This window comes from Perissodus microlepis, chromosome 19, assembly GCF_051167445.1.
Source record: "Perissodus microlepis isolate ML-2025 ecotype Zambia chromosome 19, ASM5116744v1, whole genome shotgun sequence".
Classification (NCBI taxonomy): Eukaryota; Metazoa; Chordata; class Actinopteri; order Cichliformes; family Cichlidae; genus Perissodus; species Perissodus microlepis.
In genome coordinates, this window is record NC_140479.1 from 23,034,363 (window position 1) to 23,178,541 (window position 144,179).

The window sequence follows — 144,179 nt, forward strand, 5'->3', positions numbered from 1 at the left end:
AGAGACTTTCACAAAAATAAACCTTTAGAAGAAGCCTTAGAAATTGAGAGACAAATTATAAAGAACACAAGTTAAAGGAGGTATCGGAAACTTTTACAAGACTTTTAATAAAGTGGCATTCTCACCGGGGAAGGACAATAAAACACCAGTGAGATTTCACCCATCGAAATAAACAGCCACACGTGCAACACGTATATAAAAAAAGACACCAACTCGTTTCCAGAGGGAAGGATGATACTACGACTAAAGGCAGGTTCTCGGAGTAATGTTGCATGTTATGGATTTTTTTAAAAACCCAAACAGCCTGTGGATTAAGCAGAGCTGACACATCGGACAGTTAACAGACACTAGATGAGTAGCTTCTGTCAAAAACACAAGCAAACAGTTAACGGTTATGAAAATATAAGTTGGTTAGATTGTTTTAGAAGTGTCATATTTTCCTTTAGATCCTGTCTAGTTTGATTATCAGGAAACACTGCAGCATAACATTGTCAAATAATATAATCAGTTCATAAGTTTGTACAAACTTCTTTCACATTCTGGCAATAAAAAACAGAATTTTCTTTACAGTAGTTGCTATATGTTTTGTACCATGTATGTGTTAAATGTGTTTTCAAATTCTTATTTAAAATTTCGTAAGGTATGAGTAGGAACAGAATCACCACGAGAAGAAGAAGACGTGCATGTTTTATTTCCTCCGTAATTTGAAGCATCCCAGGTGAAGGTGTAGCAATATTTTGCATGTGTTATGTGACAACTGGGAATAAAATAAAAATATCTTCTCACGGGAAGTAATGCTTCATTTGTTGCATCAACGCTAAAGCAAATGTGCAAATTAAGCAACTCTGGAAGGAAAGCAGTAACTTTCATTTCTTCTAGTATGAATGCTGCTAATCACATTGGATTTTTTATAGAATGACAGACAAAGAAAAATGATTTTAACCCAACTTACACCTTAATAAAAGCAACTGAATTACATCATTTTAAGCCAGAGATTCCCACTCCCTCTGATGCAGAGCAGATATTATTACACATGAGATGATTGGACATAGGAAGCACATATATCCTCATCAGATCCATGTCCATTAATCCGTGGGATCAATGTTAATGACTCAGTAACCGACCGTGCTTTTCGAAGGGTGTTCTGTTTAAAATCTTTTTGTGCTCCACAGGGATTTAACATCTGGTCATACATATTAGCCATTATAGACTAAAATGCCATTTACCGGTCTGGTGTGCTTATTTAACAAAAGCATTCCTGGTCTAGAGATCACATGGTATATCGGTTAAGCCCTAATCTCCTGTTACGGTAAATCCATGTCATATATGACTGCAAGACGTCTGTAAACCACACAAGTAAAGATGTCATTTGTCTGTGGGTCACAGTCATTCTGATGAGTCAGACAGCAGATGGAGGGAAGAGAAACTGTAAGTTGATATTGCTTTCCAATTTTTTTTTTGTGTGTGTGTGCGGTTCATCAGTTTAACAAAAGGATTTTTCTCAAGATCATATATCAGTTATTATGTAATCTGACAGAGACATGTATGCATTTTTCAGAAATCCTCAAACCATTTTGCTAAGATTGTGTATCTGTGTTTTGACTCCACAGTCAGTCATCACTTTATCATGACAATTACAATGTTTAGCTTTGTTCAAACTGTTTCAGGCAGGTGTTGATGGTGAGGTTTCATGATGCTATTTACACCAATCAGCCACAAAATTAAAACCACCGACAGCAGAAGTAAATAACATTGATCATCACGTTGCATCTCGTAAATGCTATACTCAGCTGGGAATATTTGGATCCTGGGATCCGTGTGGACGTTATTTACTGGTACCACCCACCTAAATATTGTTGCGAATCAAATGCGCACCCCCAAGGCAATGGCAGCCCCTGACAGCAGGGACCACCAGCAGCAGAGCATCATGTCCCTCCGCAATACTAAAACTTCCCAAGAGTGGTTTGAGGTAATCAATAAAAAAGCAAGAAGCATGACCTGACCACACATCAGGTCAAAAAATTTTATTATTATTATCAATTGAGCACCTGCAGGATGCACTAGAAGAGCCTAAACCCCAGAGAAGCCTTTCGACAGTCTGCAGGATTCAAAAGCTTCACTGCCAATGTCTCAGTGCCAAATGCCACAAGAGTCCCTGCAGAGGATTCATTCTGATGCGTAAGTGGGTCCGAGTTGTTTCTGAGACATGTGTGGGAACCACACAATATTAGACAGGCTGTTTTAATGTTGAAGATACAATAAATACCATCTTAATATATTTTAACATCAAACATTTTAACCTTTATGAATACAGGATTTATTGTTAGGCTGTAGTATTAGACAAATTTTATTTCATTTGGTATGCTGTCTTATTTTGGCCTTTTTCCTTTTTCTATCTGACTTTGTTTCTTTGGAAATTTTAAACTCACGAAATACTAGTATGTGTTACTGTATCTACATATTTTCTGCATCATGCTTTTTCCTTAAATATTAATCACCACTTGATCTAACACCTAAAACTGAATGTTTCTTAAGCTTAAGTATAACCTGCTTAATTTTTGGCATCTTAATTTGTTTGATTATAGGCTGAGCAAAAACAACCTATTCAACGACCTGAACAAAGGCAGACATTTCAAAAAATTAATAACAGCAAACATCAGCGTTGTTAATGTAATCGTAACATTATCGATAGCGTGTTGTACCTACAAATTAAATCCTGTTAGATGTGTTTAAAAGTGTTCAAATATGCGTGGAGAGCGGCATCTGATCAGACTTCATATTGCACAGACCTGATGTTTGACTTAAAGAGAATAAATGGGACGTTTGCTTATAATGTGCCTGGTATGTTTCACTGCTACAAGAGATGCGTGTGATGACAGGCTGTTTCTTTATTGGGCGTCTCATTTAGACTGGGAAGCAGAAACATGACTGTAATGAATTCAGCAGCTGACTCACCATTCCTCAATCTGCCGTTCTCTTTTTTGGGAGACATTTTAACATATCTGCCATCGTATAATCCTCCAGCTCTTTCACTTCGGAGCCGTTTTCTCCCTCCGCCAACCTTCCTACTCCTTCCCCCTTTGCTTCCTCCCCACGCTGAAACTGTATTAACACTCTATTATCTAAACCTTCTTTACTTTCTCACAGCGCGAAAACAGAAGTGTGCTGGTGGAAAAAAGGCTCACCTACTGTGCCTAAATTTGCTTTGAGGAATTACTCTTTTGTTCTTGCTGCTGAAAACCAGAGATGTATTCTAACCTACTTACTTTTACCTCCTATAAACTTTGCTGGATTCTTGGCAGTGGCTCCAGGTTCATCTGAGGACAATGCAGATCTGGGAAAACAGCCCTTTTTCTGCTGCTTACTTGTTGAGGTGGCGAAACTCCAGAAACCACAACTGATGGAATATCATAAAGACTAACCCACAAAACAGATTTATGATAAGTTTCAATGCTTGCTCCTTCTCTTTCAAGTCACTGATACCTCTCTCTCATTGCACTGAATTGAATAGAGGATAAAAAATCTACCTCTTCCCCATCCTCTGCTTCACCTTCCCTGACCCCGTCTAAATCAAAGAGAACTAATGTTCACGCTCAACTTGAATGAACTGCTGTTGCTTGTCCCATGGGCTGTTTGTATCTCAGCAACTGGCGAGCCAATGAGGAGTGAACCAACGTGTTATAATAATCCGTTTCATCTTGCTGGTCACATCGCTCACGAGACGATTCAAGTAGTCCTTCAGTTTAAGCACGCCAGAAAAGAAGTCTTTGAAGAAACAGCGTTTTAACAATTTACTTTCTTTCTTTCTTTTTTCTAAACCTACTTTTACCTTTTCTGAAAGAATAAGAAATGCTTGATGTTTTTGAAATCCTCGTCTTCTGTGAGACTGTCAAGGTGTCACCGATACTGTCACTCTATACAGTCTTTAACTTTGATGGCATTGTGATGTCTCTGCAGTATACCTTTAGGGTCTGTGCTAGTGTTTCAAAAATACAACCTGTTGAAGTTTAGATGGTTTAGCTGATATTAGTTTCTGTCTCTCTTTGTCTGGCGTTAAACAAAACAACCCATTTCCACGCCAGATCTCAAGAGAAGTGCTGACATCTGAGCTGCTGTGGGCATTGTCTGTGGATAGAGGACAACATTTCATCAGGTAAACGATTTGATAACTCCATTAGAACGCAGCTAGTTTGAGCAAATGAAATTGCAGTTGTGGATTTAAACTGCGAGGAGGAAAAAAAGAGAAAAATATATAAGAAGCGGCACAAAAGAAGGAGCTGTTAGGGCTGCTGTGTTGACGTCGTAAATTTAAATGCAGTGGAAAGTCAATGAGAAGGTGAGAACTTACTGATGCATAGTTGCTCAGAGTGGTGCGAGCTGAGGCTAAGACAATATTTGGAGCTATTTTTCAGCTTTTTGCTCACTGGGGGGCGGTTAAAGCTCCAGAGATGAAAGAATAAAGAAGTAAAACAGCAGAAAGAACAGCAGTGACAGAGCCTGTACTGAATACACTCTAGACATACAGTCATTTACATTTCGTACATTTACTGCTCAGGGCAAAAATGGCCAGACTGCACGGCGCGTTCAGCATGCAAATCTTCTCGACTGAAACAAGGTGAAAACGCGCTCCGTGCTTGTCTGAACACACCATAACGCGCTCTGCCTGCAGGTGGCACAAGTGCAGGAACTTTCGCTTTCTCCACCAATAGATGGTGCACGTCTGAATGGTGCAGTCCTGCAATTTTAAAGCCAATTTCATTTTCTTTTCATGTGCAGCTCGCGTAGTTCTGCAGTTGCATGAGTCTATACTTGGCCTAGATTTGGCCAGTTTACGTCACTACCTCTGCCCGTCTGTGTTGCAGCATCACAAGTCTACACTTACTTTCATATCCTCATAACAGTCCGCTTTCAGCACAACATTTAAAAAGTAAGCCTAAATGTATGTGTATCTTCTGTAATATGTCTTGGGGGGAGGGGTGAAAAAAGTGCTTCTGATTGACCTACTTAACAAAGGTTTTATTACAATTTACTTTTCATTTGTAGCAAAATCCTTTTACTGTGTGTTAATATACTTTCAAAGCTATTTACAAAAACCTTGCGAGCAACTTTGCTTGTTTCTCACAGATATTTTATCTGTAGTCTGAGGGGTTTCTGGCAGGTCTCCACACAGGCTAGAGTCTTTAGTGTTCCCTGGCCTTATTTGCACTCTCCGAGTAATGATGATGGTGTGCATGTCGCACGATGTCCTCATGTGGCTTCTTTCACTGCTGTTTGAGCTTATTAGTGAGTTCCCTTCTGTGCACTGTAACACTGATGCTAGTCCTCAGGACAGATGGTGGCAAGACAGGGTGAGTGAGAAAACCTCTGACATACACTCCCGCTCTCTCTCTCTGTCTGTCTTTCTCTGTCTCTCGCCCCCTGAGGCGCACTCACAGCTGCTGTAAACAATTTTCTTTATGTTCTCTTGTGTGATGTTGGTCCATTTATGAATTGTTATTTTTGATGAAATGGGATCAGATGTTTCTTTTTTTGAAAATCAGCCATGTACGACATTTTGGTGCAGTACAAAGCATTTAGTGTGACTCAGGTTTCACAGTTTGGGAAAGAACGGTGAATCCTGGTTTTCAGTGATCCATCCACAAACGATGGGTCCTTTCAGTTTTAAATAAGCCAGAATTAGCTGCGTTTGAAGAGTGGAAAAGGTTAATGCGAGGTTTATGTGTTTACCAAAAACCAAATCCCTGGAGAATCAAAGCACTGCTGTCCTCATAAGGTCATTGTGCACTCAACAGTGTTTAATAGGATGTGTTTTCTGCCCTGAGTTGTCTCTGCGGGATACCGCTAAAGCAGTGGGACAAACATCAACTGGCAGCATTTGTGATGCTGGACAGGAAGGTGAAGCAAAACACTGATGGCTGAGATTTTCAGGCAAGCTGAGGGCAGACTAGGTTAACGAACTGAGGCGCAGACATTAACTGGGATGACCTGTGAAACGTGATTGTGCATGGAGGTTTTACCTATTTACTTAATTATCCCCCCCCCCCAGGTAATTTAAACAGTTTAAAATCGTTTACTCAACATTATCCTGTTTTGTGAAAAACAGTCAAATTGCTTTTCTTACATTATTTTTAGTAGTTAAAATTCTGTCATTTAATGATCCAGTTGAATCTGAAATATAAGTCTTTCATTTTCTCACTCATCTCCATCACATCACGATCAGTTTTCTGTAGACTTAGGAGACGTTCACCTTTTGATTTTATATCTCAAGCCACAAACTTACTAATCTCTTCGTATGCATGAAATCACTGCACCAACAATTCCTCCCTCTTTTAAAGGTAGTCATGTTTAAATCACTATTATAACTATTATTTCACAGATTTCTCCTCCAGTGTGAAACAAGTTAATTTTAGTCAGTTAAATGCAGTGTTGGGCAAGTTACTTTGAAAAAGTAATTAATTACAGTTACTAGTTACTTCTTCAAAAAAGTAACTGAGTTAGTAACTGAGTTACAAGATTCTAAAAGTAATTAATTACTTGAAAAGTAACTATTGCATTACTTAAAAAAAAATGTTTAACCCTCTGGGGTCCAGGGTATAATTGGCCATTTTTAGCTACTTTTGATGTTTCCTCTACATTTCACCTTTAAAAACTATTTACTTTGCCTTGTTTGGTATCATCCTTTTCAGCACAACCTCACGTGTCTGAAATTACAGTTATGTTTTCATTTTGACATACTGTATTAACACAATTGATCTAAAATCAGACAAAAAACATAAAATCCGAGTAGAAAAAGTTATATTTTTTTTTACTGTAACAACCATAAACATGTTCATTCATAACTTTAAATGCAAATATAAATTGTCAATTTTAAAATCATATGCACAAGTTTTGCAAACAACAAAGTTATTTGCAGCCATTTACCTTTGACCCTTTTTTAAATAACCACTTCAAACTATTTACAGAACCATCAGCTGTTCTGCATTCAATAAGATGCCACACAAATTATTTGTGCCACTCCAAAATATAATTTCTGTCCACTATAAAGGAGAACATCACAGCCTGATACCTGCAGGTCTGACAGCAGCAGGTTTCTACCTGGAGACAGCAGTGGCCTCATTGTTCTGACACACAACACAAAACTATCCACAACACTACACACTAACTACACAAGACAACACATTAACGACATGCTCCAAACACGCTAAACGTCACAAATCTCTCACATTTCAAAACTCGCTCTCTCTCTTTTTCTGCTCTTTCTCTCTCGCAGTCACTCCTAAAACTTCCCCCTCTTCCTAAACAACCACATGTCATGTTACTATATCATTTTTTGATTGGTCGACATGGTGCATTTTTCCACCAACACAAAAGGGCTGTTGGGGGGGGGGTTTGGTCACAAGCAGAGAGCGCCTGCTGTCCTTAGACAGTAACAAAACTATTGAGGAAAAAACACATGTATATATTGTTTATCGTGACTCTGGTTTTACATGGCCTATCTATGGAAGCCCGTTTCCGCCACTAAATAAAAACAAAAAAGCTAGTATCCATAACTCGACTTATTAACTCGAAATTTTGAGAAAAGTAACTCGAAATTTCGAGAAATATAACTCAAAATTTCGAGTTACTTTTCTCAAAATTTCGAGTTAGCTCTGCCAATCAAAAATATACGTGAATGAGGTCGCTTTCTTGTTACCCGGAAGCATATGGCGCAGAGGAACGCGCACTCAAAAACGGATCCCAACAAATTGGCGCTTTCGCGAGTACGTTTGCTGATAGTAACACCATGTGATTCAGCTAATAACAGGGATTTCATCATTTGTGAAGCCAGGCTGAAAACACTCAGCAATCTGTGCATTCACGACTGGATGTAATACCGGTAGCTTAGCTGTAGCATTTGTAGCTGAGGGCTTCAGCTTCTGGGTAACAAGGAAATGATGTCATTCACGTAGATTCCTGATTGGCAGCGCCAACTCGAAATTTCGAGTTACTTTTCTCAAAATTTTGAGTTAATAAATCGAAATTTCGAGTTAATATGTCGAAATTTCGAGAAAATAACTCGAAATTTTGAGTTATGGATCCTTTTTTTTTTTTTTAGTGGCGGAAACGGGCTTCCATAGGCTTCCATACCTATCAGTACAATTTAAAAACTGGTATATATCACCTTGTTGCTTTGTCATGTTGAAGTGGTCATGTGATTGGCTTACCACGACTACTTTATTCTTCCTCAGTCAAACAGCCGCACTCATGCGATTGTTTTGCCCCCTTAGCTACAGGTGTTGTGCCAAAAAGTGATCGTCTGCCAGAAAGTGATTACCGTCCGCGGGAGCGCGCGCAGCTGCTTAAAGCTGTAGCGCCCAGATTACTTACATGCGGTAAGCTGAACACAGCTTCAACCGTCTATTTGTTGAAAAATAGTAACGCGACCGCATTTTCCTGTTAGTAACGTCGTTGTAACGAAAGAAATAGTAATTAGTCAGATTACTCGTTACTGGAAAAAGTAAAACCGTTACTTGTAACGCCGTTATTCCCATCACTGGTTAAATGTAACTAGGAAAGCTACATAAAACCACAAAGGGCTCTGTTTGTCTCTTTTTTGCATGTCCAGACACATACCGCTATTTTATGTCCCAGAGCCATGGCGTTTTTGCACTCTGGAGGACCTGCTGTGAGGACTTTATTGAAGATTTTGAGTTTTTTAGTTATTTTTTTCAAATGTTTCTGAATTTATTAAGTAAGCGCTTCATTGTCATGTATTCTTTTGCTCCTAATGGGCCTCTTTGAAACCAAAAACAGTGCTTTCAGCACTGAGCTAAACTTTTTTTTACCTAACTTGATGTTGTCCTTGCATTCAGTGGAACTGGGCATCTTTTTTATTAGACTTTGACTTCACTTTGTTAGTTTGTGGACACGACACAAGTCAGCAGACTTCAGTTAATGATGAAATACTGTGTAGCTTCACATTTACTGCTGTCTCAGCTTGTAGGCTGGCCATTTTTGACTGGCTGTGACTATTATATGCTCCATATATCTGGAACAAACTCCCAGAAAGCCTCAGATCAGCTGAAACACTCAGTTTATTTAAATCCAGGTTGAAGACTCACCTATTCTCAGCTGCATTTGAATAAAACACCATATCCACACTTTTAAGCTTAAATTTCAAAACTTACTACTGTTCTGATTTCATCTACTGTTTTTTTAATCAATTTTAAATCGTGCTTTTTAGTTGTTTTTGTTTTTTAATGTCTCTGTAAAGCACTTTGAATCACCTTGTTGTTGAATTGTGCTGTATAAATAAACTTGCCTTGCCTAAATTAAGCAGAAAAACTAAATTTGTGAAACTATTTTAACTACGTCGGCTTTTTGTCAAAAAGATCTGTGGCAACGTCGGAGAGAGATTGTGTGGCTGTATATGTAGAAATTAAACAACTAAATTGATCCAGTTGTACAATACAAATTGTTTGAATTAAACATAATTTAAGAACAATAAATGTGAGTTATATGAGAAAATTTGAAAATAAGTGAGCTAAAAGATTACTGTCAATATTTAGATGAATTTCTTTCATTCACAGTAGAATAATATGTTCTGCTGCTTTACATTCTCCAACTGTACTAAGAAAAGAAATCGAGTCATAAAAAATCTGTGATTTTCACAGCTGACTTCTTTTTACAGTATGAAAATACACTGCTAAAAAATTTAAACAGAGGCTAAAGCACGCATCTGTATGACTAATACGATGTCAAAAGCACATCTTAGTTCAAGCGTAAGCAAAATACAATTGAATAAATAAATAAAACATGCGTATTTACTTTCTGAACATCTTCTCTGCAAAACATTTTTTAGTGAAATATGCCCCTGATTGTTTTTGTGCCCTGCGTGAATTGTCGGCGGCCGTTCCAAAAATAATATTTCATCAGAAATGCAGAATGCTATATAATGCCTGTGTGTCATCGGGGAGAGGTGTGCTTCAAATGTTTGACAGGCGATTAAAGTCTTACAAATATTTGGAATTTTCTGTCAGACTCTGTTCTCTGGTTTTCTTCTGAAGTTGATCAAAATAAGTGTGTTCAACAACCCAACAACAAAATGGGATAATTTACTGAGTCCAGCTGTGTTTGAATTGTCAGATCGCAGGTGTTTCATTCATATGTATTTATGTGCGGTGTGGACCGAGAGAAACTGTTTCCCCCACTTGTTTCAAAAGATTTCATGCTTTTTTTAAAGGCTATAAAATAAAGCCAGTCTTTTAAAGGATTTTCACATTACAGACTGTTGTTGCACATTACTTCATTTGCCATCATCTGCAGCTCTGAACTGCTTTTTTTCCCCTTCCTCTTTTTTCACACCATCTCCCTTCCATCTGTCTCGTTTTCCTTATTTTCCCTTCTCTCTCACCAATCTGCAACTACACCTCCTCCCTTCCCCGTAACCCTCCTCCTCCTTATTGCCTTGGCTTTGTAAGACCCCCTGGTGGATCCTGGCATCACACTCTCATTTCAAAGGAATGAAAATGCAGCACTGGTCTGTGCCATCGGTTTGCTCTGCTCCCCCTTTCATCTGCCTGGACATATTAAGACAAGAAGTGCGAAGCTCTGCAGCAGCTCCCACATGAATCAGTCTGAACCCCCCAGTGGGAACGTGTGCTGGTCATTTCAGGTCCTGTTTCAGACCGCAGAAAGTGACTGAGCGATTAAGTTAGAGCGAGTATGAGAGACAAGGTAGTGACCGAGAAACCGCAAGTGACGCCAGTGATTTTTTTGAGGTCACTGTGTTTGCAGTGCATTTGTTGCTTTAGTGGCCTTGTTTTCTCAGGACACTCTGTGCCATAATCAGGTGTATGTGACTCACCACTTGAGAAAAGAAGAGGCAAGGGACTTCCAAGCATTCATGCATAACATACAGGAAAAGTAACACAGAGGGAGCAGAAAGTTCTGGCCTATTTGACACAGTTTTCTAGGATTTCTATCACGAGCTCTGCCTGTGTTTGGTTTTAGGGAACGATGCACTTTTACTTAAGCTCAGGAAAAGATTGTACTTGTAGGTAAATGCTGATTGCGTCACTGCATTTTTATTTTTTTTTTGTATTACACCAAGAGAATAAACTTTTCTCTAACTCAATGAAAGAGTGGATACGAATAAGGGTGCCCTCAGCTAAACTTAGGTAGCTCCCTAAATATTTAAAAGGGAAGAATGAATAAGAACCAGTGCCTGTATCAGCCAAAATACAAAATGCAAAATAAATAGAGCAATGCCGTTTAAGACTCTGGGCAACATGGGAGATCATTTTGTTTCGCATTATGTATTGTTATCATGCAAAGGGCGAGGTGTTTTGGATAAGGGCTTTGGAGCAATAAAGTGGAGGTTAAAGAGATTTGAAAGGAGAGATAACTGGGATAGAAACAAGCAAAGAGTGCACAAAAAGATGCCTGTATAGGCTGAAGGGAAGGTAGCCAACAGTGCTTAAAAAGCCCGGAGAAAATTAGCATGGCAAAGAAAGTGTCATTATACACAGTTAATTAAGACTGTGCCTGTATGCTGTTCAGTCGCATACAATGAAGAGTCAAAGATAGACACGCTACTTAGGTACATTTTAAATACCATCATGCATCAGATTAGAGAGGCCCTGAAAAACCTTTACCATTAAAAGCAACCATAATAGAATAAATAAAAACTTGCCACAGTCTGATTCTTTGAGATTGTTTTTCTCCTGAGCACGAACTTTCATTGTTGAAATAACCACCCCTTACAAAAATGTAGATTTAGGTCATTCTAAAAGGGATTTCTAAGAAATTTCACATGCTAGTAGCTGATGTGCACCAGGTGTCCATCAATCAGCTACAGCACATACAGCACAGTGCATAAGTCTGGGTTACTCTCTGTCTCTCACACACACACACACACACACACACACACACACACACACACACACACACACACACACACACACACACACACACACACACACACACAGAGCTTGGCATTCTTGTGCTTTTTCCAAGTTTTCAGTGCTGGTAGAGACTGTTTACAGTGAAGATGCGCAAGTTGAAGTAAGGCTAAGTTGTCTTCTCCGTTTCAGTAACATTAAATCGGTGTGCTTTCTCCTTGCCATGACTGCCACTCTCTCAAACAGTGAATTTAATCTTTTAAGCAGAAGGATTTGATTTCACTGTAAGCAAGCAGCCTTTCATCCCCAATATATCTAATGCTGCTACAATATACTGTACAGTGTATACAGTAGGTAGATTCTCCCTAACCCTTGTCCAGCCCATGTTTTTAAAGATACACCCAAAGGGAAATGAAAGAAAATTCAGTATTTTATCAACTATATATAAATTCATAACAATTATTTCTGCAGCAAGACTTCTCAAGAGAAAAAAAAAAACTTTTGCAAACATGAGTTTCTGTCTAGAAAAAGCTGTTGTTAATGTCCTTTTCCTCCTACACGGGGCTGAGAAACTTTTTGTTCAAATCACCATACCCATCATACGGTGGCATTACATAAGAAGCCCGGAAAGAGTCAACTTTCAATTTATGGTTCCATATTTAATGTGTTTGTGGGGGAAGTGAGAGGTTTTTCAAGGAGTAAACACCTACCTACGTAGCACCCAATGTGTTAGAGCCGTCTGGAAGGAGGGAAAAGGCCATAAGGAAACATGCAAACTCAGACGTTTTAAACAAACGAAACTACTGAACAATTTAGACTCTGCAAATTCATCTCTATTGACAATCAAACAGAGGTTTTAACATTTAAACAGCTTAGGTCAGATTCGGCAAAAAGAAGCTGCTTTGGCTCAACGGTAGGACGAGCATCACATTTACTTACACTGACCTGCAGTGTGAACTTATCGCTCAGTTATTTAAAAATAATGTGTAAGCTTAAATCAGGTCTGGCCCTCCACAACATGTGGCCCCTTGGGAAAATTGATTGCACATCCGTGTCTGAGACATTCCCACTATATTTCTACAGTAGACCGTGAGTTGCTGTTGTGTTCCGACGCCTCGATCTCACTATCCCATTTCAGCACATCTGCTCTACAAGTATTTTGCCCCAAGCACACCGACTATATGTGTAAAAGAAAACAGCTATACTTTTCAAATGCTGTTTTAAAGAATAACAGAGTGGGTAATATAAGGTCATTAACCCAAAATGTGCCCTGGCAAACTTCTGATGAGAACGAGATAATAGAAAAACCAGATTTGACCACATTCACACCTGGTATTAAAGAACTATTTGAGTCTACATCTAAGAGTGATTGGTAAGTGGTTAGGCCAGCCAGACCTCCAGAGGTGGTTTGGCTCACAGTGTGATCAGATCTGTCTGCCAGGTGTAATTTAATGCAATTCAGTGTGTTTCTTACATTTTTAACCGAGTAAGTAAGTAGATCGGTCATAACTCATTCTCATGTGTGTTTAAAAAAAAAAAAAAAATCCCCACATACCATAATTTTTTTTCCCATAGTGATGGTGACACAGCTGTGGCAACAAATTATTTTTCATTGTTTCATTGTTTTTTTCTTCTGCAAAAGAGACATTAAACCTGAGATCTAATGCCTCAAACTGAAACAAAATACAGTCTATACAATATCAACTGTAGGGACTAGCACGGCCTACATTTACCCCCTCTGCTCTGGGCATTGTCACTGACACATTTTACAGGGTTTGGGGGGTTTTTGTGGCATCTATTCATTAAGAGATTGTTTTTTGGAATATGTAGGAATTTCTGTGACAACTTGCGCGGTGAACAGTAAATGGCAGATTAAAGACATTTCTGGCACTTCAAACTGAACGCTGACACAAATGAGACGATTCTTTGAGAAGCAGTTTGCTTGTAACAAACCACGAACAAATGAAAAGCAGCAGCTGCGGTTTAAGATCTTTATACACAAAGTACAAATGTAAAAACAAAACAAAACACTTGCCTCTTAATCCAGTTTTAGTTCAGTTTAGTATGCTATCTCAGCACCATTTTCTTGAATTGCTGGATGTGAAACACTCATGCCGCACTTTGTGGTGAAAACTGAGACGCGTAATGAGAGTGCTATTAATCGCTGTTTATTCCACTATCTAATGTGTTTGACATCTTGTAAGCAACACTTGGCTTACAAGATAACTGATGAGCACTCAAAAAGCTGTTTTTCATAAGATACTCATCTGTGTTTTTGTCACTGGCGAATGTAGCACTCGTCCTAGCTTGATAAAGATGTGTCGCAGTAAAACGATAGCTCAATTAGCAAAACTGTCAACCTCAAAGGGATTTCGAGCACTGTCCTGGGTGTGAAGTTTATCACTCTGAGTCTTGGCTAAGTAACTCTGTGTTTTCCCACACGCACTGGAACCCTGGCCTTTCCTAGACAGGCCTGGCAAGCCTGGCACATGGCCGTTAGCTTTCCTAAAGCAAAGTTTGTGGCATGTCCGATTACACCAGTGTGAAAACAGCGCAGGATATACTTCATGGTTGATGAACTAACAGGGTCCTGCTTCGTGTATGCTCAAAGTGAGAAAGAAGCGTCACTGAAAGAAGCATTTATGAGCTAGTTTTGAGTTTATTTTGCTTAAAAAAGTTGGAATGAAACGTCTAAAATTGTTTTCTTATTTTAAGAAATTTTACCGTGTTATCATCTTACTACGCTGGCAGATTATTTCACTTGATTATAGTCTGGATCTTCGCAAATTTTTCTTCTTATATTTAGACTGCAGATTTTTTCCAGTCATCAAGACCAAATGCAATAGTGCAAATACTAGGCTACTTCCCATTGTGTAACTTTAGGCACTCTGCTGACATTGTCTGGAAAATGGCTTTAAATATTTGCTTTAATTGTCAAATTTTTCTTAAGTGAACAATGTAGCACACCATGCTAATCTTGCTATGATACATCAACAGTTAAAACCTTCATTAAATAACAATAGCAAAACCTTATGGCAGGTGATTGCTAATTGTAAAAGGAGATACAGGCAGTAAAGGCAGACCATTTGCAATTTTATTTCAACAAAACACATGATTTCCTTCTTAGGGCACAATCGCACTAACATCATTAAGAGTGGTCAGACCAGACAATAAAATAAACACAATACAAATTCCAGCATATATAAACAGACATAGTGACAAATGGAACAATGCACTAAATTGGAGTATGCAAAAAACAAAACAAAAAAGGAGCAATGAGACAGCTGGGGTAACAGATCACTTTATATCATAAAGTCACTAAAGGACGATGGTAGTTATTACTGGTACTGAGACACAGACATATTTATTCATAGGGCAAAAGCAGTCTATATAACATTACCATTTCGATTCTTACACACTACAGCCGAGCCTTTTGTTGATAAATCCAAGAACTTCTCTGATCAAAGTCTTTAAGTTTATGGACAGATGGTGGAGAAACACTCTCCTTGCCATCCCATGCTGTTCATGAAGAACATCTGGACCACATTCAGGTCACTCCTAAATATTTACACAGCCAGGCTACAAACCACCGATGAGAAATATACACATCCTCTGTGAAACTATAGGTGGAAAGGATTATTTTGAGTTTGCTGGTAGGTTAAAAAGCCATGGGGTAAAAGAAAAAAGTCCTGTTATTGTACTGTTATTCTTATGGTGGACTTTATTCAGCAGGAGTGTGAAGATATAATAAAGCTGGAGCTATGCAAGAACCAGTCACTCAGATTTTACACTGCGACGCAATGCAGTATTTTTTGTTTTTCCATCTTTCAGTTTCCCTGGTTGCCACAGAAATGAAGCTCCTTTTTTTTTTTCTACACCCTTGTCATTGCTGCACTTTTCATTAGGAATTAGATAACTGGATAGCTTTGAATGTCATTTATGCATGGGCATGCATACGTATTTATTTGTCTGTGTGTGCATCTGCATACATGCGCTTATCTCCTGATTAACGCTTTTAGTATCTCTTCCTTTGAATACCAAATAGCATTCTTCTTATATATATTTAGACCTGACATGAGTCCAACTTGACACAGTCACATCTCAGATCTAACTTGTTGACATGCTGAGAGCAGGCGGGTGGCAATGGAGCAAAGCAAAGCTAATGCTGAGCAGAAAGAGAGAAAGAAAGGAAGAGAGAGTGAGAGAGAGGCTACGCAGCAAGACTCAGCTGTGTGTTCGCCGTTTTATCCACCCCAAAGTTCAGACGAGGACAGACTCGTACACTCACTGCCTTGAGATTAGCCAGTTTTTGTTTTTTTTGGAAGGGGGGGGGGGCAACAGTCATGAGAAAGAACTGAACTTCAACCATGTAAAATGAATCCTATCTCTAAAATTAGGCATTTTTTGCCCTTTTCATGTGACGATGCACAAGCAAACTATTAAATCCGGGTCATGTTTTTTTCGACCGTCTTAGCCCTCAATGTATTAACAGTTTATGGTGAGTATATAGGCAGCACAGGGGGACATTTAAGGCTAATCGAGGATCAGGGGAGGATCACATGTTGAGTTACACATCAGACCGGGCTGAAGAAGAAGTAGACATTCATGTGAGACAGAGATGCTTCTCCGTGGTAATTCAGTTGACACATAAATGGCTATAAGGCTATAGGCCTAGGGAAAGGATGGCCCAAACATAATGAGAAGCATGTAAGTGAGCTTAATGAGAAGCAGAGCGTATGTGGAGGGTACGTGCTCGGCATGTGTGAGAGCCAGCATATTTGTTAACTTGCTTCTGTTAGACCTTGCTCTCTCCCCACAGATTAGCCTCTCAGTTTTCTTTGTGTTTATCAGATGATGCTCAAAGAGCACTTAATTTTCTCATTAATATTGTCTTAAATGTTGGAGTTTGATGCAAATTGACAGAGAAAATTGCACATTCTGTGTCCTGGCCTATGCACTCTGTTGTTTTTCTTCCATTTACTGTGAACTATTCCCTGAGGTTTCCATAAACTATGCAGTGAGGCCCTCTTTCTATAGCCTACAATATGAAGCTTTCCAAGAATCTGGGGGGCTGTTAACCTAAAACAGCTTTCCCTTGCCAGAAAAAAAGAACTTTTGAATGTCAGCCCAACAGCTTGCCCTTGAAGAGATGGAGTGAATGAGAGACCATGGTTGATTTTCACATTAGCCAAAATGTTCAGGTTTGCGTTTGTGAGGTGAGTTTAAAAAACAACAAGACAGCCAGTGTGCACAGCTATAGTTACTTGCACAAATTCAAAGCTTTCTTGTACAACTTAATTGCTGTAAAAGACAGGAAGAGCAAGTAAATACCTTGAGATACTTAGTCACAGGGATCATTTTTGGTACAAAAAGCTGGATGGACCTTTTTCTTTCATTTTTAGTGTTTACTTGTGCAACATAAGGCTCTTTCATCACGATTTACAGGAAAATTTCTTTTAAATGTCTGGCTTGTGACTAATTGTTCTCAGTGTCTGGGATAAGGTTTTCGTGAAAACAGGCATGCTTTTGTGATGTGCTGTTGCATCAAAGTTGTCTCAACTTACACTGAAGTCATGCATTTCCAGTAGAGACGTGATACAAAGATACTGTTACTGGAAGAAGCAAGTGGTTAACAAATGCAGTGACTCAGTTCAGCTATAACAACACTGGTTCCGGTATAACACCGTGGTTGCTTGAGTGTCAACCTGGTATTAGTTTTCTTTGACTCCAAGTTACTGAATTTGCATAAATTCTTCTAAAATTGATTTAATTTATTTTGGCAGCTGTAAGTGGGAAAAAAAGAGGTTGTGGATTTGTTGATTTTGCAGAAAGAAAGAGAACAAAGAAAGAAACAAAGATCATAACAATCAAGTGTTTACCTGACTATGAGACTCAGCCCACACATGTCATATACAAGCTGTGAATAAAAAATTTACAAGAACAACAAAAAAACTCTAATTTAAATCTGACTATCTCCCCTTCAAGGCCATCTTCTCTGTTATGTCCAGACAGCTTCCAGTTCGGCTACACGGAGCGCTAACTTCTAGAGGGCTTAAACGTGAAACATTGGCTTCTCTTTAAACCAAATCATTTTTTAGTCAATTTCCACCCAACCTGTCACTTTTCATCACATAAGGAGAGACTCACCAGGAACATTTTTTTTGATATTCACCATGTGCACCATAAACACAACAGTAAAACTGTCAATGTGGAATTTTCCTGTAATGTACTAATTTAGCAAGATGCTAACGTGTATATTGCTAACGTGTGTAGGCACAGAGCCTACTGCATATGCCATCTTTGGTTGCCACCTGCTCTATTTGGCCCAAATTGCCTGTCGAAAACAAAAATTAAGCTTAAAGTTTTCTGTGGTGGCAGAGTGGAGAAGAGCCAGCATTACAAGTATGAGGGGACATAACAGGACTTCTAAAAATAACAGACAATGCAGTCACACTGTATATGGGATGGTAGGAGATCAGCAAAATTTAAATCTGACCAGGTTTTTTCATTGTAAGAGGCGCACCCCAGAATTGTTTGATCACGCTTTATGTGAAGATTAATGAAAGTCAAGGGTCGTGGTTGTATCATATGCAGAAGTGCACCATAGACAAAAATTAGACTTCCTATTCATAATCACCTGGGGCATCTCATATGGGCTGACAAGTCAGCCAGGCCTGCTTAACGAAATTAATGAAAGCATCCACCTTGATGACAAATCTAAATAATGTATAAAATGCACATCAACCTCTAGGATTGAAGAAAGAAATGCCTTTTTCTAACTAAACATAATCATGTAATCTTGTCAACATCCCAAAAAGCAAAACAAAAAAACCCCCAAAAGATGTTAACATAATGGAACTCTAGGTTTCAAAGCAGGATGATGTCACAGGGGTATTGCAAAGGCCTACAGTGTGTAACTAAAATGGAACAAAAAGATGTGTGTGTCTACAGGGCTGTTATTATATTTTACAATTAATTTGCTGTCATGTAACTTGTTAAAGGCCCCACCACTACATCTGCCAGTTGTCCGTGTATGAAAATTGCATTCTGTTCACAAAACGCGCACTGGATGATTTCAGAAGTGAGAAAAAGGGAAAAAAGAATCACTTCCAGCACCTGTTGCACAGGCTCCACTTTGTTTCAGCCCCAGCTAAAAGAGGTGAGATCAGGAAATTTATGGGATGACTTCATGATGCTGAGCATCTCTGTTTAGATTGTGTGTAAAAGGGAGAAATACGGTTATAAACAAAATGACAGACCATCAGACAACTTGAGTAAGCCACTGATGCACACTTGCGTTTTCATATCACTTTTTCAGTGATCAGGGGCCAGCAGTAAACATCAAAAGTTACCATCATCAAAACCTCAAAGAAACAAAACTCAGTGTGGTCCATCTCTCCACCAATTCATTGCAGTCTAGCACAGCAACATCAGCGGCACACATCAAAATAGAAAACTCATAGTTAACCTACAAAGTTATGTTAAGAGCTACCAATCTAGCATAAATGTTCCTGTCCATGTGCTTACTAAAGCCTGGGTTCAAAGCAAGGGCTTAATGTAATTCTCTCGCACAACAGGATTTGTATTAGTTCGAAAAGGGTCAGTGGGGTTAAGAGCTGCTAAGTAGTAGTGTTTAAATCCTTCCTAAGCTCAGCCACCACAATGCAGGGCCCCCCACACTCTTCTAGACTTGTTTCACCTCAGGGTGTGGTTTAGACAACTGGAGAGGCAAAGGGGACAGTTATGGAAAAACAGATATGCAAGTCAGTTATTTCCTCCCGGATTTGTAGACAGACATTTCCCACATGTCCCAAAACCAGTAAGTGTAGTTGGTTTGGTTTTGATGCACTGGTTTTGACTTAATTGTTTAGTCAAGCTTGTTTACTAGAGCTCCAGTTTGGAAGGGTCATCTCGGGTTTTACGCACACTCTTGGGGCTTAAATGCTGTATAGTACCATTGGCTCATGTGACTTATCTATGCACTGACTGTCACTAATAACTGGTAGGACTCATCACCACCCTTCTGGATCTTCTTTTCCCTTAAAACGGTTGAGATTTGCATGGTCTTAATTATAATAATAAGAAGTATGCACGCATTCAAATGAACAACCCTCATGCAAGTATCAACACTGAATCATCAGATGTTTGTCCTTAAAGAGTGACACCCTTTGCCACATTGCAAAGCTCACGTTTGCCGTAATTAAGGACAGATTTACGTGAGATGCAGATTTTATTCCACTGCGACACTAGGCATTACAGGCCAAATCACCAGGGTCAGGAGGATTGTGACCTGGTTACAGATCAGGTCAGTGGACTAGGCATCCAGGGAATCCCTTAACAACATGAGATAGTGCCCTATTATTACCTTCACAACAGCAGGAAATGAAATAGAAACGTTCAGTGGTATGGTTGATAAATAACTCCTAAAAAAATGGAACTTTCAACTTGAATGTTACATTAATGTTGAAATCATCTGGGATTGGGCAAGGATGGGATTATCAACCAGTTGTGCTTTTTTATCAAACAACTTTGTCCAGAGAGAATTACCACAAAGGGATTGCTGTGAAGTTTTGTGATGATATGTTAACCACAATATCGCGATGCTTGTGAGGCTAAGGACTCATAAACTCATGGCAGTTAGACAGGTATGCGTGGAATGAGTCAAATCTGAAATGTCCTCTCATCTGGCGCCATCCTAAGGTCACACTTTACAATGTGTTAGCCCACTAATGGAAGGTTCAGTGTGTCATCAATTTACTAATAATGACAGGGTACATCTCCAGTTCTGCGTGTTACTGTCAGGCGGGGTAATGAAGGCATGAGAATTACAGGTTGCGAAGCTACCGCTAAGATGCCATGTAAAGATGTCGACCTTTACTTGTCAGTGACATTCATACAACCAGCTGTAATTAAATGTTAGAAACATGTTTGAGGGGTCCATCTGCAGACAGAACACCTGTTGGTTCAAAAGAAGTTTTCAGAATCTGGTCTAAACTGCATCCACTGTGGTGGTGATTGTTCATCCGGTGCAGATTTACCTCGGATGAACCAGCATTTGGCTGCAGATAGACGTGGGCGAGAGGGAGAGAGAGAAAGAGAGACAGAGTGTAGGAGAGAGACTGAGAGGAAAAAAAGAGTGAGTGTCAGAGAGGAAGAGAGCGAGAACAGTGTGAGCAATCTGAGGAGACTAAGCAGGAGGTTGATTTAAAATTAGAGTGAATGTCGGCTCGGTACCCCTGCTGTTTGGGTGATGGCGCGGCTGCGTAGAGAGGCAGCTTAGCTCCAGTGAACTTGATTTAAATTCTGAAGCACCAAACATCACCCAGCATTTATGGATAGTCTTGCATGTCTAAGGCTTTGACTTTTGGGTGTCCTATCTTGGTTATGACAGTCATGGGATCAATAAAAACAGACACTAAGATATAACCTCAGATTGGTGTTACAAAAGCTCAAATAAGCCAGAGTTTTAGAAATGATAAGGATACAGCAAAAGGACACCATATGGTTGGGTATAATGAAAATAAGAGGAAAAAGTATATAAGTGATCGTTGAAAAGATGTGCAAGTTACTCAAAATACTTAAAAGTGGGACAGTTAAAACAAAGTTTGTGAGGCAACTCTTATCTATGACTAGCATCAAAATGTAAAACCTTAATTTGTTTTTAAAGTCAATAATAATGGATTGGATTTATATAGCGCTTTTCAAGGCACCCAAAGCGGTTTACAATGCCACTATTCATTCACTCTCGCATTCACACACTGGTAGAGGCAAGCTACGGTTGTAGCCACAGCTGCCCTGGGGCAGACTGACAGAAGCGAGGCTGCCATATCGCGCCATCGGCCTCTCTGGCCATCACCAGTGGGCGGTAGGGTAAAGTGTCTTGCCCACAAGGACACAACGAACCCGCGACCTTCCGGTTACAGATGCGCTTCCCAACCCCCTGAGCCACGGTCTCCCGTGACAAAATGTCTAGAAAATAGTCATTAGAATCACTCACACAGTCTTCTTGTCTAATGTTGAATCAACAGATCTTTAAGTGAATTCCGAATTCAATCATATTGATGACGACTTATCAGTACAGTTAACCAGCAAGCGTTTAGCATTAAGTTAAGTGGAGCCATTGAACCCCCACACATGAAGAGGAGCACGGAAAAACATGATCTGGCCACAAAATTCAAGCTCACTGTGAACTTCTGACTTGGTCTGCCACCTCTGTTTAATAATGAGAGACGCTACAATGGAAAAGCCACTGGACATAAAGATTCAGCTAACAAGGATGTTGTTTTGCACAGTTGTCCTTTCTCACATGTAGCACACAGCAGGAAATAGTCTGTTTTAGACATGTTCACACTACTGGGAATACTTTGTGTGGGTTAGGTGTGGGAGCTGCCTGGAGCGTGCAGGAGGCAGCAAACAGGAAGCCTGCTAGTTAATGGTCAGTGCACAGAAAATCAGATGATCTGGTCTTACACGGCACAATCCACCATCACAGAGACTTTATACTAGTGAGTAGCAGGTTAAGTTACTGGCTAATGTATGGTCTGACTATGTTGGTGTGTGGCATGTGTGACAAGAAACCTACAATTTCTTCCCATTTTCTTATTCTAAGCTGCTGCATATATGTATCTTCAAGACTGCTAAGATAATGAACCAATGCTGATGTTGTTATCAGCTTCCTGCAGTTTATACATAAGGTATCAATATTTGCACCAGATGATGGCGTGGATATTAAATGAGCACACCAGGAGACACTTTATAAGTATGCAGGTATTGGCTTGCACCGTCATCTTCAACATCTGTCTAAGAAGAGAAAGCCGTATTTTATTGGGATTTTACTGGCAGTTGTGCTCATTAATTTGACATAAACATACGAAACACCAATGACTACATGTTATGTTTTAGCAGGTTTTCTGTCATGTGTTCTCAGAGTCTGTATACCACCCAAGAGGCTTGTTTGTCTGTTAAATGTTGCTTTTTTTCTTTTCTAAAGAACTTCCAGTGATAGTTAAATGGTCATAATAGGTTTCTGTATGTTGATGTTTGCATTGCTGCAAGATTTCAACTTTTAAAACACTGGAAATATACATTCTCTGTCATTATGGATATGGGAGATTATTGCCAACTTTCTAGCAATTACTGATCTGTGCTGTTTTCCCTTTAAACCCCCGCCTCTTCAAAGAGGAATATAGACATCTAATAACTATACACAAGACTAAAAAAAGATAGTTAAAGATGAATAAAGTTTTCATCCTTCCCATCACCAGGTGCCTTGAATCTGACTCAAATCTCCAGGATATTTGGCTCATAAAAGTAAATGGTACCCTTTCTCACCTAATAAAAGACATAAATGAACCCACATCCTCAGGTTATGGAAGGGCATCTAAATAACTGAATGACTCCGACGTTCACTTCAGCTTCCCCAGCCAAACCTAAATTATCCGTATGTCACGTCATGTAGGATGTGGATGTATATAATTCTACAAACATGGTCATTACTGAAGTGTCAGTATGAACTGCTTACCTTTTCATCAACGTGATAATTATAGCTCAGCCCATTAACCTCCCGTAATCAAGACATATACATGAAGCAGTATGCATTTACATTGTATGTCTTCAGATGTTCGCCACAGATGCCTCGTAAAATTTGCGAGCTTTCATATGATTACAGATTGAAGCAGGCTTGATCAGTAGCTTTAAAATATGTTGTCCATTACCATTCTGTTTCATCTCTGACTGGAAAGTGATGGAGGAGATGTGCGAGACATGGGATGAAAACACAACATGTGCAGTAAGTCCAACATGTTAACCATATGGACGAATCAGCGGGAGATGTAAATGCAGAAGAAAAAAATGTCAGAAAGGCAGCTTACGCACAGGAGGAGTGTGTTATAGACAGACACTGGTTTTTTTTCCTCCATCACTGCTGCATTCAGCTTTTATATTTGAAAGAAAAAAATCTGTTGTGATGCAACATTATTGTAATTATTTAACTCAGAATTAGTTGCATGGGAATGAAACCCGAGTCGCTGACAATATAGAAGGCATTTGAAGGTAACATGAGGCTACAGTAGAGCTAAATTTCCCAGGGATTCAACGACCTGTGATTTTAGAATGACTGTAACTTTATAATGGAAATGATTATAAAAATTGACAATAAACTGGACTGGGCTAAAAACACCACAGCACTTTACAGGAAGGGCCAGAGTCGTCTCTATTTTTTGAGGCGACTGAGGTCCTTCAACATCTGCCAGAAAATGCTCAGGATTTTCTATGAGTCTGTTGTGGCCAGTGCGATCCTCTATGCTGTTGTATGCTGGGGGAGCAGGCTGAGGGTCGCAGATGCCAACAGACTTAATAAACTAATCCGTAAGGCCAGTAATGTTGTGGGGATGGAGCTGGACTCCCTCAAGGTGGTGTCGGAGAGGCGGATGCTGTCCAAGATAAAGACAATGTTGGATAACACCTCCCACCCACTCCATGACATGCTGGTCAGTCACAGGAGCTCGTTCAGTGAGAGACTGAGATTACCGAAAAGCACCACTGAACGACACAGGAAATCTTTCCTGCCTGTTGCCATCTCCCTGTACAACGCATCCACTTAACACACTGGTTACTGCTACAACTACACGTTTCTTTTCCAGCTATTTATTTATGAGTGACTTATGTATGTATATATATGTATATATTGTACTATTCTTAGTTAGCGTATTGTCTGTCTTGTCTTAATGTTGGTTTATAATGGAGCACTGTAACAAAAAATAATTTCCCCCAGGGATTAATAAAGTCTTCTGATTCTGATTAGATTTTAAGTGTTTCAACTGCCATCATTATGTATTTTTTTAACTTTTTTTTGTCTTTTTGAAAATTTCTGCATGATGCACCTTAGGTGTGAATGAATGTGAATATCTGCTGCATAACGAGCTAAGGTGGTTGCTGCGGAGGAATTCATTCATCTTTCTCTCATATCAGCAGGCCACACCTGTGGTTCTTTGCTTGTCAGTCTGAAGGAGTGTGGCGGGGAGAGCTGCCATTTATTTGAGTTGTTTTTCACCTGTTCGTGTTAGATAGAGAGCTAAGCTGTCGTATTTCCATTTGTTTCTTTGGGTTATGTTGTTAGGCTATAGTTGTCATTCGATTTAACAAGTTGTTCTGTGGCTGCTTGAGACTTCAGGACTTTCGTGTTCTGTCTCCTTAAATGAGTCAACAGAACAGTCATTAGGAAATTGTATATAATGTAAATAGATAAGATCAATACTTTGGCTTTAACATGCCTGTACAGGATTCTGGATTACTGAATCTGTTGCTGAAGTTGTAAAAAAGAGACAATATTTGTTAGGCTGTCCGCTATGAGACTTTTTTTGATTTAAAAAAACAAAAAAAACAAAAAAACAACAACAAAAAAAAACATACAAAAAATACATTTCTTTTTCCAGGGGCCTGTTCTTTCAGCTTATGTTATGCTACATGATCCCAGGATCATACAAGGACATAATACACTATTACAACAGATTATACAGTAAAGCCACTGTTGGACATAATCACTTGGTTAAACACACTATAATAGCGAATCTCAGTTTTCCGTCAGAACTCACTTATTTGGAGTTAACTCAAGGTCAAAAAATCAGTGAAACATAATAGTTTGGTAAGATGACACATTATCCTGTTGAAAGCACCTGTTATACTAAAACCATAAAGCAATTGTCGTTGTTAACTACTATGCTCACGCTCTGGTATTTGGATAATATACAAGTGCCACTAAAGATCTCACAGTGTGTCTCAAAAGCTTTGCACTCTATTACAGCACCAGCAGCTGCTGGTTAAGCCAAGGTTTGCATCAAATTCTGACCCTATCATCTGAGTGCCACAGCATAAATTAGACCAAGTAAAATTTGTAATGTTACATTTTTGCTTTGTCGAATTTTGTGTGATTTTGTCCCCACTTCCCAGAAGGGTGTGTTCTTCTGTTGCTCAACCCCACCTGCTTTAATGTTTTTACATCCTCTGCATTTAGAGATGTTATCTTAAAAAATGACAATAGTTTATTTATAAAGAATATATAGAATTATAGAATCAAATCTGCCGTGTTCAAAGTCTTCGAACATAAACTTAGATAACTTTTAACTATGTACAGCTGAACAAGTTTAAGGACAAACACTAATGTAACTGTTGAGCCATTTAAAATGCACACGTGTGGATCTACTGGCCTTGACAGTAGATTCTCCAGTGCAACAAATCAAATATATAGCTCATAAATAAAAACGGGAGACGTGTAAGCTAAATAAAATCTAGTTAGCCTTGGCCAAAAAATGCTTAATCTACACCACTGTGAATGTACTATGAGTGTTGTGGCTCCCCAAAAAACGTTGTAAACAACAAGCCATAAACCCAATACGGCTTTGAGATGTGTTTATCAGAGAAAATTGTTTGTCAGTCCACAACAATATACAAGTTTTAAATGCGGATTCTTTTAATTGGTGACTGTTTCTTTGCGTAACTGTTAACTGAGATGTTTTCTTTTTATGTGCTTTTGTCATGGTCCTGGGTCATTGACCCCCGTTTTTTTGTGTTTCCTTTTGGCTTCATCTTGGGTTTGGTGTTTATTCTGATTTTGTATTACAGGGAGTGCAGAATTATTAGGCAAATGAGTATTTTGTCCACATCATCCTCTTCATGCATGTTGTCTTACTCCAAGCTGTATAGGCTCGAAAGCCTACTACCAATTAAGCACATTAGGTGATGTGCATCTCTGTAATGAGAAGGGGTGTGGTCTAATGACATCAACACCCTATATCAGGTGTGCATAATTATTAGGCAACGTCCTTTCCTTTGGCAAAATGGGTCAAAAGGACTTGACAGGCTCAGAAAAGTCAAAAATAGTGCGATATCTTGCAGAGGGATGCAGCAGTCTCAAAATTGCAAAGCTTCTGAAGCGTGATCATCGAACAATCAAGCGTTTCATTCAAAATAGTCAACAGGGTCGCAAGAAGCGTGTGGAAAAACCAAGGCGCAAAATAACTGCCCATGAACTGAGAAAAGTCAAGCGTGCAGCTGCCAAGATGCCACTTGCCACCAGTTTGGCCATATTTCAGAGCTGCAACATCACTGGAGTGCCCAAAAGCACAAGGTGTGCAATACTCAGAGACATGGCCAAGGTAAGAAAGGCTGAAAGACGACCACCACTGAACAAGACACACAAGCTGAAACGTCAAGACTGGGCCAAGAAATATCTCAAGACTGATTTTTCTAAGGTTTTATGGACTGATGAAATGAGAGTGAGTCTTGATGGGCCAGATGGATGGGCCCGTGGCTGGATTGCTAAAGGGCAGAGAGCTCCAGTCCGACTCAGACGCCAGCAAGGTGGAGGTGGAGTACTGGTTTGGGCTGGTATCATCAAAGATGAGCTTGTGGGGCCTTTTCGGGTTGAGGATGGAGTCAAGCTCAACTCCCAGTCCTACTGCCAGTTTCTGGAAGACACCTTCTTCAAGCAGTGGTACAGGAAGAAGTCTGCATCCTTCAAGAAAAACATGATTTTCATGCAGGACAATGCTCCATCACACGCGTCCAAGTACTCCACAGCGTGGCTGGCAAGAAAGGGTATAAAAGAAGAAAAACTAATGACATGGCCTCCTTGTTCACCTGATCTGAACCCCATTGAGAACCTGTGGTCCATCATCAAATGTGAGATTTACAAGGAGGGAAAACAGTACACCTCTCTGAACAGTGTCTGGGAGGCTGTGGTTGCTGCTGCACGCAATGTTGATGGTGAACAGATCAAAACACTGACAGAATCCATGGATGGCAGGCTTTTGAGTGTCCTTGCAAAGAAAGGTGGCTATATTGGTCGCTGATTTGTTTTTGTTTTGTTTTTGAATGTCAGAAATGTATATTTGTGAATGTGGAGATGTTATATTGGTTTCACTGGTAAAAATAAATAATTGAAATGGGTATATATTTGTTTTTTGTTAAGTTGCCTAATAATTATGCACAGTAATAGTCACCTGCACACACAGATATCCCCCTAAAATAGCTAAAACTAAAAACTACTTCCAAAAACATTCAGCTTTGATATTAATGAGTTTTTTGGGTTCATTGAGAACATGGTTGTTGTTCAATAATAAAATTATTCCTCAAAAATACAACTTTCCTAATAATTCTGCACTCCCTGTAGTTCTTTGGGTTTGGTTGTCGTGTTTATCATCCCTACCTGTGTCTTCCCTCTGTGCTCGTGTTCGAGTTTGTGTTGTAAAACAGTCTGCGTGTTTCCTGTTTTACTTTGTAGGTCTGCTTCTCGTTATGTCCATTAGTTTCAGCTGTGTCCACCCCTGCATGTCATCTCCTCATTACCTGGTGTGTATTTATAGTGTGTGTTTGCCTCTGCTCGTCGTTGGATCGTCTGCGTTTCTCTGTGTAACTCCGCGTAAGTCAGTGTGTTCTACGTCTCTCTGCATCCTCTGTCCCATGTTCAGGTCTGTTCTTTAGTTTCCTCCAGTTTAGGTCTCGGTTAGCTCCCCACCCTTCTTTGCCTGTTTTTGTCACTGCCACTTCTGTAAATAAACGTCACTCTCATCACCAGTCAACTGCCTGCATTTTGGGTCCTTTTCCTCCTACGCCACACGGCTCGCCCCAGCAGCCGTGACAGCTTTGCTATAAAATAAGTTAGATCTGAAAACAAAGCAATTACAGAAATTCTGAAGAATTTTCTGTTCATTTCAAGAAAATCCAATGATGATTCAGCTCTGGTGATATATCACAATTAAACACTAATCACAGTTTTTTTTTTTTTTTTTTAATTTCTTTTAATGTTCGGTTTTTATATAAGAAAAAGTATTAAACAAGGACAAGATTGTATGTATAAGTTAACAAGGATTCAGTCTGTTTTGTCAAGAACACATAATAAACACAGTATTATATTTTTGTAATATTGTTTGCAATGCTAAAATAATAGCAGAAAATTTTAACTGTTAACAATTACAACTAGTTTTCTTAATCTTGATTATCTGAATAATCTTGTGTTTTACACAACTTATAATAAAACCTTTCCATCTTTTAAAAAGCTGTAGAAAAAAAGGAGGTAAGAAGATGTCAGTCATATAAATTCAGTGCACATGTCAGCAGCAATTTGGCAGCTGCTAAATTCTGCAACTAGCACTGAAATGTGGGTCTTAGAAATGTATGAAGAGGTCTGCTTTGGTGTTATACTCTTTAACTGCTTTTAGATGAACAGTAAAGTGGTTTAATGCTGGGAAGTAACTATGACAGCTTTAACAGCCGCACTCTTCAGTAGCCCGTATGGCACTTCTGGTGTAAAATAGTAGATAATGTCTTTATCCTGTGGGTCAGTCTTTCCCACTGGGATTGTTCTGTCGACACAGTGTGGAGAAAGTGTTGAATCCTTTGTGGTAAATGCTGTCTCTTAAAGACTTTTTTAGATACTCTGATATATTATTTGGTAGAAGCTTGTATATGAGCCATTCTCCAACCCGAAATCGTTACGTGTACACTAAAACACACAGTATTGTCCTGACTCGCTATCAGCATTAAATTAAATTACCTTAATTCTGTGATTTTTCGTGCCAGTAAATATCCTGAAACCTGTCTAGATTTCTAGACTTCCTGCAGGGGATACCGAGGCATGTTTATCTCTTGTTTTCATACCTTTACATAAGTATTTGAAGATAATGAAACGGAAAAGATCACTTAAAAAATGAAGAATAAGCTCATCTTATTTCCCAGAAAGTGTGTGAGAGATGGGGATAAGAGAGTCTCGGAAACACCTGATTAGATTACCCTTCCAGACTGTGTTGAGGCTTCGGGCTGTGGCTTCCATCTCACCATTCACCTCAGCTGCACTCTCCTCCCTCTCTCGTCTTTCTCTTCCTCCCTTCATCCAGGTGCTCCAGTACCTGCAGAGTAACAACTCCCCCTGTAGGATTAAGCCAGGAAAATCTCTGAGCTATCTGCAATTACTGGCTGCAGTTCATCGAGGCTTCACTGAGACTTTTGAGGTAAGTAAAATGCTGCCGTGCATGTTTTCCATGGATTAGTATTCAATTTTCTTTCATTTGTCACGAATTAAGTTATCATGACGGTATTTTAAGGGTTATTGATGAGTAAACATTCCAATATTACAGCTTATTTGTGACATGACATTCAAATAATTTCAAGGTTTTCCTATCCACTTGAAATCCTGCATTTCTAATCAAGTCAAAATTCGACATGAGCATAATTTTTCTTCTCTCTGCTTCATTCATACGTTTTATTTTTTCTTTGTTTTTGTTTGTTTGTTTTTATTTATGCAAGCTGTCTCATACTTATGTGGGTCATCAAATGTGAAAGATCTATGTCAACTCAAAACATAATGACATGTAGATGAGATGTTATTGATCCCACGCTGGGGAAATGTACTGGTTACATCAGCTCAAAGCAAGAAAAATCTAAAAAGAATTTAAAAAAAGCTACTGGTATCATGTGTGTCTGTGTGTGTACAGCATTGAATTGCTTTGCATTGCACATGTTCAGAGAAATGTAGAGCACCAGATTATGGTACAGTGCATTATTGTAAGCCCCAGCGATAGCCTGGCAACATGTACAGGGTGTCCCCTGTTTCTCACCCTATGGTAGCTGGGATAGGCTCCAGCTCTCCCAGAAGAGAATAAATGGATGGACTGATGGCATTATTTTAATATTTGTTTATTCAGCCCCACAGCACTGTACCTTGTTTTTGAACCTTTTCTCGCTCCTGTAAAACATTTCAGCTTCACTGATATTTGGAGATTTTAGGACGAATCCCGATACGCAGCCTTACACATGCAAACCATGTCATCTGCATAATAGCTTTTATGTCTTCCTTTCACCTTTGAAACAAGCAAACATAAAAGAGTGCATATGAATCGTAATAGCTTGAATATGCTAATTTAAGTAAAAAGAAAAAAGTGTCTCATCCCCAAGAGACAAGCAAAAGAAGATCCGTGGATATGACACTCTGTGGGTGGCTCCTATACAGTAGATATTCTATATTAGAAAAAAAGTGTTGTTTACGCCAAAAAAGCATGCATAATAGCTTAAACTGTAAGCCTGGAGTTCCTGGTAACCAAGAAAGGGACTGAAAAAGAAAATTATACATACTAACGAGGCACAAAATATGCGCATGGCAACTTGTGGCTTGAGAAAGAAATCATAACCAGCACTACAGATCCCCTACAGTGTGTTTTCTGTCATAAGGTATTAGAAATATGTGCTTGTTTAAATGTACGGTATTCCCTTTAAGCTTTGCATTTTTTCCCTATGTGCATTTTTTCCATATGTGTAAATGCCACATATATGTAGTAAATGCCACAAATGCATTTACTTAACACTTTATCTTACATCAAATGGATTTTAATATCACTTCTTCCGTGTGGATAAAATAATAAAGAAATAGCTTTACTTTAAAAAGACGCGTACTGGTCCACACACAATAGTACGTAAATGTAACTTTTGTCTGTGAGCTGGCTTCGGTTGTTTCTGGCAGGCTGTGATATTCCAGATGGTGGCTAGTTTCCCTTCCAGCAGTCTGTCAGGCTTGGCTCCGAGCCACCTGTGAGTAAGGTAGGGGCAGGTGAGGACAACTTGGCAGGAAAACACACTGTGATACACAATCCCATAGGAGAAGCTGTGGGATTTAACAGAGGACCGGGATCAGTAGGAATTAATTTCAGCATTGGCTTTATTCCTGCAATACATTTTACAAACAAGAGTATCAGTTAGTGCAATGTTAAATTCCTTGAAAATATAAAGCAGTATTCCAGCCTTTTCCTTTTGTGAAGGTGTTCTGCTGCTTTTTGACATAGTCTGTACAAGGACTGGACCTAGAAGATTATAATCCCTATGGACGAGTCTATGGAATGTTGGTCAAGTTAGAAATATAAACAGAGAAACCAAATGTGATGACATATAAAATGTATTGTGTTTCTAGCATATAATGTTGGGACCGTCAGTAAAACATCTTTGTCTTTAACCCTCTCAGGCTCAAATTAAACTTTTTGTTGCTAATGTACAACCAAGTCCTGCAGTGGTATGTCTGAGTAAAAAGAACTCATAAAATATGTATGTGGGGTAATCAGGTTGTTAGTTTTTAACTGTTGCAAATCGGCAACGCCTGCCTTGAGAGGGTTAAGAAATTGATCAGTGACTGCACTTAAGGGGACACGGGGACTCTTACAAGGAGGGTAAAATGTACAAATCCCCTCATAATCCTGACGTCTGTTTTCTAAATGCTTACTACTTTTGTATTCCTACATGCCATTTAACCTTTTTGCATTCTAAAACCTTTCAACCTAAAACACTTCAGAGGTAAGTGATGGTTTTTTTGGTACATGGTCCCTTTCTGTTACCATTCCTACAAAATTATCTTTTTCGTCATGGTCCCCAGACCCCACTTTGAGAACTGGTGATATAAGCAAACCCTCGATGATCCCGCTCAATAAGCCCCGAGAAAAGAAGCAGGCTGACACCCAGACTGCAGGTTTTCATCAGGTCACAGTTAATATACAGAATCATTCGCAGAAATTGAGCCGATAATCCTTCATTATAACTGCAGTCACAGTACATTAAGGCGTTCTGCTTAGAAGTGTTTGGCAGCTGCACTAAAACAACTGATTCTCCAGGCCAAATAAGGGCATCAGAGAAACACTAAAGCTCTCATATTTATTTAGCTTTTTTACAGTTTGATGTTGACATGTGACAATTTAGATCTTCGCATTTCGGCTCGTGACTGCGTATCATCTGGATGTAATTGTAATCTTGCTGTTTTGGCTTAAATCTTCAATTTCCTGCAGTCTCCATCGGACGTAAAATAGGATTACAAGCAGCCGTGGGATGCTTTTATGTTTCAGCGTGTATTTTTATGTGCAAAACCTGAACATATAAGAAATATATTACATCTGTAATCTAACCTACCCTCATGTTTGTTTTAGCATTATCTGCTTTTGTATCTTTTATATTATACTGTATAATATATTATACTGTCTACAGCTTTTACTGCTGCCTACTTGGTCACAAGTCCCTTGGAAATATGCTTAGTGGGTCTCATCTCATCAAATCTGGGCTAAACTGATTGGATAAAATGGAATACTGGTGGTTACCTTTAATAATAAAATGCAATACAATAATGCAGACATATGTATTGTAATGTGATGTTTATGTTTTACATTTGTCATACTTTTATTGTTGGACATGGGAAGTATTTATATCGCAGAGCTTGTAAAAGTGTGCCTGTGGCTCTTTGCAACCACAACAGAATTACGTTAAACATATTGTGAGAAGATGTAAACTGTCCAAGTCGATTGTTTTGGTAACTTTTAATGTAATAAAAATCTAATTTTACCCTATTATCCAATTGTTCTTGAGGTGCTGCAATAATATAAACTGTGCATGACTGCGATCATGACCCATCGGATTGTAATCATATAAATGCATCAGTCACACAGAGACGACACACATAGGATGATGATTTTGTACTGATGGTTTTAGTGCTGCATCCTCAACAAGTAAAATGCTGAAGTACAATCAGCGCCATGTTCGCTCTCTACCTAACTTACCTTCTTTTAATGAAGTTAGTCTGAGTTTACAACATTGGACCCTCGGGCCAACTTTGTACTTCAGGGTTATTTTCATCAGTGGTGTCAGCTCAGGACAAGGCAGCAGATCTTTCCCGAAATGTCTCTGGGGAACAACCAATGTCTATTTTCCTTGAAATCATCCTCTTCTGAAAAAAAAACAGACTTGTTTACACTTGGCCCTCCGCTCACCAATCCTTCGTGACTTCATCTTCACCTTTAGTAAGATCAAGATTTAATACTCTTTCTGCAAAGGGAGATAAGCTACTACAGCCAACTGTTACAGGAAGACAATGACATCAAAAACAAAACACTCATTACTAACAGGAAGTTTTCCAGAAAGCACGTGCAGTAATAAAAAAAAAAAAAAAGAGTCAGTCCCTATTTTCTCTCTCTATCTTTCCAAGTGAAGAGAATTTGCAGACAGACACACACACATACGTACACACCACTTTCTCAAATCCAATCTGTTCAGTGCGGAAGCATGAAGTCACTACACTGAATAACTGCATAACTAAAACTGGCAGATGAAATAAGATATAAATAATGAAATAAATCACATGTTGACTCTTTCTGCAAAATTTGCTTGATTTTTAGTTACAGAATTTCCAGTTAAATTTCGAGTATTAACCTACTTTTACACAAATTGTTTTTTATTTTAAGATTGTTTTGATCCTCCATGCTACACTTCATGAACCATGACTGTATATTAAGGCCAGTGGGATTTTAATGCCTGCAATGATGATTGTACGCTGTAGTATATATTTATATTCTAGTACTATGTAAACTTTCCTTACTAATAATATGGACAAATTTCTCTTATATTCTTAAGTGTACATAACTTATACATTCTATATCTTAGAAGTGATTATTCTATTCTATTCTATTCTCTTCTCTTCTATTCTGTTCTATTAACAAAGATATTCATTTATTACTGTTTGATGTGATGCCACATATATTTAAGTAAAAAACAAGTATGATATCTACTTAATATAAATAGAAAACATTTAAAACTTGCCACCTAAATATGATAAATTCTCACAATCTTGGGTATTCATTTACAGTGCTGTAAAAACTCACCCCTCATTTCTTTATGATATCATATTTTACCTGGAAAATGCAGTGATTTATTGGAACATGTGTAAACAAATATGGAAATATAGCAGATAAGATACAATACCAGATGGTATCAACGGTGGGTCAAAATCTGATACGTTTCTTTTTATGACCCCATCAAATTTGGGAATAACACCAACACCACTGGCTGAAAGGGAGCCACAGATCATGACAGAGTCTCCACAGTGTTTTACAGATGGCTGTAGACACTCATTGCTTTACCTCTCTCGTGACCTCCACCATGATTTGAACTGTTGTCACTGTTTTTTCAGTCCAGTTCTGGTATAAACTGGCCTTTGTATAATTCAGCCTTTTCTCCCTGATGATTTTTGATGAGGCTTTAGTTAACATTACTAGTACTAGTCTATATACTGTAGTTTCTTTTTAGGCCTGCCACTTCTTGTTTTGTCTCCAATATGTCCAGTTTCCTTCATTTTTTAATGACATACTGCACATCGTACTGAAATATCCAAAGTTTTCAGCTAATAGCTTTTTGGAAATCACGTTATTGGTGAAAAAAAGTCACACCTGTCAAACTTTTATCGTTGGCATTTTTGTTTTTTGTTTCAGCTAAAGAAATTGGAAAGTGGAAAATATGTGCGTCTGCAACACAGCCAACTGGCAAGGAAAAACAAACAATCTCCACATAATCAAGTCAGGTAATATATTGGCTCTCTTTTTGCAGTTTTTATATTGGAAAATAACAAAAACATCAATAATGATAATAATGACAAACACTGATTGCAAACATGTTTCACAAAAAGCATTGATAAATTCGTCATATCGCGGTGCTGCTGTTGCTTGAAGCAAGACCGACATTTTCTTTGCAATGTGTGTGTGAGGGATTGATTATGAAAAATTTCCATTTGGTTGAGATGTGAATGATATTGGCTTTTATTTACAGCGAATGCATCCAGGCAGTCTGGATGGCCTGCACTTCTGCATCAGTGCTGAGGTGCTTATAGTTTTAAGTGGTACTGCAGATGTTTCTGTGCATCTTCTTCGACTACAGCAAGCGATTTTCAGTGATCTGCCTCCCCCTTGTGGCCAAAACAACGCACTGCCAGAGGTTTTACTTGCCTGTTGACGTTAAAATTTAATCAACGTTTTAAGTTGATGCTGGCTGTAATTTTGTCCCTTTTTGCTTTTAAATAGAACATGCAGGAAAATTAAAGACAGCTATATGCCATTTGACACAAACTTATGGATGTAAAATATGTATTTTTATGGCAAAAAAGTATTCAATATATATTATTATGTTATATAAAACAGTTATCCAAATTGTGCCTTTAGTTATATTTTGTATTACCTCAGATTTATCCTCATTTCAGTTTATAGTAACAGAAATTTAAGCTGATGAATCTGGTGTTTGGAAGTGTATCCCTGTGTGGCACACTATTATAATCTGTATTGATTTACACGCATGATTGTAAATTTGTAAAAAAATAAAATAAAATAAATAACCCATGTCCCTGATTAATCAATGATAAGTTTTTTGTGAGCCGATACTTCATACTTCATCGCTGCTGTGGTAAATGTGCATATCACGTGTATTTCATTCAAGACGTCTGGATAGTAAAGTCAGAATGGATGCATGGTTGAAAATATATATTCAAATAATCTCTTTATTCATTTGAATTTTTACACCACTAAAGACAGGGATAGGTTCACACAATGGGCATGGATATTTTTCAGTTATTTGATGGAGGAGGAAACTTTTAATAATAAAAATAAGAGCCATTTCCTAAATTCTCATGATGCTGAAAGTACAGCCAAAAAGAGGAGCAATAAGACGGTATGTGCCAGATTGACTTCTTTCACTTGCTATTGATGTTTTATTCTGTACAGAGGGACAATTTGTACAAAATTAATCTAGATATATATAACACTACATGAAACAAGGTAAATCATATATACAATATTAAATGAAGCATATAGTACAGGTCACATACAAAAAGGACACTTTAAGTTATGTTTTGGAAATAATATGTTAAAATTAAAAGATCTGAGAAGATCCTGCAGAAAGAGAACAAGCCACCGAATCGTTTTTAAACCATCTCTTCTCGTCACGGTCGACTTGTTTTTCAGCACTAAAAGGAAACCTCCGACCTCTGACTCAAACTCATTAAAATTCATTAAAACATCTCTCCCAGCAAGCAGGACTGTTTCATAAACAGAAATCAGTTTGGTGAATGGCATTCCTCCAGGGTAAAAGGTACATGTTTAACATGGTAGTTTTAATTTACATCTTTTTGCATTCAAGCAAATACAGTATTAATACAGTTAACAAGCCAAGTCACAATGTCAGTTTATTTTCAGCATCTGGTATTTTTGCGGCCGTTTCACGCCGGCGTGTTTCAGCACGGAGCAATCCGAACGGCCGGAAAAAAGAAAGAAAGAGAAAAAAAAAATCCAAAACCTGACATCCACACTATTAACCTCCAGAGACAATACAAAGAAATACAACACATCGAATATGAAGACCTCTAGCAGACCTTGGTTTAAACAATGGTACTGACTGGAAAATATTTCCTGAACTTTAAAAATCTTCCTCGCTGAGAAGGACACAATTTATAAAACCTACAAACTAGAAAAGTGAAAGCAGGACTGGTAGCAAAACAAACATGCTACGTCTTTACATTTGGTAACTCTTGTGGTAGGGCTTTAAAAATCAAAACAAACAAACAAACAAACAAACAAAAAAACAAAAAAAAAAAAACAGAATAACTTCTGTTCGATAATAAACCAATTCCATATTTAATTCTTGGAGGATATTAAACCAACTTATTCAATAAACATAATGAGCAAATGTTCTGAGTAATGCTAAAAACCAACAAGTTGAGTTTGCATGTGTAAATTCTCTATTCAACACAGGAAAAACTCACCCTCTATTGCATTCCCTTTACATTTTCCCCATTTATTTTATATAAATATATTCATACCCTATCTTACATCATCACGTGAATGCACCATGCTCTGCATTTCTAGTCAGCAGGCACCTGTTACATGTGACTGAGAGCTTACAACACCTTGCTACAACCAATTCCAACAACATAGGCAGCAAATACACAATTTTCATGCAGTACCATTGTTTGAACTGTAGGCTTTACCATGGTCTGTTTTTTTGTTTTGCTTTTGTTTTTTTTTAAATATTGCCAATGAATGTCAATTAGCAAGCATACAAAAGAACGGCATATGGCACAAAACAATAAATGAAAAGTGTCAAGATGTCCACAGGACAACTAAGTCTTTACTATCCATCTTTTCGGGAGATTGCAAGGCTAAGGACAGGCCTCAGTTTGGTCTTAAGTGGAAAAAGAAACCAAAACAACAACAAATAAAAAAAAAACAAAAAAACAAACAAACCCCAAAACACCAGTGACTGGAAACAACGTCAGGTGTCCCTGTTAAAGTCACAGATACAAACATGAATCGAACAGAACACAACAGTCTTGGCACTGACAAGATGCGTGTTACAGCAAAAATAAAGAAAACATACAACAGGTAACAGAAAGTTGCGTCTTCTATCTGAACCAATCGGGTCTGTTTTTGTTCCCTTTGAAAGACAACAAAGAAAAGACCAAGAGACGATCCTTAGACGTTTAGTCAGGCAGTTCCTAATTTTCCGTATCCATCCATTGTGAACACATTTGTAAGAAGGAATGAAGAACCTGTGTTGTGCTGTCTGTACTCTCAGGTTCCACATTTACAGTGAGCGCACCGTGACGTGAGAGGAGAATGGAAGGTGAACAAATGAGGAAAATGATGAGAAAATACGAGTCTAAAAGTCACACACATACACTACTACTCCTCTTCAAATAAAGAAAAAAAAAAACCTGAGAAAGCAGAAATTGGAGGGAGGTGGATACAGGTTTTCTGTGCTGGAGCAGCAGGAATAAGGAAAACTAAATATTCTGGGGGAGGGGACTGACGGGAGGGGATGGAAAGCCCAGCTTGGATCGCCAGTGTAACTCTGGCACCCGGGCATAAAAGATGTCCATGGCTGTAGAGTGTAGGAGGGTTAGTTGAACCAAGAGCCAGCAGATGGTGGGACCTAGAGTCCATCGTGGGTGGTCAACATGTCTTCAGCTCTGCGGTGGGACTCCAAGGCTTTTGTGGTGTAGATATCCTGAGGCAACTCCGATTTGCGTCGCATCATGGGTCGCTCTTTCCGCTGCTCATGCTGCAACTGTTCGAATAAGAGAAAAGAACAAGAGGCGAAAAGTTGGGCTCATTTTACTTTCAGGACAGCGACAGATATCATGATCCAACAAGTTACAAACTACACAATAGCTGAGTTAAGATTTAATGCAATATACTTTATACAGTTTTTAGTCATTTGCATAATACTGAACTCTAAACTACCATCACAACACACAAAAAGAAGCATGGACACACACACGCACACACACGCACACACACAAAGTGGTTTTCCAGTAGTCCATTGTAGCTAATAATAACAATGACACCCCAATTCCAAAATGTTGGGACGCTGGGAAAATGTAAATAAAAACAATGTAATGTTGCTAATCTCATATTTCACTCACAGTAGAGTATAGAAAACATATCAAATGGAAAAAAAGGATAATGCTAAGAAAAAACGTGACTTGTTTTTAATTTGATGGCAGCAACACCTCAAAAGGTTGGGAGAGGGCAACAAAAGGCTAGAAATTTAGTGGTACTTCAAAAGAAACAGCTGGAGGAACATTTAGCACCTAATTGGGTTAATTGGCAACAGATCAGTAACATGACTGAGCATTAAAAAAAAAAAAAAAAAAAAGCATCTAACAGAGAGGGTTTTTTTTTTTTTTTAAAGAAATAAAGATGGGCAGATCTGCAAAAAACTGCATCTACAAATTGTGAACAATCTCAGGATAATTGTCCTCGTTGTAAAATTGTGAAGACTTTGGAGATCTCATCATTTATAGTGTATACCATCAAAAGATTCACAGAATCTGGAGAAATCTCTGTGTGCGAGGGACATGTCTGAAGATCAACACTGGATGCCTGGGATCTTTTGACCCCTCAAGCAGCACTCCGTTAAAAACAAACATGACCCTGCCATGAAAATCAGTGCATGAGCTCAGGGACACTTCTACAATTCACCGTCTGTGAACACAGTTCTCCGTGCCAGCCGCAAATGCAGATTAAAGCTTTATCATGCAAAGAAGAAGCCATATGTGAACATGATCAAGAAACACTATGGTCTTCTCTGGACCAAAGCAGAAAACTGCTCTATGGTCAGACGGATCAAAATGTGACATTCTTTTTAGAGAACAGCTTGCACATGTGAAAAGGCAACCTCAATGTTAAAAGAGCAACAAGTGGTCAGATTCAGAATATGTCTTTCAGTAAAGGCCTTGCATATTTCAGCAAGACAATGTTAAACCACATACTGCATTCGAATACAACCGCAGCTCATAGTAGAAGCTGAACTGGCCTGCCTGCAGTCCAAACGTTTCACCAACTGAAAACATTTGGTACACCATGAAACAAAAAGACAAACAAACACACAAAAAAAGGAAAAGACAAAAAAGACCCAGGACAGTAGCTGGAATCCTATAAGACACAAGAATGGGACAACATTCCTCTCCTGAAAGTCCATTAACGGGGTCGCCTCACATTTACAGACAGTTTTTAGAAAAAAAAAAAAAGAGGGGCTGCAGAGTGGTAAACATGGCCCTCTCCCAACTGTCTGAGATGAATGATGTCTACCATCAAATTAAACATTTTTTTTCCTTAACATTATATATTTCTTGAGTGTAAATACTTAATATTTTTTGTGCTCTACCGCAAATAAAATATGGGTTTATCTGCATTTTACAGTTTCCCAACTTTTATTGAATTGGGGTTGCAATAATAATAATAATAATAATAATAATAATGAATAAAACTGCTATCTGTAGCTAGTTGTGTTTAAAGTATTTGGTAATTTTAAGGGAAAAAAGAGACAGAGAGAAAGTCAGGTTTACCTGAGTTGCGCCCTCCTCAACTGTCTTTTTTAACCTCTGAACATCTTCTATCAAAGGGACATCCGTCTCCATTGCTACAGGACTATTGAGGTCAGAGGAATGAACATAGATAGAGAACTATGATGAAAAAAAGAAACAAAAAGAATGGAGAAAAGACTTTCAGTTGCATGCAAAGAAGAATTAATCCAAAAGTCAGTGAATGATTTAAAAAAGGAACAAGAGTGTGTCGGAATCAAAATGATTGAAAACATTAAGTAATGATTTTAGAAATTTGAGTTTTTACTAAGGAAATATAAAAAAAATATTGTATCAGATTTAGAACATTTTAAAAAAAACATACTAAACTAAATATTTGATTGTACCTGAAGCACAATGAAGCCAAGTCGTGCTCTTTGGGGTGGAAATGTTAAGTTTTTGCTTTTGCTGAGTGTATCTGGGGAAATATACTCATTCATATTAATACCAGCTCTCATGGCTATGTTGTAAATAAGCTACAACTAGCAAGTGCTTGTAGCAACTAGCTTAGCATGAAACCGCTAGCCAGTCTTGTTGAAAGCTAATGTAATCAGATGCTAGTTTTAGTTCCCAGTTAAGTCTAAAGGTATAAAAGTGATATCAATTTTTACACTTGAATGCTGAAATATTCCTTTAATGACGCCTAGCAACGAAACACGTATTTCATGCTGATTTTAGTTTTAAAGAAATTATTTTGGATTCCTAACACCAAATTTTTAGCCCAATTAAAATGACTCCCATAGTTTTTAGATCTCTCGTAGAAGGATAGAAATTCCCAATTCAACCATTCACCACAACTACACACACTGTTCCTCAAAGATCTTTCCACTGTTACTAGTGGTATTACTAGGGAGGGGAAAATGAATCTCTAAGCTAAGGTTTAAACAAATACCACTAAACAAAGCCTCAACAGGAAAGAAGAGAAAGGAAACTACAATTCAGCAACACAATTTTACACACAGGACACGCAGAAAATACACCTGGACCCAAGTATTTGGACAGTTTTACACATTTTCAGTTTTTCCTTTAGGCTCTGTGTTTCGGTAATGACATCAGATGGTAAAATAAATTCCAATGAATTGGCTTAATTGGAGTGTGCATGCACTAGCACAGAAAGAACTTTGTATTTGACTGTTTTAAAACAGTCCATTCACTCAATCAAAACCATTATTTTTACAAAAATGCTGAATCCATCCTCTATCAGACTGATGCCATTTAACTGACTCATCAGACTGTAATCATCTTTAGCTGCTTGCTTCTGTATATCCTGCAAAATAAGGAAAATTTGACTATCACACACACTGCACCTCTATACATCTGCATTCACCATGCAGCATTCACTACACATATCCAAGCTGTGTCAAAATCACCACCATATTTGGTGCTAGCGGTTTAAAAGGACAACCTGGCTTTAGTTCTTTATGAGGAAAACATATGTAGCATTTGTTTTTAAGCCATATTATGCATTTTGACTTCAGTTGCACTTGAATGCAGTATTTACCAATTTACCGGCAGCACTTCAGCACAGAGACTACCTGTCCAAACAGTTAGGGTCAGGAGTGCATATCATATAGTTTGACACACAAACAGACTCACAAACAGTTAAGAAGGGATTGTGCTTAAATAACTTCACATACTGCTCACCTGTGGATTTGATTTGGCGAGGTTCTCAATCTTGAGCCAAGCCTCTTCGCGTTCTTTTGACTTTGCCTTTTCCCTGTTTAACAAAGCACCAACCCTCCTGTCACTAATCGGTTCCAATCCTCTGATTAATGTGAAATCCAACACAACAATTCATCTGCAGCATTAAGGCTTACTGTAATTATGCCCCACTTCAGCATAGCTTTAAAAGACTGAAGGAAGATGAGACTTTGATGCTTACTTGTTTTTCTCAGCCCTGTACTGCTGTGTGCAATCATCAAAGAGCTTTTGATTCATCTCCATGAAAAGCTTCAAGGCGTTGTAGATGAGGCCGTGGATGGTCCTGTGAACACAAGGAAAAGGTATTGAGAGTCAAATAAGAGCAGCAGCATTTGTGTAAAGGTCACTTTTGCCCTGGAGGATCAAACCTAAAATTATTACTACAGACTGACTTAAAATTTAAAACATACATTTTAAACAGGTGGCATTAAATGAAGCATATTGACAGAATGAGTGCAAACATGTATAGGGATTACGCGCCCTTTAAGCCAGTTTTAATTTGAGCCTAGAGTGATGTGAATAGAGTTGAGATATGAAAATTCAGCAGATGAAAAGTAACTGAGGGAAATATGTGAACTACTGTGCCAGGCATCGTGTCAGATTGATGTTATGTGTAATCAAAAGTACACACAGAACCATCTCCACACCAGTTGTGCTGGTGTGGAGATGTAGCTTACTTGTTCCAGTGGGTTTTTGAGTTGCGGTACAAAGCGGGGAACATAATTGGCAGAATCTTTGCTGCGTTGTCGCTGATCAGGCTCATGATGTACTCGTTGTTCCAGTAGTACAGAGCTCTCTCGGCCACCTAAAGAGAACATATACAGTGTTTATTTAGGAGTCACAGCCACTACAACGTAAGCACTTCTTTGCAGGGTTATGAAAATTGTGATTATCCATCCAGTACCTGGAAGTGGGGGCTTGAAACACATTTGGCCAGCTGTCTGAAGAGAGGCTCTTGCACCTTAACAAACTCAGAGGGCTCAATAACATCCAAGATCTCCTCCAGCTCATTGAGGAACATCACTTCCTTGGGGCTGTGAGTCTTCGGCCAGTACTTTAGTAGAGCCATTACCACCTAAATAACCAATCAGGAAGAATAAACAGATAGCAGCTTTGAGCTTAAAAATATGGAAAATACACTGAATGAAAAACAAGGCGTCACAGTGTAAAAATCAAACAGGCGCATAAATTACAAAGTTTCGACAAACAGCATAAAGCTAAATGAGAACTACCCTAGCATGTTTTTATTAGACATACCGGCTCAGTTAGAGTGCTGTCCTTCTCCAAAAACTGCACCACGCAGTAAGCCAGCTGCAATTCACAAACAAATACATTCATTGGACAGTCAAAGTATCTGAACCGATGCACAAGAAAATTAAAAGGAAAGGGGACACGAGACGACTGGCTGAGACATGTAGTGACTGAATGACCTGCTGCTCTCATGAAAAGAGGAGTCTCTACACAAATCATGCAAGGACAAGAAAATATGTATACGTAAATATTTTTTTTTTTTAAATTTCTATTAAAAATATTAAAAAAGCTTGTATGGCTTACCTGTGGATGGTAGACACTGAGTGATTTGACTTTGTGCAGAGGCAATAAAACCTTCAACAGGAAAATCTTGTGCTCTTCTTTTAGTGGTAAGGCAAATCCATTGATTATGCTGTCAAGGGGGGGAAAAAAAAGAAAAACCCATTAAAGAATCATTAGAACATCTAAAACACTGTCTGGCATGATGCAACAGCATGAGAAGAACTTACAGCATTCATATTCAGAAAGCTTTTACATTTAGTTTAATGTGTTTTGTACTAAAATAAAAAACAACAACTCAGATTTCATAATAAGCACAAGGACACCTTGTGCTTATTATGAAAGCCAAAGCTCGCACACCAGCGCCATACCTTCCAAGTATTTCCAGTAGTTCAGCTATACCGTTATGGTGCTCTGTCTCATAGATAAACCTGTAAGAACAAGTTCAGACTTGTTCAGTAGCAATAAACAAACTCTTGATAAAGGAGCATTTAGCTTATCCAAAATGAACTCACCTATAAAAAATGTTATTGATCTGTTTTCTGATGTATGCTCTCAGCCCCAGGAACTTTCCATAGATCCTGTGGAGGGTGGTCTTGAGAAAGTCTCTCTCTCTGGGATCCTCACTGTCAAATAGTTCTAGGAGCTTTGAGAGATGGGAAGTGAAATGTTATTATTATTATTATTTATTTTGCTTTTCAAACTTTTTGGTTACTACCATTCTCTTGATTTATTTTTAACTACATAATAAATTTTCAGAGTTCCGTGAAAAAAAAAAAATTAGGCCCTCTTCTTACCTGCATAACAAACTTCTGGTCGATGTATTTCTTCGCTATGTTTGGCTGGAAGTCAGGCGATTCTAAAAACCTAAGGAAAAATTCATAGACGAGCTGCAACAGACAAAAGCAGAATATATGCAAGCACATTATAATAAATCTCTGAGTGTCTTCTAGGTTAGAAATAAACGTTTTTCGACTTGTGTGCAGAAAACTGAATGAATAAAATGTCAACCTGGAGGTGAGGCCATGCAGCTTCAAGTGTTGGCTCATCCTCTTCAGGATCAAACTCTGCTCCAGTTGGGTTGGATGATGGAGGCAACGTTCGAAACATATTCACAGCAAACTGAAACAAGTAAAAAGGAAAACGATAGCTTACTGTAAATGTTTGTTTACTGTAAATGACCGCATGCAATTTAAGCAGACTTCCATTTGTTGTTTTGTTAGGGAACGATATGAACTACAACTTTAGGATATTAAAGAGATATTTTTGACATAAAATATTGCCCACCATTAAACTAAACAGTTATAAAAGATATTTCAAATAAATAAAAAAGAAAAAAAGACTGATTGACCATAAAATATGTTTTCTTTCTAGGGTAATGGTAGCTTTGTCCTTGTAATTGGGCCCCAAGGGTTTAGCCCACAATAATCCAAGTATCTTGTGTTTCTGGTCTCTCACAGTGTCAACTGACTCCCCTGTGGGCTTCTTCCCCACAAGGCAGATCATGGGACAGTGCAGGTGGCCTACTAAAACACTGAGTGCCTTGTTAGAAAAGACAGGCTACAAGGTAGATAGACTGTCTGCGCTGTGCTGTGCTGCACTTCAATCAATAGCCAAGGGCACTTTCTTCATTTTAAAATGAAAAAGAGAAAAAAGACGAGGAAAAAAAAAAAAAAAAAAGAACAAAAGCCACAAATAAAAAGAGGGCACTGCATTTTATGTAACCTCTATATGCATTTCTGAACATTACAGGTAATCTTTTCAAAATGGGAACAAAGTTATAAAACTCATGAAACAACTAAGCTTTATTCTCTCAAACAACAAGCGAGCGTAAAACTCAAATATTCTCTGTTTTGTTTTTATGCTCCATTTAACCGAGTTAAATGCTTTATTGTTGACGTGAACAGAAGAATGCAACTGGATACAATAATTCACAATTATATTGTTTCCATCATAAACAATTTAATTTAAATTCATATTTATCATAAAACACCGACAACTTAACAGGGCCTTCATTCAGACAAATGAGCTGGCTGACAATGGTGTTTCCATGTTGTGTTCAGCTCTTTCATGTACATCAAACAATGAGGACTTAATGAGCAGTGTTATGGCCCGTCTAGGGGTGGCCAGACCACAACATAAGGGTGATCCATCCTCGCCAGACCACAAGCAGCAACATCATTATCAGAAATCTGATAATGATGTTTGATAAATCATTATCATACAATATGTTGATTCGTTATTAAACCAAATGATAGCAACTTGCCTCCCCAACTAAGAAAAACATGACAAAACTATAATCAAACAAAAAGGCAGTCCACCACTAGGTGGACAGGCGAACAGCACTGGGCAAGTGACAAAAGGTCTGCTGGTTGGGATGAGCCTAGGATGAAACAGCTTTATTTTGTGGTCTGGCCACCCCTAGATGGGCCATAACATAATTGGGGGCTCCACCGGGAGTTGAACCCGGGACCTCTCACATTGTACAATATGAACTAATAAACGGTTAATTTAACTGAAATTGGATACAAGTCAAATAGACATTAGACCACCAACCCGCTGAATAAATATACAGATTGACACGCCTGTGGAAATAAGGAAAAGGCTACAAATGATGGCCGATTACTGGTGAATACATTAACCCTATAATGTAACCACGTACAATGCAGGTCTTTACATGTTACATTTTGCTTTCAGGAGGAAGTGGATTGCGTAAACGAACATGTAGATTGCGTGTTTAGCGTAATGCTATCAAGCAAAATGACAACAGTTGTTGTCTGCGGTGGCGTGACGTGCAATAACATTTCTGGGCAGGCAAATCTCAGGATGTGGTGGATCCGCATGGAATCGAATATGTGTGGTGCTCACTTACTTACTGATCAATTAGTGCATCTCTAGTTAGCACAATTCCTCCTGTCATAACAATCTTGTTTTACTTTGATTCTTAACCTTTTTAAAGGTTAAGTTGCTGCCGCAAAAAATGAGAAGGCCATTCTTTCATTACTCCCCAAACAAACCGCTGTAGCTCCTGAAAATATAAAATGCATCCCTCTGTGTGCCAAGAGAAAGTCCTCTGCTGGAAAAGACCCCTTTTAATGTAAGAGCTTTCATGTGCCTTTTCTCTCTCATTCCCAGTGGCTTTAACCTACTTCATTCTTTTAGAAAAAAAAAAACTCATACAAGTGATGAGAAGAGATTTTCTTGTTTAGAAAAGGTTTAAACATCAGTAATGCAAAGTTAATACTAGAAGAAAGCAAAAACTCAAATTTACACCTTCAACTTAAGATGCTTTCTTTATATATATTTTATGGTGTTAAAAGGCCTCACATTGCTCGTTTTTCCTAAGTCATCAGTAAAAAAACAAAACAAAAGAAAAAAACCTTTCAGTTTCCTGTTTGGAAAAATAAATACTGAAAGAAGCCTCAGTAAAAAACATTTGAAACCCGGATGAATGGAAAAAAAAAAAAAGGCCAACCATGATGTACTACACAAACGCTCCACTGAAACCTTTTTGGAAACATTAGCAGAGTATCAATATTTTTAGCCCAAGTTTCTGCCTCATCTTTAGCATTAAGGACAAACCTAACTCCCTTCAGCTCTACTGACCATGTGAACCACCTCCGGGTAGATGGGCTCTGTGATGACGTTCCTGTTGTGGGTAATGTACTCCACCATTTCGCTTAGAGCCGCCCGCTTCACTTCCTTCCATTTCAGGTCACTCAGTGGGTCAGACAGGAAGTCAAAAAGAACGCAGCACTGTCGCAGCTTCTGGATGAAGAGCTTCTCCTGTTCCGCAGGGGCCACATCTAAAGAAACATGGAGAGGGGAGGAAAAATTAGGTGGGTGAAGAAAAGGCGGAGGGAGAAGAGTCTTGGGACAACTGAACGAGTGTTAAAGGCTGAACAGTGGTGATGAAATAAAGTGGTTGAGAATATAGAAGAAAGGAGACGTATGAGGGTGAGTGAGGGGGTCACATGTTGCAGCTAAAACTGCAACATGTAAAATGGCAACAAAGTGAAGAGTAGCAAATGAGTCACGAAGAGTGAGGGCGCTGAGAGAAAGACTAAGATGGTTAGGCTAACAGAGCAGAGCAGAAAAGACAGGATGGAGGATAGAGGGAGAAGGATTTGGGAACTAGGTGAACGGTCACACTCTAACCATTTCACACACACAGAGATGTCTAAAGGAACCTTAGCTAGTCATTACATTTGTCCATGGTGGTTTGAGGACTCTCTGTTTTTCTTTGATTCCAGCTGAGCTCAAGAGCACAGGCTTACAAACAAACAACCTTTGCCAAAGTGCACACTTCACACATGAAAACCCAAGGAGGAAATAACCATTTTCAGTGCTACCTGCTCATGGGGTGCAGTAATAACACATAGTGACACCATAATTATGTAGTTACTTGACACAACTTTGATGTAGCCTGTTTCTCTTCCTCTTTTATGATGTTTAATGTTACCTTTGAAAGTCAGAACTGAAGAAAAGTCTTCACAAAACCCCAATGCCAACAGAAACCAGCTGCTTATCCAAAAACCATAAATGCAGACCAAAATTCTGAAAACAGAACTGTAATTTTTTAAATATTGTAGGCATCTACAGTAGCAATACATAAATAAATAAATAAAATAAACATACCTAGTTACTAAAACTTACAGTGGTATTAGATATTCACTTGCAACCTTACTGATGCCAATAGTGGCATCTTTGCTTCCTCCAGCTGACATACAGCAATGCTGCAGTCAGGGAGGCACAAAGCTCCGCCCCCACTAGCAGCTGAACACTGAATATTAGCACAACTGGGTGAAGCATCTTAAAGACCGACAGCCTGGGCTCTAAAATAATTTGAGAGGTCAGTAAAGCTTCCATTTCAACAACACTTAAGTACTAAACATTATCGGGGTGGTGGATACATTAAAATTAACCATTTAACTATTAGCTATTACTCACATGAGCTGCCTCTATCATTAAGGCAGCGACTAGTGGCTATGGTTAATAATAAAGTGATCGTTTATTACGCTAGGCAGCAAACATCAGTGCTGCCCATGTGCAACACTAATAAATAAATGTTAAATAACAGCAAAAAATAATTATTTGTCTAAAATGTGGTCTGTCTCTCATAAGTCCTTTTTAAAAAAAAAATTGCCTCTTAATTTAGTCTTTTTTGTAACCCCATGTGGCATCACAAATAGTATTTTTTGAGTATGAAGTTTAATGCAGTCTAATTTAATATACACGATGAGCAACTTGCAGTAACACAGTCCTCTATTCAAACCCAAGATCCCTGATCTGTCTTTTCTATGTGGTGTTGTCGTATTCCTTCCCTGCTTGTGTGGTTGTTTCTGGAGCTCCTTTTTTCCTGATTATCAGAAACATGATAGTTAAATGTTGTTGTTGAAGTGAACTTGAACAAGAAGTCAGGGATTCATAAATGTGACTTAACATTATTTAAGTGTGCAACTTTTTCAACAAACAAACAAATGCACCTTAAAATACCCCCATGCCCCCAAAATACACCATATATGCTGACAAGCCTAAAAAGAACAATAACAATCAGTCCAGTGCAGCAAAACTGCCCCTGTGCCACATAGTTACTAATCAGTGAAGGTGAAGCCTTGACTGAGGGCTGGCACTTAAGACTTGGATGCGGCCTGCACTGGAGGAGGCTGATGATGCTATGGGTGACTAGAGGTACATCATATATATGCACAGCAACCGGAGGGGGTGGGGGTGGGGGGTATCCCATTTGTCTTCCATGAGTGTACTGCAACTTGTGGGCTTAGAGCTTACTATTACTGAGATAAGCAAATTAGGTTGTGAGGCAAATTATGATTTATGAATTTAGCAGAGGACTAAAATGAGAAAAAGGTGTGCATATGCACCAACCAGCTACCAGCTGATAACACTAAACTGAGCACTGCAAACTGGTTACTTGAAATCAACATATAATCATATTATTCTGAGATTAATTAATTCCATCTGGTCTCATGTTTTTCCATCTTGTTTTAATTACAATTCAATTAATTAGCAAATAAACAAACAAGCAGGCAATCATTGTGACTCGATAGACACTTATGAGGAAACAGCTAAACATATTCAGCTTTGCCCTACTTTTACTGAACCTACACAAAGAGCGACAAAGTCAACAGCACACTATAGAGGATGGTGCACATGCACGCGCGCACACAAAGCCTGTGTGTGTCACATTCTTGCAAACAGGCAGATTCTAGGTAAGAAGAGAGATCTCCTATTCAGACATAATGGAGACTTGGCTCGGACACACACAAATACACACACACACTTCTGCAGTGTCAGTTTCAAGTTGGCCAATTTGTCTTGATGACAGTAACAGATTGGGAATTCCAGAGGAGAGGGCAAGTGTGTACACAGCCATTATCAGCCACTTCCATAAAGATTTGATAGTCGACGGGGCTGTCGATGGAAAAAAACAAGGAGTGAGAGCTTCATCCAAGATATACATCTTTTTTCATTATCCCGTCAAAAGCAGGTGAGAACCATTTCCAGAAGTTGACACAGTGTTTTTTTTAGGAAAAAGGCCTGTAGACTAAACTTGAGGAGCAGCATTTTAAACTCCCAATCTGAGATAAGTGGAACTGTAAGAAGGCTTAAATTAACATTTATTATCTTTTTATGCACCAAAGCCCTTAAGTGAACCATTTTTATCTATAGCCTATAAGAACTGTGTTGTAACATATTTGGTAATTGGACCTGCAGGACACAAAGCTGTCTGAGGATGAGTTGCCAGGCTTGTGGCACTCCTATTACATAAGCCTTGTCTGTCTGTCTATACTGTAAAGTTTCTGTGCACTCCTAATGTACAAACCACGTTGTTGTGTAACACATAAAAAGGCCCAGTGTTGTGGTCTCAAAAATGATGTTAACCATAGTGTGACTTCTATTAATATAACTCATAGAAGCCTTAGGTGGGAAGAAGCATGTGCATGAACACACAAGCCCAAGCATCATGTCTTGTGGAGAACAGAGAAAGATTTATCTTAATACCCCTCTATTCAATCCAAGATAATAAATAAGTGGGAGTCACATTGGAGCCATAGTCAATACGGTTTCCTCTGTAAATGGGTCAAATGAACAGCTGCTAGTCTGAAGCCAGGACGGGTTTGGCAACCTGCCTTATTGACGGTACGATATGATCAATGTAAACACTGACCAATTACTATTTATAGCACCACAGAAAGAAACTGTGTCATAGGTTTGACAGTGTAGGAGGAGCCAGTTTGGCCACTTTCTACCATTTCAACAAATTTGAATGGGTTGTAGGCAACACCTAAAAATACATCCATGATATAGATGCTGTCAAGTGCAGCACCCGGATGAAGGTCTCTTTTATTGTTTGGTAACAGTTAAAAGATATGCATCATTGACACCCTTGAGACACATTTATAGCTCGAGCTTCCACTGTGACTAATAATGGCGAGGAGTGCATCTCAGTGCTTGCTGTTTAAATAATGTCTGACGAAACAGACAAGGAGGCAAATAAAGTTTCACATATAAACTTAGCTTTGGATCGAGCACCATGTTCATGTTTTCAGAATATTTGAGAGACAAAATGTATCATCACACATTTCATTTGTTTACTTTGGGCTTATTTTTCACAAACTAAGCACATAAACCCACATTTCTGTCAAAGTACTGGTGGAGTGCCTAATTTACCACTGTTCAGCTAACTGTGTCAAACGAGTATAGTGTGAATGCATTTGCTCTGCTAACAATACTTGTAGTGTAGTGCGTGGAAGGCACACCTATACAAGTGTAAATACGTTTTTTGTTTAGTAACAGAATAAGTATCTCACAAAAAAACGCAAGAGGAAGAACTGAATTGAAACACAGCAATTAGCCTGATTCATTCATATGCCAAGCCTGAATGGCAATCAGTTTCAGCTGGATCGGGATTAAATTTGCAAATGCTGGGATAAGAGATGTTTGATCTGAACACGGCTGGAACGATGGACTCACAAAGAGAAGAAACAGAATGAGAAAGAAAGCCCGATTGTACCACAACACTGTTGTCATTCAAGGCATTTGCCTCTGTGGCTCAATAGAGAGTAATCAATAATTGCCTAAGGCTTCATCTAACGCTGGGCTGCACCCGGAGTACAGTGGTAACAGGCTGGCCCTTTCAGACATGACTGAGTACATTGTACAGGCATTAAGAGGCAGAGTCCGATGTTGTAATCCTAAAATATTGCTGCTATGCTCTGACAAAAATGGCTGGGTCACAGTGTTTTGCTTACAAGACGTGCACCCGTGAGATGCCTTCTGTTTTGAATTTCTTGTTTTGAGCAAAAGGTTGCCTTTAAGCATGCCACTGGCAAGCCGGTAACAAGGGAAAAGGGTGGGGGAGCTGGAGAAAGGGGTACAGCCTGCTGCAGAGCAGTGGCTGCCTATAGCCCACTCACTATAAGATGACAAAATACACTAGGCCAGTTAAGAGTCACCGAGAAGGTGAAGCCATCATACAATAGCTGACTTCCACTTATCTCTGCCTTACGGACAGCGATTACCAGCTGCACAACAAACCCAGAAATACACAATTACATCCAAACACAAGAAAAACTAAAGAAGAGACCCTTCCCTAGGCTATGACCTCACTTCCTTTGACATCACTAGCTTGGCGGGGGGATGGGCAGCTAGCTACTAAAACCAGATTTTTTATGTAGCTCCCGGATCTCACGGCTAACCACCGAAACATTAAAAAGCAACGACTGCTTCTCCGATAAAACCGCTCGCTTTCTAAAACTAAGACGCAATAAGCGTACACTAAACGGCTGACTAGCCAGGCCAGTGAAGGGGAACAGGAGCGCAGCAACACACATCTCTCTCTCGCTCTTCTTAATTTCCATAGGACAATACAGGAAGAATAATTTGTCCTTACATACCTCTGAAGTGCACAAGAGCCACCGGCTGAAACGGCCCATTGGAATTGGGTGCATCCACAACCATCCTGTCTCCAGATTTATTGCATGTCAACATCTAAACCTCAACCAGGAAGGCGATTCCACTCAGGGCGAGAGGCCAGCCTCCATTTTAGCACAAAAGCAGATCAGAAAATGAAGCTCTGTGCCGCTGGAGGGAACTGGCTAGGTAGTGACGTAACCAGCGAAGGAGCCAGCTGATTGGCTGAGTCCATGTTGCTCTGGCTCAATCGAGACGAGGACTGCTTCGAGAGAAGGGAGATGATTGGATGAGAGCTTGCATAGGAGGTGGGTCATACGTCGGATTTTTTAATTTTTTTATTTTTTGGTTTTGCTCCTCCTTTCCACTCACTGGTCTCCTGTGACGCTCTGCAAGGCAGGCCCTGCTACAGATCTTAGATCAGATTAACTTGAATCTTTTCTACAGTTCAGCCATTAGCAGCGGGTTCGGCATAATCTGACTTAGGATAAGCAGCTGGAAATAACTTACTCTGAGAGAGAGAGAGAGAGAGAGACCCTGGCTCAATCTTCAAAGTCTTTCATTGTTTCCTCCTGTCATTTCTCCTTGGTTCTTTATCAAAGGGAGCTGGAGAAGAGGGTCAGATGGGGGCTAAAGTCTCTGGATTCAATGAGCAACACAGACAAGCGGAAACCACATGAGAACTGAGACCTGGACGGCTCAGGGTTGAAACAACAGTTGTCTCCAGCAAGAAGAGCCACAGAGAGCTAGTGGAGGCACTGCACACAAGATGAAAGACCCATTTATAGCATGTAAAATAATGTGAAATCAAATAAATATAAATAAGATGAAGCTACAATAAAATTTAGTTGGTGCCTGACATACTTTGTGAAAGTGCCTTATGAATCGCACACTGTTCTGAGCAATGGCAGGACATACAGCATTATGTTGTGAGTGATGCCGGCATTCTTAGTACAATTAGCTGTAAGCAGGAAATGAAAGCGAGAACACAGAAAATTAAATGCATAGAGACACAGAATAGAAACTCCAAACAGCAGTGGTTTCCTGTCTCACAATTTACCTGATCAGACAAATGTTAAAGTTAATTAGAAATATGAGATAAATACTACATATCTGAGTATGCCATGTTCTACATTAATCTGTAAAATGTAGTAGTCGGCTATGCTTATTTCTTCAGTTACTGTTAATAACGTGACAAATGTTTTTGTTTGTGAATAATTACTTTGGGAATGTTTACTTCAGCACAAGTAATTCTTGCAGACACTGAATGATTAATCTGCATTTCATCTTTACATAATGAAGAGGCTGTCCTGCTTTTCATGTGATTTATCAGAGGACACAGTGAAACCACATTCACACCACAAGACAGACTAGGCTTTTCATAACAGAAAGGGCTTCACAAAGCCATTTTCACAGTCATTTAAAAACAAAGGGACCGTGCTGTGTTGCAACAATGGACACAGTCAGACAATTAATTGGAATTTAATGAAGAGTCCAACAAAAAGGCCAAGATGTACAGTATGTTCCAGCTATCCTGAATCTCTTATTAGTCAGTGTTCGTCCCATCCTGATGCCACTTAATGAATGTTGGACACGTTCAAATAATTTACAAATCACAATTAAGCAAACATAGAAGAAAATGGATTTACTCTAAAGGAAATTTGTTGCACAAAAATTGTTTTATTTAAAAGACATGTATATTTTGCTTCCAATGAGAGAGACTTTGTTATTTTTACAGTGGTCTTGAAAAATAGTTCTTCAGGCATTTTGCAAAGTTTTTTCAAAGGACCATTTTCAAAGGAATGGTCATATTTTTTCACTAAGCCACTTAGCACTGACCTATGAATCATTCAAGCATAAAAAGGCCCCTAACACAAGGGATGAAAAAGAGTTGTGCCCACACATAACAGACAACTTAGCAAAACACCCTGCTTAGGCATATCTCGCAAGGCTGTGCAATGTGTCCTTAAAAAATTTGAGGAAACTGAATAAATGGATCACAGAAGCAAAATGGCTTAAAAACTGTCTACAGTAGATGAAGCAAAGGCCTGACACAAGATGGGATAAATGCATCTGGTTCTTTAGTTGATCCATTTACTGTTCCCTAAAGCTTGATCAGAAATGGTCTTAGTGGAAGGGTGGCTGTCAATAAGCCATTCTTAAGGAAAAGAACAAGGAGAAAAGGCAGAGGTACACCAAATTACACAAGAACTGGACTCAAAATGAGTGGCAACAGGTCTGATGCAGTGATGAAATTTGACATTTTTGGTTCAAATTATTGTTAGTATGCATTCAGGCTCTGTCATGGTTTGGGGCTGCATGCCAGCCAGTGATGTTGGAAGCGTCTGAGTGGCAACAGTCTAATTTCTTAATCTGACAAACACACTCTCAGTGCAGTAAAAGCACACAATGGTACATTATCAGTCATGAACTGTCCTCCTCAGAGCCTGAACCTTAACATTAATGAAGCAGTGTGGGATCATCTTGGCAGAGAACAGAACAAAAGGCAGCCAACATTCAAAGAAGAGCTTTGAACGTCCTTCAAGAAGCCTGCAGAACAATTCCTGAAGACTACTTTAAGAAACGACAAGAAAGCTGCCTAAGAGAGTTCAGGCTGCGTTGAAGAATAAAGGTGGTCACACCAAATATTCACTTTCAAGCTTATTAGAATTGTACAAACTCTGTATTTGCCTTATGTACTGAAATTCCATGTATGTTTGCACATATTTCAATCAATCGCGACACCTTTTTCTCATTTTCCTAGCAAAATATATGCCTCGAGAGTTTTGCACAACACTATATTGCTTCACTTATAACTGAAAAATAAATGTCTTCATTATTTTAATTGGTAAAAATTTCTCTTGGCAAGTAATTTCTGCATTAGCAGGTACAACAGTAAGTTTGCTTTGGGTTCTCTGCACCTCATTACAGTGTGAATTAAAACTCATTGAAAAGAAGCACCCAGTGACACAGAGGAACATATTAAGCAATTAAAGCAAAGGCAGAGGAGAGGCAGGCCAAGTGTATTGCAGTTTTTATTCTTGTTGTTCTCTCTCTCAGGGGCCAAAGCCTCTCCAAGAGGTGCCATTACATTCCACAGCCATGACAACGGGAACCAGTATTTACTGAAAGCTGCCACTTACTTCTTACAAATTGGACATACTCAAAAGCTTCAAATACCACTGTTACTCTATGAGAAACACTTCTGGTTTCTGAGATCTAGCGTATTAGTTCACTGTTAAAACTCCCACTCAAAACCCACAGCACAATTTATCCTATTAACATGTCTGAGTGGTCAATTATACATTATGCCTCCCCCCTACGGCCTCCACTGTTGTACAAAAGTGTTAAAAACACAACAGTAAGCCATATTGTTGCACTTGGTGCCATACATACAAAAATTGTCTTTTACTCAACAGATATACTATTTACACCTTTTTAGAGTCACAAGTCCAGTGAAGTCATACAAAAAGTAATTAGTTTGTTGAAAAAGAAATCTATTTGAATAATGCTACTTGTCTTATTCTCAATATACAGTCAGCCATAGGGCAGTAAGACTTGAGATTATGCTAGAATTCAATGAAAAATCTCAACATTACAGCTCACAAAATAACAGCTCTTCCATTTTCAGTCAAAAGGTGGCAGCACAGACTGGGCCATCTGTGCAAGAGGCTTCTGAAACAAAAAGCTACTACTAAATGTTTTACTAACACCTGGAGCAACTTGCTGTTTACTCGCCTTCATTAAACATGCATCGTTGTCCTACTGACAAGATTTTGTCCATCTCACCAAATGAGACCATGTGAACCCACGGTCGCACTCCATGTAAGAAAGAAACAGATAAAAACTTTCATATATGCAGCAGATCTAACACATGCATGACCTTTGTAGACTTGTAACATGTTTCACTTTTCATTACTCTCAAAAGCATACGCACATGAACAAAATACATACAGGCAAAAGTAGTTTTGTCTGTAGTTTGTAGCTGTCTATTTTTATGTATTTGATTACTGTGTGAATTTATTGGGATTCAGTGTAATCTTGGGGCATATCTCATAATATAGTAATATAGAAGAAAACATTTAAATACTTTCCAATAATAGTGAAGAATATCAACCTAACCTCGGCTAAGCTCCTGCACATTGTCCTAATGAAAGACCTTCACAGTGAGCTCCTGCTCAGAGTAAGTCAGTAACTAATAAAGTGTGTGGGTGGTACTCACTTATTTTTTTCATTCATTGATTAATAACTTGGTTTAAAAAATCTGCAATGAAAATGTGAACAATAATAATCACAATCAAGTTCATGTAAGTCAAGGTGTAACATGTACATATATCTTTTAGCATTTCCATTAATATTCACGTTAACATTTAAAGTTCTTTAGTCTCTGCCCTGCATATGTCACTGATCTGGTTTTCATGAGCAGGTTTATTTGCAAGAACTCTCATTAAATCTCAGAAGCGTGGGTCTTCGGGCCATTTCTTTAAGCTACATGTGGAACTCTCTACCTCCTCACATTCATGCGCTGGACTCATTGATATAATTTAAGACTGCTCTTCAAACTTTTTAAACAAGTTTATTCACTTTGATTGAAGCCATAGCCATATTCTCTTTGTTTTATTTAATTTATTTATGATACAACTTTAAATACTACTTTTAACTAACTGCTAAGCTATGCTCTGTCATGGTATATTTCAGGTTTGCTGTTTTAATTGTATAATCCCATTAAATGTATTCTTCTTCTATTATTATTATTATTATTATTATTATTATTATTAAAAAACTCCCAATACATGTCCAACGTGTATTCAGTGCCATCAATATGACTTATGTAATTTTCACAGTCATCAGACAGCTTTATTGATTTGCAGCCATCAGATCACCTCACTGCAGGGTTCAAGAGAACATTCAGTAACAGAAACACCAAGCTAATTATTACTTTTCAAATTATCATTAGACAAACTGCCACACTCTGCCAACCGTGTGCGTGTCTCACTCCACCTCACAATCTGTCTGTGCTGCAGGCCTCTATTGTTCCTTTGTAGTGTCACCCACCTCATCCAGGTATGAGAACAAAGCATAGCTGGGTATAGTTTACAGGAAACCACTTAGGTCAAATCCTGTCTGTAATGTGGGGTGTAAAGAAAGAAGCCATGAAAGATTGATGCAAATGTTCAAACCTGAACCTAATTCAGAGTCAGCATCCGTGCAGTATGTACCAACTGAATCAGTCAATGCTGTAAATTGGCAAACTGACAGTGGAACATGCTTGCTATAATTACAGGTGTCTGTTTGCTGGTTTGTTTAATATTAATACTAAACTGTCACTGAAACAAGTACAAGTCTCCCATCGCAGTTATCCACATGGCTTGGCCGGGCTGTGTTATAACATTAGCTTATGCAACATTGTTTATCTGACACGATTAACATTACGGGCCATGCTCAAGCTTACGTTAAATGTTTGATTTGGAGCTTTCTTTTTTTTATTGTTATCCAGTGGCCCAGATTCAAAGATTCTTTCAGTCCATTCGTTCAGTGTTATCTTACATGAGCCCTCCACGGTGGGTAATATCTGTTTCTTCCAGGTACGATTGCAGATACAGCTGATTGCACATCATTTGCATTACAGATAAAGCTGATGGGCAGTCTGCTTAGATATAAATTATGTAGTGAGACCTCAAGGTTAAAAAGATGGTTATGAGGATCCACCAAGGCTATGAATTGTTAATATGATTCCCTTCATCTATAATGGCCAAATGTGCAATCTAAGATAAAGGTCAGCTTGTGTTTTCCAGAAGAAGTGTAGCTTATCTCTGCATATAAGCGAACTGTAGTTGAGCTGCATTTGTAGAAGACAGGAAGAAAAGAAAGACAGCTCCTTTTTGGGATACTGTATACTGAAGGAGGCATACCGGCTAGCTCGGGTAGCTTCTGTAGTTCTCTGTTAGCACTGAGGGGGAAAAAGGAAGTGCTGAACCTCTTCTCCCTCTTGACGGCCGATTGTGACCCTGGCTGCTTTACCCTCATCAGCTGAGTTGCAGGAGGCACTTTCTTATTGGAGCCCTGCAGAAACAAGAGTCATAGAGGAAGGGCTCTTGTTACTAGAGCAAGGTAGGGCAAGGTAGTTCCTGCCCCGAAGGAAATGGCACAGGAATTATTTTTCTCAAGTGTCACTGCAGAGTCCAAGGGAGGGGGAGGGGGAGTAGAAGGGGCGAGGGTGTTGCAGTTAAGGCTCAAGTTCCTTTCTGAATCAGATCGGGCGATTCTCAATTAAGCAACCTGATCACAGCCGGCGGTGTGCTGTACTACATCTGCTGACAGAGATTGTGGTGGACCTCAGTGGATAGAATAATTGAACATAGATGGAAAGGATACAGCTGTCAATGGGGACACACAGCAGGTCCAGGAGTCAATCAATCAGATCTTTTCCGAACTCCACTCAACATCACCGATGTACAAATGACAAGGACAAAAATAGCCATGACAATGGCTGGTATTACATGCAGAAGTCAAACAGGGCACAGTGGGGGTAAAAATAAGGATTGAATGCAAGCATTTTCCAAAGAAAATAAAGTCATAAGATCATGCCACAGGTCACATGAGTAGGTTTGCCTGAATTTCACGAGGACAAAAAGCCATTATACTTGAAGAACACAAATGCAACGCTCACAGAAAGCAGTAAAAGCAGTTGTAGTCAAGGTAGCGTTATAATATGTGCTCACGATGCATATGATATGCATGACGTCTGAAAACTCATAAATCAACAGAAAAACCTCCTCTTTGTCACCTATTAATGCTGGTAAAGCATTTGAACACAATTAGTACGAAGAATTGCATAAATAAACAATAAGTAAAAGTATCAGAGAAAATAAAAGTTTTGGCATACAGACATTAGATCCATGTAGTAACAAATGCTCAGTAACCTTAACTTTCGTACTTATAGTTCAATGCAGATCCTCGCTGGACAGTGAGAAGTTTAAAAATACTTACGTCCTGGTCGCCTGCAGGCCCATTTTTACTCCCAGATTTCTTGGATCTTCCAGATTTGGAGGAGTCCTAAAGAGTGAGCAAGGGAATTAATAAAAAAAAGAAAGAAAGAAATAAACAGATACATGAATACAAATATTCAGCATTCCTATCCAAGTCCACTTTACCTTTTCTTTTTTGCTCTTGTGAGGCATGCTGACATGGGAATCCCCAGTGTCAGCAGTGAAAGTGTGGCCACACACTGACAGCAGGCTCCTGGTTAAAACACGTCTGCTCGTATACACTAATAATGAGGCTTCCACGACTGACCATTCAAACACCATGTGACTAAGTCGCAAGCAGTCATCCTATTTCTACGACGGCTGCACAGCACTACCCACCCTTTGTAGAGATGTAGTTAACAACTGAAACAAATACGGTTTATGTCCGCTGTCAACACCCAACTTACTCTGGTCATAGCTGCACTTTCCAGCCCTAAACGAGTGATGTGTCTCCGGTGTCGCTTGTAAAAGTGGACCACCGCCACAAGAGGGCAGGGCTGTACATGGAAAACCGGAGGTAGCTCTGTGTGTGTGTGTGTGTGTGTGTGTGACGAGTACAGATCAGATTATTGGCTATAAACTATAAATATTGGCCGACAAGCTCTTTAAGTCAGTACAATCGCTTGCTTTGGAAAACCGCATATAACAAATAAAAGAAAAATTAAGCGCACTTGTTTCTTCAATTTATGCCCACAATGCAACATCATTCCTACAAATCCTCAGGACTTAAGGTGTGACACATTTAAATGAAAGAAAATACTAATTGGATTTGGCTAAATAGTACTTTAGTTTTGTTTTGTCTAAAAAAAAAAAAACTTGTATTTTTCCATTTTTTTACAATTAAATCATGAATGCAAAGTTTGAACACTATGTTTTATTGTAACTGAGCTTCTGAATCAATAAGCCAACTGAGTAATAACAAAATGTAAAAAATAAATAACTTTTACAATTATTATTAAAATTTCACAGCCTCGTTGCAAATTTCAAGTATTTTTTAAACTTTAGCTTTAAAAGGGTCTCAAAGACAAATCGTCACATCTATAAATATATAAAAACACAAATTCAAGTTTTTCAGCCAACAGAAAATATCGTGAATGAAACTGTGTCTATTTAATCATGTTTGATACAACTTTCCCTCCTCCTTACCTGAGCTATCTTCAGTAATTGTATGAATGGAATTAACTAATTCTTTTTGCATATAACTGTTTAATTAACTAGCTGTCCTTGGTTGATTATCCCCTTGTTTTTATCCCCATTTAACTTGCTACGTTGTTGTAATAGGCGTTTTTTGTCCATAGGGTGGCAGTGGTGCATCTTTTTAAACTTTCCTGGTAAAATGTATTTGCCCCAAAGCAGGTGTTAATAAGAAGATCAATATAAAATTTGAACCGAGGACAAACTCTTTCATCCGTGAGTGCTCTGTTGTGTGTAGAAAATTCAGCAATATTTATGTAACCCTGACAACCCAAACACCAATTACTAAGTGTAAACTTGTAGTAAAAATTAATTAAGCCAACCTCCGGGAGATTAGGCTTCTTGTTTTATTATTTTCATTCCCCGTCTCTGAAAACCTTATAAACTCCTACTTAAACCAGAGCGAGGATACAGTTCCCCTCTCTTGACACCTGCCTTCTTTTTGGGCAAATACAGTGAGCGCAGCGTTTTATCCTGACTGATTGGAGAAGAGAGTGCAGATTGACATGAGTAATAAATGCATGTGTGGGCTACAAACAGAGTAGGATTGTTTTCTATTCTGGTTGTTGATGCGGCACGCTGGCATGTATTGATTAGGTTGTGAGAGTGTTCTGTTCTCTGAATCATTGCGTTTCCATCTCCCTCCCTCTCTGTCCATGGTCAGAGCTTCTTCATCATCGCAGTTTTATTACACGATGATACGGCTCCCTTCATTTCCTGTCTCACCAACAGCAATGCAACAACATAAGGGGAAAAAGGGTCTGCTTTTTGTGCCTGGGTGGATGAATGCGCATGAGAAAGCACAATCTGTCCTCTCCTCCCAAAGAAAGATAATAAGTGGAGTAGTTTTAGTCTTGTAATGACAAATTATCGGGTTTTTTTCTCCATTTTAAACTTCCCAGTAATCTCTTCCTGTTTATCGACTTAAAACTTAGCCTCACTCTTCTCTGCTCTCTTTTCCAGACTCTTCATTAGACAGCTCTTTGTGAGATCCCCCTAATGTAAATTATTTAATTATTTGCTACAGCCACTGAACCTATTATACGGAGAGCTATGTAGCACAGTCAGTGAAGTGAGAGTTACCATAACACCAGGTTTTTTGTAAGAAAACTGTCCTGGAAAAAGAGGCTAATTAGGGGGCTGATCAACAAAAAGCTTGTTTATTTTTCCAGGAGAGGGAACAGAATGACAGGAGAGAGAAATGGGCCGCTTGTGATAATAGAAGAAGATTGCTTGAAAGGACGAAAGAGAGGTAGAAATGGCTTGGTTGACTGTAATTATTGTGCTTTATCACAGGTGCACGATCTCCATTGATAACACACAAATGTGTATTGATTATGTCACACGAGCTGGGACTCATATGCTGGTCTGTTTACTTGCTTTCACCATGAAAGGGAACTGTGATTGTTCAGCAGGTTGATTAAGTGGGTCATTTGGAATGAATCAGAATTAGTTTTGTGATCCTGTAAGTGCAACCAACAGCTCACAATTTCCCCTTTCACAGCAGGTTCAGTGCCTCAAACCAAAACCTGAATTTTTCTTCTTAATGTTGTAAAAAAGTGTCCAGTTAACTCGTATAATAGACAGAGTTTAATAATAACTAATGATTAAATGCAAAGTGGTTACAACTTCATGGTTCACTTTTATACCCTCATCCAGCCCTAACTATAAGTTCTATCAAAAAGCAAAGTTTTATGTATAATCTTAAAATTAGTGAGTCTGTCTCCTAAATCCAAACTGGGAGCTGGTTCCACTGGAAGAGGGGCCTGAAACGTCCCATTCTACTTTTGTAAACTCTAAGAACCACAAGCAAACCTGCAGTCAGAGAGGTGTTGGGATAATAAGCTGTCTTTAATATATGGTGTGCCCTAATTATTTGAGATTTAGCATGAGAGGAGAAGGGTTTCAAATTGAATTTTTAATTTAACTGGAAGTCAGTCAAGAAAAACTAATATGGGTGAAACATGCTCTCGCTTTCTAATCCCTGTTAGTATTTGTACTGCGGCATTTTGGATCAACTGAAGGTTTTACTAAAAAGTCTTTAGTTGATCCTTTACTAAAAAGCTTAAAAGGAAAGACAGTAGCTATGGCAAAACGATAATGTGTAAACCAGAGTATTGCATCAGGGCATACTTATGCTTAGCACGATGCAGCGCTCTCACACCATGAATAGTGGTAGCACCCCGCTGCCTTCAGTTTGCTTCAGCAGATGACTGGCTTGATGATTTTGAAAAAACAACATGTACCACCTGCTTCTGCAGCATCGTCCTCTTCTGGTTTCTTCAAGGTGACCTTTAACTCTTTTCACCTGTAGCTATTCTCCGCAGTCACTTTGTTGTTTCGTGCCATCTCCACTTGGTCTCAACTCATATTCTGCAGGCTATGGCTCATGCTGCGCCAGCGTCGACCTTTTTTCCTTTCCCGTGGGTTTTGGAGAGCTCTCCAGATAGCTTTTCCCTTGACTTTACCCTTTGCGTTTGTGTTTCTGCCTGATATCTGTCTTTTACAGAGATTTTATACTCTACAGTTTTTATCAGCCAGCCTGAAAAGTTCACATAACATATTTTGGTTGATTTTATATCTAAAAAATGTAGCTTTAACAAACAAACAACGCGATAATAATAATACTGACGCTCACATTGATACAAAAATCAAAAGTCAGGAGGTGATTTTGATAATATGATAAAAAATTATAGACTGGACCTTTAAGTAATGATGATAGCATGTGCCATATAAACAGAAAACAACAACAACATTGTCAAGACATTGAAAAGAAAGGAATCTTAAATTTAAACAAATTTAAATATTAATGTTTGTAATTTGTGGAAGTAAAATGGACATTTTCAGCTAAGACAATGCAAAACATTTTCTCCAGAAATGAGTTTGATTGCAGGAAAGTAACATACATAGGTTTGGGGGCTTTTTTTTGTCTCTTTACACCACCGTGGCACGGCGTGGTTCGTGGCGCGGCTGCAGGGGAGGCGGACACACCTGACTTCGATCGGCTCACCATGCCTCCCATATTAAATGTGTCAGGACTGGAGGAGTTTTGTTGTTGTTGTTGTGTATGTGTGGCTGGCAGCTGAAAAGCTGCAGCTGAGTATTGGACCAAAGAGCAGCAACCAGGAATAAAAAGTGTGTAAACCAGTGAAATATGTGGTCGGGTCTGTCATTCCTTTTACAAACACCAAAGTAGATTCCAAATCAAACAATCAATATGAGATCGACATGCAGCTTTAATTAATAAAGATACTGACACTAATAATGGTTGCCAGAAACATTTTGAATCCTCTTTCGGAGGAAAAGATAGGGATGAACTTTGGAGCTGCAGACAAATGCATGACAGAGATTGCAAGAATTTAGAAATATATCTGGTTATAAAACATTTAAAACGTCATCACATACATGAAGGATAAAAACAAAAACAGTCTAAATGGACTTGATTCAGGTTAAACACATGCACTATCCTACACAAGACAAAAGCAGAATGATTTTCATATCGCTTTATGTCCCACACTTGGGTCTATGATCATCCTCTATGACCATTCATGTCATGATAGTGAAAGCCATTGTAGCTATTGATGTACACAATCAGTCTATTAAATGTGTAAAGGTTAGCACACTGGCTAGTGTATATATAGTGTAGAAATATTGGGTTTATTTAGCCATAGTCTATGCTACACAGCAGCAGTAGTTGTATGTAGTCAGTGTCAAATATATTCCAGCTACATTACCTCTCGACGGGAGGACTGCACGACCATATTCACATTTTTGATACTATTGATGCAAGGGAAGAATGCAGCTGATTCCATCCATCCATTCTCTTACTACATTATACTGTATGTACTTAAAACAAAAGAAGAAATTCCATTTTATTTACATAGCACCAAGTCACCAAAAAAGTCACCTCAAGGCACATTATATTGCAAGACCCTACAATAATAGAAATCCTAATATTCCCATGACCCCCTTGACTGTGAATTCGGTGACAGCGGGAACGAAAAACTCGTTTTAACAGGAAGAAACCTCAGAAAGAAGTAGACTCAGGTAGGGAGCGGCCATCTGCTGTAACCAGCTAGGGTTGAGGGGAGGCAGACAGAGTTTAAAAATAACTAATGATTAAATGCAAAGTGGTTATTGCAGCAAAATACTATCACACAAGACCAGAGGCACTTTTCTTTCTTTCTTTCTTTTTTTATTACCAGTTATTCTAGTTAGATTTTTCATAGTTTACTGAGCAAACCTGCATGTTACACAAGCAAAGACTGATATCTGGCAGCATGTGGTGCACAGTGCAACAAGGTTTCCTACTTTATTGCAGAATCTCCTTGTCAGTTTAATGGAAAGACGAGTATCTACATTTCCAAAAGCATCACCATCTGAATTGCTAAGTAAATCACATACAGTAATACTGTTATACCACCCAAGCATTGTACCTTCTTTCATGTGTTTGTAACTTGCCAGCTCTTCTAAAAGGGGCGGTCAGTTTGAAGCCACAGCTGTCATCTCAGTGTTACGTTCACACAGACACTGACACTGTCAATCTTTGTTTGCAATGAAAGAGATACGTTTTGTTCAACAGTTTACGTTCCTGCTGTCCCGAGTCATTTCTCCGACTGCTTCAGCGAAAGAAGAGAGCGCTGCTCTCCACTGGGATGAAAACTGCCAGTTCTTCAACCCCATGGTGGACATCACGAACAAAGTTGAATTCCCTTTCATTATGCAGATCAGTCCTTTCTTTTATTTTTTTGCCTCTGGCTCCCTTTATCTGTTAAAACAAAAAAAAATTGGAAAAGAAAGACTGATCAAAAAGCCTGTAACAGCTGCAGCTGTCAGTGCCATAAAATGAGAAATAGAAAGAAAGAGCAAAAAGGCGATGGCTCAGAGTAAAGACAGGAAGAACATTTTAATCAGATTCAACTGCTAAGACTTAACATAAAAGTTTTTCTGTCTTCTTTTCACAACAGTCAGTTGATTGTTTGGCACTCTTGAGACAGTTCAGTGTTTTCTTACGTGTATGTGACATTACTTGTTTACTTACATGGACGAAAGTACTGGGTCACATACACATTACACATACAGGAGCAGGTTGGCTGTGGAAACATGCCGTGAAGCTTGTACAGTTCTGCAGCTGATGTTAATGCCAGAGGAGATCTGGACCAATACAGACTTTCACACACTATGTGTCATGATGACTAGGGTGGACTCAAGCGCAGGAGTCAGAACTGTGCAGACAGAGCAGGGTTTATTTACAGCACCAGGTGGAATATTTACATATGTACAGTGAGAGGGAGAAAAGGGGTCCAGGGATTCCGGGGGCAGCTCATTAAATAAATGTTTACATCTTCATGACATATGTTCACGTCTTTGCCCAATTCCATAAGTTACTATGCATAAAAACCATTCAGTGTCACAATACATCATGTTAGTACCTGAAAAAAATAATCTGCCGCTCTTAACTAGGTAGCTAGCATTAGCTAAGTTTCTCCCTCCTGCTGGCTGAATTTATGATCCCTTCCTTTCACGCTGATTTTGGGTTGTGGAGCCACAATTGACTTTATGAAATGTCCTCTATGAAATGTCCCCACTTTTACTATCAAATGTTTAATTTGGGTGAAGCACATTGTTCCAAACTTCCTTAAAAACATTCATATTGCTCTTCTCCAGGGACTATTAGTCATATCTCTTTAAATTCCATCATCAGAAATGTAAACAATGACAAGATTTGAAGTTTCGGGCATTGTTCCACTTTCCTTCAAGTGTTTAATTTGAAATAAACCGATGCTTTCATGGTTTCAGTACACACTAGTACCAAGAGCAACGCACGAGTGTGCAAATTAAAAGAGACAGCTAACATTTAGCTTAACCCTGATTCTTTGAAAAATGCACACAGCAGACTTTAAGAGAACAGCAGCAAATCAAATATGCTCCAGTCAAGTAGTGCAAGTCTGCTTTGAGTAATTTCCTTAGAGAGAGAGCTTGTGATGGTTTATCTGTGGCTGCTGTGTTGGTGGGAAACGACTCGTTGAAGGTTGTGTTACCATAGAAACAAAACAGGATAAAGGACAAGACAGGATGCCTTGCATATTTCACCTTGAATGTTGCCTTTGAATGTTTTGTGATCCTAAACACCTTGTAAAATATTATTCCAGCTAGGATCGACTTTAGCATTTATAATTGTCTCATTTCGTTACTTGACTTTTAGATTTAATGGTACCTTGACAAATGAGTGGGGAAACGTGTGGTTCATGATAGTGGCTTTTAAGAAAGCCTCAATTCTCTGGAGTTTCTATCTTGCTTTCATACCCCATATTTCATTAGAGATAAAGCTCGAGTGAAAAGCATGCTTCTGAAATGAAATACCACTGTCTCATTCAGTGAGTCAGTGGCTCCTCTGACTCCTCTCTTCTGCACCGCTGACTCTCTCAGAGCGACTTTGCTTTCCCGTTTTCCTCTATCCTATTCACATTTCTTCATCCTATCTCCTCCTCACACTATCCTCTGCATTCTCTCTCAGCCTCTGCCCCGTCCTCTCTGCTTGGGAGTTACTCAGGTCAGAAAATGAGCCAGCTGCCCAGGCTATAATCTGGGGAATACAGGCAGCTGAAGACCAAGACAGAGGTTGACAGAAAGGCCAGCTTTTCCTGGTTGATAAAAGGCTGTACTCATGCCTCAAGTCAGATACCATCCAACCTGACCTATAAATGTGCTTGACCGTTAGAAAGAGAAATGCATCTTCATATCTAGAGAGACTCTATCGCCCAGAATGTGAAGTTCAGAATAACTTTGTAGAAGTAGAAATTTAAATTTGACTTTAAGACTCCGACCGACAGAAGAGATAATGCTGTATATTGGTTATTTTGAGGTTAACAAAATTCACCAATAACAGGAGAATAATAGGAAGCCTTTTTACATCAATCATCTGTCTGCAAATAAACAGCTCTTTGAATGGGTAATTGCATAATTGTGTGTGGGTGTTGTGGATTGCTAATGAGGGTTTTGTTAATTCATGCTTAAAACCTTTTATCACTGCAGTGAAATTGTTTTGTGGGAGTTTTTCACCTAAGCCCTGAGCACAGATTCAGGACTGTAAAATGTGATTCTTGCAATTCACTTAATTAGCCTTTAATGGAGTATTTCAAAATATGCAGAGAAAAAAAAGAGTTTTCTTTTGTCATTCTGCACTAATTAGTCCCTCAGTTATTTTTCAGGCAATACAGCAAGTATGGAAATTACTTACCATTTTATCTCGCTCCATGGTTGCATGGCAGCACTGTACAAAGACTGGAAATTAGGATGATTTTTTTTTCTGTCAAAGTTAGGCAGAGAGGCAGTTCTTGGAGGATTTGTGTGCCCTTTAGGTAGCGCAATGATCTGATAAGTGTGTGTGTGTGTGTGTGTGTGTGTGTGTGTGTGTGTGTGTGTGTGTGTGTGTGTGTGTGTGTGTGCACAATTTGGCTGCAAATGGTTAGGGCTGTTCAGAATATTTCTTCCTGAGATGTCTTGTGTGCATGCTTTAAAGTTGGAAGAAAAGAAGATTTTCTGGAATAATAACGTTCAATAAATTCATTATTTCTACCTCAGTTATTTGAATTACTAATTTTTACTAGTAGCAGGTGTTTATAGGAATGGAAATCTTGGCCTGTCAGTATGCTACAATTATGTAGCATGCTTCAAATATATCTGCATGACATGGTAAGTAGCAAATAAAAGAATGTAAATATGATATCTTCTAGGATATCTTCTTCTGAAAAGAAAGCCTAAGGGAATAATGAATTTCCAACTGCTGCTGCCTGAGGAAAAAGAGGACATTTTTATTCCAGGATGAGTTTTCCGGAGGAGCAGCAGCAGCAGCGATGAAGTATTTATTGGAGCTGTCACTATCCAGCGTAGGAGGATCACTGCGGTTGGGTCGTCCACTCATCATTGCAGTTGCAGGCATTATGTCCTATTATAATTAAATGAGAGCTGAAACTATAGCAGCTATTAGCAAAGACAGACATAATAGAGGCTATTTATCTATAATAATGCCAAAAGCCATATATTTTTGGAGTGATCATTAATATCAGTATTTATTAATATGAATTTCTATAGGTGAAGCTTTTTTCATATGAATATCAGAGATTCAACGGCTCTGTACAGACATCATCTAATATTGGCTCTGAATAATACATGCTATTATGAAGATTATTGCTTTTGGTTGTCGCAAAATCTTTCTTTGTATTTATAAGGAGACCCAGTCTAAGAATGACAACACCAGATTAGTGAAGCTATTTGTTAATTGTGTATGTATACAGTTTCATCTGTGAGCAGAAAATAAAAAATAAAATGCTTCATGCTGTTTAGGTTCACCCATGGTTCATCTGCTCTAAACTAGGTAGATAATCTTGAACAGACAACCCTTGTGTTGTGTGTGTGTGTGTCTGTATATATGTGTGGTATTCCTGACTTCCCTTCGCCCTTCCACTTTCTCTCTCTCCTCTCACCTTAAAACCCAGCATTTTCTCTGCCAGGAACTCCTCATTGTGATTAACATTGTTGGGAGCACAAGCCTACACACTGTCACTGGAGAATTTTTTTGTATTTCCTTAAGTGCATCAATCCTTCACTGTGTGTTTGTATCTGTGACCTGTATTAAGTATTAGTGTCCTTTGCTGTTGTTATGGTAGCTGACATTACTGTCTGGCATTGCCGTCACTGCGTAAACAGGTGGGTAGATTTAAAAAGGGGGTTTATAAGGTTAATGTGTACTTCCTTGGTGACTGTCCAATTCCTTCATGAAAGGCTTTACCTGCCATGTGTTTGTTAATTGCTAAAACCTCAGTGACCAAAATGTTACAGTGACCTTTAGTCACCTTTAATATCATGACCTTTTCCTGTCCTGCATCTCAGAATCATCCAGAGGAGAGAATATCAAAGGTTAATTGTTGCATGACAATGTAAACCTGCAAGGTCCACATTAGCGTATCCACTACAACTTAAAGGTAGGTAGATTTTGGATATCTCCGTTCTGAAATCACAAAGGGAATTTTTTATCATTGAGATAGCAACAGAAATAATTTTTCTTAAAGTCTGTGAATTGCCAACACTTAAAAATGCCGTTACACAACTGCATGTGTAATTGCTGACATTAGGGACAATATTCTTCACTGAAGCTCATTTTTTCTGTAAGGTGTATGTCACGCTCCTGGGTCATTTGACCCAGCATTTTGAGTTTTAATATATTTTGATATTTATGGTTTATGTTTAAGCTCATAAGATTATCTAAGTTAATTTCTATTTTGCCTATGTTGCCCTGTTATAGTTCATTGTTTATTAGATTCCCCTTGTGTCTTCACGCCTGTGTTTAAGTCTCCCTTGCCCTTCATGTGTGTCATGTGTGCGTCTCATTATGTTTCCTGTTTTATTTTGAAGAGGCCTGGTGTCTCATGTTCATTGTGTTTAGGTTTACTTCCCTTGTGGCATCATTATGTTGATCCTAATCAGCTGTTTCCCCATGTTTCCACTTGCCCTCATCATCTCCTGTGTGCATTTAGTCGGTGTATTTTCATTCCTTCCTGGTCAGGTTGTCTGTTGAGTTCTCATCGTGTTTCCATGCTTTCATGCCTCCAGGTTTTTCCATGTTTTTCCATGTTCAAGGTTTTGTTCTTTGTCTATTGTGTTTAGCATTTAGTTTTTCCCAGTGTGCATCTGCCTTTTGTTTTGTACCTTTTCCCAGCCACAAATAAATGGCTCGTCTTTTGTTAAATTATTGTTTTGTTCCAAGTGTCTGCGTTTGGGTCCTCTTCCTCCTTCAACACAGTCTGCCAGTGCAAACCGTGACAGTGTAGACACAACACTGGCTCATTCCTGTAGTTTAGTTAGTGCTTTTTTTTAAGCTTGAAAGATTTGTAGGTTGGTGTTAAGCAGCTTAACAGACAACAAATATTTTTCTGAAAATGGTTAGGTGTGGGGACTGAACTGAAAATGAGTAAAAAAAGCAGCCAAAGTCCAAAGAAAAAGCCTGGAGAACTACTCAACACGACTTAAATGACAAAAATGCCTGGCTTTTTTGAAGCTTAAGACTTTTGCACAGTACTGTAATTTGTTATAGCTGTGTGTGTGTCTTGCACTGTTACACCGCAGTTCTTTATACTCTAATCCTGCTTTAAAGAATTATCATCATCATGAGACTTTTTGTAACTCTGAAAACCCTTCAGGAGCGGAGAATGAATCGCTGTATCACAGATCTTTGGAAAGCAGTACAAAGAAGTAAAAGATCTTCAAAAAGCTCTGTGAAGGTGTGCTTACTGAAAATTTACTCAAAGATTTGTAGCGTTTGTAGAATCCACATCAAAGGATAAGTGGTCTCCACTGATTGCAAATCCTGGCTTTCTGGGCATAGGAAATATCAGGTAGTATCACAAATAGAATTTGATAGATGAAGCCTCTCAGCTGAATACACACACAGAAACACTCAGAATATTGCCGTTGTGTAACAGCACCCCGAGGATGCTATGTTTATATGTTTTATAAGTGGTGTTAATAGCATCGTTTGTTGTTAATCTCAAAAGAAGTTAGGCCCTCAGTACAATTGTTCTTTTTATCACGAGAGATTTAAGAGCGTTTGTGGCATTCAGTAATTTTCTCATTTTAAGGCTGGTCATGCTTTTGTGCAGTGTGCCTGTCTCCACAGGGAGAAAAACAATTGAAGCGCACAACTAAGACAAGCTTAATACAAGATTAATAGTTTATCCTCATGGTGGTTTGCACTATGCTAAGTATCAGTCTGTGTTTTGCTTATACTCTATTTATGTACCAGCTTTCAGTGAGACGGGATGCTGGAACATTAAGACAATGACTGGCTTTACAAGGCAATCCAATTAAATTAAAAAAACAAACTAAGAAAACCATTTTAACGAAAGTCAAATTCTATACACGGTTGAGTTTTGGATGTCATACCATAACCATGGCATTTTGTTGTATCCAGAAAACCAACAGTATCTTATTGTAAAAAACTGATCTTGTACAATTGTACAGCTCAAAGATAAGAGAGGGAGAGGGTTTTTGTTCACTTTTTGTACTGATTTTCCCATTTTTGAATTTAGCCCCTTCAGCTATTTATCATGTTTTTGGCCCATCTGCCGTACACCGGTGTTCCCTCTGTGCCCATTTTCGTGCTTGGTTAACCTTCAGTCTGTGCAGTTTCTTGTGGATTCAGCAAATCGTTCTTTCCCCCTACTCCCTGATTTTAACTCTTTGTGTACCCTTTATATGAATTTGAAAGTCTCATTTGGTGTTGTATGGTAAACTGGGTGTCTGGCATAACTGCCACCAGATAACTTACAGTGCTGATGCCAATACTTGACAATGCAATCCACTTGAAATAAACCAAGAATAACTTACCTGTGCCATATGGCAGAGTTCTGCAGAGATGTGTCTGAAGCTCATACATGTTTTAAAGAAATATTTTTATACACTCCTGCTGTTCTGTCTTCATACATTAAACATGAATTCTCAGCTCGGGTAAAAAAATAAAATAAAAAAATCTGTAGGTATGTCTCTGTGCACGTACAAGAGAGAAGGAATAGAACAAGATAATCTCTGAAACAATCCATTCACATTACTTATTTATTTGTAGTTTGAATATTTCTACACGAAAAGCACGAGTATATACAAGTGACTCTAATCTCAGTCGACTTAGTTTATCACTTTTTATAAAGCTATGATTCAAGGTTCACAGATTCCTGGTGTTTGGGGAAATGCATTCAATCTACAGACTGATTGCTACAGTTTATGATGTGATTGCAGTGCTTTGATTCTTGAACAATTCATGTTAAATCGTTCAGTGACTTAAATGTTTGTTTTGGTCTAAAAGAAGATTGCTTCTTTTATTCTAGTATAGCTGTCGTATCACCATAATTAATTTAATGTCAGCTTGCTTGTTGTGGTATTACTACTCCATTGTGCGATTGTGATTGTGTGTGTGTGTGTGTGTGTGTGTGTGTGTGTGTAAAGACCTGCAAAGACTTTTGAACAGCTGTTACTTTCAAGTTCATGTGTGGTGGTCTTCAGGCACATTTGGCTCAGTATTTTTTATATTTCAGGACTTTGGGTCATGACTACATCGCCTACAAATAAAAAGCAGTGCTTTGAGACAGTAAATACATCCCGTGCTTCAGTAGCTTGTAGAATCACCTTTAGCAGCAATAACTTGAAGTAATCAGTGTCCGTTTGACTTTATTAGTCTCTCACATCATTTTGGAGGACACTTGGCTTGCTCTTCTCTACAGTATAAAGTCTTTGCACAGTATTTTAATAAGGTTGAGGTCTGCACTTTGACTGGGCCATTGCAACACCTGAATTCTTTTCGTTCACACATTCTGTTGTAGATTTGCTGCTTGTCTTGGGTCATTATCATCATTGCCTCACATTTGACTCTACAGTACTCTGAATATTGAGGAGTTCATATTCGACTCATAGACCATCACAAATCATCACACCTCCATCACTATCTGTTGGTGTAAGGCGTTTGTGCTGCAAGATGTGGTGCTGAACATCATGACCAGACATCTTCACGTTGAGTTTGTCTGTTGCAGAAATCTCTTGGTTTGTTCAGATGAAACTTTCTGCCATTCTGCAATGTTCTTTTGGAGAGAAAAGGCTTTCTCCTGGCAATCTGTCTAAACAAGCCAGACTCACTCAGTCTGCTTCTAATTGTACTGTCATGAACGTTAACATTTTAACATCCTAAATGAGGCTGGAGAGTCTGCGATGCAGCTCCTTGCAATTTCTCCGAGCATTCCACAGTCTGACTTTGGGGTGAATTTGCAGGATGTTCACTCCTGGGAAGATTGTGGCACTGTTTTAACACATAACCAAATGCTCCAGATCAGCAAACAGCAAACTTTAGCTTTTACACTGTGCTGATCTGAACATTTCATGAGGAAGGTGCTGAGAGAATGTGCAAATTTTTTTGTCATGACATTATGAAAACATCCAATTTGAGTTTATGTACGTAAGTTGGCCATTTAAACAAATCTACAGGACATTTTTATAGAAAATCTGCCAAAATACTTCTAACTTGATTTTGTAATATAATGTGTATGTTATATACCAAGTGGTACTTTATTACACTTTGACCTGACTTGGTTAATAGTTCAACAGTCTGTTGGACACTTTCATTTTGTGAGCTTGTAGGACTGTCACTTGCTTTAAATCCACTTACCCTCTTGCAGCTGTTTTCCTCTGTGCTCCCTTTCAGCCTTGCTCAGGTCGGGAAGTGGCAGTTCCCATCTCATAAGGTTAAGTGCATCCTGACATTTTGGTTTCACTGCTTAAGACAGCCTTTCGTTATCTGAAGCCATCTCCTGTCCAAGCTCATCCAGAGTGACAGGACTGCTTTTGGCTTTCTCATTTTCTTCATCCATATAAATGTTTGGAGATTATTTTAGAGAACTCAGTTAAAAGAGGCACGTGCAGCTTGATTTGCACCCAAGATTATGTGGTATTTGTCTGAGCAGCTCAGCTGTCTGAACACTTCCTTTGCATCTTAACTTATCTTTGTACAGAAATTCCATTTTCTGTGATTTGTTTTGATTTCTGCTCAACATTTATCTATGACCTCAGAAATCCCAAAGGCCATAGCCATCTTACTAATTGTGGCATGTTTAATTCTGTATCCTGAATTACATGATCCACAGACAAATTCAGGCAAATGTGACCTCTTTTCACAGATCTTTGTATATTCACTGTCTAATTAATTTGACACTGTGAAGGCCATTAGCTTTCAAAACGATTACTTATTTAAAGTCAAGCTAGAATGTTAAAGGGAAAATCTGACTTCTGCCCAGTGTGCATTGAAGCAGCAATTCTGACCTAAAACCTTTTCTGCTTTGATGACTGGGGCAAAATTTAAATAAAATAAATAACTATTAAAATGACTAAAATTATTGCTCATTTTTACACTAGATCGCGTTTCTGTATGTATGCAGTAGTAAAGCTACATACAATTACCACCTGGCTTTGGAGTTATTGTCAGTTTTACAGAACATTATAAAGTTATGAGCTTGATTAATTTATTGTTCGGCCCTGCTTTTACTATTTCAGTTCAGGCTCAATGCTCCCATAGCAGTATGCATCTATTTTTCATGTCTAACAAATCTCATCTGTACTAACTGCCCAGCATCAAATGGTAGATGATTGATGCTATCTGATGAACATACTGAAACATGTGGGACGTGTAAAACTACAAACAAACAGCTAATATGAATTTATTTACTTGATTTGCAAAGAATCAGCTGTTTGTTTCTGGTGTTTACAACTTCAGTCTGATACTGAAGCTTTTCAAATAACAATCAACATATTTGCCTCCAGTGACACAAGGCTAAAGACCGACTGACTGATATTCTGATTGGCTGCTCTTCATCTGACATCTTTAAAGAGAAACTGGAGCCTATAAGCCTTGCCTCCTCTAACTGAACCTGTAATTACCACGTATGGAAATCTATGCCAAAATGCCAAACAGCAAAAAGTAAAAGAAACATTTTGACAACCAAACATTGTTAATAGTTTTTAAATCAGATTTTTTTTCTCAATTCTGGTTCAAACCTAATACATATGGTTGCCTTTCTTTGTTTTCATGTTTTTTAACTTCATCCATGTCAAAAATAGCATGTAACAGTATGTAAATGACAGAAAATGAGGAAAATGTACACCATTATTGAGATGCCTTTGCTGAGCTCAACAAAAAAGAAGCATTTCATTAAAAATACATTTCGCAGTAAGAGAGCCTTACTCTGCTGCACAATGAGCTGAAGTATCAAAAAGCACACTCAGGAAATGTAAACAAATAAATTGTACATAAATAATATATTCATTTTAAGGGTCTGAGCTGGTGGTTCAGCATAATATCTTTAAAGACTGTCCATTACACTGGGCGATCCATCTAATCATTGTCAGACTGATGTAGAGACAAAGTGAAGCTACCACAAATATGTACTTGTATAGCCAGCAGTCTGTCCACCTTTGCTGTTCTTCATGGTAGGGAGCTCAGGGATTCTCTAAAAGTTTGCAAATCAGTCATGAATATCAGGCCTGTATTTGTGTTCATCAATAAATTACAAAATAAATAGAATATAAAACTGTAGAGTCACATAATTTAACATCTATCAACAAGGAAATCCCTCATTGTTGAATTTTTTACAATCCAAAAAAAGAGAGAAAAAGATTGTTCACTCAGTTAACATGAAGCAAAGATGCTGATGCTGCTTATTTGTTAAGGGAAACGTTTTTGGTATAAACTGAATGTATACCAATTTAGTAAATTTAATTTAACCAGATTCCATAAATGTAACGTTTTACATTGTACTCGTAGCAAAGTTATATCCAAATTAGTTCAAGTCATTATTTTGGGCAGAATTTCTTTTGAGTGTGCATAAAAAGTTGGTTTTTTTAAGTCATCTTTTTATTTATCTTTTTACTGTTTCTTCATGATCAAATCACATGTCAGATCTGTTTTTCGTTTGTTTGTTTCTAAAACATGAATGGGGAAATACATGCACGACTACTATAGCTATTATGCCTTAGTGGAAATGAAGTACGTGTAATCCATCACAAAAACCTGAATTTCGCCCACAGTCTATTTGTCAGAATTAATATTCGGACTTGAAATGCAGTTTCCTTTTCAAAATCCTCACTTCTTCTTCAAACACTTCTACCTTTACTCACATGCGCGCGCACAGAGCTCCCACCACCAGCACACACATTGAATGCACATTTGCATACATGGACAAAGCTTTTCTGAGCCTTCAGAAGTTGGAGTCTTTCTAAGTACTTTACTGTTCCACAGAAACTTTACAGTACATGGGAGAAGCAGCGTACAGTATGACACAGAGATGAAGACAACATACATTTCATGGCTTTTCTTTTTTGGCTTGATTGAATTCAGTCACTCAGAGTTTGCTCCTTCCAAACAGTCGCACTGGTCCTTATCTGTGTAGAAGCTTTTCCTTGCTCCAAGAAATAACAATAATGTCTCTCTCATATTAAATAGATTTCCCAAACTTCTTTTTTAGTTCGTCTTAGGTGTGGGAATTCTGGCACATCGCAATGTCTGGAAAGGTGGGGGGGGGGTGTCTTTGTAGGATGCATGCACAAGTCTTTATAATTGAAATACTGTAGGTATCTAAAGGTCTATGCACAAATATTTAATGTATTTTTTAAAAAAAATCACATTTATCAAGATGGTACATTTTTTTTGCACAGTAGTTCCACTCTGACTATTATCTATTTTCTTGTTTTTGTTTTGCCTTTTTCGCTCCATTTTTTTTCACTGGATATGCCAGTTTTAATCCACGCTTGTCTTTTTTTCAGGAGCACCGTCTGAATTTGATGAGCTTTTGGAAAGCCTGCTTGAATTCGTCGTTGAAGACGGTGTAGATGACAGGGTTGATGAGGGAGTTCAGGTATCCCAGCCATGTAAAGATGTCAAACAGCACTGGATCAAACCAGCACTCTTTGCATATCGCCATGACAAGCGTGCCAACAAAGAAGGGAAGCCAACAGACAATGAACGCGCCCAGGATGATGCCCAGTGTCTTGGTTGCTTTCCTCTCCCGTGCTGCACACAGACGTTTCCTCTCCAGCACGTTGTCTGCCAGCTTGACTTTCACGCTGTTCATGAACAGAGGCGACCCTCCCCCTCCTCCTCCCACACCTCCCGCATTGCCAGAGTGTAGGTGTGCTTCGTGGTGGGAGGAGGAATTAAGAGAACAGAGAGATGACCCTGCAGAGGTCTGGATTAGCTGCGCTGTGGTGAAACGCTTCCCAGACGACGACGGTGTCTTAAAAATGTGAGAGCGGGCTGCGACGTAAATCCGACCGTAGAGGATGATGAGAAGCACTGTGGGAACGTAGAAGGCGCCGAAGGTGGAGTATAGGGTGTAAGAGATCTGATCTGTATTCACCATACACTCTGTAAGCTCCTCATGGGCTTTGGCCTGCCGCCAGAAAAGTGGAGGCATGGAAATCGATATAGATATCACCCACACCACCCCAACCATGATCCCTGCACGGCGCATGGTGCGGCGCTTTGAGTACTCCAGCGCGTGCGTGATAGCCCAATAGCGATCCAGCGCAATTACACACAGGTGCAAGATGGAGGCGGTGCAGAATGTGATATCAGATGACAGCCAGATGTCACAAACAATCTGCCCCAGCGACCAGGTCTTGCTGACAGTGTACACGATGCTAATTGGCATGACTAAAATGGAAACCAACAGGTCTGTGACGGCGAGGGAGCCAATTAGGAAGTTGGCAGGTGTGTGGAGCTTCCTGGTCAGAAAGATGGTGGCGATGACAAAGGCATTTGAAAGGACAGTAGCCAAGGTGACAATGGCTAACAGAGCAGACAGAGAGACCTGGAAACCGAGGAGTGTGGCCTCACTCCAGGGTGGTGCTGTAGTGGTGTTAGGAATCTCTGTGAAGTTTCTAATGAAGTAGTCCAGTGAGCTGTTGTCCAGCTCCATCGCGCCTCCACTCTGTTAAACCTGCTTTGAATCCAGTCTCATATCTATAATCTACAACTCTACACGGATCAGTTCAGGTGTAACACTGAAAAAGGCCATGATGGTGTGGCACTAATGGTTTTGACCAGAAGTCCGTCTTTTAATGTTCTTTTTTCTAACTTTTTTGAAACCGCATTTGTAAACGGATCTCTCCTTAATTCATCAACCCTTTTATTCAAAAAAATAATTTCATATTAACCGTTAGCAAACAACTCATTCCACAGTTTTGGTTCAGAACTAATGATACTGATGATTAGCTGGCATGAATCAGAGACGAATTTGACCATTTCTCCACTTCAGTATTGATTCGCTTAACTGGTGTAGCTGCGGGAGGGCAAAATCCTAATTTGTATTCGTCTCCCGTCAGAAAGGCACGTCTTGTCTCTCTCGTTTCCCCACGCTCTTATCTCATCTCCAACCAGCAGCCAGCCAGCAACCACACCTTCAGACCAAGCTTTTCCTATCTATCAAATGCTTTAATGGGCTCCTCCTTTTCAATAAAGCAAACCAGGGAACTGTGCGTAGGAAGATGATGACAACAGATACAAAGGTTTGCTTGCTCTCTCTCTCTCCCTTATCTTTTCTGAAGTCCACAAGAAAGCTTAGTCAGGTTCTGACTGTAACTTGGCTTTGCTCCCTATTTCTAATGATGTTGGGAAGCCAAAGCACTACAGTTACAGGATCAGCATCAAACCAAGGAAAAACTTATAAATGTAGCTCATAGGTAATTCTTCAACATCCATATCTCTCTTCTCACAGCATCGCCTGTCAGACAGATGTTCACTTGTAGAGTCCGTAAAGATTGCGAGGTTTTGTCAGATTTTCATCCAGCTTCTTCTGAGGCATCTTCTTCCTAGGTGAGACAAATGAGAGAAAAATGATTAGCAATGTTGTATTTTGCAGTGCATTATCCTGTGCACCATATTATTTATATGAACAGAGACATACACAGACAAACCACCTATAATCACCGCATGTGAATAAACTGCAAACTCAACTGTGATTTCTGAAAGGAGTATCGTGACTTGATCCATGGATTAACACCCACACTCCTGTTGTGTAGTTGTAAGACTAAATTGTCAACAACTACATAAAAACGATATTCTCTCTCCAATAATTGCAGCACAAATTAATATTTCATGGAAAAAATGAAAAAAGTTTCTTCAAAAGTCAATACTTTGGAAAGTATTTACTTTTTTATTCACATTACTCTGAAGGGAGATGGGAAATTGGAGTGTAGCAGTACAAAGGGAAATATTTCTTCCAGGCAACAGTAACAGAACATTATCACACGATGGAAGCTGACTCAATTTCAAATACAACAAAAGAGATAGGAACTGAAATGTGGAAAAGTCCCAGAAGGAACGAAAACTTCAAATGACTGCTAATCACGACCCCCCAGCTTTCCATCCATGTATTACGTTTGCTTTCATTTATTATTGAAGAGCAACAGCATGATTTACTTACCACTTATAGCGTATGTGGCAAATTGTCATGTAAATCTTTATTCTTGTCAGTTACTGTGAAAAAGCCACATTGTAAAATCTCAGCTGAGTTTTGTGTGGGAAGTGGGTTTTATTCATTTAAACATGAAATGATTAGGGAGAGGAGTTACTAGCAGAACAAAGTCTGCAAAGTTGTTAATTATTTTTAGGGATTTTGTTGATTTCATTTTTCACACATCAACCAGCTTTGAAGTGATTTCGAAGCGTTAAGGAATGTGGTGGCTGGGAAACAAACAACTGCGTTTGCCACGGTAATTACAAATGTTTGCCTTTTCACATTTAACACATCCTTCAGCTTGCACATTATTGCTGTCAAGACCGATTTCCAAGTGTATGTTTGTTCCTGATACAACTCCACAAATCACCTCCATTAAGTGAAGTGTTGATTGGCAGCTGGGCTCTTGAGAGGGATTATTGTGCTTGGGCTGTGACAATAAATTGGCATATTAAGTAGCAAAGGAAACATTCTTGGTGTCTCGGTGCCAGTCTCATCAGTCTTGAGGCATTCATTTGCAAACTCTCAAGTGCCATGACCATTTTTATAATTCATCCTCAGTACAATTTATAAAGGTTTGTTTTTGCAGTGTTTGCTCTCATATGTGCTGTTTTCTTAAGAACCATCAGGTAAAACAAAAACTGTTCACTCATTAAATTAGATGAACACGAATTTCAGGACAATCAAACCAGTTGTTATTGAGACATTTACCTAAAAACAACTGTAGATAACCTGCTGTTAGTTGGGTATTTTGTCCTAATCCGCGTGCCGTACCTCCGTGTAGGTGTGTGTATGTTTTGAGTGGTACAGGCGCCATTCCGTTATTGAATCCAAGCATGTAAGTTCTCTGCTGCTGTGTTGGTTAATAAAACCACGTTAACTGAGTTTACTGCTTCATCATTATCATACTGGTGAACATACAACATGGTGTCAGAAGCGACGGAACACGTACTTCGTAGTTGACGGTATTTTTTTTTCCGTCTCAAGTCTATTTTGTGGGTGCATTTTTTGTATCCGGACTGCAGCCGACATGGCGGAAGGATTCAGGAGGCCCGACCCGCTTGTTTTCGATGGTAATGTTGCTGAAAATTGGCGCATTTTTGAGCAAGAGTATGACATTTTTATAGCGGCGGCACACTCTGACAAGCCAGCGCGCACACAAGCCTACATATTGCTCAACTTAGCAGGTCCCGAAGCTATAGAACGGGAGCGGTCTTTTGTCTACGCGCCAGAAGTGAGAGAGCCCGGCGATGGAGGACGAGTCCTCATTCCTGCAGAATCGAAGGAGGATCCTGAGTGCCTCAAAAGGAAATTCAGAGAAATGTGCAGCCCACAAACCAACGTCACGATGGAAAGACACAAGTTCAACACGCGGAATCAGAGGACTGGCGAGACTGTTGAATCCTATGTAAGTGATTTACGGATTAAAGCAAAAAGCTGCAGATTTGGTGATCTGAGTGAAGAACTAATAAGAGACAGACTAGTTTGTGGCATCAACAATGACAATTTAAGGAAAGTGCTACTGCGTGATAGTGATTTAACGCTAGCAAAAGCCATATCTGTCTGCCAGATTCATGAAATGACTGAAGAGCATAATAAAACACTTGCTTTTCCTCAACAATCTGCATCAAATGTTGATGTGCTCCAGCCCAAATTTACAAGAAAGCACAGAGGAGATAAAATGAAAATACAAGGAGACAGGTCTGAAACTCAGCATGTCACTAACTGTACTAACTGTGGGGGCGCTCATGCTGCAAAAAAGAGTAAATGTCCAGCTTTTGGGCAGCAGTGTCATGCATGCAAAAAGTGGAATCATTTTAAGAAACGGTGCAGAGCTGTTCAGCCTACCCAAAATGTAGCAAGACACAGAAAGTCAGTTCATCATGTGGAACCAGACCAAGCTGATGACAGCGGAGATGACACATTCTACGTTGATGGAGTAAACCTGCAATATGCGATCCATGCAACTGATGTGCATGTGGAACACAAAGAGGAAGTTTTTGTCACCGTGCAGATTAATGGGATTCCTGTTGAGATGAAAGTGGACACTGGTGCTAAATGTAACGTGCTTCCCAAGAAAACAGTTAACATTATAAGAGCAGATAAACAAATGAAAGCGCACCCCAAGTCCGTTAACCTAGTAGCATTTGGAGGCAGCAAGATTCAAACCTCAGGTGTAATTAAGCTGCAGTGTTTTCTGCATGGACAGTCACATGTGCTATCATTCTTTGTTATTAATGAAGATGTTCAGCCAATACTTGGACTATGTGCATGCAGAGAAATGGGACTTGTATCATTCAGCAATGACGTCCACCAATTGAGCACGTCTGCAGATGACCTGTCACAACAGCTTATCACAGAATACAGTGATTTATTTTCTGATGAGCTTGGAAGGTTGCCAGTCACCTATCGCATGACACTGAACCCAGATGTGAAACCAGTTGTTCGCCCAGCACATCGCATCCCTTTGGCCATGAAAGACAGAGTCAAGGCAGAGCTGGTCAGGATGGAGAAATTAGGCGTCATTACTCCCGTCTCAGAGCCGACAGACTGGGTGTCTTCTATGGTAGCCACCAACAAGAAGGGCAAAGATGAAATCAGGATATGCATAAATCCTCGAGATTTAAACACTGCTCTGAAAAGACCACACCATCCCATGCGCACAGTAGAAGAAGTGGCTGCAATAATGTCAAATGCTACTGTGTTCTCTGTTTTGGATGCTAAGAACTCTTTTTGGCAGGTGTCATTGGATCAGAAATCATCCATGCTAACCACCTTCAGCACTTGTTTTGGTCGTTACAGGTTCCTCAGAATGCCTTTTGGTCTTAACGCTGCCAGCGAGGTGTTCCAGAGAGCCATGGAGCAGATATTCGCTGGGTATCCATGTGCCATCATTGTTGATGATATACTCATCGGCGGAAGAACCATGAAAGAACATGACGACAACCTGAGAAAAGTCCTTGATCGTGCCAGAGAAGTAAACCTGCGACTAAACCCATTAAAGTGCAAATTCCGGCTGAATCAGGTCAGTTATGTCGGACACATTTTCACAAGCGAGGGGCTTAAAGCAGACCCTTCCAAAACAGCCGCAATCAAAGAGATGCCAGTTCCAACAGATGTCCAAGCCCTGCAGAGGTTCCTGGGGATGGTCAATTATCTTGGAAAATTCATTCCAAACTTCAGCCATCTGTCAGCTCCTCTGCGACAGCTCACACACAAGGACAGCGAGTGGATGTGGGACACACAGCATCAGACTGCGTTCGAAGCACTTAAAGAGCACATGTCTAATCCACCTGTTCTGTCATATTATGATGTCAGCAAACCTGTGACACTAACGTGCGATGCATCACAGTATGGTCTTGGTGCAGCTTGCTTACAGGAAGGGCGACCTGTGGCATATGCTTCACGTACTCTGACAGACACTGAAACCAGATATGCTCAGATAGAAAAGGAGCTGCTGGCTGTTGTTTTCGCATGTACAAAGTTTCATGACTACATTTATGGCAAGCCTGTGGTCGTAGAAACAGACCATCAGCCACTGGTCACCATACTAAAGAAACCTATTCACGCACGCTGCACCAGCCAGATTGCAGAGGATGTTGTTAAGGCTCCAAAAATACAACATCACCCTCACATATAAATGTGGAAAACACATGTATCTGGCTGACACACTGTCTCGTGCTCCCAACAGCTCCACTTTCCAGCAGTCTGAAGAAGAGGACAACTTTGATGTCATGACGGTGAGCTGCATCTCTTCACGCCTGGAGGAACTTAAAGGACACACAGCTGAGGATGAAACACTGCAAGCGCTCAGCTCGTTCATCAAACATGGTTGGCCACAACGACTCCACAACCTTCCCACGGCGGTTCATCCATATTTTCCTTTCAGGGATGAGCTGATTGTGGATGATGGCATCATTCTTAAAGGTTCCAAAGCCGTGATCCCAAAATCACTGCAAGGAGACTACATCACCATCATGCACAGAGGACATCCCGGCGTAGAAGCTACCAAGCGGAGAGCACGGGGGATCGTCTTCTGGCCGTTCATGTCAAGAGCTATTGAACAAACAGTTACTTCCTGCTCGGTGTGTAACAGCACTAAACCTCATCAACAAAAAGAGCCCCTTCATCTGCATGAAGTTCCAGATCTTCCTTGGTCAACAGTGGCTACAGATATCTTTGAGTGGCACTGTCAGCACTATTTAGTAGTAGTCGACTCATACTCAGGCTGGTTTGAGATTGACCTGCTAAAGGATTTGACATCAGCGACAGTCATCAAGAAGCTGAAAAGACACTTCTCAGTTCATGGTGCTCCACACACTCTGATCTCAGACAATGGAAGGCAGTTTACAAGCCAGCGTTTCAAAGACTTCGCTTCACAGTGGGACTTTCAACATGTCACCAGCAGTCCAGAGTATCCTCAATCCAATGGGCTTGCTGAGAGAGCAGTGCGCAGTGCTAAACAGCTGATGGAGAAGTCACACAGAGATGGCACTGATGTATTTCTCAACCTGCTGAATCTCAGGAATGTTCCACGTGATGTGAACCTGGGTTCCTCTGCAGAACGACTTCTATCCAGACAGACTCGAACTACGCTCCCAATCACAACGAAACTGCTCGTACCACAACACCGTGAATCTGAGAGAGTGAAAGCCCAACTTCTCAACAAGAGACTGACTCAGAAGGTCTGTTATGACAGATCCAGCCGACCACTTCCACCTCTCAACGAAGGACAAGTAGTGAGGTTACAGACCCCACAGGGTTACGACCGCACAGGTGTGGTGAAGGAACTTTGTAAAGAACCTAGATCCTACCTGGTACAGTCAGATGGAAACACTTACAGGAGAAATCGCAGACACATATTGCCTGTGTCTGAGCCTGTTACTGTTCAGAAAGACACTGATCATCATCATTATGATGGACTGCAGGGTGTGGGTGAAAACAATGATGTAGAACAGTTTAAAGACAGCACTCATGTTGAGAGCTCTTCTGATGTTTTGCATTCTCCAAGACCTTCCAAGAGTGATGGTGTTTACAGGACACGCTTTGGTCGTGTGTGCAAACCAAATCCAAGATATAGGGATTAATTGGGTACTGGTTAAAACTCAGAACATTTTCAGGTTTGATGTTTGATCCAACAGTAACTGATGTCCATGCTTCAAGTTAAATTCTGTTTGAGGTGATTTTCAGTAGTAATCATATTTAACTTTATACAGCAAAATGATATTTTTGTCATGTTTATTTCTTCCATCTGGTTGCAAATTTAAATGTTCCTAAGGATCAGCATATGTCACCTTTATGCTGTGATTATTATTATTCAGTATGCATTAAACTTTATATCCGGTTGGGGATGTACTAAAGAAGGGGGATGTAGATAACCTGCTGTTAGTTGGGTATTTTGTCCTAATCCGCTTGCCGTACCTCCGTGTAGGTGTGTGTATGTTTTGAGTGGTACAGGTGCCATTCCGTTATTGAATCCAAGCATGTAAGTTCTCTGCTGCTGTGTTGGTTAATAAAACCACGTTAACTGAGTTTACTGCTTCATCATTATCATACTGGTGAACATACACGAATGACCAAATTTATTGGCAGTGCATCTAATATTTATTAAGGTGTTCCAAACAAGACTAGAATGGTGTATCTAACAACCAGCGCTGACTTCCACAGAGCTCCACAGGCAGCATGACTCAAAGTGAATCATATCCAAACACTGAGACAATAAAGGTCTGCTGACTCTAATCTGAAGTTCCTGTGTTGTGTCTTTCTACCTCTGATGGGAAAATAGGAAAAGACATTACTAATCAGTTTCTCTTTCCTGTAACTGATGGTGTCTCTAACAACATTTCAACGAATGCCGCAGCACAACAGTAAATGTGTCACAATTACCTATGTGGAATGGCGTACTTGCGGATTTACTGCTGTAATAGCTGGTTAGACCCCTATGAAAAAATAAAAAAAGTTCAAACAACCTAAAACATCTAAACAACACAAGGAACAACAATCAAGGTGCTGTGTATTGTATGATAAAGACAATATTAGAAAGAAAACCCCAACAATCACACAATCCCCTACAGCAAACACTTGGCAACAGTGGGAAGGAAAAACTCCCATTAAACAGGAAGAAAACTGAAGCAAGCTCAGGGAGGGGGATCCATCTGTAGTGATTGGTTGGGGATGAGGACTACTATTTTGATGGCAAATAACCATCAGCTGGCAGCCTTGTCTCAGCATCTAATCGTAGTATAGTTCGGTAACAGTTCCAAAATGAAAGTTGAATCGACATCATGGATATTCTCTTAGCGTTGATGTGAGGCGACATTGCCGTGATGTCTTATTAGCAAGAGTAAGTTTAATAAACTAATTGTTTTCTACTGTATATTTACTGTACAAAACCATAGATTAATGTATTAAAAGTTTTGTTTTAAAAAATAAAAATAATACTAGTCAGAGTACGTGGAAAAGATGTGTGAACATGTTAACAACTGTTAACAACCATGTACTAACCACATTAGTTGCCACTGTTTTTTTTTTTTTTAAATTAAAGACAAAGACATCTCATCCCTTCCTTATAGTGACTTAAGCTTCTATATTTTTCTGCTGTGACCGCTATTAAACGTGGCGACAGCTTTGATATTCATTGGTCTGTGGTTCATTTTTTGTCATTATAAGTGTCCTATGGACTGCTTAGCAAGTATAAGAGTTTTAATTTATCCATTCATTGATCAAACCCTTTAGTCCGTTTCAGGGTCCGGGTAGTCATCAGTCTCCTTGCCTGTAGTTACTTCATTCATCTCCTCCTGTGGGATCCTCCTTTCACTCCAAGGCAGCTAGTGTAAACTGAGATAATTTATTTAAAGTTCCCTCACATCATACAATACAAATTCTTCGTGCTTGCTTTGTTTTGCTCCAAGCCTGGACCATGACATTCGAATAGCTGAGAGGTCAGTCGACTACTGGCTTTCCTCCATCAAAGACGTGTACGCTTAAACAGCCAAGAAAAGGGCACAGAGTACTCACTGTACATACAAGCTTATTACTAAAACTGAGTCAGACACACAAGGAATGGTAACCGAGCCCTGCTAATCTTCACTGCAGCTTCATTTAAAATAATCCTTATTAAAAGGTACTGTGAAGGTAAGTACTTACTGGTTTTGAACATTTTTGCCTTTCGTTTTTTAACCCCAGGGTGAGCGTTGCTACAAGCATAAGCCAGCTGCTTAATAATTAGAAAACTAAAATAATAATTTTTACAAAAGCCTTGGCTATAAATCCAAGTGGGTTACATCAAATTTTTGTTTTGTTTTTTAGGTCTGATTCATGCATAATCCACAACTAAGCAGCCACTGTTAAAACCGCCATACTGAGTCGTTAGGATGGCTACTTCTGGCTTTACTGCATATGCATTCTGCCTATCATCATCACTCACACAGCAGTGTAAACAGTAACACGGTGAAGAAGAACAACAACAGTGACCATGGTTAACACAGAGACAGGAGTTGAGATTCATTCCCAGATGTGCATACAAACACAGCGCTGTCATCCTTGTGTATGAGAGTAGCTCAAGATATAGTTATTCATAGTACACATAAAATATCACCAAAAAAACACGATGTGCACATGTGTCAGAGGTGCTGAGTGAAACATCACACAGCTCACACAGCATGACTACTTTGCAGTCATCCCAGTGCTTCATTGCATCAGCACAGAAGTGACTGATTCGTGCGGAGAGTGTCTGGTAATGACGCTTACTCCTAGTGTTGTAATACTGAATGCACCACAGAGTGAGGCTGCAATAAGACTGTTGTGGACAATGCTGAATTATTCATTCACTTATCCCTGATGCAAGCTGCTATACTCTAATATGTTTTTAGTGAATGTCACCCCCACACCTACACACTCACAAACACATGTGCTAGTAGCATGTATGATAGATGATTAAACAGCTTATCTGTTTACACATCAGACAAGTGAAGGACAAAGCTTATCTCCTAAGGGCCTGGTTTACAGCACAATGACTTAATGAGATTCATAATGAATGGATAAGAGGGGAAGATTTTCAATCAAGACCAGACCTTGCCTAAAATTGGCTCTATACTGTTTGTGTGAAAGCGATTATGTCTACATCTGGCTTTGAAATTGAAGGTCTAATGCAGTAAGGCCTGATGCTAAGCTGAAATGTGCATTTATCATCCTTTAAAAAAACTTAGTGGGAACAACATCTCAAGATTGCAATAATAAAAAGCAAAAATAGTTAAAATTACTCATGTGGGTGTGACAAAAAGCAGAACTGAAGCACCCACAATACTGCATCTCTGCCCAGTTGGAGCCATTGCTCCACATGCCATTCACAAATCAGAAATTAATTTATTTCAGGCTTGGGTTAAGTCCAAGCAGATGCTGCAGCATGTGAGGCAGGCTGGTTGTTGGTCTGGGTGAAAGGGTAATACCCTCCAAATGCAGCAGGCCTGCATATGATTTATGGCCCAGTGTAGATAGGCAAATTGATTTAACCAAGAGGCAGAGCCATTGCTACCTTTGCTGTCAGCTAATGTCTAGTGTTTACTCAAGCATGCACTAAATGGTAGGTGAGCATGGATGTGCTATGTGGCTGAATGTGTGGTGGGCTTATGAGGGTTATGTCTTTCTCAATTTATGCCAAAATGATACATTCTGAGACAGCATCTGCAGTATCTGTAGAGGTGCATCGCACATGAACTCTAGACAATGACCAAATTTGTACTTGTGTCTCTTTCGTCCTGCCTCTCTCTCTTAGCCCAGCAGATGATTGTCCCTCTTTTACTCTGAGGTTTCTTCCTGTTAAAAGGAAGTTTTTCCTGCCTACTGTTACCACGTGATTGCTCATAGAGGGTAGTCAGATTGTTGGGGTTTCTTTCTACTACTTGTCTTTACCTTACAATATAAAACACCTTGAGGTGAGTGTTGTGATTTGGTGCTATATAAATAAAACTGAATTGAATTGAACTGAATTTGTCGAGCACATAGCTGGAAATAGTCAACCCAATGTCACCGCAAAGCATGTAACAGACCAGGTCCACCATTTCAATTTCAAGCTTTGCCTCTCCAAGTCGTGAAAAGGACAGGCATGCAGACATATATGTACCAGCAGGGGCAGATAATATATTTAAGGCCAAGAAGTCGCTAGTGACAAAGAAGGGTATGAAGTCTATTCTAGGATCCATCAATGCCAGAATCTATTAAGATAGGTGGCTAATACGTATTTACATGCAAATGTGTTAGTAATGTCTGTTTAGATGCTTTCCCATGATTGCTTTCATTTGGCTTGTCTGTTACATGTCTGGTGTGATACTGGGTTGAAAGAGACCTTTATTTGGGTTTAAGGCAGCGGTCCCCAACCTTTTTTGCACCACGGACCGGTTTATGCCCGACAATATTTTCACGGACCGGCCTTTAAGGTGTCGCGGATAAATACAACAAAATAAAACTAGTACCGGTACCGAAAAAAAAGATTTATTCATAACGCACGTGAAAAGACCCAGGAAAACCGAGTTAACGATAAAAACGATAACAAAATAACGCTGAAAACCGATAAAAACCCTGAAAACCATACATTTCACACCTGAGCCTCAACTCTCGCGGCCCGGTAACAAACGACTCACGGACCGGTACCGGTCCGAGGCCCGGGGGTTGGGGACCGCTGGTTTAAGGAACAGGTTGGATTGTGCAGTGGGTAGAAGATTTGCCGTCCACTCTATTGTTGTGAATCCTCTGGACTTGCTCGTACTACATTAGACGAGAGACCAGAGCTTAAAGACCATTTACTATCAGTTCTGGCGTAGGTGGACATTTGGTTTCACAGATGCAGCGGTAAAGTTTATTGCTGCAGGACATGCATGGAAACTGTCCAGCAACCACAGTTATTCCCAGACCATTCAGATGAGAGATTGCCTAATTTGATTACAAATGTTGATATAATTACACCAGCTACTATGACCTGAAAACAGTAAGCATGGCTAAGCTACTGCTGCTGGCATGAGTAAAAACAAAAGTAACTTTCCCAAGGTTAGAAATCATCTTACAGTGGGATTGCACCAGCCACAAATCCTGTCACAATGTTGACGATCTGACCCATGAGTAGTCGCTGAGTGTTGCTACATTACTGTATCACTACTCAGTACTAATGGATCAGACAACGCCATTCTGATCTCAGTTAAATTTTTCAAAGCTTGATTATTCCTTAAAGTTCCTGGCACAATGACACGAACACAAAAACACACAGACCAAGAAGGTGTACACATAAGAGCTATGCACTTGTTGTTAAAGATTTCATAACTTAGCATCAGTCAGTGTTTTCTTGTGCACAATAATGAAAGTCAAAAATGAATAAATGCATGAATTAAGAACTTTCTTGATTAATTTAAATGCAAGAAATATACATTTTATGCTCCTCGATTTCACTTCTCAAACCTACGTGCCTGGCTTCAAACAATAATCATTGTTCATTTGATCTGAGTAGGTGAACTGCCTTTTAACTGTGTTCTAGCCAAGCGTGTGCTGCCAATGCATTTGGATGCTGTTTCCTATCATTATAGTCAGCACACAGGCAAAAATTGTTTATGCATATCCAGTGATCTCCTATATGAGCAACCTCTTTGCAACAGGTGTAAGGAAAAACTGTCTTTTAGCAGCTTAGTGCAGAACAGTAACAGAGTTATAGATCAGTGGGACACGATATACAGGGAGTGCAGAATTATTAGGCAAATGAGTATTTTGTCCACATCATCCTCTTCATGCATGTTGTCTTACTCCAAGCTGTATAGGCTCGAAAGCCTACTACCAATTAAGCATATTAGGTGATGTGCATCTCTGTAATGAGAAGGGGTGTGGTCTAATGACATCAACACCCTATATCAGGTGTGCATAATTATTAGGCAACTTCCTTTCCTTTGGCAAAATGGGTCAAAAGAAGGACTTGACAGGCTCAGAAAAGTCAAAAATAGTGAGATATCTTGCAGAGGGATGCAGCAGTCTCAAAATTGCAAAGCTTCTGAAGCGTGATCATCGAACAATCAAGCGTTTCATTCAAAATAGTCAACAGGGTCGCAAGAAGCGCGTGGAAAAACCAAGGTGCAAAATAACTGCCCATGAACTGAGAAAAGTCAAGCGTGCAGCTGCCAAGATGCCACTTGCCACCAGTTTGGCCATATTTCAGAGCTGCAACATCACTGGAGTGCCCAAAAGCACAAGGTGTGCAATACTCAGAGACATGGCCAAGGTGAGAAAGGCTGAAAGACGACCACCACTGAACAAGACACACAAGCTGAAACGTCAAGACTGGGCCAAGAAATATCTCAAGACTGATTTTTCTAAGGTTTTATGGACTGATGAAATGAGAGTGAGTCTTGATGGGCCAGATGGATGGGCCCGTGGCTGGATTGGTAAAGGGCAGAGAGCTCCAGTCCGACTCAGACGCCAGCAAGGTGGAGGTGGAGTACTGGTTTGGGCTGGTATCATCAAAGATGAGCTTGTGGGGCCTTTTCGGGTTGAGGATGGAGTCAAACTCAACTCCCACTCCTACTGCCAGTTTCTGGAAGACACCTTCTTCAAGCAGTGGTACAGGAAGAAGTCTGCATCCTTCAAGAAAAACATGATTTTCATGCAGGACAATGCTCCATCACACGCGTCCAAGTACTCCACAGCGTGGCTGGCAAGAAAGGGTATAAAAGAAGAAAAACTAATGACATGGCCTCCTTGTTCACCTGATCTGAACCCCATTGAGAACCTGTGGTCCATCATCAAATGTGAGATTTACAAGGAGGGAAAACAGTACACCTCTCTGAACAGTGTCTGGGAGGCTGTGGTTGCTGCTGCACGCAATGTTGATGGTGAACAGATCAAAACACTGACAGAATCCATGGATGGCAGGCTTTTGAGTGTCCTTGCAAAGAAAGGTGGCTATATTGGTCGCTGATTTGTTTTCGTTTTGTTTTTGAATGTCAGAAACGTATATTTGTGAATGTGGAGATGTTATATTGGTTTCACTGGTAAAAATAAATCATTGAAATGGGTATATATTTGTTTTTTGTTAAGTTGCCTAATAATTATGCACAGTAATAGTCACCTGCACACACAGATATCCCCCTAAAATAGCTAAAACTAAAAACAAACTAAAAACTACTTCCAAAAACATTCAGCTTTGATATTAATGAGTTTTTTGGGTTCATTGAGAACATGGTTGTTGTTCAATAATAAAATTATTCCTCAAAAATACAACTTGCCTAATAATTCTGCACTCCCTGTAAATATATATCTATATCTATATCTATATATGTATATATATATATATACCTGACCTGCAAACATAAAAAAAATGGGTGCATAAAGAGTAGGTGTTTTTCTCAACCTGTGTGGGCTGCACATGTGGAGAAGCATGCATATGTAGAGGCACAAACCCATGCAACATCTGCATCACCGAGCAACACACAGAAAAATGAAACATATACATGTATGTATATATATATATATATATATATATATATATATATAGAGAGAGAGAGAGAGAGAGAGAGAGAGAGAGAGATTTAAAAACATAACCCACACAGTTCACTCCAAGGACCACACAGTCCTTGGAGTAACTGGCACTAGAGGACACTGAAGGAGCTTCATGTTGATTTGTGGTGCCAGAAAATGACTAGAAAGTGTGGAAAGAAGAGGAGGTTAACCCGCGGTATGTTGATAGTTTTCTGTGTCTACTTCAGGACATATTACAGTAGCTGACAAGGAAAGTGACAGATGGTAGAAAATTCATTCCTATAAATTAAAGGCATCCAAATGGTTAGTTTTACCAGGCTGCGTAGCAGCTTCATAAAACTGGTTTAAAAGCAAATTCTGACTTTTGTTCTCTCCTCATTTCTGCACAAAATAAACTTTATCAACACGCAGACAGTCTTCGCACCAGTAATATAATGTACGTGACCCTTTGAAAGTGGAACAGGACGAGTGTAAATCTGGGACACCTTAGATGCCCTTCATTGAAAGCTGGCCTAAAAAAAATAACATGGTGCAGAGATTATCAGAATGCAAATGTTATAGGATGCTGTAGGAGGAACACTGAGACTGAGAAAACTGTTGGTATATTCGAATTTTGTGAAGTGCACTGGTAGCACCTGTGCCTGGCTATAAAGACAAGCTAATGTCCTGTGAATATAAATAATTTACCATACTTTAATATATACTCCAGCCTTGCTAGTACCAGAGTGGATCCACTTTTGCTTTCAGAACTAACTGAATTTGTGGCACTGATTCAGTAGGGTGTCAGAAACATTCCTCAGAGAGTCTGGTATATATTTCCGTGGTAGTGTCACACACTTGGTTTGTCGATTGCACATCAATGACATAACACTGATATAAAGCAGGATGGCTCGATGCTTTCATGTTGTTTATACCAAAGTTTGATCCTACCCTGTGAATGATGCAGCAGAGGCTGAAACTCGCCAGATCAGGCAACACTTTTCCAATCTTCAATCAATTTCCCAATTTTGGTCAGCCCAAGTAAATTATAGTCTCAGTTTCCTGTCCTTAGCTCACATACCACACAGTGTAATCTTCTAAATACTTTGTAAAAATTATTATTTGCGCTACTGTTGCCTTTCTATCAGCTCAAAGCAGTCTGGCCACAACAATGAGGCATAATATTGGGACCACCAGCCTAATATTGTGTTGGTCCCCCTTTTGCTGCCAAAACAGGCCTGACTCATGGGCTCCACTCGACCCCCGAAGGTATGCTGTCGTATACGGCAGAAAGATGTTAGTAACAGATCCTTTAAGTCTTGTAAGTTGGGGAGTGGAGCCCCCATAGTCCACAGACTTGCTTGTTCAGCACATCCCATAGACGCTCAATTGGAATGAGATCTGGGGAATTTTGAGGTCAAGTCAACACCTCAAGTACATTATTGTCCTCCTCAAACCATTCTTGAACCATTTTTGCTTTGTGGCAGGGCTCATTATCCTGCTAAAAGAGGCTATCAGAGAATAATGTTTCCATGAAAGGGTGCACTTGGTCTGCAACAATGCTTAGAAAGGTTGCACGTGTCACAGTAACATCCACATGGATGGCAGGATCCAAGGCTTCCCAGCAGAATATTGCCCAAAGTTTCACAATGCCTCTGCACGCTTGTCTTTTTCCCACAGTGCATCCTGGTGCCAAGAGTTCCCCAGGTAAGCTACACACATCCACATGTTGTAAAACATGCTTCATGAGATCAGGCCACCTTCTTTCATTGCTCCATGGTCCAGTTCTGATGCTCACATGTCCATTGTTGGTGGTTTTGGTAGTGGACAGATGGGACCCTGACTGGTCTGTAGCCCTATACACAACAAACTGCAATACTCTGTGCATTCTGACATCGTTCTATCAGAACCAGCAGTAACTTTTTGGGCAATTTGAACTACAAAAGCTTGCATCTTGGATCAGTAAGCCTTGGCCACCCATGACCCTGTCACTGGTTCCTCACCATTCCTCTTTTTGACCACTTTTGATAAGTACTGACTAATGCAGACCAGGAACGTAAAACAAAAGCTATAGTTTTGGAGAAGCTCTGACCCAGTCATCCAACCATCACAATTTGGCCCTTGTCAAAAGGATAAAATGTTCACTTGCTCCCTAATGTATCCCACCCACTAACAGGTGCCAGGATGAAGAGATAATCAGTGTTATTCACTTTACCCATTACTTTGGGCATTTAAAAAAAAATGAAATAAATAAAATTGTCTAGATAATTGTAACAACAGTATAATTTGCAGTGTGTGTGTGTGTGTGTGTGTGTGTGTGTGTGCGTGCGTTACAGACACACAGAGAGAGTGCAAGAGGAAGTACTAAAGCTGGATTTCATATCACCTGACGGTGGCAAACAGGAGTGCTTTTATCTTTATCTTTTGTGTTAGACTGTGTATATGAGTCATAAAAGTAAAGGGGTAGTGATTCACCAGAGGTTAGGATCAACGATCCATCCAGGAGACAACAGCGGATGTTTGATACTGAAGAGGACAACATGAAAGCCTATAGTAGGTTTAGTCTTCCTATAGTGACAAAAATGGATGAGGCAAAAAAAGCAAAGAGAGCCAAAGATAGACCATAGCACCAAATACTAAAGTATAACCTAATACTATGGGAAACATGACAGAGAATACAAATAGCAATGTACAGGGAAACAATGTTTACGTTACACCTAATTAAAAAAAAATGATTTTTTTCGTGTTACTTTATGTGACTCCTGATTTACTGAATTCAGACTTTGTGATGCTGCTTTGTTACAGACATATTCATCCAAAAGCTGCAATCCCTTTTTTTCTTATTACACTATTGCTTGTCATTTTGTTTACTCTTCATTGTTTTTTTCTTCATTGTTGTCTCTCAACACATGCCTATAATGTTCATAAAGTTTTTTTTTTTTTTTAAATGGTCACGTTGTGGTGTGTTTAAAAATAGCAGAAAAATAAACTTTTTGACAGTAAAACAATGGTTTCGGAGTGCGCCTAAAAAGGAGCGGTAACGGTTAGTTGGTGAGTAAACCCAGACAGCTGTAGCTCTCACAGAGATGGCATATCGATTTTATTGTCAATTAAACTGGATGGATCCATAGAGCATTGCAGAACCCCAGAAAATATGTGTGTAAGCCTATTTGTAAGTAAAAGGATCAGTATAGTCTGACATCTTGACTATCTAATTTAGAAGAAGTTTTGAGCAAAACTTGAGTAACATTTCTAACGGGAAGATGGTGTCAATTAACACATTTTCAGCTGCCTTAAATATTTTAGGGATGAGCTGACAATACTGTGTTCAGGATGCAGTTACACAGCTCAGGTGTGTATCAAATGCCAAATGCAACATTTGCCTGCAGTCTTATAATATTATCATTAAACTTAAAAAAATCTGCAAAAACATTTCTTTAAATATCAAAATGACATTAACGCAATTAAATCTTCAGTCTTATTCCAGGTTTATATCCCCATATCTGTTTGCTTTTAAAGGTCAAATACTAAGTTGTAGTCATAAGTGGTGTCTTGTATAAGGAAAAAATGCTGTCCCTGTCTCAAAAAATGTCCCTTAGCCCAATACTCTATCACTATTTCCCCTGATTTCTGTGTGGTTTATTCATAATAAGGCTCCAAATGAAAAACTGTCTTAAACATGCAATCTTATGGAGTTGATTTTAGCCTCAGGAGTGCCACCTGTTCATGAGAAGGTGTGTTTGTGTGTTTTCATCATTATATTAATGCCGTATAAGATTATCCATTCTGCTGTGTTTGTGGTGAAATTTCAGTCACGTGTTAGCAAAAAATTAAAAAAGAATATGTCTGTGAAGGTTCTCAGACATCCAGGTCATCGTTGTCTAAGGAGCTTGAAAAGAAAAACGTCTGGACTTCTTTAAGTATTCTTGAAGACGTTTCACCTCTCATCCAAGAAGCTTCTTCAGCTCTAAGCACAATTGGTGGAGACTCCTAGATCTGAAGCCCTATGGAGTGTCCCTATCTACCTAATCACATGAGCCAAGGTGTGAAAACGGGTGTGGGTCACAATCAGCCAAGGTTTTGGGTGAACCCACTGTGAAACCTAGCCCCACCCTATCATGTGATTTATTGAGGTCGAATGGCCCAGGATGTGAGTGGGCGTTAAGGCGTTTGTTTATATTATTTGTTTATATTTGGCTGCATGTCTTTACCTCCTTGAACTTTTGCATTTCGCATATGCACATGAAAGGAAGAGCACTCCTCTTTGCCATTTCATCTGCACACAGAATATGATACCTAATGATTAAGTCTGCAGCTGCATGAAAGGAAGAGCTTGAATGGAAGGGGGTTGCAAAGCAGCTTGCAGCAGACGAGCAACTGTGGGAAGGCTAAAGCATCTTTAAAAGGATACATTTGGATACGTTGAAGGCTATCAGCTGAGCTGGACTTTGTGGAATACGTGAATTAACATAAATGCTAATGTGACCCATTTTTTGTGTTACTTGGGAATTAAGACAGGGGTGGGAAATTAATTTGCCATTCCCAAGGTGCAACATTACAACTTGGATTGGGCCACATCACCAGAAGCACAATTCCCCTTTGGGGTTGCATCAGGAGGAGCATCTCTGTGTAAGCTACCCACTGGGGTGATCACTTGTGGCAAGTGAGCAGCTGAAAGAAGTCAAAGGTAAGCTTCTTCCAGCTGATTCTGGACCGCTATGACATTTTGTTTGTATCTAAGTGAAAATTCAAAGTACAAGAAAACTTGGAAATTCTCTTAAATTATGCATGTCACCTATATCTGTTTGGATCTATTCTATTAGATTGGTTTGGACGTATAAATAAATTTAAAGCATTCAGTCTGCCCTTGTTGTTGTATTTCTGCATTTTACAGTATAAATTATTAACATGCAAAAATGAATTTTCCCTGTAGAAGCCATTATTATTATTTGAGCTATTATAGTCATATTATGGCTTGAATATCATTAAAATCTTTTTATTATAGCAAGTAACTACTAATATTTAAACTTTTCTGGTCCTCCTCCTACCCTAAATTGTCGTTTTTAAATTCCAAGCACAAGGAAAATTTTAAGTGAACCTTAAAAACTGTTTTTCTACAGTGTATTATTTTACACTTGTTTGACATTTTTAACTCAGAAGCTTTCAGTCAGCAAATTACAGGCTCTGAGATAATGTGAGCTAACTATTTCCCTGAGCTGCCTTGAAGTAACGGAAATAGACATCTTTCAAGAAGTAGACCATCTTGAAACACTGACCACTAATGGCCTGATAGGTTGCTGCTGTGAGAGCAGGGAGTGCAGCTTTCTGTGAAATCAAACATGACCCCTGCAGTCATTTTCATAGCAAGTGACAAATTCTCATGGTTTAAAATTACAGCTTTCATCTGGAGGGCCCAACCCTAGGAATCAGCTCTAATTATACCGACAGCCTGACTGCAGATTAGTTGAAGGAGGAGGGATACAGCAATGAAAAAAATACAAGGACGGGAAATAAGGAGAAGAAAGGGACTAAAAAGAAAGTGAGGAAAGCAAAAGAGTCAAGACCAGAAAATATTTGAAATCAAGGGCCTGGAAAGAGAGCCAGGAAAACAGACTGAAAACAGACATAAACTTTGGGTGACTGAGGTTAGAAATCATCATGAAAAAAAAAACAAAACTTGAACAACATTGCAAGGCCTGAGTGGTGGGTTGTCTCTGCTGCTGGAAAAATGATGTGGAAAACGATAAACAGAAAAAGAGGACAGACTGACAGAGGCGTGTCATTTCCTGAGTGAAAAAAATCTCACACTGATTGCGTTCCCTTTCAAATAATCTCGCCGGTAAATCCAGCAGGATTACCAGTGATACAGCATTAATGTTCTGGGTTGCTTTAATTCCAGTGTAAAGCGAAAACCCAGCAGCATGAAAACTAACAAGAGGATTTAATGAAAGAAGCGACCCGTACCATGAAATGAAGACTGACTTAGAATAACTTCTATCTGTAGAAGTGAAAATTGATTTTTTCAGCATAGTTTAACAAACTGCACTGTTTCTTCTAACTTCCATTTGGCTGTTTTCATGTTTTGACACTTGAGGAACTGAAATAGAAAGCTAACACGACACGTAAACTCAAAACAAGACTCATATTCGATCCTGGAGTTGATAAATCAAAGTAGTACGGAAGAATATCTGAATAAATGTGGACATGTGTCTGTTAGGTCAGCCAATATGTGAAAAAGAAAGTTTTCACAGCTCTCTGTGCAGTCATGTGAAACACTAAGTATACCAGTCATGCTTCGGAATTAGGAATTAAGAGGTTAAGTAGTAGCATTGTGCTGCTAGTAACATGCACTGTATTTTTTAATTATCAGCAAGTGTGACCACCTCTGTAAAGGCACAAGTTTTTTGCAGCTTGGTAGTTTGGACCGTTCAGGTTTGTGCCACAATCTTCACAGGAGTGGATATCAAAGCTAATTTATCCCAAGGTCAGACCGTGTAATACTCAGAGAAACTAAAAACAAAAACAAAAAGAGTGTTACATTTGAGACTCTACAGGCCCCAGTTAGTATGTTAAATGTTAAAGGTCATGACGGCACAATTAGAAAGACACTAAAAAAGCATAGCTTTGTTTGGAAAACCTCGCCTCTCTAAAAAGAACATGGCAGTATGGCTTAGCTTTGCAAAGCTGCCTCTGAATATACCACAAGACCTCTGGAACAATATCTTTTGGACAGGTTGGACTAAAGTGGAGATGTTTGGTCATAGTATACTGCACCATGTTTAGCAAAAAATAAACACACCTTATACCGTATAACGATTCTCAAGCACGGTGGCGGAGGGGGTGATGATTTGGGCTTGTTTTGCAGCCACAGGACCCAGATTCTTTGCAGTGCCTAAATCAAACAAGAACTCATCTGTACAGCAAAATATTCTAGAGTCAAATATGAGGAAATCTGTCCAACAGCTAAAGCTTAGCCAAAACTGGGTCACGCAACAGGACAATGCCATGCACAAACAAAACAATTAAGGTGCTGCAATGTTTGAGTTAAAGTTCAGAGTTCAGGATAATTACGATGCTGTGATGGGATCTCAAGAGAGCTGTGCATAACTGAATGACTGCAAACCTCAATGAACTGAAGCAATTTCAAAAGACTGAGAAAGTCATACAGAAAAAGTTGTTGGTGCTAAAGGTGGTTCTGCAAGCTACTGATTAATGAGATGTACTTAGCTTATGACAGGACTGTATAGAGTCCTATGAAAACTTTTTTTTTCTCACAAAATGTTTGGGTGAGTGGTCCTGATATATTCGAATATCGAAAACTGCATGTTTTCATAAATGACATCCTCAGCGGACCACTGTCCTCTGGACTGCTGACAGCGTGTTCACAACTTTTTTCATCATAGGTCATCAGCAGTCCATTTCAGCCTGAAACTGTCTGAGTGCAGTTCATTCAACCTTTTGCTGCATGCTACGATCAGTGACTTGTTCTCTCCTTTTGGACTTAATGAGCGGAAGCATGAACAGAAGTGTAATGTATGTAACCTTCATTGTGTGACCGCCATTTTTGTTTAACTAAACTCAGTATAAGAATGTGAAGCTATTTCGGTGCTGTGAAGAGATATATTCTAAAACACTTCTTCAGCAGAGAATCAGAGAGGAGAAACACACAGATTTTCTTGCTAGCAAGGGCAGCCTCCAGAGCTCACACACCAAGAGTGAGGCTCCAAGATTCGCACTGAGGACTGCCCTGGTCTTTATTTATATGGTTCAGTGGGCGTTGTTCCATACATTGGAATGTGGAGGTGGATATGTGTGTGTGTGTGTGTGTGTGTGTGTGTGTGTGTGTGTGTGTGTGTGTGTGTGTGTGTGTGCGTGTGTGTGTGTAGGTGTCTGTGTGTGTGTGTGTGTCCCATAAACGACTTCCCTTAACCTGCTGGTCTGGAAAATCCAACAGTTCATCTATGTGTAAAAAAGGCACTTAGACTAAAACTGACATAGCTACGTTAATCCTACCGTAAAACAATAAGACAAGGTACGACCTTTCCCATGCTCCTAGGATGTGGGGGTGCATGCCAGAACACCCTGGAAAGTACACAACGTTGTTACAGACTTCCTAGGATGAGACATTCTTTCAATATGCCACCAACTATATACTTCTAAACACAAATGATTACATGCAGTATTCTACCATATGCGAACTTATATCATTAAAGATTATACTGACTACTAAGTACAATTTTCCATTGACAGGTGCTCATGCAGTAACATGCAACACTAGCTCTGCACTTCAGCCTCACTTTTTTTTAAACTATTACTGCAGTAGTATTAATAAAGGTATTATAAGAGTAAGGGTCTTTTAATGATGGCATGTTTTTTTCCAAGAGTTCTTACAATTCAAGGTTTCTAATACTATATACCTTCCAGGCAAATCACAGAACTCAAATATGAAATGTTTCAATTTTACCCTTTAGCTTGAATGCCGACTGTGAGCTGGCACGTTTTATCTAACAAAGTCTACTCATTTTTCTTCTTAGAGATCAACACCTGATTTTGACTTGTGGGTCTGTTTCTTTAAACTTTTCACAGCTTTTAAAAACATAGTTTGTAGTTAGAATACTGCAGCAGCTCACTCACCACCTTACATTGTTGTCTTATTTACTGCAAAACAATCAGATAACGTGATCTCTCAAACCAATCAGCTGCTTTACTAAATCAGACAGTTTGTCTGAGTAATTTTTTCCATCAGATAAAAATGTTTCCTATAACACCTCTATGACACTTAGATTACTGTGCTTACAACATGCTGACTCACTTTGCATATTTATGTATCTGATGACAGTTCCTACAGCTTTCCCACCTGATCTGTTCTCTGTTTTGTGTTACTAATAAAATATAATTAAACTAGTAGTTTAATTATATGTAATATTTCACTTTTGAGCGGTTTGCTGGTAATTCAGCGATAATATATAGCTGATATTAAATATCTGCTAAATATAGCCTATATTTGTGCATGTGCGTGTGCATGCGTGTGTTTTTTAATAACATTTCCACCCTAGTGTAATCGAGCCCTCTTTGACAAGCAGCACTCCCTGTTTCTGTCATCAAGACTGCTGTGATGGCCTTTCCACCGATCACAGCTGAAATTTAATTTTTTATTACGAGATTTAATACCTCACTAAAATCTTTCCCCATAAGTTTTGTTTGTCTCAAGTCTTATACCTGTCATATTACTCACGTATTTTATCTAGCCTTGTGTTATTTATTTTTCTTGTTGTTTTTTAACAGGCACCATGATGGTGTGGTGGTTAGTACAGTCACCCAGTACCAAACTGCGTACCAGTTTGAATCCAGTCCGGGGCCTTCTGTGTAGTTCTTACATGTTCTCCCACTGTCCGAGCAGGCTCTCTCTGGGTAATCTAACCCCAATGCATGTGGGGTTAGATTGGGTGTAGGTGTAAATGTGATTATGAAAGGTTGTCTGTCTCTGTGTTACAGCCCTGAGTCCGTTAATGCGTTCTGTAAAACACCTTTGTAACTATTTTTTGAAAAGTGCTATACAATTAAAGCTTTATCATTGTGTTACTATAGTTTTTATTTCTGCTATTGTCGGCTTTTGATAATAAAAGGCAATAAAGCACTGTGCAGCCTTGTGATTGACAAGTTGCTACATTCGCAGTAAGGTACACCGCTCTCCTTTTATATACAGTCGATGGACTCGCACAGTGACAAATTCATTATGCTTAGAGCATTAATGCATTGGTCTGTAAGTTATGCTCCACTGAGACCTGCTATCAGACTGACTGATCGTGTCTCACAGAGCTTGGGAAATACACTCTATCTGCCAGTAGTTAGCTCTCCTTTATGTCAGAAGCTACTTAATGACTAAGGCATGAGGGCTCATCCTGAGATGAGATGGATGAGTGATAGCACAGACAGTCAGTAGCAGTCATTACATTGGCACTGACAGTTCTTTGGTAGAGAAGCAATAATCAAATGAATATAGCTTCCCCTGACATTTGCAGGAGTTTTAGCAAAAATATGTTCTCAGGATGGAGTGCTTTAGAGCCAAATGGTGAACTCTTCTTCACAGACACTGCTTGCTTCACCATCTGCTTAGCTGTAATGCTGCTAGTCAGCCAGCACTTGTGCTGCACAGTACAGTGGACTGCAGAACAAACTATGTAAGGATGACACTATGCTCCCAGTGTTTTTGTGTCTTGGAAAAGTACATGTTGGGACAATAAAGTTTGCATTATATTACATACTAAAATTGTGAACCATAGCTCTATAGTTCTCAAATGTTCAGCTCTGGGAAGCAGCTGAAGTAGTTACCTTCAGGTGTTTACTCACATGCACTGGAAGACTCAGTCATTTACTTCATTACTGTGCTTTGCTGTCCATATCTTTTGGTAATCCCTGTGCCAGAAAGAAGAAGCTGAGAGAAATAAGCTGTTGGCGTCTCACTGGGTTCCTCTCTACTGACTTTCATTTCATTATATAATTCTAGATTTTACAGTTAAACATTTAATAAGGTTTGTCTCTCTTAGTTACCATTACTACACCTTTACATTCTTTCACAGCAAATATAAAGTTAACACTGAAGGTGGTGGACCATTCACCTCGTGATCTCAGAGGTAGACAAAGACAGAGTTCTCATTTGTATCCAGTGGCCATATCAAATGACATGTACTGGTTTCATCAGCTCTAGTTTTAGCTAATGATGCTCCAAGAGCTAGATAAAAATGTGCATGGATGATTTTTAAGCTAACACATATTTATACAGTAACACGGATGGTTGCATATGAGATGTTTTGCTAAAGTTTAAAGCTGCATGTTAAATGCCAAAGCAGATGCCCACCCCGCTCTTCTATCCTGTGTTATACATGAAAAGACAATATTCATCAAAATGCCACTATAAGCTAAAAAAAGGGGGGATATTTACTTCCCACAATAAATATTCAACCTGAAACTGACACACAAAACAAACAACGTTCACTTAAGTAGTCATACCTCACAATATATTATAGCTCAATATTTTATAGGTGAAAAATTAATGTGACTCCAACAAGTGAGGTATAAAGCAACCAGTGATTCTTGAATTTCTATATTCTCTAAATGTAAGAGGAGATTAAACATCTGCACTCGTGCAACATGAACTGATAAAGCAGAATTTTATATGATGCCTAAAAAACTGCAAATGAGTTGTCTGTGCCCGTCTGTGCTCGTCTCCTGCCTGAAATAATAGGAGAAAAATCTTTTATCATAATACGGTAATGCTACTCATTTAAAAATATAATAACCTTCAATTTTTTCTGTTTTTCTATTCAGTGTTATTAAGCAATGTCTGGTTATAAATAGATGGTGGATTCAGTTCTTCATGTTCAGTCACACCCTGATAGTTAAGGTGTATGTGCACCGATGAGTCTGTGTGTGTCTCCTGGTGTGTGTGTGTCACATTTCTGCTTGACTGTGAGGGGATGGGGGAGAAAATGGTGTGAGAGTGAACGCGAGAGTGGAAACTCCACATGTGTGAGAGTGTCTCTCTGTGGTGAAATGGGGCTACATTCTGTGCTGAAAGACACATTTCATCAGAACGCTGTGGTGGTGAATCTCTTTCATTCTGCTTATCATCTCTCACATCAGTGTTCTAATAAAAGGGGGGGGGGGGGGGGGACTGCAACAGAGCACACAGGTCTATTTTTCCAACTTCAAATTGACTAATTGACTTTGCTGCTCACTAATCCACCTTAACAGTTGTTAAGGTGGAAATTCATTTAAATGTCTTGCTCAAACCTTCTACAGATACCAAAGTACAACATGTTTTCAAATGTGTCCCCATATGCAGCTTATGCTCTGTAATACATGAGATCTGTAGGTTTGAGCCTCGTACTTAAGAAGCTTTAAAGAGCGTTCTAAATAAATAAATAAATGAAGTCAGGTCCAGCAAATATATGCTACCATTGTTTAAAAAGAATAACTGCAACATCAATGATATTTATTAGGGAGCTAAAAGGTCTTTGGGGTTTTCTTGATTTCCCTGAACAAAACTGTGTTTTTTGCCTTTAAACGCTACAACAACCTTCAGCTGAGACCGACAAGATCAGGCTTACTCGCCCTGTGAATCCGTTTTTGGCACACTGGAGCTTCATGCAGGTTCATGCAGGTTTTCTACATGTGCGTTTTGTTTTTTGTTCTTTTCTCATCTCACATCTCTTACGTCTTATCGCTCATGTTAAGATCGCATTGGTTTCTCAAAGGGACTTCTATATTTAGTCTATAGCATATTGTTGCCTTATTGTAGCCTACTTTAAATTTCTTCATTTCCTACCGTGTCGCTTAAAATAATCCTAAAGGGACGTAAACTGCGCCAGTGACCTTATCACACTTCATCGTATCTTTTGTATATATTATTTTAGAATTCTCCGCTGAGCTGTTGAATTTTTATTGCGTACACCCTTTTACTTGTGTCTTTGTGTTAGTTCTTTTTGTACTTAAAAACATAAACTTTACTAGATGTCTTTGAATCATCGGCTTTGCGCACTCAGATCCATGCGTATTGGTAACAAACAGTCACCGCTCTACCCAGAGGTTATTAAAGAAAGAAAGAAAGAAAGAAAGAAAGAAAGAAAGAAAGACAATAAAACGTACCGTGAATGTTCTCCGTCTGTTGATATTCAGTCTTTCTTTTTTGAAGCAAAGAATAAAAGCTATCCCGGAATGTCTTTGGAGGCGTCCTTTATTTACGCACGTCCAGTACAAACAGTCGGAACTCAGACTCGTTATACTAAAAGTGCATCTGCTTCTGTAGATGTTGCTGCTGTGTGCGCTGAGGTTCCTTCAACTCTTATCTGAAAGGCAGATCCTTCGTGTGGGTATAAACACAGTTAAGGCGGTCGTGTGGTCAGCGTTCAAATCTGATATTTGACACTTTCTCACACTTTCAACGACTTCTTCACAGTCACTGGCAAAGCTGCTCTCTTTTTTTATTACCAGAGTTAAATCCCCACTATGTCTGAAAAGTGTGAAAACTGCTGTACCGGCGAACCTTCGTTGTATGCGCAAGGATGCAGATCGTTGTGGGGTGTCTCCAGTAATTATTAACCCCCCCGGTGGAAGACAAGGGGACTTCCTGGAGCTGATGCGAACGATTCTCCACCGGGAAGATTAGAGAAACGCCAACAAGTTGCATTCAAACCTGCGTTTTAAGAAGGTTTAGTTGAGACTGGCTGCATGGCTGCACTGAGAGCGAATTTACCCGCTGCAAGCACAGGCGCGTTTCCAAGTAATTAGACAGTCCGCCCCGTTAGTGTTACAGCATTGGCTAGAGGTGCTCCAGACCTGGTGTAGGGTCCAAGACGGCATCACAGAGTAAACAATATTACTTTGAAGAAAATAAAGAGAAAATTAAGGAAATAACGCGGTTTTCTCCACATGTGGGCTAAATTAAAGACTCACATTTCCACCAAGCTCTTTAAGGACTAAAATTGTAAGAGTCATTCTTATATGCTGGCATTCCAGTTGCATGTATTGCCTTAATCAAAATTTGATGATTTTTAAAGCTCTGTGCAAGACTGATGCAGCATGCGTTGGCCTCCCGCTTTATAATGAAAATGTAACCCTCATGTAACCCTCACTGTAAGTTTGCATTCACTTTTTGCATGCTTTGTCATATAACATCATATAAAATTATTTTGTTGTACTGTACCTGAACAAAACTATTTTGCTATTAAACTTTGCTATTTACAAAAAAACCCACCAAGTATATTTGAGGTTCATTTAAAATTGAAGAAAAGCACATTCTTGGGAGCCTTGGGTGTTCTTGAAAGAATGATACACTTTGTTTAAATCAGTTTGTGAAAATGCATATGCTTTCAGTTTGTTTCTTTCTAGATTAACTCAGAGGTGTCAAATCAAAGCTATTGCAATTTGTTGCTTCTTACTCTTTACATTCTTGTACCATACACACAAACTGGAAGATGGTCCAGCTTTACGAGCCACTAAGATTTTTATCAGAACCAATAGTTGTCAAGCTCGAAGTATGCATAGCCTTGCTGCCTCTAGGTGAGTGCATGGTGTAGATTACGCTACAATCTAGTTGGGGGGACTGTGGCTTAAGTGGTAGAGCCTTGGGAAAGATATTGAACCCGAGGTGACCTTAAGGCATCCATCGGAGTGTGAGTGTGTTTGCAAAAGTTAGAAAAGTAAATAAAAGCACTGCATGAATATGTGTGACTGGGGAGAGCACTTTGAGTGCTCAGCTGAGTAGAAAGGCATTATTTAGGTACCAGTCTATTTATTACTTACCTTCAAATGGAACTCAAAGTTCATGATTGTTACATGGAAAACGATTCTCATTTCGGAAACACACCAGAATCAGAAGACTTTTTTTTCTCTTTGACAAGTTTTGCACAAAGTTGATCGCATTTAGAGGCACCACACCTGAGCACATAAAAGCTTATATTCTTGACAGTGTTTTTGTTTTTCTCAGCGCTTAGCTTTCTTTGTTTCTATCTGCTATGTTTGCATATAACATACAGTACCTTATTTCAGTAGAGCTAAATTCCCAATAAAGCTCATCTCATTGGCATATTTTCCTGTCTTGGTTGTCAGAAAATACGGGCATCCAACATCACCATTAACTACAAGATAACCTGTTCTGACTTACATGACAGTTTTTCGCATCGCTCCTTTGCACTGCTAAAACCCCAATTTTATTATTGCAACCTCTTCTGACAAAATCACGATAAAACAAAGGCTGTGATGTCAACGGCTGTATTTATATTGAAAATGATCAGTCGCTGAGGAAGATGGAAATGACAGGATGATTTATTTGTGCCTGATCAGCTGCGATGCAGTCAACTAAATGTGCTGTGCCTTTCCAATTGGTTACTTCTCTCTGTCATTCACCAAGCTCTTCCAGAAAGGAGTGTGGGCTGGAGCATCTCACTGGGAATGAAAACAGACACTGAGACAGTCTATTTGGAAGCGTGCTAAAAGCAAGAGGTATATAAAAGAGACAGAATTGGCTTCTGCATCTGAAAAGTGAAGCCAATACCTTAAACCTGTATTCTTTCTCATACGCAGCCGGAGGTCCAATCCCCTGGTTTGAATTCAATGTGATTGAATAGAAGTCTGTTAGAAGAACACTGATCTATTTTTAACTGGCTTTATTAGCACAGGAAGCAGTTTACCAATCATGTTATCATTAAAAGTGCTCATTTCATGTGTCACTGAATTTAACATGATGCTTATTTTGTAAATTATTTCTTGTAGAGTAAAACAGGACATAAAGGGAGTGTAGTTGAGGGCATGCGTAGTTCACAAATCACTCTCACATCATCACTCGCTTACACTTTACACCACAAACAAATACTATATTACTGTCATTTTAAAGGATGTTAAAAATCTGATGGTGAAAAATGGTACAAGCATGAGGTCTTATATATTTACATATGCTACTGTTTTTGCTTTGTTTTCCACATGGGGCATGAACAGATTACCTGAGCAGCGTGTGATTTCTATCAAAATAAAACTTTAAACCGATGTGGACAGCTGCAGCATGCAGTTCAGATACCCTCTTGAGCATGGCTGTGCAGTGATGAGTTTGCAGAAACTTGGTTTACCAGTTTGCAGTGAACTTCCAAAAGTGGAGGTATGCTGAAAGCGTTATTCATCATATATCCACATCTCATCCATTTTTATATTGGCGTTGCCAACTCCTGGGAACTTCAGTGGAATTCAGCACAGATGTCAGTAATGAGAAATAAGCAACTGCCATAAGGAATTTATTTGGACCTCGAGGGAAACTTCTGCTTGGATTGATTCAGAGACTGTAGAGAAAACGAGCAGCCATAGAGGCCACATACATTAAGAGTAGCTTGCGTGACTTGGACTTTGACAGCTTAGCTGAAATTCAAGAGTGCCCCCAAGGAGCAATGCTAGGTGGTCACATTATTTTTAAACAAAGGTGTGATACAGGCTGCTATTGAGAATATAGTAAAAGTATCTGCCTGTTAGCAACTGGTTTCTCTTTAAATTTGCATCTTGCTTAAGCACGTCATGTTAGAGTTGTGGTTTCTTCTGACATCAAGGATTTAGCCTCAAAAGAATTACATGACAAATTGTAGGAACGACATAATTTTACATGAGCCAAACTAATTCACCCAAAGAACAGCCTTGTTAGTTCATTAAGTACTTTGAGTGCACTGCTGTTTCTCTCCCATCTTCTGTATGTTTTATCTTTAATTGAATCAGTACCAGCTCTTTGAAAGCAAATTAGCAGACTCTTCATCTACAGTAAATGTTAAGGAAGAAATGATGAATATCACTTGAGCTTGTAGGCTCACATTTGTACATAAAGGATTTATGTGATGTTTTACACAGAACAAAAAGCTGCTCAGCTTTAAAACTGAATTTTAATTTTTACTTTGATTTGATCATCTCTCTGAAACACAGAGCAATGAAAACTGATGGTGTGTTTTGGTGTGAGTGGAGTACTTTTCCATAACTGGAGAGTATTAGTGGCCTTAAACTGTTGTTATAGCAAAGATGAGGTACATAGTTGTTGGTGCAAAATCCTTGAGGCGCAACTTGGTTTTTTTATAGTTTGCTAGGCAAATGGGTAATAGATGCAGTTACATATTGGACCATGTGCAACCAAACATGGAAAAACACTATATAAGGCAAATAAGAGAGCTTGAAAATCAATATTTGGTACCACCTGTATTCTTTAGAAAGGCCTGAACTCTCTTAGTCAAGCTTATTTTTAATTTCCTAATGACTCGACTTTCAGGTACTGCTCATCTGCTGTAGAGAGGTTTTGTAGGCCTACCCCTTCATTTTTCCTCCATGAATCCAGTTTCCTCATTTTTTTTCAACATTGAACACTATGCTCAGATGGGCTAAGATTTCAGCTAACAACACTTTGTTAATCACTTTGCTGGTGCAAAAATCCTATTTGCAGGTCAGTGTTAATTTGCTTAATAAACAAAAAAACATTCCTCTGAAAATGGTCAGGTACAAGGAAATGGGTTAGTAGGTTCTTCAGCTCACAAATCAGTAAAAGCAAGGATGCTGCAAAACTCAAAATACAAAAATATACAAATTTAATTCCTTAAACTGTCCCTCATTAAAAGGTCATACTAACAATGTATTTTTTTGTCAGTTGTTTGTTTTTTGAATATGTTAAATACACTTTTAATATCATATGCACTAAGTATAAAAAGACATCCAAATTACAAATATAGGTACTACATACAAGTAGGCTACATTTTAATTATAATTTCTGTGTCTCTTTAATATTCAAGTAGCACCATGTGGTAACAGTAAGCGTGTAATAAATCCTGTCGTATCTTAATGGAGTGATATATTAGCGCACATTAGCCTTCTGGAGATCCACCAAGAAGGAACCAGAAATCTTTATTGCATCTCCAATTTAAACACATAAAAGATTAAAAGTGCCGCCCCTCCCTTTTGGCAAAGTGCAGAACAAAAATATCATTGTATTATTATCACACTCACAAAGCAAAAACACGTCCCTCGTGGTAAAAGACTACTGCAAACAGGAACTGGTGTTTAAACAAAATACTTGTTTTATATGCAGGCAGGATTTCCAGAGATAAATTCAATATTTTGAAGTGAGTCACTTTTGTTTCACGATAGGCGCCTAAAATATGAGAGAAAGATTTCAGCATTCATTATCCAGCTGTGTCCCCAGAGGATCTCTCCTGTTCATTTTAGGAACTCAATTAGTTTTCCACTTGCACTTTCTTAAGGCCAAAAGGCCAACTTCTCACTTTGACGGGTTGATTGCCATGACATTCCTGAGCACATTAATGCTACAAAGATTGATTTTAGTGACCTCAAGGTCATTTACCACAGTAACCCTCTCAGACAAACTTTCAGTCCCGATAGAGTGATGTTGTTTTTAATGCATATTCCCTTTGCATTACACTGTAGGCTCCTGGAGCTTGTAGCTATACACTCTTAAAAATTGGTGCTTTAAATCTATTTTTGTAACTGGAAGAAAAGGACATGATCTGAACACAATATTGACATGCGGTCTTACTTATTTGAAATAAGTTACACATTACCTAAATTTAAGTACAATATAATTATATCTTTATCCATCCATCCATCCATGCAGCCATTTTCTACCGCTTATCTGGGGCTGGGTCGCAGGGGCAGCAGCCTAAGCAGAAAAGCCCAGACCTCCCTCTCCCCAGCTACCTCCTCCAGCTATTCCCAGGGAACATCAAGGCGTTCCCAGGCCAGTCGACAGATATAAGCTCTCCAGCGTGTCCTGGGGCCTCCTTCTGGTGGGACATACCTGGACCACCTCACCCAGGAGGCGCCCAGGAGGCATCCTTTTCAGATGCCCAAACCACCTCAACTGGCTCCTTTCGATGTGGAGGAGCAGCGGCTCTACTCTGAGCCCCTCCCGGATGGCCGAACTTCTCACCCTATTCTCTAAGGGAGAGGCCAGCCACCCTTTGGAGGAAGCCCATTTCTGCTGCTTGTATCCGTGATCTTGTTCTTTCGGTCACTACCCACAGCTCGTGACCATAGGTGAGGGTAGGGATGTAGATCGACCGGTAAATTGAGAGCTTTGCTTTTACACTCAGCTCTCTCTTCACCATGAAGGACCAGTACAGCATCTGCATCACTGCAGCCACAGCACCAATCTCCCACTCCTTTCTCCCATCACTCGTGAACAAGAGTGAAATAAAATACGCTGAAATTCAAATCAGGGAAAGTAAACCATTAAGGATCAGGCAGCAAGTTATTGCAAAAAAGGATATAAAATTCCAAAGTGTTCAGATATGAACTTAAAAAATCAGAACAGGGTTTGGATTTTGCAAAAAAAAAAAAAAAAAAAAAACATCCTCAGAAATGCACCAGAACAAAAAAAAGGAGCTGACATAAAGCAAGGATGAGGTGCTCCTGATGTTTCTAAACAAGAAAAGGAAGAAACTGAGATTCCTGGTTCCTCAAATCTCAAGAGAAAGAATCAGCTGGGAGAATTTCATGCTTTGATCCAGGAGTTGGAGCTGGATCACGGCAGCTTTTGTACATATTTCACGATGTCAGAGGGGCATTTGAGCTGTGGTTGGCAGAGTTGGGACCACATCTGAGGAGGCAGAGGAATTAATTTAGAAAGCCAATTGATCCAGAGCAGCATAGTGTCTAAAGTAAAATAGTGTTGTTTTACTCGAGCTTAAATGGAGTTTGATCCAAAAAAATGACACAAATCGACCTGTGTGAAATACTGTGTATAAAGGACTTTAGTCGAGATTGGTGACAATCTCTGTAACACCACCAGTCTCGATATACATTGGAGGTGTTATGGTCACCTGAATTCCCTCTCTTTCAGCTCTGATTTTGGTCTTTTCAATCTTCCCAGGAAAATATCTGGTTAATTAGCTGCACAATTCCCCTCTGCCAGCCAGTATCACTAAGTTGTTGATACTGGCTGTTAGCCAAAAACAACACAAAAGGAGCATTAAGAGTGAACCGCAGTGATAGTGGGCCAGACAGACAATCAATTGGATGAAATTTACTAAGTTCTGTAATGCCAAGGGGAGCTGCAGAGTCGGTTAGATTTATCAGTATCGACAACTAAAGCCATATTTATTCAGAAAATTGGAAACTTTTAAGAAAAAATTCTCACTTAGAAAACAACAAAAAACACTATACTGTATATCTGTGACGTCTATAAAGATTTATGCTTTTGGATGAGGTGCCAGAGGCAAGGCAGGGAAGTCAGAGAGTATGAGAGACAGTCTAACATATTTCTGGTGTGTTTCTCATGAGATTTACTGACAATAAATAAGTATAAATAAAACATTTGAAATACTCCTACCAACAAAAGACAAAATTTTTTTGAGTCCACAAATACCCTTTTCTGCAAACTCAAGACAACAGCGTGTTCTTTGAAGCAGCTACAACAGCAGATATCAGACTGACAGAAGAGTGTCAGCTGCAGGGTTTGGTATTATTCACTGAGAGCGTCAACAAGCTCATTCATTTTCAGAAAGATGTTTGCACTATCTTCTTCACAGAATACTAATGTCGCCATCTTTTTTTGATAACTTTGAGGCCTGCGTTTCTTCACAGTGCAAGAACTTTTCAAAACTGATCAGTCATGGACTTCACAGAAAGGCCTTTGTTGCTTGCAATTTGGTGCTGCTGCTGATAACAAGCTCATTGTTGGATTATAGAACAAGAACATATCAAATATATAAAAATGTAGCACGTAAAATGTTCAATTCCCTTAAATTTTATTTGTACAGTCTTATATTCCATAAAGAGGTTCAAAGGGCTTCACGGGCATGAAAACACAATAGGAAACAAAGACACTTACAAGTTAAAGCAGAAAAACAAGCACCCATCAGAAATAATTAAATACTTACACACCCACACAGTCATAAAAGCAGTATTACTACGTAACAGAAGTAACTGAAGTAGAAGACCAGTATAGTAATGATGTACATGGTCTGTATCTTCCAAAATACTAAATGTGCCTGAACTCTGCAGGTAGGACTGAAATTCCTGAAATTATCTGTAGTTTGCCTCCCTAGTATTTTGACCTGAGCTATTACAGAATTTGGCGGTATAAACTGGGAAGGCTGCTTCCTCCATTTTCCTCTGTGAGGAGATGATTAGCATATTTTCTAATCACCTCGCTTTTCCATGCAGTAGCCCCCTGAAACCTGGCGACCACGCACAAGGGCAATGCCAGCAGATACAGCCATGCCAGAATGTGCAGCAAGCCTAACCAAATACCCTTATTTGTTTTTATCAGTTGTATGAGCTCCAGTGGTCCGGGTAGGCTTCACCAGAGCAGACTGCTTACCGTGTGTGCATGGAAGGTAAAACAGACTGTAACAGCATCTACCCAGCCAAGCCAAATTGGGTTTGTGATGAGGTAAACCAAAGGGACCTCCATGACAAAACAATACTCTACCCATAACACCGGAGGATAATACTATGGTTACAATATAGTTCTTAACTTGTCCAAACATTCATCTGCAGAGGTATGTGTGAAAATGCAACTGTCCAAGGCATTCAAATCACGACTTAAATTATTTTAAATTTTATTTTGCCTGCTCGCGTTTACAAATTCAGTGTGACGTTCTGATGGCCGGCATGTGACAACACAGCTGGTAATTGTCCAGTAAATTCACAGCCAGCGAATTAATGTCCGGGTGTCTGCATGATCTTCACAGGCGCACCCTCCCCTAAACCAAAACGTGCATTTTCTGTGGTAAGACTGCATTTTAAGAAGACTGTTACCTGTTATGTGTTACATGTGAGACAATGCAAATTCACAGAGTGTTGATTTAAAGTAATTTGAAGACATTTTTAACCCTTTAAAGCCAAGTTTATCCGTTTATCATATTTGATATGGGTTTTTGAGAGTTTTTGAGACTTCTACATCATCAGTGTGATGAAATAAATTGAATAATACATTTTTTTAAAGAAATAAATTAATAAAGAATGCGTGATTTAGCAAATATGATATAAATTTAAAATCATATATGCAAATTATTTGTCAGTAGGCTCACTAAACACTCCATTTTCCATAAAAGTTAGAAATTTCTGGCAGTTCAGTTTCATGGTTAATTTTTATATGTTGTGGGCTTATATTAACTGTTCCTTGAAATGTTTAGCCATCAAACCGGTAAAGTTAAATGACTGAAAACATATATAACCAACAATTATTCGTGTTCCAAAGTATTGACATCAACAGTGACACCTTGAGGTGATTTGGTGTATATAACTTAAACAAAATTGAATTGATTTGCACTGAACAGTCAGACTTTGTTGATACAGATTAAAAGAATAGGTTTCAAAACCCACATGGCTAATATTGGGCTGCCTTTATGGATTCCACAAGACCTCTGATGGTGTCTTAAGATTTTTCAATTTGGAGCTTAAGTCAACACCTTGAACTCTTTGCCGTGTTGTCAAACCAATCCTAAACCATATTTGCAGTGTTGCAGGGTGCAACAGCCACATAAAATAGGGCATTAGGGGTATCAGGGGACACCATCACCATGGGGGTGTTAAGGTCTGAGCAACATCAGGTAGTTGACATAAGTCAAAGTAATATACACATGAGTTTTAGGAACTGTGGTTTGCCAGCACAACATTACTCAGAGCATCTTACTATTTCTGCCACTTTGCTTTCTTCCATTTTATTTCTTTAACCTCAAGACCGTGCTCCACAGAGCAGTTTGGGCCAGTTTCTGCTCTCCATGTCCTTTAGTGAGTTTTGGGCACACATGAATACGTCAGTGGTTCACTGGTTATCCCTCTTTAGATTCCTACATACAGTCAGAGTCAGACATTTACATACATTCATCAAGGTCATTTGAAGCTTTTAATGGTTTGTCTGAATTGTTATTTTTGTTTCCAGAGTGGATTGATTGTATGTCATATATCGTTAATGCCTTTAAAAACCAAGAATTGTGTACATAAGTTTGAAATAATTTTCGATTTTCTCTATCTTTATATGCTCTAATATAAACATACACCTCTAACAGATGTGTCTTGCATAATTATTGCTGGATATTTGACCACTCTTCTTGGAGGAATTGTTAAGATTAATTTATATTGGTTGTTCCCTGGCACAGACCTGGCTGTCAAACATACTCCACAAAATGTCAGTAGGGTTGAGGTCGCTTCTTTGGAAAGGCAAATCCAGAAGATTAATGTCTGCTTTATCTGTTCCAAAACCAGTCTTGATATAAATTTGGGATCATTGTCTTGTTTGAACAGACAATAGTTGTCACCTTGTCAACTGACAAGCTGTTGAGTTGAGTTCAAGTTGAAGAACTTGGAGGTAGTACTCCTTCTTCATTATTCCATCCACTTTCCACAGTGTACCAGTACCACTGACAGCAAAACAGCCCCACAACACAATACTGCCACCACCATGCTTGACAGCTGGTACTGTGTTGTTAGGTTTGAAAATCTCACCTTAACTCCTCCGAACATACATCGTGTCACTGTGGCCAAATAGTTCAGTCTTTGTCTTATATGACCATAACACTTTTCTCCAGAAAGCATTTAGCTTGTCCATGAGAGCAGCAGCAAATTTCAGAAAATTTTTCAAATTCCAAAATCAAGTGGACTAGCCAGCAGTATGGCAAGGTTGAGCCTTAGTGGCTCCTGGGTGGTAATGAACTCAAAGAATGCCAAGAAGAGTGGTCAAATATCCATCCAAAAGCTTGTTGAGGGACATTTAACCAAATATTAGTGGGGATGTATTTATATAGACAGCCTGTATGTATATTTTTGGCCCTTTTGACCATAAAAAAAATCTAAATAAATTCAAATTTGTGCACCCAATTATTGTTTTTGAAAGTCATTGAAAGTCATTCTATCCTGAAAAAAGAAAAGAGAAATCAAAAGCTCCAAGTTGCCATAACATTCACGCTCATCATGACTTTATGTAAACTTTTGACCACAACTGTAAGACCTGTTTTTGAAATGCTGTGACCCAGTCATGTAGCCATTAAAGTTTGGCCCCTTGTCAAAGTCATTCAGATCCTAAGCCGTGCCCATTTTTCTGCCCCCAGTGATATACAAGACCTGACTGTTTGCTCGCTACCCAATATATCCCATCTCTTGACAGGTGCCATTGTAATGAGATAATTAAGGTTATTCACTGCAGCTGTCAGTGGTTTTAATGTTGTAGCTGATCAATGTAGAAGGCACTTTTCCCCTCACTTGTAACATATGAAGTAATATAATCAGTAATCAGTAATATTTTAAACAGACTGTCTTTTTTAAGCCCTGCAACCATGCTGCAACATGAAAAGACTGGCATATGATAAATGAAGAAGCAATTCATTTGTATATAAAGTATTGTTTTCCTTTCTTGTTCTTGTTCCTTCCTTTATTTTCAGCAGCCTGTCCTCTTGCTGTGCGAGCCGAACTCATTTGTCAGCAAGCAGCTCACTCTGTTAAGAATGTGTATGGTTAGCTGGGGTTGACAGGACCTTGTTTCACAGTTGAATAAGCCTCTCAGCATGGGATCCAACCCTTTGATTAAAAAGTAAAAGGAAAGTGAAAATATTACATATGATAAATAGCTGTGCTCAGAGGGAGTTAATAGCATCTGAGGTGAAGCAGTGCCAAGAAGCCTGTGAGGGACAACATAAACATGTTCGATGGCCAGCAGGAAAACAATAAACAGAAACAACCAAACTCAAGCATTCACATGCTTACACGCATGAACGCATGCACAGGCACTCTTATTACAGTGTGCATGAGATTAATGTAAATCTTACAGCCTTTGTTTCTCCTCTTGTTATGGATGATAAGATGATCTATTTTTGGCTTGTACAAATATTCTCTTCCTCCTACAATTTGATTTGCACTCCAATGCTTCTTGAAAACATTCCCAGTTACAAAAGATTTCTTCGTGTAGCGATCAGCTTAAATCTCCACTGTGTCATTAACTTGGTATTTTCCTTCACGGATATGCTCCTTCTCTTCCTACATCTTTCATGAGGAGGTCTGGTATTGTTTGAGTATATAAAGTTGTCTGAAAAGAACATCAACTTTAAACATACTCAGTGATTTGAATAAAAGACCCGAGTTTTGGAGTAAAGGGAAATGTAAATTTAAGGAATTTAGTTGCACATAAAGACAAAATAAATACCTTGCCTTATGTTCACTGAGCACAACATGACTCCTGACCCTAACTGATAGTAAACGTCTTATCACTGAGATCAGACTCCATGAGTTCAGCATGAAAAAGACCCTAGCTGACAAAGAAGGGGTGGAAATTCAGATTTAGAAGCATAGTTTCCGATTTAACAGACAACTGACACAAAATCTGGGACGTCTCACGACGAAAGAGCATGTCAGTGTTTCTTTGCTCTCTCTTAACTTGTTTGACAACTTCTATGATGTGTTCTGTGACAGAGACCATTACAGCGGGAGAACAGACTGCTTTTCCATGGACAACTGTAAACAGTCCTGTGTAAGAGGAATGAAAATGTATCATTTCATTGAGTCTGTGACCATAAGTTCGATTTTAGAAGCAGTAAGTGCAGCTGCAGATACAATGTCTGCTATTTATCTACATGCTGACCTTGTTTCTATAGCTATAGATACCTGCTAACATTAAACTCAATCACTGAAGTCCTCTTAATCATATTTAATCATTGTTCAGGTTTTAAAAGGTAGCTATAGATCAGGGTCTAACACATACATTCATTCCATTTCCAATGATGAGAATTTGACAGTATACACGCTTGAGCTGATGCAATTTGTTCTCCCTGCAGCCTACTATGTTTATGACTCTACTCATGTATATAATTTGTTTCAAAAGTCTGAGATCACATTTCAGAACTTCATCCAAACTAATTCATCACAGATACAGACTTCAGAATTTTTGTCCAGGGTGTCTTTAAGGAGTTTCAGCAGATGAGTAGTTGATTCTAAATCACTTCTTCGGGGGGGGGGGAGTACTAGTTGAACCTTTCTGAAGATGACTTGCCTACACCTTCGCTCACTGGCTTCACTGTGGCCAACAAAGAATGACAGAGACATTCTTCATTCACTGGTTTGTTGGGGGATTATTGCTACAGCAGGATAATGATCCGAAACACACCAAAGAATTTTTACTCTCATGGTTTTGTATAGGAATTTCTTTCATTTATGTATTAATCACATTATGTTATTGTATAATGCCTTGGTGCCACTGGATTTAAACAAGTCTGACACTCATATGTTAAGACAAATGGTGGGGGTGTAGTAAGGATGTTGGGGGAAACAGGAACTCCACAGGAAGAGTCTTTTGTCTCTTCGAGGACTCTGGGAGGTAGCAAGGGAGTGTGAACCTTAAGGTGTGAAACAGCTGTGTACTGCCTTTTGTTCCTGAAGAAGGTATTTAACTGAGAGCCATGCTAGGCTCAGTGAGACTCTGCTGACCCTGCCCCGTGGTCATGTAGGCTCTCCACAAGCTTGTTTGTATGTTCTTTGTGTGTTTGGATTAAAGAATGTTAGCTACCGCTCACCGCTCGTCTGCAGGCTTTATTTAAATGGAAAACTTCCACAACAGTTTTGTTTTACAACTGCTGCAATGAAAATTAATGAAGGACACAAGAAAGTCAAAGTCAGTCTTTCCTAAGATCCCAAGAATCTTTTTGAACATTGTACGATTATGCTAGAATAACACAGATTTCTTGGTATTTTACAATTCATATGCAATACCTGCACATTTTTTGCTGGGATAGATGGAAATTAGTCCAGTAATTTATTATGCAAATATAAATGATGTAAATCAGAATCAGAATCAGAATACTTTATTAATCCCTGGGGGAAATTATTTTAAATACAGCATGCATGACAACTCTAACTTGCTTAAAAGTCAGAATTTGGTGTGACCAACTTTATTCTTCATCACTGATTGTCGGCTGCCTTTTGGTCCATTTTCAGTCAAGATGATGCCACACTCTTTCAGTAATGTGTGGTGTTGAATATTGGAGCTGACTCTACTTTTCTGTATTCATATTTCCATTTTTTAAAGATTCCCAACACCATTGGCAGAAATGCAGCAGCAAACCATGACAGAGCCTCCACCGTGTTTTACAGATGGCTGTAGACACTCACTGCTGTACCCGTGTCCTGACCTTTCTTGTGTAATTTGGCATACTTCAGCATTTTCACCCAGTTTTTCTCCTTTAAGAATGGCTTCTTGGCCACCCTTACATTTCTGATGAGTCTTCAGTGAATAGTAAAACTGAACTGGCCTTGATCAGTCTTTCACGTCCTGTGTCAGGTCTTAAGGACACAACTTTCAGACACTGTTGTTTTGCTCTAGATTAGATAGTGTTTTTTAGGCCTGACACTTCTTTTGTTTTCCACTTGTCCAATGTCCTCTACATTTTTTAGGGACTGCACATCATGCTGAGAAAAACCAAGAGTTTGGCCAATAGTTGTTCATACTGTCAAAATTTAGACCTCACTGTATGTTCTAATACCACTAATTGTTTTGATTCTCATTTAATTTCAAATTATTCATGTGTAATTTTTTTTGCCAGCTTATTAATAATGTCATATTACTAGAACTAAATGAGGCATGATATTGCTTTATAAAGTATTAATTTTTTTATTATTTTTTAAATTAATTTCTTAAAAAAACTTTTTTATTGAAATATAGTTTCCCAATGTAGAAGATCCAAAGTTATTATTAATGCTACCTACCCTGGTCAAGAATAAAATTAATAGTGGTTAGCAGCCACCGCTGTGACTAATAGCTCCTAAATCTTAAAAGCAGCTGTTTTAATGCTCAATAAAAAATGAGGTAAATTAGGTTTTTATTAAAGGTTGAGATGCCTCATAGAAAATGTAATATGCATCCATTCATCAGTTTTCTGAGCAGCTTATCACATTCAAGGTCACAAAGACGTAAGCTTATCTTATCAAGAAGGTGACTTAATTTAAGCTATTAATGATGCAATTATAGCTTTAAAAATGTAATTAAAGCTGTAAATAGGGAAAGAAAATCTTGCACAAGATTAATGATTAAACCACTGAAGTAGTAGTCATCATTTAAATGCTGAATATTTGCCTTTAATGCAGGCGGCAAATTAGAGTTTCTAAGTACACTGAAGTACTGAAAGCTGATGCATTTTATTGGAAGAGAACACATTTCACCGTTTGCAGAAAGAAAAAAATTGACTCTGCACCTTCTGGACTCTGCCTGAGAAAACATATTTGCATTCCATATCTCTACACCTGGCACCTCTATTTCTGTTTTTGGTGGCGGGGCTTTTCCTCTGAGCAGTTCTGTTGTGCTGACACAGCCCTGCGACTTGCTCCACTTGTCTGTATAATAGGGGTGTCACCCCCCGGCAGCATGCAGCTAAAGTCTATTATAGACTATTGTTCCGATGCAATTTTCTTAATGTGCAAGTGCCTCTTAGCATTTAGCCAGAATACGATGACACACGTGCATGAGCCCACAAGCACGCTGGCTATGACGGATGGAAAGACAGACCAGCCGGGGAAATGGAGAATGACATATAGACAAGATGGAAAGAAAGAAGAAAGGCATGTCGCTTTGGGAATCAGTCTAAAAAGAAAGCAAATTATTACATTTATTTATCAATAAGAAAACATATTGCTGTGAGATCAAGCATCAGTTACCTAACATGACCTGATACTGTAAGAGAAAAACAAGAAACGACTGTAGAAAAATATCAAGCAGATTTATTTCACTAAATCTGCTTCTGCATCCATTCCTTTTCATTATGTGGCCGATGCTGCTTTTCAGTCTTCCCAACCTTCCCTTCCCTAAATCAGGAAATCACAACTGCACAACTACCTCTTTTTTTTGGATCCCTCTCCTTTGTGTGATGTTTAGGTGTTTAAGGGGAATACAAGTAAGAGCCGGGCTCTGAGCCCTGTCCCAGAAGTAGCAATTTACTATTGGTACAAACCCAGCAAGAGTCATTAAAATTCTGACTGCTGAAAACTTACCAGGAATGTGGAAATCAAGAAAGTCAGATGGAAAAATCCCTCCAGCTACACCTGTCAAACCTGTTTTTCTTGCCATAAAGTTGCCAATGATAGAGTGAAAAAGTTTAAGGAACCCTTTAAAAGGTCTACAAACAAGCGACATTTTCAGGTGGTTTTGACTGTTTTCTTCAGCCTGTCTGTTCTGCTCTGCGGTGCGGACATCTACATTTTTCATTCTTTTGACATAAAGAAACATGAAAGAAAAAACTGAACTTTACCACCCAGTCAGGCTCTACATTTCAAGGACAAGCTAACATGGGCAAAGGGACAGCTTAGTAATAACACATTATATTGCCCGTCAGTCATTGGTTTGATTTTCACTGCTTTTGAAGGGAAGGGACAATTCCTATGAAGTTGTTTCTGATATCTCTTCATCATATTTTATAGAATAAGTTATGAGGGAAAAAAAGCACAGTATGTCAATGAATCTGTTTAATAAAGCTATTTCAAAGCTGATGATATCAAACAAATTCACATCAGATTTGAGAACTGACTATAAATTACAGAAAACATCAATTCATAATGAAGAAAACTGACATGGAAACCCAAACTGTACACATTACACATGATGCAGAAATAAGATATAAAAGGAGTGCACTGTTTTACTCACATCATCGTGTGAGTTTACTTATGAAATACTGTGTACAATAGGATAGGATGTGTAAACATCCTGAAGTACTCATCTGGACACCGGTGCGGTAATTTATTTTATAGCAAGAAAGTGAGTTAATTAATAAAATATTGCTAAATGACTTCAGGTTAGTTCTAAATCCAACAGAGAGATTTAAGTGTGCAAGTTTCTTTGCTTTATAAAAAGGACAATGAGTGAAATGTTGCTTCCTGTAAGGAACCAAGCAGTCAAAGGCTGCACTGTCATGTTCAGCTGTGTCGCAGGCAGACGGTAGACCCAGATGCAGGACACAGGAAATAAACACAAAGTAAACATAAAGTGAGCCTTTTATGCTGAATGTACATAGTAAAAAGCAGAATCACAAAAAGAAATCAAAACAAAATCAAACATATCATCCTCTAAAGCAAAGAACTAAAGACACAGATAACAAAGAAACTCAGACTCAATAACACAATAAACACAATAAACAGAAGACTACAACCAACATACTGCTAGAATACAAATCCCTTGTCAAAACCCAAAAGAAATCATGAACCTACAAAAGTCAAAACTCTGATTTCAAGACCACGACATGTACAGCCACAGGTTTAATTTTCACGATGTGGGTTTTATTTTACCCCCAAAATATAACGATGGATCCATCCATCCTCTTCCACTTATCCAGTTCAGGGTCACAGAAGAAGGGCTCTACTATCATATCGTCATAAGCTGAGTAAGGTTACCCAGCTGTGATAGACGGGCTACACTTGGAGAAGCCATCAGAATGTCGCAGGGCCAAAGATAAAAATGTTATCAAAAATCCATTGTGAAAATAAGACGTGAAAGTCCATGAAAGGGGTTGTATGTCTGTGAAGGTTCTCAGTCATCCAGGTCATCGTAGTCAAAGGAGCTTGCAAAGAAAAGCGTCTGGACTTCTTTAAGTTTACTTGAAGACGTTTCACCTCTCATCCGAGAAGCTTCTTCGGTTCTAAGGTCAAATGGTGGAGAGTCCCAGATATAAACCTAGTGGGAGTATCCCCCCACAGAGGGACAAAAGGACCCCCTGATGATCTTCTAATCGCCTGAGCCAAGGTGTGAAACTGGGTGTGGGTCCCAATCAGCCAGAGTTTCGGGTGTGTTCATTGTGAAACCTGGCCCCACCTTATCATGCGAATTCCTGAGGTCAGATGGCCCAGGATGTGAGTGGGCGTTAAGGCGTCTGGGAAGGGATCTCAAAACTGGATTATAGATGGCAGAGAGTTGGTGTCATAAACCCCCGCCTCTGTTCAAAGATGGTCGCTCACAGTGGACATAGATGGCTTCTTTCACTCCTCTTTCAAACCATCTGTCCTCTCTGTCCAAAATGTGAACATTGGCATCCTCGAAAGAGTGTCCTTTATCCTTAAGATGCAGATGGACTGCTGAGTCTTGTCCTGTGGAGGTGGCTCTTCTGTGTTGTGCCATGCGCTTGTGAAGTGGCTGTTTGGTCTCTCCAATGTAGAGGTCTGGGCATTCCTCGCTGCACTGTACAGCATACACCACATTGTTAAGTCTGTGTTTTGGCGTTTTGTCTTTCGGGTGAACCAGTTTTTGTCTGAGCGTGTTGCTGGGTCTGAAATGCACCGGGATGTCATGCTTGGAGAAAACTCTCCTAAATTTTTCTGATACACCGGCTACATAGGGGATGACAATGTTGTTGCGTCTGTCCTTCTTATCCTCCCTCGTTGGTGTCTGGTCTTCTTTTCTGTGCCTCTTTGCTGACTTTAAGAACGCCCATTTAGGATAGCCGCACGTTTTGAGTGCTTCCTTTACATGTGTGTGTTCCTTCTTTTTTCCTTCAGGCTTAGAGGGAACATGTTCTGCCCGGTGGTGTAGGGTCCTAATTACTCCAAGTTTGTGTTCCAAAGGGTGATGGGAGTCAAAGAGGAGGTACTGGTCCGTGTGCCATGGGCTCCCCCGTGTCACCTATTGTAGCCAACCTTTACATGGAGGAAGTGGAAAGGAAGGCTCTAGGCTCTTTCAAAGGAAGAGTACCCAGCCACTGGTACAGATATGTGGACGACACCTGGGTCAAAATCAAGACACAAGAAGTGGAATCCTTCACTGCGCACATTAACGCTGTGGATAAAAACATCAAGTTCACCAGGGAAGACACAAAGGACAACTGTTTGCCTTTCCTGGACTGCGCTGTGCACATTGAAGAGAACGGCAAACTCAACATCGAAGTTTACCGGAAGCCCACACACACGGACCAGTACCTCCTCTTTGACTCCCATCACCCTTTGGAACACAAACTTGGAGTAATTAGGACCCTACACCACCGGGCAGAACATGTTCCCTCTAAGCCTGAAGGAAAAAAGAAGGAACACACACATGTAAAGGAAGCACTCAAAACGTGCGGCTATCCTAAATGGGCGTTCTTAAAGTCAGCAAAGAGGCACAGAAAAGAAGACCAGACACCAACGAGGGAGGATAAGAAGGACAGACGCAACAACATTGTCATCCCCTATGTAGCCGGTGTATCAGAAAAACTTAGGAGAGTTTTCTCCAAGCATGACATCCCGGTGCATTTCAGACCCAGCAACACGCTCAGACAAAAACTGGTTCACCCGAAAGACAAAACGCCAAAACACAGACTTAACAATGTGGTGTATGCTGTACAGTGCAGCGAGGAATGCCCAGACCTCTACATTGGAGAGACCAAACAGCCACTTCACAAGCGCATGGCACAACACAGAAGAGCCACCTCCACAGGACAAGACTCAGCAGTCCATCTGCATCTTAAGGATAAAGGACACTCTTTCGAGGATGCCAATGTTCACATTTTGGACAGAGAGGACAGATGGTTTGAAAGAGGAGTGATAGAAGCCATCTATGTCCACTGTGAGCGACCATCTTTGAACAGAGGCGGGGGTTTACGACACCAACTCTCTGCCATCTATAATCCAGTTTTGAGATCCCTTCCCAGACGCCTTAACGCCCACTCACATCCTGGGCCATCTGACCTCAGGAATTCGCATGATAAGGTGGGGCCAGGTTTCACAATGAACACACCCGAAACTCTGGCTGATTGGGACCCACACCCAGTTTCACACCTTGGCTCAGGCGATTAGAAGATCATCAGGGGGTCCTTTTGTCCCTCTGTGGGGGGATACTCCCACTAGGTTTATATCTGGGACTCTCCACCATTTGACCTTAGAACTGAAGAAGCTTCTCGGATGAGAGGTGAAACGTCTTCAAGTAAACTTAAAGAAGTCCAGACGCTTTTCTTTGCAAGCTCCTTTGACCATGAAAGGGGTTATGTTGTTGTTGTTCCCCATGTGGTCGTAGCTGATGGTTCAATACTATGGTTGACCTTAACCTCATCCTCCAGTTTGAGGACAGATTATAAATATCAGAACATAACTTATTTAAATCAAAGGAGCAGCCAAACATTCTGTAAACAATGTAAGCTAGTGAACGCTAAGCTCAAAACTTAACCACAGGTGAGGGTTAGCTTGGAGAGATGGGGTTTCCATGGTCATGTCCCAATTATGTAATCCTTCTTCGTGAAGCAGCTTTTTCTGACTACTTTTTTATTTGGTAATCTTGGTTTATTAAACAGCCCTTCATCACTGAGTGCGTTTACATGAGTCACATGTTCTTTTTGATCATCTGTCATATGGTGTTAACAACAACCTGCCCTGTATCCTTGACAGTCTGTGTCACTTTTATATTACATTTATTCCAGATGGAACTACTTTTAGATTTACAGCAGTCTGGAAAATGTTGTTTTTCAGTCAGCTGTGATAAAGTGTAATGACTTCATCCTCTTTCTGATCTGTGCTAGACTTTCATGTTATATAAGTATTTGTTAAGTTTGGGCCACAGGTATTTGGACAATGTCTCTCAACACCACTGCAGCGCACCTTAAAAGGCACAGTTAAGATGTGACCGAAGTGTAGACTTTTACCTTTAATTCAAAGGATTTAACAACAATTGCTTTGGTATTGCTGCCACTTTTATACATAGTGTTTTCAGAGGCTCAAAATTAATTTGATGATTGACTGACAGGCAGTTTCACCAAGACCATAAAAAGATCTGGAGCTGATTTTAAGTGTTGAAATTGATTTTGGTAGCTTTTCACTGGAACTGCCAATATGAAGTCCAAGAAGATGCAAGTGAAGGAAGCCAAAATTAGACTGAAAAATCCAAAATCAACCTTTTGGCAAGATCGAAAAAAGTCTTAGGAGTAAGTTAAATCAACAATCAGGCAATTCTTAAAGAGAAGGAAAGCACTGAGCATCTCAGCAAGACCAAAGGATTTGACAGAGTACAGAAGATAACTAAAATGAATGAATTGTTTCTGATTAACAAAACTCCTTTGCAACATCGAACCATGTCAAGAAAGCATCAGTCAATATCAGTGCAAAGCAGTGCAGCCTTGAATGTAAAGATAGAGGATTTACGGCAAAGTGCAATCCACCGGTTACACTCAAGGCCGGACTGTACGATTATATGTTGCCAGAAAACATCTAAAATAGCCTGCACAATTCTAGTAAAGTACATTTCTGGACAGATAAAACGAAGATTAATACCTTAATAATGGGAAGAGAAAAGTATGGAGAAAGAGACAAACAGCTTGTCAGCGGCAGCATGCCACATCATTGCTCAACAGTGTTGGGATTGTTACTTCCAAAAATAAGTGCATTACACTTTACTCTATTCTTTTGTTAAAAGTAATGGAGTACATTACTTAATTTCTCATCAACAAAAGTAACTCTTACACTACTCGATACATTACGTTCTTCTTGTTCTGTAAAATGACCTGAAATGCATTGTCTCATAATTACCACATAACAACATAAACCATAGGCTCCATACAGTCCCCCACACCGATACAAACTTAAAAAACTTAAGAGTCAGAGCATAAATTAAGCCAATGTTCTTGAAAATCCCAAACCTTAGCAGTCATTGTCAATCATTGTAATTTGGAAGAAGTTTGTTTTGCTACATTTGCTGAAAATAGCAGTGTTTGGAACATACTGAGCATATGGACAGTGAAGAAATGCGTTGTGCTCAACGAAAGGTTTAAGAAGTTTCTTTGGACATTCTGCAGTCATTCTGGAGCTGACATTAATTGAAGCTGACGTCAGCTGCTGCTACCTGAAAAAGAGGATTCTCCCAACTTTTAAACAATAAATCATTAATCACTCTGCTGAGACGAGTCAGCAGAGTCAAAAACTGTTAAATCAACTGTTTTAGACAGAAACCTTCAGGGAAATCTATGAAAAAATCCTTCCCTTTGGCTTATACTGACTGTTCTGATTGCAACTGTCTTTATGCAAGACACTATGTGTGTCTTGCTACAGTAATTGCCCACTTCCTTCATTCCTATTACTGTGTGATGTTTACACTGTGTGATAATCCGGACAAGCTGATTACTTGAAGCAGTACAACCAAGATGCACCTCAAGAGTTAAGTCATTCAAGAATTTTACCCTCCTGATCGTCAGTGGTTCAACACCAGACTCAGGGTAAAGAACCCCTATTCATAAATGCCCACTGCTGTAAACACTCCAACACTAGATTAATACACAGTTTTCTGCCTGGATTATAGTCACTGTTAAACCAACAACTGAGGCTTTGACTTCAGTCAACTGTAACTGTTTCTGGGTCTTGATAATGCTGTGTCACAGATCTGGATTCTTTGATGTGCTGTGGACTCTACATGTTATGCTCGGGTGAAATACAAATCAAAATCTGTAAGTGCCTGTGTAAGTTTAGCTTATAATAATAGGTTCAATTAATATGCAACGGCAATGTTCTGATTATTGGTTAACAATGGCCAAGTACTGGATATAAAACAATGAAACAATTTAAAATCATAATTTGGCTGAGAGAAGAACCACATTTTTAAGAGATAGATAAAAACCAGAACAAAGGCAAATAACAAATATACAGTAATAAGTCTCTGTCTTTTCCACTCATTCTGAACTCTCTTCCAGCCTCTCTGTTCTTTATTTTCTCATCTTCCTTCTCTCATACTGCAGTCACCAGATTTACAGTCCTCCTTATTTCTCAAAATCAGGGCAGCCAAAGAGTTGAGTGAGGTTCCCCACAGGAGTGACTCCTCCTGATCAGCTGCTCCATATATTACCTTATGCCAGCCTGCTGGCAGCACAGTGCCATCCTCCCTCTGGCCTACACACTGATCTTTAATTACTCCAGCCATTTGTTATCTGAACTTAAAAAAAGAATTACCAGACCACAGACTTCATAAAACCTTTGATCTCCCACTTCTCCCAGTATTAATGCAGTGTATAGAAGTGAATTTGAACACTAATCTCCCTGTATTTACTAGCTGAACGATACTTTAGGTAACAGAATGGTCATGTTTACCCTATTAGACCCATTTCACTTCATCAGCCTCCACCTACATGAATTCAGGAGGCAGATTGCCAATATTAGCCTTGTAAACGCTATTAACCATCAGCAGGTGAACTTCATGACCAACACAGCCGCATTAACAAAGGCAACGAGTTTATAATATTGAATCTGCATAATCAAGATTCCTGTTGAAGCAAGCTTAATGACAGCACACATGTGTGTGAAATGTGTATGTGACTAAAGGTCAGCATCTGTTCCACATTGCAAAAGCAATCAAATGAAGCAATATGAGATGGGAATTAGTGGAACGTACATTTTGCTTCTCACCACCTAATTTGCTCATCTCTGAGACAGACATCCTGGAGAAGACGTGCTGAGTAGGTGGTTGATGTGTACAACCCTAATTTCCCACTGCATTAAAATTTGATGAGTACGTGAATAATTTTCTCTTGAAAGGTATACAAGAGTTCCTCACCATGCTACTGTCATAATGATAATAAAAACTAATAAAACTTAGCAAAACAAAAACTAAATCTAGCATCTTAGCATCCATCAGATACTGGCCTCACTTACTGACTTCTAATGCTCATCTTCTACAGATACAGAATTTATATTTACATAAAATAGAGTTTGGGTTTTTGGACATGCGGGGTTCTCGCTCCTCCCAGAATTGGACATTTGATGGGTGTGCTACTACACACTATATCTAATGGTCCCTACATCTTTGTTCCAGGGACTTGAGGTTTTGACTTCATAATGCCTTTTGGTTTTGAGAATGATCTGTTTTATTTCTGGGGATCATTATTTATAATGGCTATATTCTTCATTACCTCCCCAATGGCCCTTATAAATATTCAGCCCCTGTATTTAGAGTTTTAAAAACCTTGTTTATTTTCTTATGAGTTATTTTCTAGTTTTGTTTCTTTCTGTAATATTTATATGTATATAAGATGTATATATTGAATCGTCAGTTCTTCCTGTGGTTTCCGGTGATGCTGAAGGTTATTTAGGTAGTTCTCTTTGTGTTTCAGTGTTTCTGTGTCATTCAATCTTCTTTCACTTAGATTCAAATTATATAGCAACTATTTTATAAAGCAATATGTAGTAATTTATATAGCACCAAATAACAACAACAGTTGCACTTTATATTGTAAAGTAAAGACCCTACAATAATACAGAAGACCCACTATGAGAAAGCACTTGGCAACAGTGGGAAGGAAAAACTCCCTTTTAACAGGAAGAAACCTCAGGCAGAACCAGGGACCCATCTGCTGCAACTGGTTAGGGGTTAGGAGAGGGAGACAGGACAAAAGACACACTTTGAAAGAGAGTCAGAGTTTAATAATATGCATTAAGAGTGAGTGACGAATAAATCTCATAGCACATCATGGAAAGTGCCAAGCAGTGCAGGGAGGTTCGGGGTCACCTGATTCAGCCCTAACTGGAGTTCCCTTCAGTTGTTTTATTTCCTCTTTATTTTGGTAGTGGTTTTGGTTATGTTTATCTTCTGTAACTTTACTTCCTCTGGCTCATTATCTAGTTTTCAGTTTTAACCCCTTTCCTCCACCCCTCTCGTTTATATTATCTCAGTCTTCCTCTGTTGTGTGGTGATTTCAGATATTTTGGATTTCCATGCTTTGGTCTTTGTTTGCTCCCTGGACTTATTAACAGTAAATGCTGACTTTATCTCTTTGGTCTCCTTCGCCTTTCTTTTGGGTCTCTAAACAAAAAGTCCATCCAGCAGAATCCCAATAGATAATTAACAGGTTTTTACACCTGACTGGGTAAACACGTTTTGCGGGATGTCTTTTCCCAAATTTATTAACATGTATTAACATGGTAGCTAGTTTGAGAACCTAATCTTATATTAAATGGCCTGTATTTGTATAGCGCTTTACTAGTCCCTAAGGACCCCATTACACAGACAATTCACAAAAATGTGTTTATAAAACTATTTTCATTTCATTTTTCACCACCTTAGCAGATGCCGACATGCCATAATTTACGTGTGCTACATTAGCCTAATGCATGCAGATTACACTGCAACCTGTGGCAAACCAAAGGCTTTATTCCCCTCTTTTGTCCTATCTGGGATAATTTCAGATTACTGCAAACAGTATAGGTTGTTTACATGTGCCAACAGTTAAACAGAAGGTTTGAATGTCTCCAATCTGCATATAAATATGCCACTGAATAACTGCCTTGAAATTAGCTGCAGCAAAATGGGACAGCCATTTACACTGTGTTACATCTTTGTGGGGTTTGTCTGCATTGATCATAGGATGGCTATACCTCGCTTTGTGAGTGTAAACCACTGTACCACTGAGTAACTGGGAATGGAAAACATTTTTAAGTTATAAACATTATAAACGTTTTTCCCCTGCAGGAAGGCGGGGTTATAAAGCTTTGAGCATATTCGCTTAGCTTCGGTAGTAACTTATACAGGGAGTGCAGAATTATTAGGCAAATGAGTATTTTGTCCACATCATCCTCTTCATGCATGTTGTCTTACTCCAAGCTGTATAGGCTCGAAAGCCTACTACCAATTAAGCATATTAGGTGATGTGCAACTCTGTAATGAGAAGGGGTGTGGTCTAATGACATCAACACCCTATATCAGGTGTGCATAATTATTAGGCAACATCCTTTCCTTTGGCAAAATGGGTCAAAAGAAGGACTTGACAGGCTCAGAAAAGTCAAAAATAGTGAGATATCTTGCAGAGGGATGCAGCAGTCTCAAAATTGCAAAGCTTCTGAAGCGTGATCATCGAACAATCAAGCGTTTCATTCAAAATAGTCAACAGGGTCGCAAGAAGCGTGTGGAAAAACCAAGGCGCAAAATAACTGCCCATGAACTGAGAAAAGTCAAGCGTGCAGCTGCCAAGATGCCACTTGCCACCAGTTTGACCATATTTCAGAGCTGCAACATCACTGGAGTGCCCAAAAGCACAAGGTGTGCAATACTCAGAGACATGGCCAAGGTAAGAAAGGCTGAAAGACGACCACCACTGAACAAGACACACAAGCTGAAACGTCAAGACTGGGCCAAGAAATATCTCAAGACTGATTTTTCTAAGGTTTTATGGACTGATGAAATGAGAGTGAGTCTTGATGGGCCAGATGGATGGGCCCGTGGCTGGATTGGTAAAGGGCAGAGAGCTCCAGTCCGACTCAGACGCCAGCAAGGTGGAGGTGGAGTACTGGTTTGCGCTGGTATCATCAAAGATGAGCTTGTGGGGCCTTTTCGGGTTGAGGATGGAGTCAAGCTCAACTCCCAGTCCTACTGCCAGTTTCTGGAAGACACCTTCTTCAAGCAGTGGTACAGGAAGAAGTCTGCATCCTTCAAGAAAAACATGATTTTCATGCAGGACAATGCTCCATCACACGCGTCCAAGTACTCCACAGCGTGGCTGGCAAGAAAGGGTATAAAAGAAGAAAAACTAATGACATGGCCTCCTTGTTCACCTGATCTGAACCCCATTGAGAACCTGTGGTCCATCATCAAATGTGAGATTTACAAGGAGGGAAAACAGTACACCTCTCTGAACAGTGTCTGGGAGGCTGTGGTTGCTGCTGCACGCAATGTTGATGGTGAACAGATCAAAACACTGACAGAATCCATGGATGGCAGGCTTTTGAGTGTCCTTGCAAAGAAAGGTGGCTATATTGGTCGCTGATTTGTTTTTGTTTTGTTTTTGAATGTCAGAAATGTATATTTGTGAATGTGGAGATGTTATATTGGTTTCACTGGTAAAAATAAATCATTGAAATGGGTATATATTTGTTTTTTGTTAAGTTGCCTAATAATTATGCACAGTAATAGTCACCTGCACACACAGATATCCCCCTAAAATAGCTAAAACTAAAAACAAACTAAAAACTACTTCCAAAAACATTCAGCTTTGATATTAATGAGTTTTTTGGGTTCATTGAGAACATGGTTGTTGTTCAATAATAAAATTATTCCTCAAAAATACAACTTGCCTAATAATTCTGCACTCCCTGTAAATAAAACACCTATTGCTTTTGGTGGGCATTTTATGTGTTTATTGTTTTTAAGTGACAGTGCTCTAACTAGAGAGCAAACAAGTGAGTGTAATTTCTAAACAATTTAGCAAAGTGAAATTGCTTTCAGGACCATTTAGTTGGTAATCCTCAGAGAATCACAGCAACAAAGCTGTTTTCCACTGCCTGATTCGTTTGCTTCCTTTTAACTATGCTAGTTTAATCAGGCACAAGTAAGTTGGGCGAACCAGCATACTGTCACCAAACTAATGGCTCATGTTCCCAGTGATGATAATGACATCTTGCTTAATCTGTATTCAGTATCACCATGCTGCTTTAGTGTTACATATCTGTTTAGTCCTGCATGAAATTAACTGATTATCTGATCCACAGCGGTAATGGGAACTGCTTTATACTTGCTGATGAAAGCCAAGATTCAGAATTGTTTGGTTTTCCTTTAACAAAGTAAGGCTAAAATTCAAACTCGTTTATGTTTGTGAGCCTTTTCTTTTTACAAAGCCACTGTGATCTGTGTGAGTCAAGGTGATAAAAATAAGGTTACCATACAATACAAAAGATATGAGGGTTTTTTTTTTTAAAGTTCCATTCACATGAAGTACCGACACAAGTTCTGAGAAGAAAGCGTCAGCTTTAAAAAGACATTTCTATTACAAAAAGTTTGATGGTGCTTTCTTTCAGCCTTTCAAGGAAAAGTTTGAGCTTCAACTTTAATCTAAGATCACACACAAGAGAAGAGACGCAGACATAGACTCCTGCTAAAGTACTGAAGACTGTCTTTGTAATAGTTTGTGCTATAGTAGGTCAACACGACCTTATTTTCCTGGTTGGTAAATACTGTATATCTGCAATTTCTGAAATGCATCTAATGGGCAGATATAACAATGTGCTGTGACTTTAAGGCTGCCTGTAAGTTCCTGCATTAAACATCAACATAAGTTGCTTAAGAATAATTTCATATGCAGTCCTGTTAAAACCTAAGCAGCAAGAATGTGCGGTTGCTAATTGCATAGGAACTAACAGGATAAGTACTGGGTGCTAAAATCAAAAGTGCTAGATTAACTGATCGGAGGCAAGTGTGACTTCAAGTCTGGTTCAGTTGTGTGTTAACATAATGTCACAGTCTTTACAGGAGTTGACATCCCAGCAAATTCATGCAATGCTCAGAGAAACTGCAAAAAGGCCAAGAGCTGCATTTCAGACTCTTGACAGTAAAATTTAAAAAAAAGTTTGAACAAGTATGGCTCATTTTGATGGGTTGCCAGGAGAAAGCAAAACTTCTCTTTAAAATGAAAATGGTCCGCAAAGTTCTGAACAAATCACAGGACTTCTGGAGCAATCTGCTTTGGACAGACAAGTTCAATGTGGAGATGTTTGGCAATAATACATAACACCAGCTGGTGGAGTGGTGATGACTTGTGCTTGTTTTTATAGCCACAGGACCCGGGCACCTTGCAGTCTCTGAGTCAACCATGAACTCATCGGTACGGAAAACTATCAGAGCTAAATGTGAGAGCATCTCCCTGACAGCTATAGGTTTGTACAGGAGCCAATCTGAATGGCTGAAAAGAGAAAAAAAATCGAGGGACTAGTCAAAGTCCAGATCTTAACCTGACTGAAATGCTGTAGCAGAAACTTGATAGTGCTGTGCATAAATAAATGTCCATAAATCTCAATGAACTGAAGCAATGTTGAAAAAAACAGTGGGCCAGAATTCCTCCACAACAAAGTGAGACACCGAGAAAATCATGCAGAAAACACTTCAAGTTATTGCAACTAACAGTGGCTCTACTGCTTTTGAATTAAGGCTAACATGACAGTATGTTAACAAGTGCTTTCTGTGGTGTAGTAATTAACATGTTTCAGATACTGGTTGGCTGGAATCAAATTGCTGGTTTAGTTCCAGCTAGAGCAGGAGTGGGCAATCTCAGTCCACGAGGGCCGGCGTCCCTGCAGGTTTTAGATGTGTCCTCGAACCAACACAGCTGATTTAAATGGCTAAATTAGCTCCTCAACATGTCCTGAAGTTCTCCAGAGGCCTGGTAACGAACTAATCATGTGATTCAGGTGTGTTGACCCAGGGTGATATCTAAAACCTGCTGGGACACTGGCCCTCGTGGACTGAGATTGCCCACCCCTGAGCTAGAGTCACAAATCCCCTGTGACAATGGAGTAACTGTATATAAAAACTCCCATAAATATTTAACAGTGACAATAACAGAGTCTCGCATGCACATAGTTACCTAAACACAGAGGAAAATTAGTGTTAAGGCGAGATAGTGAATTGTTGATTTTAGAAAGCTATAGAAAGTAAAAACATATATAATGGTTTGTTGGGCAATTTGTGTCTCAGAGCATTAAACCTGATACATTTCAGGCTCCTGAAACACTTAAATCTATCTGAAACACAGCTGAATTAAAGAAGTGGATCAGAAGTGGAAAGTGTAAGGAACAGTAGGTCTTACAAGGTCAACAGCTCATCTATTTGAGGCATTGTTAATAGGTCAAGATCAATGACTGTCTTTTACAGTCACTGGTCAAGATATACAACAAATTGCCTGTGGGATTCAGTGGTAACTCAGAGGTATATCCGGCTTGCAGTATTGCTTTATATGTAACAGAGAATGTAAAATGAGAGCTTGGAGCAATTAATCATTTTTTATGGCATTGCTTGAGTAGGAGTCTGGCCTCAAAGTACAACAAAGTAAGAGCATCCAGAGTAAATGAGCAGAACTGGAGTGAGTATGCACATGAAAGGAAAACAGAGAGGCTCACCATTATGCCCCAGGCATTAGAAGGGAAAGGGATGACATTTTGCTATGTGGTCCTCATGCACATAAGGGTGGTGATAAACAGACACTGTAAGCCCTAAAATCATATACACAGGGTTCCCATGACTTCAAAGGAAACATACTAACTTATTTTATTTTATTTACTTTTTTTTTAAACAATGTGTGAATGGATTGAAATGTAACTAATAAGAATAATAATATTTACTCTTGGTTCCAAATGTCTTAGCTTAGTGTCTGTTTCACTCCATTACAGTGTCAGCAGTGAACAACACTAATATCCTAGGAGAGCATTAATCATTAATGACAAGAAATAACCAGGCAGCCAGCACAACATAAACTCCACATAAGAACAAGAAAGAAAAATGAGGTGCCTTCAGATCGTTCTTTGCTAGTGACAGCATTAGCAAGCTATGGCTAGCAACCTAGCTATAAATTGGCAGGGTTTTGGATGTCCGTATAAAGCCTCATGTTTACTGTCTGATTACAAAACTTGTAATCGTGTCTTGTGTACTAGAGCAAATGGCCCCCGTACATTCATGGATATAGAAGATATAACACACTATTTAGCCAAAAAGCAGTGCAAAACAGGGGCAGTTAGCCTCCTAGCTTCTAACTTGGCCAAAAAGCATGTACTCTGGTTGAAATTTGTTTATGACATTCAAAACAGTTTTTTGTCTTCAAATGGATAGATACAGTATAGCGTCTGCGTTTAACAATGCATGACAGTCTTATGTCTCATTTGATGCTACTTAGCACAAAGTATGAGAACATTTGTTGGAACAACACAGAAGACTTTTGGTAACCAATCAGCATCAAAAAAATTTATAATTTAGCCTAATGATCACTTTATTTCGTAAAAATTGAAGTGACTGGACTGTGTGAACAGTTTTATATCCTTTCACTTAACATGCACTGTTGCTTTCCATATTCTTAAATAGCTTTGTTATAAGCTGTCTCCAAACAGCTCATGTTCACTGTTTTATCACATTTCATCAGTTTTAGCTGCTTAGCAGACAGACAATCCAATCCAACTTTATTTATATAGCACTTTAAAAACAACAAAGTTGACCAAAGTGCTTTCCAATAATAAAACAGAGATAGCAGTTAAAAAACATACATTAAGCATACAATGAAATTAATATAAATAAAATAAATACATAAATGAAAAAGAAGATAAATAAATCAGTGTATATTTTAAATATATACATAAAAACACGAGTAAAATAACAATAAGATATACAATGAATAAGATTAACAAAATAAAAGGATTAAGAGTGACCATCAGACAAAAATATAAATACCTGATAAAGTAGTGGATTTGTGGTTGTTCCTGCTTGTATCCAGGTTTGCTGTCATGACACACACACACACACACACACACACACGTCACAGCTGGTAAAATTTGCACAACACCTTTTCATTATGTGTTGTAAGAACAGCAGATAACAGAAGGCAATTAATTTTTCATTAAGAGAACTTGTTTTTGTATGTGACAAACAGACACCTCATATTCCTAAGACTTGTATTTATACCATTTAGTGACGAGTACAGAGGGGAATTATTAGAAGCATTCGTCTGTTTGAATACATCCATTATTTACCCAGAAATAAAAAGCAAAAACAACAAAAATGAAACATGGTTTCAGTTTTCACACTCTAAATTTAAGTTAGAGGTTTATCCAGAGAGACTCGTGGTGAAAGCCTTTTGGCACATACGACTAAAACTCTTTACATGTGCACTCTGACCTTAGCAACCCTGAAGACACACACACACAAACACACATTTTTTCACTCAAGTATATTGTTGCTCTACAAAGATAAAGAGCTGTCAGGACCACATGACACGAGGTTAAGCCAGTTCATTCATTTCACTGAGTTACATTGATTTCCAAATAAACACAGTAGGTACATATCATGACCTGTGTTGTAAATCATGTTGTGTTATTGATCAGAGTATGATTACTCCAATGCATTATTCCACCTGAAGTTATGAGTCAAAAGGTCAAGTGATGTCAAGTGCCAGAAAGAGAGTGTGTGTGTTCTTTCCTCGAACTATATACCATTTTTTCAAGCGCGAGCATGCATTACCATTCCAGTTATCCTTGTATGCAACTAAATTATTGAAACCCATTCAGCCATAAGTGTGAAGACCATTTTACAATTAACATGCAGCAGCTTTTGTTGAGTCTGAAGACAATTATTTGCATTAATTTTGCTGTAATCTGGCTTGTAAACCTGAAGATAAAAAACGTGGTGCTTGAGTCATGAGTCACACTTTTAAAGTGAGAGGTGTTTGTCTGAGGTTTTTTACAGGCCTGCTGTATGTTACAGCATGTAAGAGTGTAAGAAAAATGGCAGTTTATTTTAAATAAACTGTAATAAAAATAATAATAATAATAACAAAAAGTCATTTTTAACTAATCAAGAGATAGCCTATTGACGTTGATTTTAATTATTTACACAGTGCCAAATTACAACAACAGTTTCCTCAAGGTGCTTTATATTGTAGGATAAAGGCCCTACTAAAATAGAGAGAAAACGACGAGAGAAGAGGACCCTCTATGAGCAAACACCTGGCAACAGTAGTAAGGAAAAACTCCCTTTTAACAGGAAGAAACATCTGGCGGAACAAGGCTCAAGGAGGGGAAGCCATCTGTAGCAACTGGTTGGGAGCCAGAAATTAATAAAAACTAATTATTAAATGCAGAGTGGTGTATAAACACATGGAGAGTGAAAAGAGATGAGTGAACAAGATGGGAATATGGGAAGCCCCCGCATCCTAGGCCAATGTAACATAACTAAGGGAGGGTTTAGGGCCACCTGATCCAGCCCTAGCTATAAGCTTTATCAGGAAAGGAAAGCTTAAGCGTAATCTTAAAAGTAGAGAGGGTGTCTGTCTCCCAAATCTGAGAAGCCAATATAGGAGAAATATGCTGTCTTTCTAATCCCTGTCAGTATCCTCTCTGCAGCATTCTGGACCAACTGAAGGCTTTTTGGGGAATTTTAGAACAACCTGATAATAATGATTTACAGTAGTCCAGCCTGGAAGTAATAAATACATGAATATGAAAGCCGCCAAACAACAAAGCAAGTAAAGTGTAAACACACATTTATGAACACAAAAGTTTTGCTTTGACTTAAAAATGTTTAACAGAGTTTAGAGGAGCGGGGCAGCAACAATCACAGACTGAAGTAAAACAATACCCAGCAATGTAGCTGTATTTTTGAGCATTGATTTAATGTGGTTTAATCTGGATTTTCTTTACTTTTTTAAAGGATTACGGAGCACTTCTTATGGTAAAGGCTAAAACCCAGGAGGCATTAATAACATATATCCACCATTTCAAAGGGGTAAAAAATATACAATCAAATAAATACACACCCATCACTCAGTAATAAGGTAATACTGTGCAAATATGTATATCACCTCCACACCAGAAGGATGTCTGGTAGCATATTCACAGGCGTTATTAGCTAAGGACTTAGAGAGTTATGGGATCATTGTCACCATTCAATGTGGATTTAAAAAAATAAGAATATGGAAATGATTACAGATTAAAGAGATTTGCATTTCCTGTGTGACTGACTCCATACCTGAATTTCTGGTTCACCGTGAGGTCAATACCTTTATTATATTAATATAACATGTCACTAAAGGTTGCCACTAGAATCCAAAAGTAGCATAAACTTGGGAAGAGCATACTTTATGATCGACGATTTACTGTAAGTGTGCAACATCCCCAGTTTTTCAGTGAGTTCCAAGAAACCAGCTGTGTTCTTTTCACTGATGGAGGATGAGGTTATTGACGAGTTAGTCCAATCTAGGTTTGTTTGTTTTTTCAAACACTTTTACACGTGCGTTGTTTAGTCCGTTTGAATCAAACTCTGGTTTGTTTTCCCCTTTGATGCTGTTGGTTTGTGAAGATGTGAAAACACCAAGATCACAGACACTTTTTTAGACAAGTTAGTCTCACTGTGGTTTCAATCAATTTCAGTTCTGTTTGTTTATGTTGTGAATGTGATCCGAGCTTCTATCAACTTCAGAATTTGATTAAAATTTGTCTAAAAGAGCTTTTTAACTTAGAGTTTTTTCTGGGATTTTATTAACACCTCCCCTCCATTTCACATCTCTGCCTGCAGAGCTGTGTAATGATCTTCGCCAGTCCAAACCCTAGTTCGGTCTGTCAACCACAGTTAATAGTGGCTGTAACCTCATGTAGTAATTCTTATCTCCGGTACCCCGCTGATGCTGCAGGGAGCAAAGCATCATCATAGGCCGTGAAACCCACGGAGCTGTGAAAAGAGAGCCCGCTGTCGGTGGCCTCACACACTTGAACGGTGAAAGATGTAGTGAGTATGAACATGCACGTGATGAAAAAATGTGTTCAGACATGCATGTTGGAGGGGAGTGAGTTGACAGATTCCCTCCAGAGTGTTAGACAGTGAAAATAATATCTCATCCCTGGGAGATTAAAGAAGAACACAATCAGAAGCTTTCTGACAGGATAAAGGAGGGGAAAGAAAGTAAAGACAGAACCACTGATCCCTTTCATATATAAAATTCAAAACAGCTTTTTTCAGGAGGAAAAAGGTATGATGCAACGAGAGCACACATCACTGCTGGTGAGGTGCTGACTACAGCAGGTTGCTGCCTGGTAAAAATAATGAAGGTGAGGCTTTGAGATTATGTGATGTGTTTCTTCAAATTTATTCAAATGTACTTTATGAGATTAGTGTATGTCAGAGCTCAGTGTGTTTTATCTACTTGTTTTTTTAGCTTAACAGAAAAATGTAACCAATACTGATGCACAAGCGAATGTAGGTTGAAATGCAGGCTTTCAGCAGTCAGAGAGCACAGAACGGGCAAGACTGAGGCAGGAGGTGAGCCATGGACAGATGTGAGTTCAAACAGGAAGAATGTGGTGTAATGTGGTATAATGGCATGGAATGGCTGTGAAAAATAGGGGATAGTTATATTGGCAGGTGTGTTGTAAGTGTGTTTTTGTGTGCAGGGTTCACACTTTAAAAGTGTCAAAATAAAAGCAAAGAATGTAAAAAGCACACTTTACTGTGAATGTCTGAATGTGCCATATATACTATTCTCCCACAATCCTAATTGCATGTTACAGATGCTGCATGCATGTTTGGTAGAACGCTATATGCAATAAGAGCCTTTTAAAGAAGTGATCAATCTATCAATCAATATCGATAGATAGATGAAAGCTATCTAAGATAAGGGCATTGTGAGCTGTCATTGTAATATCAGGTACACTGATGGATTGAAACAGCTTCTGCTTGAACATAAAGTCCCTGTGGTTGAGCATCTGAAGAGGTCTTCAAAGGAAATTTGCACACTATGAACTTTACTGCAACGACAGCTGGACATGTGGTTTTATGCCATTCAGGGTTAGATGCTAGGTCTTCACACTCCACTCCATCTTGTGGGGAACTGGAAAGGCAAAGCTAAGCAAGGTGTTAAGAAGCACTGCCAGAAGGGCATTTAACCACCTGGATATAAGCTGAAACCTGATAAAACCTCAGCTGGGAAACCTGGGGGAGGATTTTCTGAAGAGGAAAAACCAACAGGAACACAAATGATGAGGCACAAGGCAGTCTTCTCTTCTCTTCTCTTCTCTTCTCTTCCGATATGTAAATTCACCAAGGATTTCGTCATTAACATATTAACGCGCTGTCCTAACATAAGATGAAACAATCAGATGAGCTTCTTTTTGTTTTGTTCTGTCTGTTCAGTATGCAGATCACTTTTACATATGCAAGTACATGGAGGAGTGTACATATATACTACATATCTGCAGTTTCTGATTCATCAGAGTCCATGTACGTAGTGGAAATATGTGGGCAAGGCTGCCCTCTGCTCTGCACTCATCAGTTTGCCCTACTTTCTGTCGAATCTATATAAGCCGGAATGAAGCTACATTATACAATGATGTGGAAATCCGTGGAACTGTATAGGGTCCTTTCTTTTCTTTTTTCCCCACAACTCTCGAGGTATTGTGTTATGATATAGAGCAAAAGTGGAAATGAGACAGCCCCTTCTCTTTACCCTAGATCCCAAAGTCCCAGGCTTGTCAGGAGAATGAGACGGGGACAAACACCAAGTTCACCTCTACATCCCTCTCACTGCAGCCTTTCCTACTACACACTCAGCCTTAGCAAAAAATCATGATGCTACATTACATCTTCAAGTGTCACATTGAACCCATGTAAATGGTTCTAAACTAAAACTCACTCAAGAGTGGAAATTATGTTATAAATTATTCCGGCCGTTTGTTTGTTTATTTGTTTGTTTATATTTTATATTAGATATGGTTGTGTTTGTATGTCTACTTTTAAAGAGATAGTTCCTACATGAATTCTGACCATTCAAAACTGAGAAATGGCTACAGCCAGGCTTCCCTACTGGGCACTCTATACAATCAACATAGTCCTAAAATTGGTTTTATATCCAGTAACTATTTTTAACAAGCTGTTTCTCTACAACATACTTTTAGTACTTTTGGTGTACTTCTATGTGGCAGTCATCACTGCATAAACAAATGAGAGGACTGAGTGACCACTGACTAGCCTTGGGGTGGGTGTAGCAGGTCTTTTACTAATCAAAAGGTTGGTGGTTTGATCCCTGGTTGCTCCAGTCTTCATGCCAAATTTCCTTGGGTGAGATATAAACCCCAAGTTGCTCTCCACTGCATCCATGCATTATGAATGTGTGTTAATGTAGGCTAGAAAGCACTTACAAAAAGCATAGAAAAAAAGGGTTTTATGAATGGGAGAATGAGGCAAGTTGTAGAAAGTACTTTGAGTGCTCAGGTAGAGTAAAAAAGCGCTATATAAGAACCCGTCGGTTTAACACTGCTACAGCGATTTGCCTTGAAAAAAACCTGCCGCTATAAAAATCACCTGCCTCTGCCACTGCCATCAAAATGCCACTTTTTTTTCTTTCTATTACAAATAACTGTTACAGTGAGTGGCCATCAAATCACTTAATTTTGTAAAGTTCACAAGCTTTCAACCTAATCACACCTCTCCCTAAAAATATTTAAATCAAGCAGTTGGCGTTTTAAGTATATTCAAGAGAGATAATTCTTAAGACACTGAAGTGTTACCTGATTCGGCTTGTTGAAAAAGCAGCGATTTCTGCTACCACACATCATGTCATCATTTCAAACAATCAAACATAAACAGGTTTAATAGTAAACTGATTTCATTCGGTTTTCAAAGAAGTGTGATAATACTAGATAACTTGCAATGATAAATCGTTTTTTAATGAAAAAGACAGTAAGAGATTTATCTAACAGCTACGAATAGTATTGTGAAATAAACAAGACTGGATGTTGTGTCCTTCAGCATTGTTTTGACTTCACATTAAACATAGGCGATATCTGCCCAAAGCTCCTGCATGTAGGTAGAAGCAGAAAAGAGTGGGAGAAGACTGAAGCTCAAATAATATAGTACATAATTCATGTAGTGTCTGTACCCTCTAACACTGTACAGTTTAATAATGCATATGCTTTATCCATGCTTGTACTCTATGCCTCCACCATAAAAAAAAAAGAATACTTACAGTATAAGCCTCTCAGAGCTACCAAGTCATACAAGATTTAGATGTGGGCCCATTGTACATTGAGAATAAGAACGCGGATTGCTTTTTGTTTTTGCAATTTCATAACCTTTCCACCACATGAGCACGCACAAAATTTAGCAGAATCTGAGTAAATACCCACAAAATATCCACAGTTTTGGTCAAGACTGAAATTTTAAATGCAATAATCTGGGTAATTTCATTTAATTTTCATTTGGTGAAAATTTTAGTCTTTTATTTTCATTTTTTGATGACTTCATTTTAAAATTAAATTAAATTAAATTCTAGCAAGCTGGCAGATTTTCTAGTGTAGCTGAAAACTCTTAGTGATGTTTAAATTTAATTTGCTCTTTTGTTCACAATGCTGCCACTAAGAATCAGGTGACCCGGAGCTGAGGGGTTAGAGTGCCAGTGACTATCAGGAGTGAGTGGTTCAATTTCCTTTCCCATTTCCAAACTTCCTCAACTGATGAGGTCCATTCTTTTTCTTAACTGCTTATCAAAGTTAGGGTTGCAGGAAGGCTGGGGAATATGCCAGCTGAATTTGGTCGAAGGGCAGCATGCCACCCTGGACAAGTCACCGGCACTTCACAGAGCCTGACAGCCAATAAAAGGAAAACAATAATCTTTAAGGGCTCTAAAACGAGGAGGACATTTACTGCTGACTTTCAAGAGAGCCGTAGAAAAAAAGAGCAGACAATCAGTCAAAGACTTTTCTCTCAGCTCACAGAGATTTCCTTTTATTTAGAAGAAATACAGAGTTCGTGGGGTTGAATAGCAGAATGTGAAGCCACAGAGCTTATCTTCACGGTTATCCAGAGGAGTCTCAACTCAGGCATGGATTATGTAATATGAAAGCTGAAAAATGTCCTTGGTCTATCGCATACTGTCATCATTATGGAGTTCATACCACCAGGTCACACATGCATGAACCTGGAGGGTCTGTTACTCACATCTGCCTTTCATTTAATTAGGCATCAAGACAAGAATCACTTTGATGTACTGCAGCACAAAATAACTGATGTGATGTGGCTTTAGTCAGCTAAGGGCTTGATTTTCAGGCTGTCTAATATTCAGCTGTTGGTGGTGGCAATTAAAATGGGATATTATTCATTGTAGAAAGTAAAATCACCTCTGGAGTTCATTTAGCTCAGGGCAATCCAGTCATCACTGGTAATGGATGAATATTATTTAGTAAGAGTGGAGGAGCTGTGTTTTCTCTCTGTCTGCTTCTCTGGAGGAGAGCAGAGCTTTTGTGAGCTTGCTGTATTAAAAGTACTGCAGCGTTGTGCATTTTATTTATCATTATTATTATTAAGAAGAGGAAGAAGAATCATTTAATAACTTTTAAGGTGGCAGATTCCTGTAATGTCACAACACAGGGGACATTTCATATACACAAGTCTGTACTTGCATTTTTGCTAGTTCATTCTTCGCAAGTTTACATTAGAGTTCATGTGTGTATTGTTTTTATTCTTTTCAAACCATATAAATGTGCTTAAGACTGAGACCTACAAGAAAAATGACATACTTATAATCTTAAAAAAAACTTGTATATATTCAAAATTCTTTGAAATAGTGTCTCTATAAACTTAGTGAGAGTCTCCAGAGATGATCTTGCACTGAGTGATTTATTGCTATTATCGGGCGACCTGCTCAGTTTGAAGTGTAAGTTTAAGTTGTATCTGAACACCGCTGCATAGTCTCTGAACTCTCTAATCCAACAATGTGATGACAGATAG

At 39.1% G+C, this 144,179-nt stretch overlaps 3 protein-coding genes and 1 long non-coding RNA gene across 6 annotated transcripts; 2 read left to right on the top strand and 2 right to left on the bottom strand.

The window, feature by feature from the left end:
* The first annotated feature begins 3,155 nt into the window (after positions 1-3,155).
* LOC146366023 (uncharacterized) lies at positions 3,156-36,055 on the top strand. Of its 2 annotated transcripts, none has more exons than XR_014798583.1 (4): positions 3,156-4,153; positions 29,774-29,887; positions 35,165-35,253; positions 35,499-36,055. XR_014798583.1 is itself a non-coding variant. In XM_084914459.1 (4 exons), exons 1-4 carry the CDS (start codon positions 5,217-5,219, stop codon positions 35,557-35,559), a joined length of 396 nt encoding a protein of 131 aa, XP_084770585.1. In that variant the 5' UTR covers positions 5,079-5,216; the 3' UTR covers positions 35,560-36,055. The 2 variants fall into 2 exon arrangements, 1 of the variants encoding a protein (XP_084770585.1); XM_084914459.1 differs by lacking the exon at positions 3,156-4,153 and adding an exon at positions 5,079-5,348.
* Positions 36,056-36,192: 137 nt separating this feature from the next.
* ppp2r5ca (protein phosphatase 2, regulatory subunit B', gamma a) lies at positions 36,193-60,162 on the bottom strand. 2 transcript variants are annotated; one of them, XM_084914458.1, is made up of 16 exons: positions 59,901-60,162; positions 59,737-59,802; positions 58,659-58,809; positions 47,419-47,618; positions 44,824-44,934; positions 44,610-44,702; positions 44,328-44,458; positions 44,184-44,243; positions 43,837-43,945; positions 43,540-43,593; positions 43,187-43,357; positions 42,960-43,087; positions 42,464-42,565; positions 42,226-42,298; positions 40,567-40,683; positions 36,193-38,783 (listed from the first exon to the last, which is right to left on the bottom strand). In XM_084914458.1, exons 1-16 carry the CDS (start codon positions 60,054-60,056, stop codon positions 38,649-38,651), a joined length of 1,857 nt encoding a protein of 618 aa, XP_084770584.1. In that variant the 5' UTR covers positions 60,057-60,162; the 3' UTR covers positions 36,193-38,648. The 2 variants fall into 2 exon arrangements, with proteins under 2 accessions (XP_084770584.1, XP_084770583.1); XM_084914457.1 differs by lacking the exons at positions 58,659-58,809; positions 59,737-59,802; positions 59,901-60,162 and adding an exon at positions 52,731-52,917.
* On the top strand, positions 52,966-53,605 carry LOC146366025 (uncharacterized). Its single transcript, XR_014798584.1, has 2 exons — positions 52,966-53,054; positions 53,349-53,605. It is a non-coding gene; the product is annotated as an uncharacterized LOC146366025 (long non-coding RNA).
* A 16,601-nt stretch (positions 60,163-76,763) lies between the features above and the next one.
* htr1d (5-hydroxytryptamine (serotonin) receptor 1D, G protein-coupled) lies at positions 76,764-105,835 on the bottom strand. Its single transcript, XM_084914742.1, has 2 exons — positions 105,152-105,835; positions 76,764-79,367 (listed from the first exon to the last, which is right to left on the bottom strand). Exon 2 carries the CDS (start codon positions 78,473-78,475, stop codon positions 77,318-77,320), a length of 1,158 nt encoding a protein of 385 aa, XP_084770868.1. The 5' UTR covers positions 78,476-79,367; positions 105,152-105,835; the 3' UTR covers positions 76,764-77,317.
* Positions 105,836-144,179: the final 38,344 nt, after the last annotated feature.

Excerpts from the sequence above, each read along its gene's own strand:
- htr1d (XM_084914742.1), bottom strand. The coding sequence starts at position 78,475 with ATGGAGCTGGACAACAGCTCACTGGACTACTTCATTAGAAACTTCACA.
- LOC146366023 (XM_084914459.1), top strand. The coding sequence starts at position 5,217 with ATGATGATGGTGTGCATGTCGCACGATGTCCTCATGTGGCTTCTTTCA. Across the intron at positions 5,349-29,773 it reads ACAGATGGTGGCAAGACAGG|GTGCTCCAGTACCTGCAGAG; the intron begins GTGAGTGAGAAA and ends CCCTTCATCCAG. Across the intron at positions 35,254-35,498 it reads TCTCCACATAATCAAGTCAG|CGAATGCATCCAGGCAGTCT; the intron begins GTAATATATTGG and ends TTTTATTTACAG.
- ppp2r5ca (XM_084914458.1), bottom strand. The coding sequence starts at position 60,056 with ATGGTGTTTGAATGGTCAGTCGTGGAAGCCTCATTATTAGTGTATACG. Across the intron at positions 47,619-58,658 it reads GAAGCTACCCGAGCTAGCCG|ATGTGGCCCCTGCGGAACAG; the intron begins GTATGCCTCCTT and ends ATGTTTCTTTAG. Across the intron at positions 43,594-43,836 it reads TCAGTGTCTACCATCCACAG|CTGGCTTACTGCGTGGTGCA; the intron begins GTAAGCCATACA and ends TGTGAATTGCAG.